This window comes from Amphiura filiformis, chromosome 14 (assembly GCF_039555335.1).
Source record: "Amphiura filiformis chromosome 14, Afil_fr2py, whole genome shotgun sequence".
Taxonomy (NCBI): Eukaryota; Metazoa; Echinodermata; class Ophiuroidea; order Amphilepidida; family Amphiuridae; genus Amphiura; species Amphiura filiformis.
Window position 1 is genome coordinate 23,346,922 of NC_092641.1, and position 144,179 is coordinate 23,491,100.

General features: G+C 35.8%; 1 protein-coding gene across 2 annotated transcripts; it reads right to left on the reverse strand.

Moving 5' to 3' along the window:
- Positions 1 to 13,014: 13,014 nt before the first annotated feature.
- LOC140169851 (DNA-directed RNA polymerases I, II, and III subunit RPABC3-like) lies at positions 13,015 to 100,404 on the reverse strand. 2 transcript variants are annotated; one of them, XM_072193162.1, is made up of 4 exons: positions 100,287 to 100,404; positions 65,356 to 65,439; positions 50,274 to 50,454; positions 13,015 to 13,311 (listed from the first exon to the last, which is right to left on the reverse strand). In XM_072193162.1, exons 1-4 carry the CDS (start codon positions 100,357 to 100,359, stop codon positions 13,194 to 13,196), a joined length of 456 nt encoding a protein of 151 aa, XP_072049263.1. In that variant the 5' UTR covers positions 100,360 to 100,404; the 3' UTR covers positions 13,015 to 13,193. The 2 variants fall into 2 exon arrangements, with proteins under 2 accessions (XP_072049263.1, XP_072049264.1); XM_072193163.1 differs by lacking the exon at positions 100,287 to 100,404 and adding an exon at positions 76,276 to 76,747.
- Positions 100,405 to 144,179: the final 43,775 nt, after the last annotated feature.

Genomic DNA, 144,179 nt, shown 5'->3' on the forward strand with positions numbered 1-144,179 from the left:
TTCCATCTACTTTAGCAATAGGTCAGAATATGCGAGCGTAGGATTTGGGAAGAAAGTCCACTTTTCACAAAATTGCCCCCTCCCCTGTCGGAAAAATATCCACTTTTTCAGAATCAGCACCCCCAAATGAAATCCTGCGTACGGACCTGAGGTCTACATCATAAACTGAGTTAGCCTATACCTCAGAATTTTTCAAGCCTATATCTTTCCCATATTTTGCGCCTAATTCAACATAAATTATGCTACCGTAAGAGAAAAATATACTTACCGAAACTCTTCGTCACTCAACGCCAAATAAATAATATTTCACCGACTTCTCACGTCGAAAATTGACTTTAACTAAATGTCTATAACTTCGACTAAACGAAAAAAGACAATACTCAAGTAAATCACGAACTAAACCTCTGTAACAAACTTGAAATTCGCAGAGTTGCGGGACTGTGCACTGCACTCATTGAGTTCAGTACGGTGTCTGAAGCGTTGCCACGATCACGCGGGATGATTACATTGACCATGTTGACTATTTGTTGCCACGCGATATGTTGACGCACTCAACGCACGCGTAATTACGCGACACCTGGGTCCTTCCAGCCGATAGACATTATTATCACTTGTTTGTCTGGGTTCTAGCCTACGTCCAAATGCCCTCTCTTGCAGATGGCAACATACATAAGCGCAGCCAATGGAGCAACTTGCCGTAGGGCCTACGTATCAACATGCATCAAGAACTAGAGAAATAGGAATAATTATATTTGTGAATGATGAATTATGGAACCAAAATTAAGATGATATATAGGCCCAAGGGAAATTCAAAATGTTTTTGCCAACAATATCAAAACAATATTAAAAGAAATATAGCTTCAAAATAGAGAGGGTAACACATTCATGTTATCAATGGTTATTGTAAATGTACAACATTCCACATAGCTATAATAAATTACCGAGTTGGAAAACTTTTCGTGGAAAAAAACTTGAAAGGTTTTTTGAAATAGATAGCTTGTTTGAATGTTTCACATATTGCTATCAGCAGTAGATAGCTTGTTTGAATGTTACACGCATTGCTATCAGCAGTAGATAGCTTGTTTGAATGTTGCGCGCATTGCTATCAGCAGCAGATAGCTTGTTTGAATGTTGCGCGCATTGCTATCAGCAGTAGATAGCTTGTTTGGATGTTTCACACATTGCTATCAGCAGTAGATAGCTTGTTTGAATGTTACACACATTGCTATCAGCAGTAGATAGCTTGTTTGAATGTTACACACATTGCTATCAGCAGTAGGCCTAGATAGCTGGTCTGAAAGTATCAGCAGTATATAGATATAGATTGTTTGAATGTAGGCCTACCATGCATTGCTATTAGCAGTACTATAGCTTGTTTGAACATTACACACATTTCTGTCAGCAGTAGATAGCTGGTCTGAATGTACCACGCATTGCTATCAGCAGTAGGCCTAGATAGTTTGTTTGAATGTAATACACATTGCTAGGCCTATCAGCAGGGAAGAACACTATGGCTGCTCGGGCTGCTCTTGCTAAATGATGCACACCTTGCCTGTAATGTCTTGCATGCATTGTGCCTATAAACTTTGTATTAATAGTTGCATATCATGCATATTGTGCCTACATCTGATGCTATAGGCCTATCATGAGCTTGAGAGCCCAATTTCAAATTGCTAGATTTTTCTTGAGGGATCCCGCTTTAAGATTGACACGTGACCAATAGGCCTACTTGAGCTTGGAACGGTCCATGTATGCATGTGTCCCTCACGGACCAACCTGGGTAAAAAACAAACAAACAAACAAACAGCAGTAGATTGCTATCACGTATCAGTGATTCATGTGGGAGAATATTAATGGCTGGGTCCAATCAGCTTGGGCCCAGTCAGCCCTGGGTCCAGTATAAACGCGGTATAGCGTCCTCTCGTGAATTTTTAGCCTGGGAAATGATCCAATAAAATCGTATTGGCGGCGCTCTTCATGTAAATAGCTTTTCAAACCAATGACGTTAAAAATAAATAATAATATAGTTACAAACTCGGAATGTACTTTTCACTGGTAGCAGGTTTCACTTTTCTATTAAGGGGTCGGATTTTAACGTTTTCGTGTTTGCACAGATTTTTTGTGGGAGTTTAGAGTATACCAGACCTATCAAATTGCATTCTGGATACGAGGAATGTCCTTCTGATATTAAATAATTTTTGATTTTTTTTTGCCATCGCGATATAATACAAATTTTATGACAAATTATCACAATTTGAATATGTTTTACACTTTTGATATGTAACAGTCCTCGAAGTAAACTTTATAAATCTAATGATATGTATTTAAAATGTATGTAGCTGGGATGAAAAGCCGACAATCAATTGAACATTTTTATCAGCAGTAGGTAGGCTTATAGCTTGTTTGAGTGTTACACGCATTGATATCCGCAGTGGATAGAGCTTGTTTGAATGTAACACGCATTGCTATCAGCAGTAGATAGCTTGTTTGATTGTTAAACGCATTGCTATCAGCAGTAGATAGCCTGTTTGGATGTTACACACATTGCTATCAGCAGTAGATAGCTTGTTTGGATGTTACACATTGCTATCAGCAGTAGATAGCTTGTTTGAATGTTAAACGCATTGCTATCAGCAGTAGATAGCTTGTTTGAATGTTAAACGCATTGCTATCAGCAGTAGATAGCTTGTTTGAATGTTAGACGCATTGCTATCAGTAGTAGATAGCTTGTTTGGATGTTACACACATTGCTATCTGCAGTAGATAGCTTGTTTGAATGTTACGCGCATTGCTATCAGCAGTAGATAGCTTGTTTGAATGTTACACGCATTGCTATCAGCAGTAGATAGCTTGTTTGAATGTTACACGCATTGCTATCAGCAGTAGGTAGCTTGTTTGAATGTTACGCGCATCATGCTATCAGCAGTAGCTTGTTTGAATGTTACACGCATTGCTATCAGCAGTAGATAGCTTGTTTGAATGTTACACGCATTGCTATCAGCAGTAGATAGCTTGTTTGAATGTTACACGCATTGCTATCAGCAGTAGATAGCTTGTTTGAATGTTACACGCATTGCTATCAGCAGTAGATAGCTTGTTGTTTGAATGTTACACGCATTGCTATCAGCGGTAGATAGCTTGTTTGAATGTTACACGCATTGCTATCAGCAGTAGATAGCTTGTATGAATGTTACGCGCATTGCTATCAGCAGTAGATAGCTTGTTTGAATGTTACACGCATTGCTATCCCCAGTAGATAGCTTGTATGAATGTTACGCGCATTGCCATCAGCAGTAGATAGCTTGTTTGAATGTTACACGCATTGCTATCCCCAGTAGATAGCGTGTTTGAATGTTACGCGCATTGCTATCAGCAGTAGATAGCTTGTATGAATGTTACACGCATTGCTATCCCCAGTAGATAGCGTGTTTGAATGTTACACGCATTGCCATCAGCAGTAGATAAGCTTGTTTGAATGTTACACGCATTGCTATCAGCAGTAGATAGCTTGTTTTGATGTTAAACGCATTGCTATTAGCGGTAGATAGCTTGTTTGAATGTTACACGCATTGTTCTTAAACACTTAAGAACGTTCCTGCAATCTTATTGGTTCTTACCCAGCTTTACCCGTGTGATATGACACGATATCACACGGGTCAGCGCGCGTGCGTCAACGCGATACGCGTACTCGCTATTTGGACCAATCGGAGGCGCACAGCAACAACGAGACTGATCGATTTTAAACCCTAGGTAATTCCTTGCAACATGTAGATTTAATTCGATTAAAATTTGTATGATATTTTTATTTGAATTGAAGTGTTTAAGAATGAGAATAAAGGTATTGTTTTTAGCCGCTGTCGTGCATCTATCGTCTCATATAACACGGGCGACATCGTTATTTTTGACGTGAAACAACTCGGCTTTGCCTCGTTGTTTTACTTAAAATAATGATGTCGCCCGTGTTATATGAGACGATAGATGCACTCAGGGCTAAAAAAATACCTTTATTCTCTAATTATCAGCGGTAGATAGCTTGTTTGAATGTTACACGCATTGCTATCAGCAGTACACTCATAAACTAGGTTAGCATAATTTTCTAGAGGTGTGCTATAGTATACAAGATTTTGCACTGATTACAAAAATAAATATTTGAATACTGCTAATTGTGCAGAAAATGATCCAATTACGTGAATTAAGTAACAAAGTACTAAATTGGAATAACTCAAAACAATAAGTACCAGTAACTTAATATGAACGAGTAACATCAACTTACATGTTGACTTACAATAAGTCAACTAATTGGTTCTTTGAACCTTGTTAATTTTACTAAGTTCCCTGAACTTGAATTCAGAAGTTGGCATTACTAAAAAGTTGACGCAACGACTTACATCAACTTTTTAAGTAATGCCAACAAAGTTGATCAGTTGACGGAACTTTTTGAACTTTTTCTGCATTTTTTAAGTTCGGATAACTCGGATTTTGTTTGGCAACTTTTACACTATTGTTGAGTTGTCCAAACTTACTCTTTTTGAATTGCGCCAACAAGGCGAACAAGTCATTTCTATGAGTGTAGATAGCTTGTTTTGAAGTTAAACGCATTGCTATCAGCAGATCTATAGCTGAGTTGTATGAATGTTACGCGCATTGCTATCAGCAGTAGATAGCTTGTTTGAATGTTAAAGGGGTAGTGTGGATTTCAGATGGAACAGCCGAATGGATAGACTAGACAAAACTGGTCATCGAGACCACTTATCATGTGACTCATCCTCGCTATCTATTTCCGACCGACACAAAGGTGTACAGTCCTTCAATGCAAAATAGTGCAACTATTGACTTAAGGGCTCGGATAGTGACGTTTTCACACAAAGATGTACAGTCCTTCGTTTTTCACACAAAGGTGTACAGTCCTTCAATGCCAAAAAGTGTACTGACTATTGACTTAAGGGCTCGGATAGTGACGTTTTCACAAAAAGGTGTACAGTCCTTCGCTTTCACACAAAGTTGTACAATCCTTCAATGCCAAAAAGTGTACCCCGGTACTGACTATTGACTTAAGGGCTCGGATAGTGACGTTTTCACACAAATGTGTACAGTCCTTCGTTTTCACACAATGGTGTACAGTCCTTCAATGCCAAAAAGTGTACTGACTATTGACTTAAGGGCTCGGATAGTGACGTTTTCACATATTTTTTGTGGGACTGAGAGCACATCAGACATATCGAATTGCATTTTGAAAACAAGGAGAGTCCTGATATCAAATAGACCCCTATTTTTTTTTTAATTTGTGATATAATACAAATTTTATGGCAATTTATTAACATTTTTATACTCTATATTTTTGATATTTAACAGTCTAGTCCTCAAAGTAAACTTGATAAATCTAACGATATGAACTTGTTAAAGTGTATGTAGCTGGGATTTCAAATAGCCCTACTATGCCAAAAAAATAGTTTGCTTGCCCTCCAGTGGGATTTCTGAGGTGGGTTGGACAGTTATAATTATTATGAAATGTTATGAATTTACAGCAATTCTTAACAAAATGTTGTTGGCCAGATTTAGCTTTAAAATGAATCATAATTATAAACTAAAATCTAAAAAAAAATGAAAAGGACCGACCCTGATTTTGACCACTTTTGGGTCGTCTGTGGACATGGTGGAGGGCAAGCAAACATTTGTTGCCCTATACGGCTTTTTAAACATGTTATGCCACAAGAACAAGGCGGTCACTGGGTTTGGCCGTTTTCAGGTTATACCTAGTAGGCTAGGCTTATATCACAACAAACAATACAAATATTTGAAGCAATTGTCATTAGGTATAAAATCTACTTTTATTCACTGTGATAATACCATAGTATTGTAATGGTACTAGTACAACTACATACTGATAAAAACATTTATACAAACTAATACTGGTAAAGGTAATTAGTTTTATTCCAGTTGAAATCCATAAACCACATATGGAATGCATGGCAGGGAGTGTGAATATCAAATGGAGTTACCTGAAATGGGCAACTCCATTTGAAATCTAAACCCCCTATGTGGAAGATTATCTTCCATAGTGGGTGTACGGATTTCAACTGTAATTCACCAGCGAAGTGTTACGTGTAATCCGATTATCACCATGTCAACTGGATCACGCTTTTGAGTTCTACACCACGATCGAAATTATCGCAACGCAAAGTCTATGGCATGTACTTTAATTCCAAAAGGTGCATGATCCAGTTACCAGGGAGTTACGTAACCACTTCACTGGCAAATAACCCATTAGTTCTATGTCCATTAACACTTGAGTTCATACCACATCAGAGAAGTTCTTATCATATACGGGATGAAATCAAAACTCAACTGGCGGTTGACCGCCGGTTCCGTCCGGTTAGAGCCAGTGTTTATTGTCCGAAACAATTCAACAGCTGTTAACCGCCAGTCAACCAGCGGTCACGTTTTGATTTCATCCCTAAGACATGTTAACCCTTCTGATGGTCATTTCTCTGACTGTTTTGAACTACCAGGCGCGTAGCAAGCGGGGGGACAGGGTGGACGAAGTCCATGGGCCCCAAGGGTTCAGGGGCCCTGAGCACAAAAGCGAAAATTAAATAAGGCCTTAAGGGCTGATAATGAAGAGTAGGGCCAGTCCAGGGCACTCAAAATAAAACCAAAATAGGGCAAAATTGTAAAATTTTCCGCGCTTCACGCGCACAAATAGCAACATTCATGTTGATCTGGGGCTAAAATATTCTATGTTAAACGTAAACCATAACTTGGCCACTGACTTGAGTGCATATGCCTTCCTCGGCACATGAGTTCGGGGCCTCCAAATTTTGTCCTGGTCCAAGGGCCCCATATAGGGCTAATCCCGCCTTGGTTAAAAGGGCCCGTACTGTTCCTTGTCCATGGGCCCCTGATGCTCTTGCTACGCCCCTGTGAACTACACTCCAAGAAATGGAGAAACAACCCATCACCTGTTGGAAATCTATATGTTCAATGAAAACAGACCCACAGTACACAGGGAAAATGTTCATTCTCAGGTCAACAAATGTTTACTTTTGGTGATTTGGGTTATCTCTCTACTATCACTTCTTTTATGTTTTACAACAGTTAAGAAGTGTGGAGAAACTTGTTTAAGAACTTGTCAGGATATCAAAAGTTCTGAAACAAGAAAAAAATTCCAGATTTTTAAGATAAGGATCGGTCGGTAATTGACAAGGAAACAATATTTTGACACCATGGGTCACAATGGCCTCATTCCAATGGCATAGTTCAATAACTTCAATTAAACATTCATAGTGCAACATTTGACCTCAAGTTGCAGAGTATGAGTTTTTGTACCCAAATTTTCTAAGGCCATTCAATGAATGTACAAATGTATTGGGGTTAAAGAACTGTGCCCTAGTGTTGTGGATCCCAGTGAATCATACATTCTCAAGACAAATCTTGCCTTTTTTGTTATACTTCTGGAATGAAAAGGCGGATTAGAATGCAGGAGCCAAGACTTGCCGAATAAAATGTTGTGCTTAAGCAAAGGTCGCTGCTGGAACATCCCTACAAAATTGGGCTACCCCCTGAGGAAGACATAACATTATTCTCCCACACAGGGGTATAGATAGATTTCAAATGGAGTCGCCCATTCAGGTAACTCTATTTGAAATCGTCACCCCTGTGTGGGAGATTAAGGTTAAGTCTTCCACAGGGGTGTATGGATTTTTACTGGAATAGCCCAATGACGTTTGTATCTTAATACACTAGGATCCATAACATGCTCATCTATCAGGGGCACAGTTCTTTAACCCCTAATACATTTGTATTATAATATTCATTGAATGCCCTTTGAAAATTTGGGTACAAAAACTCATACACTGAAACTTGAGGTCAAATTTTGCACTGATTGTTTAATTGAGGTTATTGAACTATGCCACTGCAATGAGGCCATTGTGGTCCATAGTGATAATGGACACCTTTCCCTACTTGCAGCAAAAGTGAAAATTTTCGCACAATAAATTTTTCATACTTAGCTTATTTTGAACTGCTTCCCTTGCTTTTAAATTCAAAAAAATTTCCTTACATTGACCTATAAACAAAAGAAATATATTTGCCCATTGCGGTAGCAGCTCGTAATGCGAAAATAAATGCAGCGCGAAAATTTCCACTTTTACCAGTAGTTCTCATGATATTCTACAAAATAATATACAAGTTCTATATACATAATAACACTTTGTACAGTCCAATTCAGCTTCATATTTAGGTTAGTGTAGTTTACTCTGTTCCTTGTTGCACTAGTTGGATATTTTCACTGGAGTAATTTTTTTCATGATATCAAAGTTTCCCAAACAATTTTGCGGAGTCCTAAAGTTGCAGGTTCTTGTCACTTTAAAATAGTGTTATATGGATCGTTATATAATTATTTGTTATTCGCTAGAAACAGGGTAAAATTTTTTTTGCATATACAAGCAGGTTGCACTCATCACCTGTGCTGCATGTCTGCAATCATAGATTGAATGCAATACCATTCTTTTCAAAGATACTAATCTTACAGGTGCAAGTGATCAGCATGATATGGTTCAATGCAGAGGTACCATGTGAACATACTAGTGAAGTGCGGTATATTCAAAAATTGTTTTGCCCTATTGCTACTGTAGTTATTCCTTGCCCACCACTAGTCACAAAATAGTACACAAATACAAAACATCCTATACCTCAATGCAAAAAAGAAACATATAAGTGGCAAGAGCATGAAAATATAAGCTTAGTAAACCTTTTGCCCAGCAAAGTAGGGCATGATTTCCATAAAGCATTGGCTAGCTTACAGACCAGAGAAGATTATATTTCACTTCCCACAATGCATTGTGTCGAATTCATTTCTGTGCTTGTAGGCTATTCAGTTTCACTTGAGTCAAAAAGAACCTTATATGAAAAGCACACATCCTAATCTTGCCAATTATATGGTACTCTATTGACTAACAACTCGTTTCATAGCTAGTCCATTCTGAACATGCCTTTTTTTACATGAAAAAAGCATGTTTTACAGCGCACTTGTGCAAAGTATTACATGAGGTGGTATAAGATGTTGCAGAGAATTCTGGGAAGGATAAAATATCTTCTCTGCTTACATACTACCCTGGACATGCTACAGTATAGAATCAGGATGTTGAATAAAGTTCATGTCACATATAATATCGCTCTCTTTCAACTGAAGAACGACATCTTTCTAAAAGTTATTTTCAATTCTTGCATTTCGCAATCTATGCGCCCCCATTCAGTTTAAATGCGACAGTCGTCATAGCGCGTTGAATTGTGGGAAATTGATTGACAAGCCAGACCCAGAAGTAGATATCAGCAAGCACTTGCACATAATTTCGCATTCAGTTGTCACAAATAAGCTGTAACACAGGAATATTAAGTGTTTAAATGTCAATATAATTATGTTAAACGCGAATGCACACTAAACAGCAGTTTAAAATAATTGTATTAGATCCATTTTCGATCTATTGATCACACGGAATCCTTGGTGGAGCTGTTTTCAGCATTATTATCACACTCGTGTAAAAATCCAATGGTGGCTAGCAAGGCGATGTCGACGCTGGAGGTAAAAAATTAAGACTAGCAAGAGCAACCGTTGGCGGCGCATTGTATTGTGAAATGCGAGAATTCTCTTGGTTCAGTCCATTCTCAACATGCCTTTTTACATGACAAAAAGAAGCATGTTTTACAGCACAGCTGTGCAAAGCATTACATGAGCTGGTGTAAAATGTTGCACAGAATTCTGGGAAGGGTAAAATATCTTCTCTGCTTATATACTACCCTGGACATGCTATAGTATAGAATCAGGTGTTGAATAAAGCTAATGTCACATAATTAAGATTTAATTTCAATCTGGTCAACCAGACATACCTATTTTTGACGGATGACCCGACTGAAACCTTCAGTCTTCAGCTGGGTTGTGATGCTAATGACCTTGAGTACCGGACACTTCCGGTATTCATGGCAATCGACAAGGAATGTCCTTTATTTGCATCACAACCCAACTGAAGACTGAAGGTTTCAGTCGTAATGTCAGTTCGTACGTCAAAAATAGGTATGTCTGGTTGACCAGATTTAAATTAAATCTTAATTTCAACATACCTAGATGAATGAGAGTCTATGCAGTTTAATGTCACATACACTTCTAGTGCCCGTTTCTATTCATCGTTATGTATTCTTCTCCCGTGCATTATTTTCGCGAACTACCCTTCACAGCCCAAATTATATAAACCTGCACGCTAAACAATGCATTATCTAAAACCTGCACGCTAAACAATAGATTCTAGATAATACGTTACGCACGCTCAAATACTAGAAATACTACTTTCACATAACCATAAAGTAGAGTTAGGTGGCGCTTTAGACACAGAGATCACATAACTATATAATTGTCTGTTCGATATATATACCAACAAAAAAGTACGAATATACATTCTGTGGTGTTAAAATGGTATAGTTACAAACGGTGTTCTATAATAGTGTACAATTACGAATAAGGTGCAACTCGCTAGACTTGAGTCCAGTCCTCGTTTACGGAGTTTAGGATTAGGGTTTAGGGTTGGGATAGGGCAGTCTTGTAATAAGACTAGTAGAGTTGCACCCTTGCAAATATCATTGTCATAAATTATGATTAATGACCTCAAATAAATCAAACATCAAATGAGAATAATCGAGTTTCTATTAATTAAAAAGGGCCAAAAACAGGTGGATCATAATTATACAAGATGACACCATTGCAAAATATTCAGCATTTTACAAATGAAATACATGTAGGCCTATATCTAAAATAACAAAGCCGGGCCGAAACACACACTAGCGCATAATATCATGATCATGCTTTATAATACCATAGGCCTTCAAACACATGTGTTTGAAGGCCTATGATAATACTGAACAAATTGTTAAATCCCAATGTCGTGTGTTTTAATATAAGTAGTTCAAATTATAGAGCTATAAAGTCCAGTTGATATTCACCGTAGTACTAGTCTGACATCTAAATCGATCGTTTCCAACTGGTTCAGTGCTCTCTGTGTTCAAAACCACGATATTAAATGATCACAACATAAAGTCAAGTCAATGCGTGAATAAGTTACCTAAGTATGACGTATGGCATAATCGATACCATTGATTACAGGGATTGATTTTCTTTACCAGTTAAATGCTACGTGCTGGTCAATGTCCTGACGGTGTTTTTAAATGTAAGATATTTTCCTAATATTAAAACTAATATAATGAATGCAGCAATTAATATTGCCTATTGTTTTAATAGGCCTACACTCAAAGTGTATGACGGATAATGTACTCGTGCAAATGCATTCGTTAAGATAATTGCACTTGCCATGGAGTTATTGCATTTAGCTTTCGAGCCTATCGGCTCTCAAGCTAAATGCAATAACTCCACGGCGCGTGCGATTATCTTGACGAATGCATTGCACTCAGTTCATTATCCTTATCATAATATCGCTCTCTTTCAACTGAAGAACAACATCTTTCTCTAAGATATTTTCAATTCTCTTGGTTCAATCGTTCAACAATAACAGTGTCTCATCGGACTTGTCTATGAAAATTAAACTTCTACTGGAAGTTCTACAAAATTGAAATTCATTTAAAAACACAAAAAACATGTTTGATAGAACTCTTCCATATTTTAGATTGCCAATGGCTTTGGATTTACCATTGTAAAAACCCTACAATGTGTCATAATGCTTAGAGTGTTCTATTTGAGATTCACACTCCCTATGTGGAAGATTAAGATATCATGTCTTCCATAGGGGTGTCTGTATTTCAAATGGAATAGCCCATTGGTTGCCTGGAGTTCACTCTCTGACCTCCTTCATATTATACAACTTTTTGCCTGTTTTCAACATTATGGAAATTATACGGATAAAGAGACAAATCAGTCCCAGTATGTACAATTCTGATGTGTCTCCCACCCTCTGACAGTCTTAGCATAAAGTTGACTTTAATGCCTACCCACAAGGCATTGCTGAATTAGATACAACCTATCATAGAAGCCAATTTTCACCCTGGTTTCAACTTCACATGATAAACGGGTTGTAAATGGGCTGCAGTGCTGCAATGCACTGTGGGTGAATAATAATTTGTTCTATCATGCTGCAATCATGGAGCACAGAACTTTTTTAAATAGGTCACTTATGCACTGGACTATGAGCATTTTAATGTCTAAAGCTAAGGGTATCAGACATTTTCTGAAATGTCCGATCAGACTTTACATGTACTGTGCAGATATCTGATGCCCTTAGACTTTACATGTACTGTGCAGATATCTGATGCCCTTAGACTTTACATGTACTGTGCAGATATCTGATGCCCTTAGACTTTACATGTACTGTGCAGATATCTGATGCCCTTAGACTTTACATGTACTGTGCAGATATCTGATGCCCTTAGACTTTACATGTACTGTGCAGATATCTGATGCCTTTAGTTTTTAAGATTTCATGTACACATTGCAATGTTCATAGTCCACTGTACAAATGACTGATTTGAAAAAGCTCTTCCTTTTTGTGCTCCAAGCTGATACTATCATCATTAGCATCTCCAATCTCTTCCATCACTCTACATGATTTTACAGAAAATATGGGTGTTCATGCCCTTAAGCCACACCCTGGGCAAGCCACTGTTCTTAAAAGGTCTCCTCACCCTGTAAAAGTGGTAATTTTTGAGTGTGTATTTGTCCATGTTTTGCCTATTTTGAACTTCTTTGCTTCTTTTTAAAATTCGCAATAGGTTTCTATACACAGACCATTGCATAAAATAAACATATTCGCAGTTTTATTTTCACGGTAGCTGTATTAAGCATGAAAAATTAATTTCCGCAAAAAATTTCCACTTTTACAGCATGCTTAGGGACCGTTCACAAACACTTGTTAGGGGGCCTGATGCAAAAAGGGGGCCCTGAACAATTTTGACCCTAAGGAGGGGGCCTGAAAAAATGACCACAAATTTTCCTGGAAAATTAAGTTTTCTCGAGGTTGACCCATAATTTTCATGTCAAAAAGGGGGCCCTGAAATTTTTGAGGTCTGTAAGAGGGGGGCCTCAAATTTTTTTGCATCAGGCCCCCCTTACAAGTGTTTGTGAAGTCCCTTATAGATTTGGTCATCAGTTCCGATATGTACACTTTCAATGGCGTCCTCCACCCTCTGGTAGTCGCAGCTCAGAAGGCCAGCTTCTTCATGAGTAGGTATACGTGCATATCCTGTTCCACACCGTGAAGGTTATTGGCATCACCTTGTATTCTCATCAGAAGGCCACCATAGGATATATAGGCTGATCTGTATTGGAGATAACAATCAAAGAAAAAGAAAGAAAAAATATTGTTAGAGAGTTATATGCACTTACAGGAATGACTGGTGCTCCGAAAATAATGTGTACAAATTTATGGGTTAGAACACTCCACCATGAGCAAAAATGGTGTCATTTGCAAAATGCACTGTTCATTAAAAGGGGCGTGGTTCAAAAGTTTTTCATGTTCTATTTTTTTATCTAACATTGAGGCCATTAATACAATATGTTTGCAACTTTTAAGTTACACTACTCCAGCAGTTTTGATATGAGAAGTAAAAACCTGCATAGCAATGCCTCAAGATAGGCTACACTTCCGGTGTGGTTTAATACCACAGTTCACTGTATCCCCCTGTTTCATATATCCATGTAGGTGCCTATTAAAATCCCCATTTATACAAACACACCCCCACACACACTCAAAGATATACAGAAATACAATTAATCACATATCCTGGAAGATTTCTTTCCAGGGTCTGTGTTTGTGTGCAGGTTTAATTTAAGCCCTGGAATAGGGCCTGAATGAATGGTAATACCAACACAATCATGCACAAATGCCCCCCCCCTTTTTCCCTCACTAAGAACTCTTCTCTTTTCAAAATACAAAATCCATGGGTAACCTTATGATATATGATAAAGGATGTGGTTTAGAATCATACACAATCTACTTTCAAGCTAATTCTAACAGTATTGCAAAATGTTGCAGAGTTCACTACACTGCTGTTGCAAGAATACAAAGTATTGCAGGCTAGGCTTGGTCAGATATTTCATCAAACAGTATCAAAGTTATGCTTCTAAATTTTTTTTTTCTTCTTTTTTATTCCCTGAACTTGGAACTGGCAGAGAGAGAAAAAACATACACAATGGATCAATATAATTTTTTTTTAACAGCATATATAATCAACAGGTACAAAGAAGGACATAAGAGACAAAGACGACGGACAAAGAAATCGTTCACTATCGCTCAAATACAAAACACAAGCACCAGTCTCGTGTCATATGCTTCCAAATTTTGTTCTAAATCTGCTGTTTTCATGTATGTATACAGGTATCAGCTCCCTTACAAATCACCACCTGATTGCCATTGTCATTGCACTAAATCTGTGTCATTCAATCAATCAATTTCAGTTCAAAAGCAGATTTATGTCTTTTTATAATTATTTTTAAATATTTTGTTCTTCCCATGAACCATTGCAGCAAGACTTATATATATACAGTAAAACCTCATTACAACGAAATCTGATACAAGAAAAACCCTGTTATAAAGAAGTATTTTCCCAGAACCAAGATACATAATTCTTTTGTTATTTATTGTTTTTACAACCCTGATATAACGAAATTTGGATATAAAGAAGTAATTTCTCTGTCCCTGACAACTTCGTTATAATGAGTTTCCACTGTAGATAAAAATATAGGCCTATATCCAATCTACCAAAATAAGGTAATATTTTCTCATTTGATTTTTATGTGATACCTTTTTACACAACTAACTTCAATAAAGCTTTTCCAAAGAGTACATTATAACAAAATGTTGCAAAAAAATCACTTGCCGTTGCATCACCATTTTCGAAATCGAAACAGTATTAAGCAACTCAATATTTATTATCGTAGTGATTATCATGTGCAAACACTCCACTTCTATCCTATCTATTGTTATAACAAGTTATTATTTGAAGCCAGGGGACTTTCCATGGTAGGCCAATCCACACAGTGCACTGAATCTAGATTGGTTCATTTGAGTAATCCATATCACTTTTTATATGAGGAATTTGAATACTGCTGATTTTATGTAAATTTGAGTGGACTATGTATTCGCCAAGTGACAAAATTATCGGATTAACTACCATAGCAATAAATGAATACAATTTTTAAGGAGATTACCCTGCACTACAAGCAGATTGCACTAATCAACTGTGTATGTCAGCAAACACAGATTGAATACAATACCGCTCTTTTCAAAGATACTATTTTTATACAGGTGCAAGTGATCAGCATAGGTACCAGGTGTCAACATTGTAGCATGGGGTGATATGTATATTCAAAATTGTATTCATCTAGTATTACTATGGTAGTTAACCCGATTATTTATGTCACTTCTAGGGCGATACCAATGAGTTCCAGTTTTTCTTTTTGTAACATTGCCATGGGTCCAGTCCATTTTCCGATTCTCGGCATACCAAGACCCAAAACCACACTTGAATATCCCCCACACAAAATGCATCATAATGAATCAAGCAACTGTGCACATTATCTGGATCACAATATGAAACAGCTCCAAAATATGCAGTATGGATAGCCCATACTGGTATATTTTTGCTATCACACGTGCAAAGATTCAAGTCCAAATGAATTGAAATAGTTATTGCTGACAGTGTATTAATTTCTGTTTCGCACGTGGCTAATTGGCTGAAATCACTAGATAAATGGCATTGTTCACAAAACTCAATAGTTTTGTCTTTAAATACTACAAATGAAGTTTATTAATAATGTAATAACTTTTTTTAACATTATACAATAATTTCAAATAAGGACATTTTTGAAATTTAGTACATTATTTTGAAAATGTATCAGAATTAAATTGGGCTTTTATATAAGACTCCCCATAAAATAACCATAGACTCTTGCATAAATTATCAAAACCAAAATGAAATTATCTGAAACAAAATGGGCAGTTAAATTTTAATCAAATCCTTAATAATTATCAAGCATCTTCTCCTAACAAATTTAGTCTTGAATGGTTGCCACAAACTAGTGGGACAACTGTGTAAAAGTGTGCTATTCAGTAACCCTGCCAATTATCTGAGTCAAGTGACAAAATTAAGGTCAGTGTAAGCTTACCTAATCAATATACACTGTGTTTAAATTTCATCAAAGAATATTAGATTTCCTTCTTAACATTTTACTAGGAGAGTGATTTTGCCTTGAGTAATGTGAACTTTGGCTAGGAATATATTGATGACCTATTTTTGTTTTTTATTTAGTCCTGCTTCTATCATCACACATAATTGCCATGCTATCTCAAGTTAATTTAAACCCTTTTTGAACCAAAAGACCTGCTGAATACATAATTTTGTTCTTTAGGGCTCATCCTATGTAGAACAGGCTTCTGGGCTGTACTTTGATACCTGTATGATGATCGAAAGATTTTCCCCCTCCCTATGCCCGCTGCTGGCTTTGCTCGCTGTCTAGAGGCATCACGGTTTGTGAACAGGGCTAGTTCTAATCCCTATAAACATTTACATCAGTTTTATTAATGGAGAAAAAGGAGAATTTTTTTCCATTTGTTTAATTTGTTTAATTTGCTCAATTTGTTTTAATTTGTATAGTGTACATAAGTACCACGTCATGGTAAGAAATTTATTAATGAGCTATAGATCAGTAATAAATTTCTGTTAGACAAATGTTTGAAAAAGTCCATTTCTGAGCATTTTGTAATCCTATCAGCCGTATTCATGAGATACGCCAGTAATCAACATTTTGATCTCATCATTTATTTAAAGTTTATTAAAATAAATGATTTGCATTACAATTGCTTCTTCTTGATTGTGACATGGTCAGGGTATAATTGATATCAATGGCATCACCTTGTAACATTAATTATTATCATTGTTTGCTCCGATTCCAAGAATTTCTCTTGTGGTCATTCGCCCATTAATTAGTTGAGGCATGATTAATTAATTCTGAAAATGAGATGTAAATTAAACCCAGATCATTAAAAAACATAATTAAAAGTATCACAAGGACACCACCAGATCAAATAAATGACAATCATTAAATTCCATTTCAAATTTTAAAATTAACTTTTAAATCTATGACCCCGTTTACACAGAGAGAAGTCGACTTCAATTGCGACATCGAATTCAGATTGCGACTAAGGATTAGCATAAATTATTTCTTGACGGGGTGTTTACACGGTAGTCGACTTCAAAACAAATTATGAATTCAAATGTTATGCCATCACTTGTTCATGTTTCAAATTACCATTATGAAGTCGACTTCTAATTACGTGTTCATTTACACATTCGACAAATGTTGCTCCGGGTCATCATTCGAAGTCGACTTCTGAAGTCGAGTTCAAAATGCGACGACCCTGTTTACACACAAATGAAGTCGAGTTCAAAGTCGGCTAAAGTCGACTTCAGGCTCTGTGTAAACGGGGTCTATTTTATGTACAAAAATAAAACTTAAGATCCTAATTAGATTTCAATTTACACACATAATTATTATTGAAAATATCCCCTCTACACCACCATGCACTATTAATGATCATCATTAAATTCAAACCAATCCAAAATCATAGACAGTGTTTTAACACGTCAGTATAATTGGACAATGCAATTAAAAGTCACTCTATCTAATTCAATACTAGTGCTACTAAACGTGGAAGCACCGACGTGTAAATAATGAGGTCTTAGATGACTCAATTCAGGCTTTTGTCTGCTTGCTCCTGGTAACAACCACACGTGTTTAACACTGGTTTTAATAACCTTTACCACTCAAAAAAACAAGTGCAGTCATCAGGCCAATTTATAAACAAAATTTACACTTTTTCCAGATTTTTCTATTTTGGGGACGAGATTTGCGATCAGTGTTAGAAATAAGCACTTATCCTCTTGTCCTCTTGTCCAAAAATCACTGGGGACAACCACATTGAGCTATGTACTTATCCCCTGGACAACCACTATATTTTACCTCCAAAAGTATGACACATTTTGGGGACAACCAAAATGTATTGAGGACAAGCAGAATTTATGCTTTAGTTATCCTCGGGATAACCTCCATATTTTCCTTATTTCAGACACTGTTTGCGATGGACATGTCAAATGCTCCAAAATGAGTACAATCATGCCTTGTATTGGTACAGCGGTTCTTGAGATTTCAGACGGAATGTCAGATAAGGTTTTAACATCTACACCCAAAGTACTAAACCCATATTAACAATAATTAAATTTTCATAACACAAATGGATTTTTTTACAGAAAAAAAAATCCTTATCAGTTCAAATAATCTTAGCCTATGCAAATAAAGCGGCGGCTGTGGCGAAATCGTCACGCTAAGTAATAAATGACAGCACAAAGGCATCAAATATTCACATTTCGAGGAAATTAAGCGAAGACGTCCGTCCGGCAAATTGATCCAGAGTGAAATTCAAATCGGTAACAATGTAAATTAGGACCTGATATAGCTACCACTCACAGCATGAAACCATGTCTACCCAGAATGCATTATGCCAGTGTCCCGTGCATCTAGCACATAATTTTGACCAATTGTAAAAGAGTTTAGAAGACAGTTGCTTTTACCTGCGAAGCCCATACACAGGATTTGGTTTTTTTGGGGGGGGTGCAGATTTTGAAAGAGTGGACCATTTTTCCAGGGGATGTGTGATTTTGTGAAAAGTGGACCTTCATCTCCCCAAAATTTAGACAGCTTTTGACACAAAAAAAGCTGTTTTAGAGAGGTTTAAACCCTTGTTTAAGGACGCAACCACAGCTAGGACTTGAACATGTAACCTTCCGATAAAATGAGTACACACCCGTACCGCTAGTCCATCGTGACCAGGTGTGATTTAGCACAATTTCTGCAATGCATTATGGGTAGGATTCATCATCTGCTTTGGCTTACACTCTTTGTGTACCATTCCTCTACCGTTGGTGTTTCTTGGAAAATGAACCCGCCGGGGACGCGATGAGATTAGACTTAACGCAGGGCGCGGATAGGAAAGGATAACTTCCTACTTCGTTATCCGAGACTCAGAGTTTAACGCCCTAGGGCACGAGATATGACAACGGTCGGCTCGTTCGCTAGTGGGGATGGTAGGAGGAGAGAGAAAAATCTGCGTTGATTTGACATATTTTTTTACCATCCTACATGATTCATCTATTGTTACTACAAGTTGGGTGGAAATAGGAAGTGCTCTGGGGGTGCTCGCATATGATGCGAAAAGGGTCACTAAGTATCTCTCAGTGAAAGGGGAAAGTTTATGGTATGATGTAAAACTTTTGTAAGATAGAGTCACCACATTTAGGTAAGGTGTTGATGGTAAGGGTAAAATACTACTATAGTGTTAAGATTTTCAGACGAATTATGGTTATATTTCAGTCATATTGAGGTTACAAAATTGATGCCCATCTTGTTAAAGTTTCTGGACTCCAGGAAGGGGCAGGTTTTGGGAGGGGTTTACTGACCCATAAAAATAACAACATGGTGGCTTTGACCTACATATCTCTGTGTACACAACATATTCTGGGGACAAGTTGACATTCCAGTACAGGGATAAGGTCAGATGGGGGAGAGAGCGGGCAAAAAACAATTTTCCCCCAAGAAGGCCAAAAACTGTTCTGTTAGAGCATTAGTTGATAATTGTTGATTTCACAATGGCTGAAATCTTAAATTGGTCTTCTGATATTCTACCCACGACCACTTAAAAATTACAGCCCTTCTCACTAGAGACTGGGACACTGCAAATTGTCATTGTCCTATGATGAAAGTGATGACCGCTAAAGTTTATGGTGACAAACCATAGGCAGAAGAATTTAGAGACAAACTTAACTGGCCCAATGTCATGGAACATAAAAGCACCTCCCAAATTGATTATAAACTGAGCACCCCGGTTAACAGCCAATTCATCCGTAAATGGTGGCTATCTATTTTGTCTCATCCTCCACTTTTGTCATTATATACCCTAGTAATAAAAACCTTGTTGATTATTATATAGATCAACGTAGCCGTTGATTAAATACCGTAATCGTGATAATGGGTGTATAGACCTGAACCCATCATAGTACATCCAGCCCGCGAGAGTCATTTCGCATGGTTGCACGCCGGTCGGGTTTCACCCGTCGTCGTCGCCCGAAGTCATTTATCAATTTAGCTCATGACTGCATTGTTTAGGTTAATTCCTTTGTCATATCCCATGCTGGAGAAGATATCTTCCACTTCCCATAATGCATTTCTCAAATTTCACTTTTCTATATTGATTTGCTATCAGGTGCATCATGGGTTGATGGTGATAAAAAGTACCTCAATGAACAGAACACATCCAGATCTTGCAAAATATGTTTATTTCTTGAATATCGACCCATGTTTAGCAAGTCTGTTCCCAAAATGAAAACAAAGGGAACCTGTACAAAGTAACGGCAGTCTCATTTGATGAAATGAGGTGATGCATCATGTTGCAAAGGATTCTGGGAAGGGCGGGTAACAAATCTTTTCTGATCCCATGCGTATCCGATGCAGTACATTGTGTCATTTGTCTTCATAATCTGTGTACGACCATGTCATGATGGTGTTAATAGATTTCAGGTTCCGCTAGCGATGGGATTCTTTATAAAACACAAACATGAGGAACCGCTGACCCGAAACTGTGCATGTTGGTACTCATTTGAATGCATTTTCATGTAGATCTCCAATATTATCATGAAACTCGTTTGAATATATTTGAACCATTATCGAGAATTGTTTAACCTCATCAATCCATTTAGCACCCAGTAGGCGAGGGTTAATATAATGCTTGAAGTTGATTGTCTAAACCACTTTCTCATATTAGTAACCCTTTTTGACCAGGATAATCACTTTTTGTTCATATTCGTATGTCTTTCCGACTTAATTAGCAAGCCTTTTTGACCACATAATGGGGCTTAAGTTTGAATGAACGTGATATCAAATTGACAATGAAGATTATTTATGCAGACATGACAAGTGGCAACCACTTGTTATAATATTGATCAACTGTTTGCAATAAAATTTTGTAAAAAAAGATTTGTAATTGTTTATTAAGTTAATAAATTCTACAAATGATCGATTCATTTAAATTATTTATTATTTATTTAGTTAATGCAAATTATACAACAGATTTATACAAAGGTACAGTGTATTATTGAAAGATTGCATTGAACTAAATGCAACAGGGAATTCTCCATAATTGATTTTCTTGAATGACATAACCCTTCTTTTTTTTGGGGGGGGGGACAAGTGGAGCACTAACCACCCATATCTTCAGATTTCTCTATTCCCGAAATTTCAACTCCTAAAAGGTGGCATCTATGAATCTATTACCCAATACATCCAGTGGAAAATTTTGTAATTTTGGGTTTTTAATGGGGGGGGCAACAGGGGAAAGAGTTCTGACTGGGGGAATTTGCCCCATGCCCCCCCCGAGTGGCACCGCCACTGAATACATCTGAAAGCTTTTACTACAAGTTGTCATTGCACCAATGCAGTTTTGTGTAGAAGTCTTAAGTCCCTCTTGCAGGCGTTTCCCGCTGCAAGAGACAGCAGCAAATTTTCAGCAGCGGCTCTTATCTCCCACGTGCTGCAGAAAACATTGAGAAAGAGAACAAAGCCCTGCACAAAACTGTTTCAGCAAATCACAGTGGATAACCGAATATCAGAGGATAACCAAAAATGAAAATATGTCGCAATGGAAAAACATTGGATCATAAACTGGCCTTTTAATATTGAAAATGTTTTTTTGTTTTTTTTATGCAAGTATGTGGTGCAACTTACCAGGGTTTATTAAATCTGGGTCACTGTCACCTTAAAGCTAAGAATAGATCATTTATTGATACTTTCCCTAAATTACATTTTGCAAGTCTTCTTCAATATACAATTGCCTCCAATTCAATAACATGCAAGAAATGTCTGGTGCTTATGAGTGGGTGTGTATATTGCATCAGTTGGTTTGCACTTTTAAGGTAATAAAAATTCCTTTAAAAAAAGGAATGGGGCGGCCAATGGGAGCTTTGATGTGATGTGCTGAAATCCGGGGGGGGGGCACTCACACTTTGGAGGTGACACCATTAAGACCCCCCTTTTCACCATCGCTGTCACCCAAAGACCCCATTACCAGCACATGCTCTGTCACCCATAAGGTAAAAAGGAGATTCAAAACAAATAGTTCACCTGCAGATCAAAACACTGTTAGCCATTTATGGCCACCCGGTGGGGGGGGGGTGCATCCTAGGGTCTACTGAAAAATCAACCTTTTTGTCACAATCCAGTCCCTCCTAGGTCCGCTCCAAGCACCAACCCCCACCCATTTGGTGGTTTCTGGATACGACCCTGCAACCTTCATAAGCTTTTGCAATAATTATGCTTTCTCTTTCAGAATATCTTGCCCATAATTAATGTAAGAGGGTAGGTGTATGTGTAAGTGTATATATTTTAACATTAAGGTGATACTGACTAGCGATGACAAAATCCATGTCACCTTAAAGTTAATGTCAATTTTTGCCACTATTATTGTAAACAAACTTCCAGTGGATGCTTCAAAGAACTTCTCTGAATACCAATAGTGAGTGGGTGTGCCTGGTACTGGGGTGAGTGGGTGTGAAATGTATGCACATGACAGTGCATCACCTTGCACATGCCTACACATTCTATACATATAATTCACCAAATTAATGATAAAGACCAATGAGCCAATATCAGGCTTCCTTGTATTCATCTAAATACATATATTTTGCATACAGCAGAGTGTGGAGAAAAAAATTGAAATGCACACAACCTAAATCTTTCATTTTTCCTAGTATGTCACTAGTGGTATAATAAATACCAATATTTTCCACCCTGTTAGTTGTGCCACACACAAAAAAACACTAGCATTCCAAGTACTAGTCAAAGCAAAATTATGAAACATGATCTTCATCCATGGCATTGTCTTTTTTAAAGACAGTTGTTGTTTAGCCGAATACAGAATATAATAAGGCTAAAGACAAAATAAACTTTTGTGACCCAAAAAGGCCATGAAAATGAATTGCATAATGCCAAAATCTTTTTGTAGCCTTTTTTTAGAAGCTTATTCAAAAATAACAATTATGTTCTTGTACATTTACCTCACTATTAATTTTTCATTTGAAAAATGCTGCCGTTTAGAGAGTACTATCCTGGAGTACTTAGTATTTCCCTTATTGTGAAAATTGAGCCCTGTTTGCTTGTTGGTTAGAAAGAGGATGAAATTAGCTTTTGATCGCTGCCATTTTGTCTGTTAGCCCCCAAATGTCAAGGGGGTTTTCCCGAGCCAAGAATAGCTTGAAAGATGAGGACTGATAAAGTCGACTGGCTCAGGTTGATGCGTTTAAAATTGTCTCCAGGATACCGATATATATTATGCCAAAATCGACTGCTCAGTGCTAGAAGTGGGTAAGTGTAATAGCTGCCATGTGTAACTGCCATGTGCAGATGAGTACAATATACTGCGTGTAATTACCAAATGTTCACAGGGCAGCTATTGCACCTACTTCTGGCACTGAGCAGTCAAAATGTACTCTAGGTAAAGATGACAGTCTGTATACTATGAAAATCATAGGTGGCAAAATTTGCTGAATGCATCATGTTTAGTCAATTTCGTTTGGGGATGTACATGTAGTGGCGTATGCAAAGGGGGCAAGGGGCAGTGGCGGCGCCACGGGGGACATGGGGGCAAATACCCCCAGTCAGAACTCTTGCCCCCAGAAAAACCCAAATTACGAAAATTTCCACTTTTACGGTAATTTTATGCAAAACTTTGTTGATTTTCTCCCCCCTGAAATTCACTTTTCCCCCCTAATGCCCCCCCCCGAAAAAAATTACCTGGCGCCGCCACTGGCAAGGGGTCCCCCCCCCCCCCCACTTTTGTCAGTCAGTCAGGTGAAAATGCACAGGGGTGTAAGTATACATTCTTAAAGGTGGCAAATGTTGTCGCAGAAACATTTTGCCAAAAATAGCTGCTCCTCACTGCAATTATAAGCCAGAGGTTTGAGGTGTTTGTTGCAATATATAGTCCCATAGGGCGTGAGACGGCGCAGTTAAATCTGTGCGTAATATGCTCAATATTTGTAAGAAAAATTCACATCACACACCCAAAATAAATCCTATCTGCAGGCCTTATTTATTCTGAGGTTTTGTCTTTGATGAGGCCCGGATTGGCATGATAGCAGAATTGGCCACTTTATGATCATTTAAATGCAGTATTCTTAACCATAAATAATATAATTTATATATTAAAATTATACTTTTTGTCATAAATTATAGTAAATCGAAATGCACATTGCAAATTTGGAATAATTTTTCCTTAAATACAGAAGATGATATTTTTATCTCCTCCTCGGGAAAATAATCTCAGCATCTTCACTTATTTACACAAGATTTGTCAACGAGTCTTACTTCATGTCTCATTTCTTCTGCAAAGTCGCAATTTTTGCGCTACATTTATTTTCGCATTTTATCACATTCGATGCAACTACCCCCAAAAATAAAAATGCACAAATATATTAATTTTCTGTATCTAACTTCAATATATGTATAGAGCACTTTTTAAAAACAAGTGAAATATTCAAAAATTGGAAAAATTTGAAAAATAATCAGGCAAAAATTTCCATTTCTACAGGTCTCTTAAAAAAGTGCATTCAGTTTCAGTTGAACACCGACATTAACTGGTACGCTGCACTAATCGCTACACACTATTGAAGGGTCAACCACCCTTGATACATTGAACGAATGATAGCGAGCCATGTCTGGGTTGCAGACAATTTGCATGCAAATCCACCACTATCTGCTTGCATAATTTCCACGTGTTCATCATAGGATCTCAATATGCTCATCCATCAGTACACGTTTCATTAACCCCAATACTTCTCAACTTGAGGTCACATTATGTGATTGTTGATTGGAGATAAACTCTACGTGAGTATTGACTGCAGACGAAAAGTTCTATTTTTTTTTAATTCAAAAATTTCAAAATTGTAATTTACCATGACCATATTTGGAATCAGCATGAAAAATGCACTAAAATGAGTACAAACAAGCCTAGTATTGGTTCAGTAGTTCCTAAAATAGCTCGTAACATTTTGAGAAAATCTCTAAAACTTTGATTTTCTATGTTGAAGCCTACCAGCACACACAGCATTAATGAACTGTGCCTTTGGGTATGAGAGCATTGTGGAGTATAGTGTCGGCGTTATACACACTTTTCCAAAGTTTAATCTCTAAATTGAAAAAGGATTGCTCCAAAATTTGACAAGACTTTCTCGGGAATCACTGAACATATCTTTGGCATATGTTTTGTACAAGAAGACATTTCAAGAAATTTCATGGAATTGTGAACATTTTGATAATTTTGACAATTTACTGAAAAGAGACGGTAGTTGAAAATTTCATGCAGACGGTTAGTTGTCAAAAAATTTGACATGAATTTATTTGTGCATTGCTGTTAACCAGGAGGAAACGTGATTTAATCAATAATTTATTAATCTGGTGAAATTACGTTTATTAAGCGTCTGGGATTGAAAATCAAATCTGTTATTAGCACAATATGGAAACTTCGTAAAATTGTTTTGCGTGTAAAAATTACTTCCATTGGTGACCATATTCAATTGCATAATTTAGCATACATTCTACATGTACTTTATTTGGCTCATTACTCATTGTACTGATGTACAACTGTCCACCATATTGCTCAATGATTTGTCTGCAGATGTAGATCATGTCTAAATGTCACTGACTGTGCAGTTGCTGAGTGATAATATAATTATTGGAAATTGATTAAAACTTGCATTTTATGGTGCATAATGATCAGTGACACTGAGCCTTTCTCAGTGGCAGCGCCAGGAATTTTTTTTGGGGGGGGGGGGCAAAATCAACAAAATTTCTGCAAAATTACCACAAAAAGTTGAAATTATCGTAATTTGGGGTTTTTACTGAGGAAAGAGTTCTGATTGGGGTCCCACTGGCCTTTCTACAGCCCATTTGGAACAATTTTAAAACAATCAGTCCCACAGATATACCCATAGCCACCCCATGCCCCCTCCCCCCATGGCCTTTCTACAGCCCATTTGGAACAATTTTAAAACAATCAGGCCCCCAGATATACCCATAGCCACCTCACCCTAGCCCCCAATTTTATTTTTTATTTCATTTTATTCAAAATAAATATCAATCTAAGCCAAAAATTACACATTCCCAACACATCTCCACAAATAAACTAAATTAAAATTGTAATAAAATCATTATGATGAATATTTATTTCAATTATGACTAATCACATCCTTTGGAAAAACTGATCAGTTTTACGCAGTAATTTTGAGTCAACAACTCCTCTTCTTCGGAGTGATGGAATGTGGAGTCACCACCTATGACTAACTGAATCCACCAATTTTACATCAAAATTATTCCTCCGGATGAAAATTGCACCGGTTTCCAGTTCAGTATTACGACTAACGATGACGTCAATACGCTGCCATTGTGGCGATGCCCGTAAGTGTGTGATATGTCACTGTTAGTAAGTAATAAGTAGAAACCGCTGCTTTGTATTCACGTATAAATGACTCACACGGCACTGATGCCATATTGCCTTATTTGGTAGTAAATTTAGAGGATTTGATTAACACTGTTACAAACATTTTAAAAACTGTTTATATAACATGACAATACTTTCCTTCCTGAAAACAATGGAATGATATCCTCAAAATAATACAGGCTATTGTTTTCCTACTAAGGCAAGCACATATAATTAGGCATTTTAAGTAAATTTCATGATTTTTTGTCTCAGAGGATTTTGACTTGGCAAAATAACATTTACATACCACATACCCTACCTGGTGCATTTATCAGTTTGTTACAATATATTGGGATGTTCTTGTTGTTTGGGCTATTCCAGTTAAAATCCATACACCCCTATGGAAGTTATGACTTTACTCTTCCACACAGGGGGTGAAGATTTCAAATGGAGTCACCCATTCAGGTAACCCATTTGAAATTCACACTCCCTGTGTGGAGGAGAGTGTCATGTCTTCCATAGAGGGGTTGTAGGATTTCATATGGTATAGCCCATTGTCATCACACATCATTTAGGCCACATTTACCATTACGATCATTTGAATGATTTTTATGAAGAACCCAATTAATTTTTTAGTTAGGAATAAAAAATTCCATTTATTATTATGTGAAAATGCTTTAACATTTGGTGCCTCTAGCTCTAGATAAATAGCTGATTACAGTGGTGTAATGTAGTGTGGATCATCATATTGGGGGTACCGATCATGATTGGGGGCACCGGGTCTGATTGGAGGGGCACAAGCCGTTTTTTGACCATATTCCTACTGGAAGAGAAGATAATTTTACACTTCCCAAAATGCATTTCTTCCATTTCAATAATCTGTACTGTTCTGCTATCCAGTGCAACATGGGTCGATATTCGATAGTGACAAGAAGTACCTCAACGGACAGAGCACATCCAGATCTTGCAAAATATGTTCATTTCATGACTATCGACGCATGTTAATTTTGCCAGACTTTTCTGAACATAAAAACATTTGATATAATAAGACAATTCATCATGTTGCAAAGGATTCTGGGAAGTTAAGCTATCATCGGTAGATAAATAGTTACATCTTTAAGAAAGTCAGATTCTGACTTCAAGTTCTAAATTCAAGCCTGTCGAAATTAGCAGCAAATTAATGATTTTCAAAAATAATAATAAAAGAGCAAATAAACTTGACAAAATGGCAGTTTAATTGTCTCCCTGAATGCACACTTACTGCGAGAACAACGCACACACACACATGGTAATCGCCGACAAGATTTAACAGTATCACTGTGATCAGTCTGTCTGCCTGGCATCAGCAGTATAGACTGTGTGCGACAAATTTTCAATAGTGTCACGTGGAAATTTTTGCAAAACAAATTTTTTCACGCTTTACCGATTGCAAACTGTTTTACTCATTTTTCAAATTCACAATTTTAAGCTTCTTTCTATAAACCTACACAAATGTACTATATTCGCATTTTATATTTTTGTCGTAGTTGCTTGGAGCATGAAAAGCATGAAAGATAACTGCTATGCGAAGAATTTGCGCTTACCTACAATAGCATGCCAAATACGGAAATAGGTTGGGGTCAGAGCGAGGTAACAGTGTCGTCGCATCTCGGACAGCATGCGAGTCAACAACCTGACGTGATCGCGTATGGCGAGATTTGATTCAATAAGGTGATTTTCTGTAGCTTTTCATTCTATGTAACATGGATGTCTTGCTGTACAGCAAAGTGAGGATGGATTTTCATGGATGGATGTCTATAATTTCGCAAAACCATAGAATTTGTGATCATATACCACGGCATATAGACAATATTGAATAATAGAAACACTTGTCACTATTCTTTTGTTTTTGGAATTGAACTATTTGATGATAAGTCTTGGAAATGGGCATCCTCAAAAAACCCACTTTTACATGCCGAAAATTTACTTGCCAACCTCATTCATCTTTTAAATATTAGATATTCTACAAGCCATGATAGCATCAAATATAGAACATGGTTCTTAACTCTTATTTTGCCTTAGCATGAACAACAGTATGTATCTCTATTCTTTCTCCTTGTTTGTTTGTTAAAGAGGAAGTCCCGACAGAGCAATTCCTCTGGGGTGAACCAAACCTGCCTGGTTATCAAATTTGAAATCAGTGACAAGATTATTTCTGAATTTGACAGATATGCCAATTGATGTTTTAATGTTATTGCATCAATTAGCACCTGTCAACTTCAGATGTAACCATTTCACTGATTAATTTAATAACCAGGCAGGTATGGTTCACCCCAGAAGAACTGCTCTGGTGGGCTTCCTCTTTAAAACAAGCCTATAGTTCCAGTAAGAAGCAAATATCATTGTGCAATGACAAGACCCTTATTAACCATCTAATATAATACTCCCGTTCTTTATTTTTAAACACTTGCTAAGCAGCAAGTAACCCACAGCGAAAGGGGGCAAGATATTCCACAGAGGGAAGCTACCTCCTGGCTCCTCCAGCTATACCACTATCATAGCTGGGGAAGCTGCCTCCTGGCTCCCCAGCTTTATCACAATTATAGCAGACACTGAAGCAAAATCCAGGCTCACACACTTGTACATTTTGAAGGTTGAGGACCAGAAAGCCTCAAACTCAATGGATTTCATTGCGAGTCTAAATCTAGAATGAGATTGATATATCTAATTGGAATATATTGAAATTTCAATCTTATCGAGTTATATCTTTAAATGCTAATTAAGAAGCTAGATAGATTGATTTTTCTAAGGAATTAAGAGTGTTAACCTTCTATGCCATCTTTAATGGTCAACCATTTTTACCCTGATCTGATGTTCATATTTCCCTAATTTCACAGAAAAATAAAGAATCAACAGACACAAGTTTTCTACCTGCAAAAAATAGTATTATTTAGTAGCTAATCAAACTCTGCCATACAGATAAAAATAATACAATGTTAATACAAAGATAGCAGATTTTCGTCTTGACTATCTTGGCATATACCACCATTTGCATCTCAACTCTCTACATCATTTTGTGTTGCATATTGCATCACATGTTTAATTCAATCCCTGCATATCGTCTTTGGGCAGGAAAGACCCGCTACGTATGTGTGGCCCTTGAACATGTTTAAAACAAAACTGCCAACAGGTTATCTAGGCGGTTTTGCTTTAAACATGTTCAGTGGCAAAGGACACATGGGAGGTTTTTCCTGCCCAGCAACGATGATATTTTTAAAAATTCCTGATATACTAATCAACCTCACCTTTAAATATAAAATAAACCTTACGCAAAATTTTTGTGGTATAAAGAGTAAAATTATCACGTTCATACAGATTCACCTTGCTTCCTTATCACCTACTACCCTTGTTATCACACACAATCGTGCACACTTTTTATAACAAGGATAACAATGAGTGGGCCCACACAGTTCCTGTCCTTCCTGTCCAGGTGCTAGATATGGGACCTGGATAAACCACAGGAAGAGCAGGAACACCTATTACCTCCTCCAAAAGGAAGCACCTTCAGATGGGGCAAGATAAGTGGCCCAAATTTGAGGTCGGAGGTTAAAGTTCAAGGCCATTCAAACAATGTTTAAAAAAAAGTCAAGCATAGATACCAGACTGGGTGAGAAGCCAGTCCGGTATCTATGTAAGTGAAGAAGTCCACTGCCAACTCATCGGTGGTCAAAGTTTGGTGATGTGATGATGCTGGTTGCTATGATGCTGGTTGCTATGTCAACCCTCTCCCACGGCCTTGTGAGTAGCCGGTTCGGGCTGTTGTAGCTTGGTAACCAGCTAACCACACTGCCATGGGATAAGGACTGAGGATCTCTGGCCAGAAAGCACAAACACGATGATCATCGGATTACCTGGAGAAGAAGATCTTACATATTTTTGGTTAAGAGGAACACACTTTGTAAAATATTTCTACAATATAAATTTGGTGTTTCAAATCCTAATGAATGCTAGATTGACATCATAAGGAATGAGTTTCCATTTTCACTCTGTTTCAGCATTTTTTATTTGATTAAAACAAATGTGTATTTCATAGTGCATCCACATCATCAAAACGATGCACTTGCCTGCTACACATTTCTCTTCTTACAAAATAGCTAGGAATAAATAACATTAACAACTCAAGTGGAAGTCACTTCAAATCATACCGAAGTCACATGGTTTAGGAATACATGTGTACAGAGAACATTCCTAAACCATGAAACTTGGGGATGATTTGAAGTGATCTCCACTTGAGATGAGTCTGGTAATTATTCCTAGCTCTTATAAAGAGACACAAGTAGTAGCCAACAAGTGCATCTTTTTGATATGGATGTACATAAATATACTTCATGGTGAGGTAAGGAATACATTCTTTTTACAGTCACAAATTTGTTACAATAATACAAATTGACAAATGAAAATCATAACTCAATTCTGGTCTAATGCATGACCAAATTTCATTTCAAAACAAAAAATAATGAAAAGCCTTTCAATATTACCTAAATAATGCTGAAAGAGTGAAAATGGTCACTTTACAAAATCCTTTACATTGTAAACCATGACAAGATATTACACATACCAGGAAGCTTTTACAACAAGGTTGACATTACTTCTATTTACTAATTACATAAGGCTGACATGGGTACTGGATATAGCTCTTTTGATGAATACTTTAAAAAGTGGAAATGTTCACGCTACAATCTTTGCACTTTTCTGGCTGTTTAAAGCTTGCACAAAATTTGAAAATATAAATATTTAGTGCGTAAGTCTATGTAAAAAAAAGTAATTTAAAAAAATAAAAATGACAAAATGTTTGAAATTAATGCCACACGAAAACAGTTCTCACTCAACAGTTACCACTTTTTAAGTTTACAATTTTGTCCAAAACTAAATACATTTTTAAACATTTCAAACGTATTATTTTCTTTTACACTAGTCTACATGTATGTAAGATGCAAGCAAGTAAAAACAATATTAGAAAGACACACGGTTAAATAAGCTTTCCAATTTCATTTTATTGCCCATAACACTGAAATTATGTCACAAACCCAGAGAAGCTATCCTACACTAATCCCACAATGCATTTCTTCCCTGTATTGATTTGCTATTCAGTGCAACATGGGTCGATAGTGACCAAAATTACATCAATTAACAGAGCTCATCCAGATCTGTCAATTGAGGTATTTCTTGTCAGTATCAACCCATGTTGCACTGAATAGCAAATCAGAACAGGGAAGAAATGCATTGTGGGAAGTGTATGATATCTTCTCTGTCACAAACCCATCCAATTTTAACATAATTTTTTGATGTTTCCTGAAGAAAAAAAAATTAAATTAAAAAAAAATCTGATTGTCCAAGCAGGTGCTTATAATGCTTTCCCAAAGAAAAAAAAAACAGAAGAAAAAAAAACACAGACTCTAACAAAAAACAACATAAACAAACAACATTGGCTAGACTTTTTTTGTACTAGGCCAAAAAAAGTTGTCTCCCAAACTAAGTATGTGAAAGCCATCATAATATATTGCGCTGTGCCTTTTTACAGGCTTTTTTAGTTATTAAAGAAGTGAGCATGTAATTGTAATGGCAAAAAAAATAATAAAAAAATAAAGTAGGCTAAAACAAACACACAAATTAAAAATCTCATGTAGCACTTTGCTTGTTTTTCTAAATAATAATAATAATAAATAAAGCATAGCAGCTTTTTCGCAAAATGTTCGAGAGACAACCCTTTATTTTTTGGCCTTATACGCACTGCTGACAAACAACAAAACATATATTTCACTAGCTCACATCATACAATATCACTTTACAACATCTCCGAGTCAACAGCACATCACAAATAGCCATTCATGTACAACCCCACACCTGACAGGACTTGGTCTAAAATAACCCGAGTCCATTGACACTCAAGTCAGTAAACCATATGCAACGCACTAGACATGAGGAATTCCCTAGTTACCGTATCCCCTCCTCCTTAAACCAGCTGATGATGACGACGCAACAACGACGTTGATTGCTCAATACCACACACTCTGGTTACGCAGTTACTAAAGGTAGTTGCGCATGATGAAATTCACTTATGTATAGTCATACTATACAGATGGCATTTTTCTTACTCACTCATACAAGCTGTTCGTTAATACACTACTACTATACCGTACAACTATGTTCCATATTAGAAAATAACATCCTCATGTGTCCAATACTTCTACAGTAAAACACTTCTCATCACTTTAAAGCACAATTCCAACGTAAAATTCACATCACTCCTCTATCCATACCCATCTGATGTAACCAAGAATCTGGATGTTGATGAAGAAATATTGTGAGCATCCCACTCCTCTATATGCCTTTATATGTCAGTGTATTAACAATACCCAGGATTAGTCAGAAAGCAACCGGCAAATAAGAAGCAAGGAAAATGATGACACCATAGGCCAGCTCAACGCTACTCATAGACTTCATGACTCAAATGTTTTCAACTTCCCTTGGAGAATGAGGATGGGGAGAGATTCAATATTAGTAGATGAAGAAAATAGCTGCCTTAAAACCATTTTTCTTGTACCCTGTTGAAACTTTTGAAAGTGACTCAAATGTTTTCAACTTCCCTTGGAGATGAGGATCGGAGAGATTCAACATTAGTAGATGAAGAAAATAGCTGCCTTAAAACCATTTTTCTTGTACCCTGTTGAAACTTTTGAAAGTGACTCAAATGTTTTCAACTTCCCTTGGAGATGAGGATGCGGAGAGATTCAACATTAGTAGATGAAGAAAATAGCTGCCTTAAAAGCGTTTTTCTTGTACCGTGTAGAAACTTTTGAAAGTGACTCAAATGTTTTCAACTTCCCTTGGAGATGAGGATGCGGAGAGATTCACACAAGTGGATGAAAGAAATAGCTGCCTTAAGGCATTTTTCTTGTACCCTGTTGAAACTTTTGAAAGTGGTTCTTGAGAAAGTGTGATTCAAAAAGTTGTGTGTCATGAGATATAAATAGCTCCCTTGAGTTGTACTTTCTTCAGATAACATTCAGTGGTGTAATCTAGGGAAGGGTGACAAATAACCCCCTGCTGCCCCCCCCAAATAGACTACTCCAACAGGTCTCTATGGAGAAAATCAAGGACCTAGTCTTCCCTGTGTATATACACTGTCCCCCTTCCCCAGGTTCTCAAAATTTTGTAAAGCTCTTGTAAGATCACAGCACAAATTTAAGAAATAAATTTTTAGTCCATACTTGTGGTTCTTTATAAAGACTTTGGATGACTTGGTCACATCAGGATTTGTGGTCACATGGATTAACATGGAGCACCCTCCTCATGTACTAAAACTGTTTGCCCTTCACTCTCACTCAAGGTCATCGATCTTCATTATTTACTTTCACACCAAACATTAAACTTTTAACAAACAGCAGCCATTGCTATATGCCTCCAAATTTACCTTCCTTTTTAATATGTGTAAAACCACACAGTTAATTTGAAAATATAATTCTCATCTCTCCTGGTTAAGTTTGGTGACCTACATTATCACAGTACGCATTTGTGACCTTTGAGAGTACTTGTGAACACCAATGACTCACCCTTTGGCAAAGTTCAATATTTATAAGTACACTGCCATACACCCACGCATTGGAACTATGCCAGGGTGATATGAGAGTATGCATCAGCCATTGTATGTAATTTTCGGTGGGGAGCCAGCTTGACACTGCTAAATACTTAAATACATTTTATGCAAGTGCGTAACATTGTTCTCATAGAATTTGTACAAACTTTGTTACGTCAGAAGAGTACAATGCCACCGTCCCAGCATAATTATTTCAACATTATAACATTAAAATTGAGGATACACCAAAACATAAACAAATCACACATATCCTACTGAAAAACAATTTTATTTTCCCAGCAACATAAATTCTGCAAATTTTACTATTTCCTCTTGTGAAATTAGATTGCCATAAAATTCAAAGCTAGCTGGTATAATTTTGCCCTCTATGGCAAAAGTACACAAAATTGTGAAAAATCAAAAATATCAGTTTCAAACTTGTGAATATAAAATATGTTACAAGGAAAATTAATCGATTTAACTAATCGAGTTATAATTTTGAGCAACTCTTATAAATCACTCCAGAAGATAGAGATTAGGGTTAAGGTTTAGGATTTAGGGTAAAGATTAGAGCTCGGATTAGGATTGCGATTGGGTTAGGATTATTTTACAGATTACAGTTACTAATCAGGGTTTGGAGTGCATTGGCATAGTCAGAAGTTTTCAGAGGGGGGATAGGAGCAAGCCAACTTTCAAGGGGAGCCAAAGTTTGAGGAAAATTGGCCTAAATGGGCAAAAAATATAGCCCCAAAATTTAATGGCAGACAGCAAACTATAAAAGCTTCTCCTAATTTTCAAATATGAGCAACTTTTAATATACTTTCTTCTGGATCTAGATAATTCTTATTTTCGTATTTTCTGTGATGTTCAATATGGATGGATTTATATTTTTGGAAATGTCTTGACCCAAAATCTTATGAACTGTGTTAAATCGGGTAAAAATAATATGTTATAATGAATAATTCACTTCATTCCCATTGGATTTGTTTACTTAAGGTCTGCATAGTCCATTCAAAATGTCACTATCCTATTATTTCTTTTAAAGTCACTGATCTTTACAAGTCATTTGAATGTGTTCTTGTTTTGGGGTGTTTTTTTTCATTATTTAATTGTTTATTCTTACCGGTCCTTTAATTGCTTTTGAAACAACATGCTTACAATTAGATGCTTATGCCATTGATTTGGCAAAAATCATTTCAAATCATCAAGTTTTTTATGTTTACTTTTTTATTATCTACATTTTATTTCCTTGTAGTACATAGAACCTGTTCACATCCTATGTATTTCATAAGGGTCAATCTCCAGCATACAAAATATCACAGCAGGCCTATATTACATTAGTTTATGAGTCACTGTCCGAGCATCTCTAACGATAATATAAATGTGTAAGGTTTCCAAGGGATAGGAGGCTGGTACAAATAATTAAAATGGATATGGTAAATAAAATGCATCCTTGTTGACCATGATTGAAAGGCCTGTTTATTTTGATAAATGAATGTGTACAATTCAAATGTTATGGTAGACCTTTGGATAATCATGAATAATTACAAGTCATTATCAGAGCATCTCTATCTATAACAAAAATATATTATGTAAGCTTTGAAACTTGGGGATAGGTAGTTTGTATTTAGTGGTTAAAAATCAAAACAATAATGGTAAATAATTTGTTTCCTTGTTGACCAGGCCCATAACCAGCTTGGTAAGGGGGCAAAGTCCCGGTAATTAATTAAGTCCAAGTTGGAAGGGAATGGTCCAAAATTCCCGATTTCACTCAAAAATATTTTTGTCATGGGCACCCACTCCCCCTTGACTATATGCGAGATCTATAAATTTGCATTTTTTTCATATTTTAGTAAATAAACAACAATCATGTATATTCTCAATTCAAATGTCATAGTAGGCCTTTAGTGTCATGATGTTAAGCATCAAATGATTCATTATCAGAGCATCTCGACAAATAAGCAGTAGGGACAGCTTGTATAGTTACAATGTGGCTACAAATCAATACAGTAAACAAAATGCATCTTTGTTGACCATCATCACAATACCTATTTGTTTCTTGTATCATATTTTAATAAACAAACAAGGGTCATGTAACATGTTCTTAATTCAAATGTCATGATAGGCCTTTAAATGATAGTTGATGTTTAGTTTATGAGTCATTACCAGGGCATCCTTGTCATGGAGGACGGATGAGTAACTCTTTAGAAATCAGCAGACTGCAGCATCTACATGCTATTCTATTACCATTTTTGTTTATGCAAACAACTTGTTTATTTCAGTGTTATTTTCATGGTACGAAATATTCACTCAAAAATATGGATTATTATTAATTTAATTAATTTAATATTAGTATTTTTGTTTAAAAATATGTACAGGGTGTCTTAGAAGACTTCACTAATTAAAAGGGCATTTTGTGATTCACAGCCTCATCCCCCCCACTTTTCTCAAAAAAAGTTGAGATTTTTATATCACTGGAAACCTCTGGCTACATAATGTTTATGTACAAAATATTTCTTGCAGATTAATTCGTTTAGCAAAGATATCGTGAAATTTGAATTTCATTCTGGTGCACCAGAACGAAATTACAACGTATTGTCTATGGAGCACTGTAATACACATAATCATGCATAACTCGCAAACGCAATATCGGAATCAACTGAAATTTTAGGAATATGCTTTTTTCGTGGATATGTACTGAAAAATGTCATAAAAAGAGGATGCTAGGATCAGGAAATACTCCTTTAAGTGTTATTGATTTAGAACCAATTAATACAACACTTGTTGAAATTATCCAATTAGACATTTTGTTGGTTCAGTGGCTTTTAGGACACAAAATATGATGCTATTTAGGAAAATATCAGAACAGCCATAAAAGAGTTAAAAACTTGTTGAAATCATCCAATTTCCAATGACAAAATATTACTCAGAATCCGAGTCAACACAAAAACTTTGAATTGATAAAAATAGTGACACATGATGAATTGATCATCTTCTGATGAATTCAATTTGAAGTTTAAACAGACTTTGATTAATACTGCTTCCGCTGAAATAATTACACAATAAGAGAAAAAATAAAACATTTTCCATTTTTAAAATTATATTTTAAATACATTCAGGAGTAGAAACATGCCCCGTTTGGTTTAAATCCTTTATATTGATAAATTGCAGCTATTGTAAAGAGGATATTGATCAATCACCATTTGGCTATTCCAGTTAAAATCCAATCTACCCCTGTGGAAGATTTTAGAAATATCTGCCACAGGGGGAGTATGAATTTCAAATAGAATGAACACATTAGGCAACTCCATTTGAATTTCATACACCCTCTGAGAAATATTCAACATGAATCTTCCACAAAGGGAGGGTGAGTTTCAAACAGAATTGGTTAATGTGCCAATTCCATTTGCTATTCATACTCCCCCTGTTGGAAGATATTTCCAGAATCTTCCACAGAGGTAGTGTGGATTTCAACTGGAATAGCCCATTCATGCATTATTCATTCTTGCATGGTGTCTTATCACCAATCACATCTACGCGATATTGAGATTGATTACTTCCGGTATTACGATCTACAATTTGGATATATGACTATGTCATGATGAACATAATGATGAGATAAACTACTACTTTTATGTTCCAGCTACGGTGACACCTTGTGATGTCACACTGGATAAATGCCATTAACTTTCAGAGGAGGTTTTTGAATGTAAATGCAAAGGAGCAAATTAACATGTAATTAATACAGCATTGAGTTACTAAGAATTGAACAGGGTACCTGTCTCATCAAATCCCTCTAAAACCTCTTTGAAAGTGACGGAGGTATCATCGAATTTGGAACAGTAGCGTAGCTGCCGGGGGGCAGGGGGGGGGGGCAATTGCCCCCTGGCAAAAATTGCCTATTTGGGCCCCCGCCCCCTAGGGCAAGGAAAAAAGAGGAAAAAGGAGGGAGAAAGAGGAAAAAAGAGAGGAGAGAGGGAGAGGAGGGGCAGAGAGATGGGGAATCCATACGATATATGCAATATCATACGATTATTATCAATAAGCCTGGCAAAATTTGTCTATTTGGGCCCCGCCCCTTCCCCGCCCCCCCCCCCCAAGTGCAAGAAAAATTGGTGGATTTGGGCCCCGCCCATACAGGCTTGCCCCCCTGGAAAAAAATCCCAGCTACGCCCGCTGATTTGGAACCGATAATAATAGCAAAGAGAGAGGAAAGAGAACAAGCAAGCAAGAAGGAAAGAGGTCAGGAATAAAGGAATGAAAGAACGAGAATAGGGCAATTGCACAATAGGTCGTCAGTTCAAATCGTCCTCCAAAAGACATGCAAATGCATGGAGTACAAAAGAATCAATACCGCTTACAGGTGATTGGTATTGTACTCCATGGATTTACATAGTCTTCTGGAGGACGATTTGAACTAATGAGCTTCCATGCAATCTCCCTATAGAACAGAGTGATGGGGAAAGGAGTAAGAGAGGGAGAACAAGGAAAGGAAGATGGAAAGAATGAACGAGGAAAGAAAAGAGCTTGAGGAAACATTGAAACAAGCCATAAGGAAAAAAAGAAAGAGACCGAAAAAATCAAACATTTTAAAAAGAGAGAGTGAATAAATGAACAAATGAATGAATGTGTGAATGAATGAACAAACAAATGAACGAATGTAGCAAAGGAAAAAAAAACAGAAAAAGCCAGAAAGAGGGAAGAGAGGAATAAAAGAAAGAAAACAGGAATAAAAGAACTAGAAATATAAAATTACAGATATTAAATTTTGAAATAAAATTTTTAACCGGATGTAATATATTTTGCATGTCATACAAACAGGGAGTAGTCCTAGACAACACAACATGCTGTTTGTTAATGTTGACGAGACTAAAATCCTCTTGACGAGCAAATAAGCTGACCGTTAGATGAACTCAGAGAGTCTGATACTGTGAATGAATGAATGCTAATCCTTGATATCTTACAGAGGAGTCTCCTGTAGAATAGGGTATGTTGCTTATATAGGGGCCTTTTCTCCACAAATGTAATTTTAAATAACATGCCACACCTTGAATAAAATCACTTAGATTTGGTAAAAATTGGGCTAGTCTAGGGTGAGGCGGGGGGGGGATGAGGAAGTGGACATCTGTTGATGTAGCCCCCAGAAAAATCTTAAATAGGCCTGGTTATGGTTACTTTCAATGTATTCGATCAAGTGGTTGGCAGTCTAATTGGGTGGGTTTTTTGTTTGTTTTTTCATTTGAATTTCAAAAATCATCCACAAAGATTACATTTTGATGGTGGGTCTACAAACATATTGTAAATTTTTCTTAAATTTATCTATCATTTTCAAAATTGAAATGGAAATTTGAAGTGATTTTGAAATACCTGCAACATGAATCTAACAACCTACTACCTAATATGAAGTTCTTCTGAAAGCTTGGACATTACTAAAGAATTAGAAGACTACAGTAGTGCTGTCTATATCAGAGTTTTTCTTGTCCAAAATGAACACAATATGAGTGTTTACCTTTTTTTTTTTTGTTTGTACTACAAGCAAAGCAGCTGTGTTCTCTTATTTGAGAATAACTTGTGCACCAAATGTCTTGCATATCTTAAACCAATTTGTGTTTGTTTCATTGGCAGATTTCAATATAAAGAGGAACAATGCGGTTTCAAAAGTGTAAAGGGATTTTTCCGTACCCTGCAATGAATTTACCCCATGCAAAATAATAACTTGTGCACCAAATGTCTCGGATTGTCTTAAACCAATTGTTTCATTGGCAGAGTTCAATAATAAAAAGAGGAACAATGTGGTTTCAAAAGTGAAAAGGGTTTTTCCATACCCTGCAATGAACTTTCCCCATGTAAAACCCCAAGCGTGTGGATAATTCCACATATAATCTGAAACAATTATGATTTTCCTAACTTTTTCTCAGTTCACTCTTTAGCTATACACACCAAGCATAAGACTCTTGAATATGTTTTAACCGTCTGTAGCACATCCACCACCCTGGATGCCCTCCCTGGAAAGAGTGGGCTGTTTAACACATATTATGGGCACCTTGGTTACAAATCGATAGTTCGATGGGTCTGAAACCCATTATCCACTAACCCTTACCTAATAAACACTAACCCTTACCTAATAAACACTAACCCTTACCTAATAAACACTAACCCTTACCTAATAAACACTAACCCTTACCTAATAAACACTAACCCTTACCTAATAAACACTAACCCTTACCTAATAAACACTAACCCTTACCTAATAAACAATAACCCTTACCTAATAAACACTAACCCTTACCTAATAAACACTAACCCTTACCTAATAAACACTAACCCTTACCTAATAAACACTAACCCTTACCTAATAAACACTAACCCTTACCTAATAAACACTAACCCTTACCTAATAAACACTAACCCTTACCTAATAAACACTAACCCTTACCTAATAAACACTAACCCTTACCTAATAAACACTAACCCTTACCTAATAAACACTAACCCTTACCTAATAAACACTAACCCTTACCTAATAAACACTAACCCTTACCTAATAAACACTAACCCTTACCTAATAAACACTAACCCTTACCTAATAAACACTAACCCTTACCTAATAAACACTAACCCTTACCTAATAAACACTAACCCTTACCTAATAAACACTAACCCTTACCTAATAAACACTAACCCTTACCCTAACCCTTGCCCTAACCCTAACATATAGCCCATACATGCTGTGAAAGTGCGGTTAATTTCAACTTTGGCACTCCCTTCTCTGAGCTTGGTGCCTGCCAATCTCTTTGGTTTAATAGAAATATTCGTTCAAAATCTAAACAGTACTTTTACTATGAAGACTGGTGTGATAAAGGTATTGTGTATGTTGATGATTTACTCAACCCTCCCCTCCCAGGTAGTAAATTATTTGAAGAATTAATTCTTGATTTTGATATTTCGAATCATGACAGGAAGAAATTTAATTTTTTAATGAAAAATGTTCCTGCTTCATGGATCGATGATCCAAACATTGAAATTTCTAGTGCGGAGATTTTTGATAAACTTGTTGATAACCTTATCCAAGCTCCAAAGATTCCTCGACATGCTTATTCTATTATGATTGAGAAATGTGTTCCTGAAAAACGTATTTGTTTTTGGAATGAGTTTATGGATGACCCTGAGGACTTGGAATGGGATCACATTCATCTTCGTAATTTTAAATGTTCAATTGACTCTCGATTTCGCTCATTTTATTTCAAAATCTTCCACAAAGCCATTGCATTTAATGATTTTTTGTTCAAAATTAAAAGGAGGGATTCTCCAGATTGTGCATTTTGCAATAAAATGCCTGAAACAATTTCCCATGTTTTTTGTGAGTGTGAGAAAATCAAGCCCCTTTGGGAAGATATTGTTAAAACTATTAAAAATAAAGATGATATTGATTTTGATATTTCAACCTTTGATAAAATTTTTGGGGTGCCCGATGATATGTTTTTGACATACTTGTTTTTGAGTGTCAAATACTATATCTATGTGTGTAAATTTCAAAATAAAACTCCCAACACAATTGGTCTTAGGGCTTTTATTAAAATAAACAGAGATTCTGAGTACTTCATTGCTAAAAAGAAAAACAAACTCTCTTGCCATTTTCGTAAATGGAGATTTGACATCTAGATTTGTGGTATTTTTGTTTTATTTATAAAAGTTTGTAGACTACATTGTAGGTTTCTAGATTACTTTGTGACCTTGTGCATATGTACATGCATGGTACATCTTATAACTATTGTGACTGGGTAGAAGTGACTGCATAATTTGTGTAACCAATTACTAATCATTTTTGCTACTTTTTTTTTTTTATTGTTTTTTTTTTTTTTATGTGTGATTTGTTGTTAATTGTCTTAATTCCGTCTTGTTTCTGAATAAAAATCAATAAATATTGAAAGATAAAAAAAAAATATTGATGATGCCCTTCTTACATAACATTGTTGGGCAGGAAAAACCTCATGTGTCATTGGCCCCTGAACATGCTTAAAGCAAAACCTCCTATGTAACTGGTTGGCAGTTATGTTTTAAACATGTTCAGAGGCCACAAACACATAGGATGTTTTTCCTGCCCAATGATGACAAGGGAACAAACCAAAAGTTTGATGACTTCCTATAAACTCTCCTTTCCTCTCTGAAACTGTAAAATATTGAAAATTCCTACCCGACCGATCAACTTTTACCAATATTTTTTATGTTTTTTAAAAAACGTAATCAGACTTTTTGACCTGCTCCATAAGATGTCATCGAACCTTTGGTTTGTTCCATAACTAGGTTTTAAATTAGCTACCCTGACCTATGATTACACTCACCTTTGACATTTGACCTGTAGAATTGACTCACCTTAGACCTTTTGACTCCTGATGAGAACACTAGCCACACAATGGAACCAGCAGATGTATTCACAGTAATTGAATGTCACCTGGGAATACACTGGTGGCCCTATGTGTGACCAGTACATAGCTGACCTCAGATGACCTCTTGCTGACCTCAGATGACCTCTTGCTCCCACCACTGATGACCTCTTGGTTGACCTCAGATGAACATATAGTTGACTCCAACTTGAATACCTTATAGCATTCTTATGAATTAAATTATTACATTACAGATCAATGTTAAAGTATATTACAGGGTGTCCCGAAAAGAACTGTATTGTCAGAACATATTTTTTTTGGTATTTCAACCCTAAACCAAACTTAGCCAAATAACTGATGTGGGTGAGGAATAAATCGCCTATCACAGTATACTTTTTGAATCTTGACAATTGATGGGTCCCTCTGTTTTTTAAATAAAAGAATTTTACAAAACTACATCATTTGCAATCCGTTCTAGGAGTCTAATATCTATCAATGACAATACACGCCATCATCCTCAGTGATTAGCACTACGAATACAGATCATTGATTGATATTTGAATCTGTGGAGAAGTTTGAAAATTAAGGAGTTTTGTAAAATTCTTATTATTTCAAGAACGGCATGGTAACTATGGTTGTCAAAATTCAAAAAGTATATGATAGCTGATTCATTCTTTAACCACTTGAGTTATTTAGTTAATGTATGTTAAATTTTGACGTTACAATATCGCAAAAATATATTCATTCATTCTTTAACCACTTGAGTTATTTAGTTAATGTATGTTAAATTTTGATGTTACAATATCGCAAAAATTAAGTTTCCGATGATTTTAAGTTTGGTCCTCATCAGCTCGCAACCAGATATGAGCCATGTTGTAGATCCACAGTATTCCTGATAACATCACATATAGCATGTTGCCCATCATTTTCACCATTAATCAAGTATAAAATTTGTGCATAATTTGTAGATCACTCATCCACAATACTTAACATTCAAGCAATAACAAAAATTAATAATTCACTACTTGAGCATAAGAGACAAACCTTAAAACATGAAAGCATCAGGATCATTTTTGCAGTTCTAATAATCATGGTACATGTCTATATACCGTAATATCACAATGAAGACAATAATTCAATTGCCAAGTTTCAAAATGTGCTAAAAAACTAACAAAGATGAATAAATTCTTTCCATTACATACATGAGCCAGATGAGAGATTAGACCAGCTTTACAATAACTTGAAAGCCAGCATCAGGATCATTTCCGCAGTTCTAATAAACATGGGTGTAATATCAGGTTGATTGAAGACACATATCCAATCTATCAGTAAATAGCGAGCTTGCCACGTCAGCAATCAGCACACACACCTGGAGCAATGGCAGGCTTATGAGGGGACTTTTGACTGGGAAACTCCCTTTGCCATGCATATTAGGGAATTTCCCTTGATCAGCTGATCATAATTACAAATGCAGTACATCAAATTGGGAAAACCCAATCTTTTGCCATTCATTAGTACAGCAGTAAAAGGTGCATGTGCACAGAATTATAGTGTTCATTTTATTAAGTTGATGCCTACATGACTTGTAGGACAATATCATAATGAATTGATGAAATGGAAATTAAGATCATCATCAAAACAGTTTTTCTCATAATTTTCCATAATTTCTTTATTTAAATTAAAGTAAGCACGACTTGGTTTATTTGGTTATCATATTTTAAATAATGGTTTACAGCATCTAGTTTAGTATGGATTCTCCCATTTTTGATATAAGAACATAAACTACAATTAACTGTCTGGTCTTTTGATGTAATAAATATAACAAAATCTCTTGGCCTATGCCAAAAATACAGATAATTTAGTTTTTCATTAGGCTGGTAGTAGATATTATTTAGTAATACTACTTTTTAAATATCAATAGTATATTTTTCATGCCTTTAGAATGTATTTTAGTGTACCTCCAACAATATGAGTATATCAAATGAAAATAAGTTGAACAATTTTTAATAACCCTCCCCACACGGATGTCAATTGCACTGACAACAATTAAGTTCCCTAAAAATTCTAAAAATTCTGAATTGTACATTTTTATGTCTACAAAGTACAATGTATAAAATGGGGTTTGGATCAGCATGTAAAATGCATTAAAATGAGTACCGGTACAAAGCCTTTTAAGTATTGGTTCAGTAGTTTTTGAGATAGTTCTCAAACATTTTGAAAAAATTTCTCATAACTTGGGACATTTGGGCTATTCCATTTAAAATTCCCTGTGGAAGATTTTGGAAATATCTCTAACAGGGGAAGTATGAATTTCAAATAGAATGAAGCGAACATATTATAAGGCAGCTCTATTTGAATTTCATACACCCTTTGAGAAAGATTCAACCTGAATCTTCCACAGAGGGAGGATGAGTTTCAAATAGAACCAACTAATAATGTGTTCATTCCATTTGAAATACATATTCCCCCTGTGGAAGATATTTCCAAAAAAATAATCCCTTGTGGAAGATATTTCCAAAATCTTCCACAGGGGTAGTTTGGATTTTAAATGGAGTCCATTTTTTATGTTGAAGCCTATGGCTAGTAGCATGCAAAGCATTAAAAGACTACAAAGTAAGCTTTTCGAAATAATCACCATCTCATATTATTATCAGTCAACACAGCTGAGCCAAACTTAGCCAAGTTTCAGTTTTGAGTTTCCATAAACTTTATTATCTCTAATAATTAACATGCACCAATGAATACCAAAGTAATCTTAGTAAACCATTCATCTGAACCAAGCAACTTCCTTGTTTCTTTCCCTCTATTTGGCCATGAAATCCTTTGTTTTCACACAAAACAAGAGTACCGGTACACACAAAGGCAGTCAAAAGTATTACGTCCAATCGATATTAACTTTGAAATCCATGTTTCAGTTCTGTGTAGGTTGGAGGACGGAGGTGTGTGATCTTTAGGTGAAATATTATTATAACTGGGCCATGTTAATGTGGAATAGTTTGCAGTGTGAACTTTAATAGCAATAATGTGCTACTATCCTATCAGTAAAAAAATCGTTTTGATGACTTGTGTTGGTTTTTGGGTTTTTTTTTAAAACTTTCACATGACTAATTCAGAAAAAAAAGAGATTTTTTGACCTATCATCATGCATGAACACAAATTAATTTGAAGTTCTAAATTTTGTGTACAAATTCCACTCAAAATTAATGAACATTTTACAGATAAGATATCTAAAATTCTGGCTTCCATGAGCATCAATTGACAATAAGTGATTGTAGTTCATAGATCTAAATATACTTAAACAAATACAATTTATATAATAACAATACCAATTAAAGTTATACAACCAACTTTAATTTTATTCTTAATTTTCATTTCATTTTTAAAAATAGTTTAAATACCAGTAGATATTTTTATGATCCTATTCAGATCAGGATACCCCACAGACAAATGTACCCAGTGACGCCATGAAATATTATTACTAGCGCCTACATGTATGCCAAATCATATTTATACTGGTCGACTGCATTTGCATCAAGATTTTTTATTAAATTTTCAATTAATTTTTGTAAAACTATTTTCAAATCTATTTATTATCCTTATAAGATCAGGATTATACATGTAACCCACTGATACAGGTATAGATACTGACCTAATAAAATATTATTACTTGAACCTAGGAACCTACGCAATTGGAATTGCGCAAAATCGTATTCTTACTGGTTGACTGCATTTGGGTTGAACTCAACCTTAATTCACAATGTGTTAAATTTGACTTTTTTGTACGCTATACAATACAAAAAACACTGATCAAATTGTGAACAAAATTTCTCCCATTATCCCATAAAAAGACAAATATTCAGCAGTGTCATTTCTACCTTCTAATTATGACAATATATTTTTTTTGGTAAAAGCGATCCATTTTAGTAAAAATATCATCACAGTAAAAATATATGTTGTCACGGTTATTAAAAGAAGCATTTCCTAGAATTCCCCTCAGATGGTCACACAGGGCAGGTTGCTCTAGATGCGCTCATGTGCTCTACATGTATGCCTGGTAGTCTAATTATCCATATCAATGCTAATGCCATATTCACCAGACAATTTTCAAAAATCCAGACTTCCCAATTCTGATGACCATCATATCTAAATGCAGTGAATACAAAACTACAATGTGCGGCTCTTACAGACCAAATAGGCTACGTGCAACAGGCATATGCGATTTCCAAGAAAAAAATCATACATGTACGTCATAATGTTGTCACATCAAAGGCGAATACTGCTTTAAGGTTCAAATGGTCAATCTGGTACACTATTTATGTTTTTTCCTATTTGGTTTCGGGGCATAATCTTTCCTGGAATTTTACGCCAAGCTGGTGGTGACTACATAACTTTATCCTAACTACAGTTCTAAAATTGCAATCAATAAAAATTTGCACAATGTAATTACCGTACTTCATGTGTCTATTCATTATAATTAGCAAATTTATACATTCGTTAATCATTCATTTAAATGCATTAATGATCTATTCCTTCCTTCATGCATTGTCATATTCAATCAAAGCAAGCAAGCAAAGCAGTCAAAGCAAACAAACAAGCAAGCAAGCTAACAAGCAATCAAACAAATAAGTAAGCGTGATTCAACATCCATTCATCAAGTTATATAATCAATAGGTTCATTCATATGTCGATCCAATCATTCATTTAGCCATTCAACATGCCTGCATGCCTTTACATCATCATGCAGCAATCATCCAATCAGTAATATCATTCGTTCCATCATTCCATTTTATGCATCTTTGCAAGCAACATCAAATGCACTTTTCATGCAATTTAGCATTCATGCTTCAGGCATTCAATCAATCATACAATCAGTGTTTTATGCAACCATTCCAAAAAGTCATGCATTCTTTCAAGCAATTTGTAAAAATTTATATGCATAATTTGTTCATGCACCAATCACTATCAGTTTCAACCATTGATCATTTAATCATGCAATAAATCATTCAATTAGGACTAAAAGAATCAATTTAACTCATTCATCCATTTAATCATGCGCAGCTTCATTCATGCGCAGCTTCATTCATGCGCAGCTTCATTCATGCGCAGCTTCATTCATGCGCAGCTTCATTCATGCGCAGCTTCATTCATGCGCAGCTTCATTCATGCGCAGCTTCATGCATTTCAGTGCATTCATTGATTTGCAAATACATTCCTTTATTCTGCATTCATTCATCCAAGCATCAAGCATAATTCATTCAAATCATGCAATCAGTCAAGCAAGCATGTACATAACAGGTTTTTTAATCATTATAGCAAAGTATCAACAGTCATTAATACTTATTATAAACTAACACATTGTATTATTTGAGTGTAAAAAAACATCTTAAACCAAGACCCAAACTTCACACCAACTAAAATCAGGATTCAAATTTGATGATGGCTATTGTTGCTTGTGCAAAACTGGCCTAGAGATCCTACTACATGTAGTCAAACAAGTATATAAACCTGAGCAAATGTCAAAGTCAAAGTTAAACCCAGTCATCAGCCCTGTGCCTTACTGTACACCAAGTCTAGCAGTAACCCTCCCCACACTGACAATAATGCCTAAAAGTGAGTACAATTCTTTTTACACAAAAATCATAATTTTCCATTTTCAGACCATAATTCATGAACAATGGGCTATTTATTCCATTTGAAATACACACTACCCCTGTGGAAGATTTTGGAAATATGTTCCACAGAGGGAGTATGAATTTCAAATAGAATTAGCACATTAGGAGCTGCCTAATGTGCTAATTCCATTTACAATTCATACTGCCTCTGTGGAACATATTTCTAAAATCTTCCACAGGCGTAGTGTGCATTTCAAATGGAATAGCCAGATGCATCCAAGTACAAACATTCCCAGTATACAACTTTCTTGTGACAATTATTTCAGGAAAATTAAAACCGCAAAATTTATTACACATTTGACATAGTAGTAGTATTCCACCATAAAATTGTATAGTAGATTTTTGCTGTGTTTGAATAACAGGGGGTGTGACTCTCGTAGCTGACATAGTAATAGCTTGAGTCATCAAATGTCATTGTCACTGTCAGACATAAATACATGCAATTAATTTGCAAACCTATTCAAGTACGTAGGAAAGAAATATTTACTGGAACTTATGTAAATGCCATTTAGAATTTACAGTATTTCATATTTAAATTTATGGATATTTATAAGAATCTAATGCCTAAATCCACAAAACTGACCACTTTTGAAATAATTTTTAACTGAATTTGTCAGTAACTGCAAATATTGATTCAAATAGAAATTCAAAATAAAAAATCTTGTAATAGGTGAATTGTTTACCCAATTGCTTGTAAACAGTGTATAACCGCAGACATTGAAGTGTCTATGGTCTGACAAAAGAACTAATCTCGGTACAAATAACCAGTTATTTGAAAAGTCCCTTTGGTTTATGATGTCCATCATATTATGAACAATATACATCCACTTAAATTTGTTTTGTTTTTCATTTTTTGTACCATTTTGAGTCCATGCGATGCTTACTTTTATTTTCATTTGAAATGTACTGCTGGTGTTTTCAAGTACAGAGAAAAATCCTTAAAATTATTTTCATTTTTGTACCATTTGGGTCCATACCACCCCTATTTCAATTTTTAAATGCGATGTGTTGGTGGTGTTTTCAAGTACAGAGAAAACTCCTTGAAATTAAACTATCAATGAATATTAATATTACAATGTACGTAAGCCACATTGCACAACACTTACTGGTAGTGGTGCAATGCCTTTCACAAGTTCAAAAGTGCTATTAATACACATGACGATAGCGGCATAATTTCTAAGCTAGTTCATACAAATTCTCTATCTGCAAATAACATAGCAGTTAACCCCATGAGATCTACCTGCTGATTGGCCAAAAAGAAGTTTTCATTATCAATTGGACCAATCAGCAACATTGTTAGAATAATTTCACCACACAAAAACATTGGGGTGAATTATTTGCAAAGCTCCATTCTGATTGGTGATTAAAATGTATTATGTTATTGACCAATCAGAGGCAATGTTAGATCGCAAGTGCTCAGGGGTTAAAATTGACAAAGAAGATACTACTTTTTTTTACTTGGGAGCAGGTCCATATGCAGGGGACCACCCCCCCTCATTTGCAAATGTATTTTGTGTCAAAAAGCTTTAAATTATGGGAAGAAGGTACACTTTTTACAAAATTTCATAACCTGCACCCCCAAAAAAATTCTGAGTATACCTGCTTGAGAGAAGAGATTTTGGGGAGTGTCTAGGTCGTTATACCACAAAAGGACAGTTTCCTAGGAATGGTCAAGCCCCCGTACCACTGACAAGAGGTCAAATAATAGGGGTACTACTACATTGTAGGCCCTATTTCATTACTAAATGAAGCTCCCAGCCAGAGCAAAATTTTAACATTGTTTTCTGTACGTATACTACGGTATGTACATGTACATGAACTGGTTTCAGCTTGAACTTCAATCCTAAGAATGTAATGCTATTCAAATCTATGCTATGGAGTACAATCTAGGATCATTGAGGAATATGCTGGGGTTTGGCAAATTGGGGTTAGTAGTTAACACATTTTTTGATAGATACAAAACCTGGAAAAGAAATAATTCTCAAATTGATTCACAACGAACAAATTAATTCTTTTTCAAATTACTTACAATCTTGTTGCAGCTTCTGTCAGGCTTTCATCTCCCTCAATCCGATAAACCTTCCCGTACATCACATACTCAAACGTATCCGCCCTAGACGGCGTACCATCGTCTATCGGTGTATATTCTCCGTCATCCGGGCAGCCATCTTCTCTCAGCGTCGTTGCGAGAACCAGACGGAATTTTTCGCCTGTACGAAAAAAAAATGAAACAAAACCACAAAGGATCTGATTAAAATATTTTCTAGCTAAGTCAATATCAAGCAGCGGTCCTGTGACTTGTCCCATGACTGAAATCATTTTTTCCCTGCGCAAAATAAAACCACAATCCTGGTTCTGGTCATATTATTTCTTGCCTGTTTCAACCCCGAAAGTGAAACTAAAAGTGACTCGTCCAGAGCACTATATACACTGCACATTGGTTGATAATGAAGGCAGCACATCTCTTCATCAACACTCCGCCCCGTTATAACACAGAAGAGCTAACAAGTTAATTTTTTTTAAACAAAAAAATATGAACAGAATTGCACATAAACAATTCTGTGTCTTTTACCTGCATGAAAAATTTTCAAAACTGATTTAGCATTTTTAATTTATTCATTTTAACTCTCTTCACGGCAGTTCACTCGGGTGTCGACTGCAGATGACAAGTTTCATTTTTGTTCTAAATTAAAAACTGTCATAAACTGCATGAAAAATGCATTAAAATGAGTACAAACAAGCCTAGTATTGGTTCACTGGTTCTTCAGATAGCTCTTGATATTTTGAGAAAATATCTCAGAACTGGGACATTTTATGTTGAAACCTAATGGCTAGCATGCAGAGCATTAATAATGATAGGACTCGCCAAAATATTTTGCAATACTGTGCGTAAAACCCCTATGCCATATGACTGATAAAGAGTGAGTGGTGTAGTGTCAGAGTAAGAGTTGGTAGACTGATGATGATCCAGGTGCCAAGAGGAAGTTTGTGAGCGGATGCTGGACAGAACTGGTCCTGGGCAGCCAGCCTCGTACAGGCTATTAAAAAAGTTTAGGCGGAAGTAAAATGATATTTCGCACCAATTTAGCGATTACGATAACTTCCAATAAATTTCCACAAATGCAATCATGAATTTAAAATTCTACCTCATTTTCTTGCATGAATAGGCATCCGAAGTTTTAAATTCATACAGAGACAGAGAGTGGTAGCATCTTCAGTAAGAATATCGACTTAGTCAATAGCACGTACAAGCCAAATGTCAACCTCAGATTAGTACATTTAAAATTTTAGTACATTTATGTACATACCTGATGATTACAATAGTAGCTAAAATGCATTCAAAAGTTTGTGATAAATACTTCCAAAAAGATTTGGTTCCTAAACAAGATGGCTACGACTAAAGCATGTTTATTCCATGTTCTGACCTATCCTGCATATAATGAGGTTAAGTCAAGTCGCGTTGTTGCCATTGGCGAATGCACAGTTTACCAAGAAACTAAAGATTGCAATGTACTAGTATGTGGAACAGAAACGGTTACAGGTTTATATTGGACCCACTTCAAGGAAGCTTATTCCAGATTTCCAACGTAATTTTTTTGTAAACCTATCCTGACTTGTTGCTCCAAAACAAAGTCAGATCAATAGTCTATTTTGAAAAGTTGTATCCCTGGCACTCATGTCACTAGTAGGTTTAAATGTTCCACCAAGTCATCAAATTTAAACAGAAAACATTTGAGATATACAGCCTATACACAGTGACTTACCTTGCATGTAATTCAAAACAGTCAATTTTAAAAAGTTCCAGTACTCAAAAGCTACTGGTACATGTTTCATCAAGTCACCAAATCAAAAACTGAATGTTTTGGGTTCTTTAAACAGAAAACTTTTGGGGTACAGATGCAGAAAATGACTTACCTTATATGCAATTCAAAATAGTCCATTTTGAAGACTCAAGCACTCAGGCCACTGGTAAAAGTTTCACTTGGGCTTCCACATAAAACACTTGTTGAATTTTAACCAAAAAACTTTTTAAGATACAGTGTAGCAAGTAAAGTAGGCCTACATCGAGAAGAAACTGCACAAGTTGTTGAAACTCCAGCTCAGTTCAATAAGTTGTACATGTATCAGCGAGTAAGTTGACAAAAGCAGCACAAGTACAAATTCACTTGAAGACCAGGTCTACCGGAACCATGTTACCTGTTCGCCAGCCAGGCCACAACTGATCACTCCAAGAGAACCACACCTCAATATGAAGCTTTCGAACAGGAAGTTCCCATCCTGTTTAACGCTCCTAACATCACCACAACCAACACCTATCATATCAGTGTGCAGAAAAAGGATGCATGGGTCCAGCGATAGAAACAGGAAGTAGGAAGGAAGTATATACCAGCATCTGTGGTGTCAGTGACCAATGGATAAGAAAGTAGGAAACTAAAAGATAAACTAAACGATCGGTGGTTGTATCCTTGTATAGAGTACTGGTTCTATGAAGGAAGGAAAACCACAGCACCAGATGCCCTTACACTGATAACACTATGGCCCTGAGTATTGCTTTTGGATATCAAAAGACTGGAGGAAAAAGGACAAAACATGAGGATAACATGGATTCATGTTGCACGTGTCACATGTGGACCATTGGTCTATTGTAAGTGATAAAACCAGAACACAAAATATTGAAACCAAAAATAAGCTGTCCAGGGTTATTTGTTGGAATTATCAAATGAAAGTGGTTTCTAATTTTGTAGACCTAGCGCTTTTGCGGATTTTTGCTGCTTGCTTAGAATCTATAGGCGTTATCTGAATTAGTAATAAAAGCACAATGTAAAATGCAATTTTGGTTTTAATGTTCTGCATACTGGATACAGGCTTCAACACAAAAAGTCCCAAGTTTTGAGATATTTTCTCAAAATATCAGTCTGGCTATCTCAAGAACTACTAAACCAATACTAGGCTTGTTTGTACTCATTTTAATGCATATTTCATGCTGATTCCATACATGGTCATGAAAATGAACAATTCTGAAAAAAAAAATATTCTTGACTCTTGTCGTCTGCATGCCCTATGAATTAGTAATATAGGCCCTATGAATTAGTAATTAAAGCACAATGTTAAATGCAATTTTGGTTTTAATGTTCTGTGCATGCTGGCTAGCTTCAACATTGAAAAAGTTTTGAGATATTTTCTCAAAATATCAAGAGCTATATCAAGAACCGCTGAACCAATACTAGGCTTGTTTGTACCCATTTTAATGCTTTTTGCATGCTGATTCCAAATATGGTCATGAAAATGTACAATTCTTTTTTAAGAAGCTTGTCATCTGCAGTCGACACCCACATGGAGTGGATTAAAATTTAAAACTGACACATATTGCATTAGGTCTGATATCAATACTGAATTAGAACTGATAGTGTAATGATTGGAAAATCATGTGACTAAATTTGCAGCTGAGGCTATTTTATTACCACCTACCTTATGTACGTATGAATGAAAATGGAAGCAAGCTGAACTACATTATTATCGTAACCAAACATCATAATTTTATGAAAATATAAACTTGCTAATTCAGTGACCTAGATTTCAACCATAAAAGGTATATTCTACAGTATATTTCCAGCAACATACAAGGCATATTGATGGCTCGTTCAATAATATTTACCCTAAATATTGCATGGACGATGCATCCCAATTAACTATCTTTCCAAGAAGTTAATTTATGTTCACATTTACTATCAAATTAAACATGTAGTTTACAATTTGCCAGCAGAGTGTAAACACGAAATCCAATTATCACTATGTCAACTGGATCACGCTTGCGAGTCCTGAACCATGATCGAAATGATCGCCACACAAAATCTACTGCATGTGCTATCATTCTACTGCATATGCTTTTAAAATATATTGCTTGTATCCTAACTACCTTTCCAAAAAGCACATGCTCACATTTACTAATAAAACATGTAGCTTGCAAGTGTAACACATAATCCAATTATCACTATGTCAACTGGATCACACTTGCGAGTCCTGAACCATGATCAAAATGATCGCCACACAAAATCTACTGCATGTGCTATCATTCTACTGCATATGTGCTAATATATTGCTTGTATCCTAACTACCTTTCCAAGAAGCACATGCTCACATTTACTAATAAAACATGTAGCTTGCAAGTGTAACACATTAATCCAATTATCACTATGTCAACTGGATCACGCTTGCGAGTCCTGAACAGTGTTCGAATTTAGGAAAAATAAATGGTTGTCCCACGGACAACCAGATTACAATTTCTGGTTGTCCGTCTAAGTTTTTGGTTGTCCGTAGGCCTATAAATGTGACTTTTGGCTAGATTTATGGTTGTCCGGCGGACAACCGAATCAGTATTTTTGGTTGTCCGGCGACTTTTTTAGTTGTCCCGGGCAACCGGACAACCAAAATTTCGAACGCTGGTCCTGAACCACATTCAAAATGATCGCTACAAAATCTATTGCATGTGTTATCATTTTTAAAGGTGTGTCATCCAGTTACCAGGAACTATGCAACCACTTTGCTGGCAAATAGGCGAAAATTCAACCACCACACAAACTTAACTTCATCGTATTACAAAGAACATAATGCTACTAACCGTGGACACAAGCTCTATCTACCAGTATGACCAGCCTGCATACTTCTAGGTACAATAAACGTAACTTGCAGCTCTAAAACATGCCCATGGAATAAAACAAGAATGCTATTCTTCAGTACTCTATCTGACCATTTCATAAAAAGCAATTTTGTTGCACAATTGCATTCCCCTTGACAGACATCTCCAAGTGAAATTGAAAAACACAAAAATCTTCACTTTATATCATCTGTATACTATGTGTATTTTTATCCATTGCATGCAATCACATATCAGTCATAGGGTGTTACTACTGAAATACAAATTCATTAGTTGGACATCCCATAAATGCTTCCTGCCCAAGCCCAATGCGCATCATCTCAAGTTTAAGCAAAAAATCTCAAAACTCTTTAAATTTATAGCTTTCCTATTTCTATCCTCCTCCTCCTCCATCAATTTCAACATCATCATCTTCATCATCCCATAACTGCATATAAGTCATTGGGTGTTGGTCCTCACAAGTTTCAATGTCAAAATTCTGCAGACATGAATCATACTACATTAGCTTTGCTTGCGCTGCGATGTTACACAACTTGGATGAAAAATGCCGTCTTTAATTAAAATTCCAACCAACCTTAGCCACATCCCTATTACAATTTGCAAATGAATCACACGCAATCATTGCTCCACCAGTGAATCAAAATTGTAAATTTTTCTACAAAAATCACTCTAATTCATTCTAAATGAACCAATACTATGCATATTTGTACACTCACATTTCAAAATATATAGTCAAGTGATTTTTAAAAATTGAGAAAAAGCATCACTATATAGGCTGTTCCATTTAAAATCCACACTACCCCTGTGGAAGATTTTGGGAATATCTTCCACAAGATGAGTATGAATTTCAAATGGAATGAACACATTAGGCAGCTCCATTAGAATTTCATACACCTTGTGAGAAAGATTCAACCTGAATCTGCCACAGAGGGAGTGTGAGTTTCAAATGGAGCTACCTATCGTGTTCATTCCATTTGAAATTATACTCATCCTGTGGAAGATATTTCCCAAAATCTTCCACAGGGGTAGTGTGGATTTCAAACGGAATAGCCCAAATGCACTTGACTGCAGCATATTGAAGGCTAGCAGAGCGACAACTAGCAAATAAAGACATCATTTCATGGTCCACTAAGTGCCTAAGCTAGTAGCATTCAATTGCACAAACAACAAATATTTTTCATTCATCAAATGCATTTTTTTGCCCTAAACAGTCATAGGGTGTATACTTTTAATCACTTTTATTACGCTTCAAGAATTGGATAAATATCTGATTCAATAAGAAGTGTCATTACCACAGAGTCACCTTGAGATTCCTCAGTTGGGAGGAAGATAATAATATTGACAATTATGGATCATTTTTCAAATAAAACATGAATAAAATCTAAAAATAGAAATCTTTTCTTTGCTATAAATAGATATTGCGGGTCAAAGCAGTCACTCCTGGCTTTATAATATTGGAAGCATCATCACTTTCAAAATGATATTGGCAACAATTATAAAGTTGAAGTGTTTTAGATTCATTTCTTGGAAAGGGTTCTAAGGAGTATTTCCGTTTTTAAAATAAAATTGTAAAATTATGCAAATTTCGTACATAAATCAGATTCTACAAATAGAAATTTATAAAACACTACGGTAGTGAGTGACTACTACTTGCTTGTTCGTTCTCCTAGTTCCAGGTAAATCCAACGCATTGGCGTAGGTGTCAGGTTGAAATTTTGTGAAAAATATAGGTCAAAAACACCCTTTTTCCCTGAATCTGGTTACATTTTTTTTACTTCATCTGGATTATTGGGGGAGGGGGCTGATCCCCCAGACCAAAATTATTGAGGGGGCTGAGCCCCTGCAAGTCCCCTGGTTCTCAAGCCTATGCAACATCAACCTGATGATGCATATTAACAATTTTATATCACTGAATCTGAGATAAAGTCACTAATGCAATACCTGCACAATGGGTTATGCCATGAAATCCACACCCCCTATGGAAGACATGATCAGTCTCTCAAACAGGGGATGTAGATTTCAAATGGAGTCACCCATTCAGGTACAGGTAACCCCATTTGAAATTCACACCCACTGTGTGGAACTTGGAAGATTAAGAACATTATCTTCCAATAGTTCCATAGGGGTTATGGATTTCAACTGGAATAACTCACTGTGATTAATAGAATCTTTAATATTAGGAGAGTGCTAGTACTTATAATAGTTACAGCGACTGCTTATACACTAAAATTAAACATTATGAAGACCACACCCTACTTGACCATGTATTTGAAACAGCTCATATTGATTGTTTCATCACTTAGAACATCCTCACTCTAGAATAGCAGCCTTAGATAAACTTACTATTCCAGTAGAAATTCACACAACCCCTGTGGAAGACATAACCCTAACCTCCCACAGAGGGGAGTAGATTTCAAATGGAGTCACCCATTCAGGTTTACAATCCCCATTTGAAATTCACACTCCCTATGATGGTGGTCATGCCACATCAAGAGTGAACAAATGTCAACTGTAATAGCCCATTTTAAGCTAGTTAAAGTCGATTTTGAGTTTCCCGTCACCCGCCCTCACTTCATTTTCTGACCCTCACTTGAATTCATTATTGCGATTTTCCAAAAAATACGGATAAAAACTGGTTATATTTGAAAAAAAAAGATGAATATCCGTTTAGTTTGAGTGGAAAAATCAAAATCAAAACATCCATTTTGCTACCAACCTTGCAGACTCTTTTTAATATACTTTTGAATCTCATTTGGGCATCCATCTCCAAGTGAGTGAGTGGTTAATAACAACACATTTTACATGCATGTTTGGTCATAATGAAAGGCAGAAAAATAATGAATAATGAAAAAGTTACCTCACTTGTTTTCAGAAATTATGTGACAGGAAACTCAAGATTGACTGTTAGGGGCCTTATCAACCTAAACAACACACAAATAATTTATCCTACAAATACAAACAATAAACACCTTTTCAGAGGTCAAAAACAATGAATTTGAAGAAAGACAATTCTTGAAAAGCGGAATCGCCAGAATTCCACACCATCATAACTAATTATTTAAAAAACAACCTATATACTAGGCAATAACCTTTTCAAGGAAAAAAGTTTATATCAAATATTCTTAAAATCAAATTGAATTGAAATTAAATTGAAAGTTGATTCCAATTCTGTAAAAGAATTTCTATGCTACATTAATTCCTGCATATTACTAACAAAGCTTATGATATTTTTTGTAAGCACTGAAATTAATTATAACTCAAATAATATAGTGTGAAAGTTCCTAGTTCAATGAATGAATAAAAAAATATATCACCTACATTTTTGTATTATAATTGTGTCTAAGTATGAACAATTTAATTTATTTAACAAGATCACTCTGTCATGAGAAGTAAAATTTGAACGAACAAATTTAATTTTTGACAAACTTTCTGATTGTGTAAACATCATGTGACTACAGACACAGACTGGCAAAATCTAAATTCCCCTTTTACATGTACCCTAAAATACCCTGCATAAGATTTTCACTTTCACAAAACAATGCCTTTTTATACCAAGTTCAATTTTGCATACAATGTATATTCATTATGCATGTATTTGAAATTAATAAAAACATTGCCACAAATTTAATGTTTGTCAAAAAACAAAAACCCTAAATTTTTAATGTAAAAAAACCCTAAATTTAAAGGCTAACATTTAAAGCACACAAAGAAGTAAAAATTTTCAAGTGCATTTAATTTCACACTTGTAATTCAAAAGCATGAAATTTAATGTACAACGGCTACCAAAACAAATGTAAAACCTGGTGGATCCCAATTTTCCCGGAACTGAAAAATAAAAAAAAATTCTTTTCCACATTTTGTTGTTTTTTTGTTTGTTTGTTTTGGGGTGGGTTTTTTTTTGCATTTTTTACAACACAGTTCTACTCTGAATTATTTTGATATGAAAATCTATTAAGCTATAATATAATAGTATAAAATTATATTGTGTGCCAACATATTGTTTTGTAAAAAAACACATCTAGGAAGTGTAACGAAATTCAAAAATAAATATACGTAAAATATTATTATGTTTATTTGTTGCCAGCACAGGTCAAGAAAGAGCCAAGGAAAAATGGGTGGTTCTGATTGAATATTAAACCCATTTTCATGTCAAAATTGTTAACATTTGGTATTATTATGCTATGAATCACTATGGACCGCAATGGCCTCATCCCAATGGCATAGTTCAATAACCTCAATTAAACAATCATAGTGCAAAATTTGACCTCCTAAGTATGAGTATGAGTTTTTGTACCCAAATTTTCAAAGATCATTCAATGAATGTGCAAATGTATTGGGGTTAAAGAACTGTGCCTTGATAGATGAGCATGTTGTGGAGCCTAGTGAATCACCATGACCCCAGTTGTATGCCTACAACTGACACCACACAATGGAAGGTATCACAAAATTATAGTCCTAGGCCCGGGGTCCTAGGCCTATATACCAAGTATCATTGGGCAATTTTATTATTTAGGGCCTAAATGAAATTATGAAAATTAATTATATTATTATTATTATTTGACACTCCTTCCTCCAAGAATGAATTTAATAGCCAAGCTATGAACACCAATGAATAAAATGTGCTACAATAACATGAATAATAATAATATCAAATCAACATAAACAAAATTTACCTTGAGTTGATCAGGGATATAGCCACTCAAATTTTAGAATAAATGATGATCATTGATATAAATTTGAATCAAATATCAAATTACTTTAAAAACATTCATTCATGTTCTATGAATAATATTTTCTACAAAAACTGACTGTTTTCCAGCCAGTTTTATGAAAAAGAACCACATAAAAATAAACCCAACAAAATGCCTGGAGACCAACCAAGCCAAAACCACCTTACCGTCCAATCACAGATACCAACTCCTACATGCAATACACCTAGCTACACCTGCAGCATCAGTTACATCAGAAATCATAATTTCTCTTACAAAAGCTTCAAAATACCCTCCAAAATCACTTCAAATCCATGAAAAACAATTTTCCAAACATTTCAAACTATTTTACAAAACTTGCAAAGAAACAAACTTACCTTCTACCAGTCCGCATGATGAGATTCAAACTAAGCACTCATGTGCTCTTTCAATTGGTTTTCAATGCACAGAAGCCTGGGCAAGTTTCAGCCTGCTCAGGAATCTCAATCCATTACATATGCTGGAACCCATTCATAATCAACACCCACTCAATTCAATGCATACAAGTATTGACAATGGAGCCGTTTCAGCTGACTGGCATCGCACTCTGTGGCGAAACTCCTGAGTCATTACAATGCCTCAAAGCATGATGGGTCCAACACACTGGTGGGGAAAACCCAAGTTACCAAAAGTAGCGCCAAAATGGGGAGGAAAGAAACTTTCTGCTGGTGGCGAAGCTAGACTGTATCCAAATCTTGAGTCAATTTTTGTTTTTGTCAAATGCATTTTTCTTTTGGAGATTTTTGTTCCATCCCATGGACTTTGATCATTCATCATAGGTTATCATTCATTAGTCTCTGCCTTAACTGTTTTTAGGGACACAAAGTGGTATATGAAATGAAAAATATTATCCTTATTTTTGTGAGACTAATTTTTCACATTTTTGATGTTTAATTTTTAATTTATAATATTTTATTTATTGGCTCATTTGGGGTACACAAGAATCATGCCTGGACAAAAATATGAATGCTCCTTCAAAGAAAATTTTGCAATGGAGGAAAATGGTCACACAAATAAAGAATATATTTTTCTTTGTTTTGATAATAAAAATACATGAAGAAATAACTCCTGTCAACTCTTTAATTCATTACTCCAAATTGTTCTGTATTTTTGTCTTTACTGCTTTTTACCCATGCTTATTATTAAAATCAAGAAATACACTGCAGTTGTTAGTTAAAGAAAAAAAAAAAGAAATATATTATAAAACATTTAATATGGGAAATTGGGCTCAAATGAAAAATAAAACTTAATGAAGGAGAAAATTAACAGAATAAAATGCAAGCATGGCCTTTGCCCTAATTGCATACTAAACAATTGAAATACTTGAATTTTTCATGTGAATTTGTGAAAATTTTGTAAAGAACATTTCCTATTATTATAAATGTAATTTTATTTTTTATTTTATAGCAACTCATGCCATAAGTAATTCCATTTGCCTCCCTTTAATTTAAAAGTTTTAAATTTTCTTTAAATTTGAAAAGGATTGCATTTAGAAACCTATTTTAATTTCCTAAATAAAACAAAATTTTTTTTAAAGGATTGCATTAAGAAACACATTTAATTTCCTAATTAGAACAAAAATAAACTACTTCTTATTAATTTTCATATTAAAGGAGTATTTCGCGATCCTAGCATCCTCTATTTATGTCATTTTCATTAGATATCCACGAAAAAACCTATTCCCAAAATTTCAGTTGATTCCGATTTTGCGTTCATGAGTTATGCATGATTATGTGTATTACACTGCTCCATAGACAATGCGTTGTAATTTCGTTCAGGTGCACCAGAACGAAATTCAAATTTCACGATATCTTTGCTAAATGAATTAATCTGCAAGAAATATTTTGTACATAAACATTATGTAGCCAGAGGTTTCCAGTGATATAAAAATCTCAACTTTTGTTTGAGAAAAGTGGGGGGATGAGGCTGTGGATCACGAAATGCCCTTTTAAATAATCTTCATTTTCAAAACAAAGTTTGACAGACAAAACAATAAGTTTTCCAAAAGACTGGACTCAAGTCTACACCAATGGGCAAGTTCAGACAAGTTTCGTTTCCCTTGCCCCTCTGCACTCTGGTCCAAGGACCAAGTCCCATTCAAACTTTTCAGCTCCTTTATTTATTGATTCCAATCTTGAACCAACAAAGAAAAGTTTGATAATGAGCGGTTTGACAACTATTGACAACCACCCAAACTGAGTGGTCCCATAATAGGGCAATAATAATATAGCGATTTCAATAATTTATCAATTGTTCATGGGCAAATAGAATTAAAGATGTCATCAATTCAGTTATCATTTTGGTAACAACAATTCACAAATAAACAGTCAATAGGTCAACAGTTCAACCATCATCTATAAACTCAAAACAATTGATTTTGGTAAAGTGGTTGAGGATATTTGAAGGGAAAACTTTTGTATTGTTGATTCAAAACAAGCTATTTAATATTTGTTAATAAATAAAAAGGCCCTAAACAAATCTATAATAAATAAATAAATAAATAAATAAATAAATAAATAAATAAATAAATAAATAAATAAATAAATAAATAAATAAATAAATAAATAAATAAATAAATAAATAAATAAATAAATAAATTAATTAATTAATTAATTAATTAATTAATTAATAAATAAATAAATAAATAAATTAATTAATTAATTAATTAATTTAAAAAAAAAAATAAATAAATAAATAAATAAATAAATAAATAAATAAATAAATAAATAAATAAATAAATAAATAAATAAATAAATAAATAAATAAATAAATAAATAAATAAAACTAACTAACTAAATAAAGTTACATAATTCTACCCTCTGGCCTCTTCTCAAATTTTTAAATATTATTTGTGTCATTTCACACAATAATAATGAGATAGATCAGCTATTTTTGTTATTATTAACATAAAAAAATGTTTATTCATATGTATAAATTGACATGTGTTGGCAAATTGAATTACAGTAGCTTATCTTGATTATCATTAATCAATATCAATATCTATATGATCGGATGTAAATTGTAAATTAGTATAACTTCCTTTATTAATATTTGTTCTTTAATAATGCTTTTACAGTTTGGTACAAGTTCTAGGAGGCTCAAAGGTGATTTTTAGGAAGTGGAACGATGTCATGTGCTCTTAAAACCACTTTACCTAAAATGTATCTGCTACAATGTACCTTGCCAGCCTGGAAGCCTGGAACTGTTTGGTAACAATTTTGTAGAATTACCCATATACCGTATTTCGTCAAATAGTCGCCCCCCCTCAAATAAACGTCCCCACCACTTTTTTCAACCAAGATGTTTCAAAATGCCGATATTTCCATGCTATCTTGTGTAGTAAGCTTACCAAGTTGCGCACATGGTCGATAATAGTGTCAATAATTGGCGAAAATCTGGATCAGAAACCCGGAAGTGAGCCAGAAGTCAGTGTTTCTAGTTCATAGTTCGTCATTTTAGCGTGTGTTTTTACTTTACCTAATGATTTTAACGGGAATTATTGTTCTAAAATTGACCTTGAATAAACGCCCCCCCTTGGGAAAATGTAACTCCCCCGGGGGCGTTTATTTGACGAAATACAGTAACTTGCGGAGTATTGTTTGTTTTAAGCCTTATTCAAGTTTACTTGTGATTGTGAATTCTTGGAGCATATTGTATTGTTCATGTTCCAATGCTCAAAGGCGATTTTTAGGAAGTGAAACATGTTCAACGTTCCACTTGATGTGGTGACGGTGCGGAGGGCATGCTTCCCCTCGTAAATCATTGCCCCCCCCCTTGGACGTGCCAAAAACCTTTGCCCCACCCCCTTTTGACATGCCAAAATTGTCCTATCATATAATGCGAGCGCAGCGAGCAGGACATTTTTGACATTTTGTTCCTAATGCTTTCCTACACCTTTTTAGGGCGTAATATAGAAGCTGTGCCCAAAATATCTGTGCCAAAATTGCTTGTCCCCCCCTTTTGACCTGCCAAAAATCGCTTATGCCTGCCAAAAATGCTTCCCCCCTTTTGGCCTGCCAAAACATCTTTTCCCCCCTATAATTCACCACCCCAGGGGTACACATTATTATTGCACCACACCTTACACTATTACTTCCTCACATGTTTTACCTTCATTCACTGTTTCAAAAGGGACCAACAATTTTTTTTGCATCAGGCCCCCCCCCCCTTACAATGTTTGTGAACAGTCCCTTACCTTTACCTGTGTGAGGAAACCACATGCTAAACACAAACAAACAATAAAATATATCCATGGTAACAAGCCTTGAAATAACTTTTCTGACTTACATCACTAAATTGCGCTCTACTTTTGAAGTTGATGTGCAATGTCATAACTTGAAAATAAGAGTAAGGTGCAATCAGAGAAGAAATCTTACACTTCCCACAATGCATTTCTTCCATTTCAATGTTCTGTAGGGCCTACTGATGTGCTATCTATCTAGTGCAACATGGGTCGATCCCGGGCCCCGCTCTCCATGCATCCCCGGGTATTCATGCTTGTCGGTGAACTTTAAAAATAACCCGCTTTGCATCTCATTTACATAAAGTTTTTAGGGAAAAACACCCCTTTTATAGCGATTTCACGAATTATTTGCCCTTGGACAATACTCCCATTTTCGCTAAAACGCGAACGATATTTCTAATATACCCTTTTCTGGCAGAAACGCGTAGGCTGCTCGATGAAAATACCCTTTTTTCAATTTCGCGAACACATGGTTTGAAAAAACACCCCTTTTTTGTGTGTTTCGCGAATCGTGTTTCTTCATCTAAAAACACCACTTATTTTGCGAAATTTTTGACGAGCATGAATACCCGCGGATGCACGGAGTGCGGGGGCCGGGGGGGGTCGATAGTCATGAAATGTATCAATGAACAGTGTACATCCAGATCTTACTACATTTTGATACCAAACTTGTGTAAAATGGAATCACAGTAATTGAGAAATTTACGATTGAATTGAATTTGATGCGATTTGAAAAGTTGCAAATTCAGACAGATTAGGCCTACTGTGAAGGTATGAAATTGCATACCGTATCATGTTCCCCCTACCTGAAATGAGTGGCAGTCAGCATGTTCATTTAATTGTTAAGAACCATCCCTGTTTGTGGTCAATTCAAATATGAGAGCATTTGTGATGTGTCATGTCAAAAGGAGACACTTTTGGGCAGGTAATCCATTCTGAGGTTTTTACATATCCTAAATATAGAGATATTTTGCTCCACAACGAAATCGGACATTCCTAAGTGAAGATATTGAGTTCGCAAGTTATGGTATTATAAAATTGAAAATTGAGATATCGGCCTTTAAAAATATTATTGACAATGTTGAGAGTAGGAATTACCTTGAAGAATTTCTCAAAGAATATAAGATGCCAGTTATATTCCGGTCTGAAACTATCAAGACAATATTTTAAACCTTAATAACATCACAAATTCGCAACAAACCCAAATTGTGAAAAAATCACCCCGGGCAGATTTTTGTCTATTTCTCCATTTACGATCCTGCCCAAAAGTGCCTCCTTTTGACATGACACGTCATATTTATGTTTGTATCTCACCATATTACATTTAGTCAATTTCGCAATTATTCTGTCATACAAGTTTGGTTATCAATTTAATTGTGTTCAAAGTTAATATGGCTCCTCAAAAGTATAAAGTGAAGTGGGTACTTTCAGTTTTTTACTTTCTTAGATTTCTTCATATCCTTACCTAAGTCAACTGGGTACAACTGTGTGTTCACGTCCAAGATGAGGTCCATTTTAAAACTCTCACTCTCACAGTGGAGACGGGACACTGAAATTAAACAAAACCACAAAAACACAATAAAATCACATTATCATCACATGATTATCAAAAAAACAAATTAAAGTCACACCTTCCATCATGTGATTGCAGAATTTGAAAAACACCTTTTCACCACATGACAAAATTAATAACAAAAATATGAAAAATATCCTGTGAGTGTCCCTTAAAACGGAAAAACATCCATCAAATGACTATTTTAAATTAAAATTGTTATTTCATATTTTATGCCAATTTAAAAGTGACTTGATATGAAATATTAATGATTGAAGTTCTACTGGACATTCATGATATATTTTTGCATAATAATTAAATTGGAACATATAACACTCAACCAATTAGAACATATAGCACACTTAGCTCAAAATATTTTCTACGATTTATGCAAAACATGCAAATGTGCCTGAAAAGTGAAAACATGTGGAATATTGAAGCTCTTTCCATTCCAGGAAAATCAAGGCATTGGGTGGATATTTTCCTTCCTCAAATAAAGAAATTAACAAAATACTTTAAGGGGTGGGGTATGAACGTTTGGACAGTATTTATTTTGGGACATTAGAGCACATCAGACCTATCGAATTGCATTCTGAATACGAAGCATGTCTTTCTGATATCAAATAATTTTGATTTTTTGAAATTCGCAATTTAATACACATTTTATGGCAAATCATTAAAATTGATATTTTTAATATTTAACAGTACTCGACTCGAAGTAAACTTTATAAATCTGATGACTTATACGTAACGTGTATGTAGGTGGGATGAAATGCCGACGATCAATTGAAAATTTTGACCTTTCATATTGAAGATATGGATTTTTTTTCCCAAAACACCCAAAAAAATAGGTCTTTTTGGGAAAAAATCCATATCTTCAATATAAAAGGTCAAAATTTTCAATTGATCGTCGGCTTTTCCTCCCAGCTACATACACTTTAAGAATATATCATTAGATTTATAAAATTTATTTCGAGGACTGTTAGATATCAAAAATGTGAAAATATCAAATTTTAATAATTTGTCATAAAATTTGTATTATATCGTGAATTTAAAAAATGAAAATTATTTGATATCAGAAAGACATGCTTCAGATTCAGAATGCAATTCGATATGTCTGATGTGCTCTCATGTCCCACAAAAATACTGTCGAAACGCATAATAAACGCTCATTTTAGATCCCTAAAAGGCAATTATGATAAAAGCTGCTTTGTGAGAAATCTAGTTTTAAATCTTCCAAGGAATAGTCAATTTTTTATAGGCCTGCAAAATATCTGCGACAAGGAAACCAACATTGGTTTTACTAGTCTCAAAAACTATGTTAGTGTTTTAGGCCATATGGTAATGTTTTATGACTTGGTTTCAAGCCCAAATGTGTAAGTTAAAAGAGTGATGAAGGTTTCCAAAGTTTGCACAAAAGGCAGCTGTAAAATCAGTACCACAATAAGCTTTCTGTGAATACATAATGAACATTAACAAGTGATATTTTGATACCAAATAACTTTGGATTACCGTAGTACATCCTATTTGTTTCAAGTTTGTAGTTTTTACGTGATCATCATGATGATCAGGATTTGTGCCCTTTTTAGGACCTTTTAGGATTAAAGCTGAGTTGAATCTACCCTAAAACCAACACTTAACTCAAGAATGAAAAAAAAGTGGGTTGAGTATGCATTGTCTGTTGAGAATTTTAATGGTACATGTACAATTCACGGAAAATTGCCACAATTATTTAGTACGAATTATGCAATTATGCTAATTTGAGTCTGATTTTAAAACATTTGAGAGGATAAAAGTAAATTTTGAGGTCAAAATGACAAAACACTCCTTTTGGAGGTCAAAATATAATAAATACACCCAAAAAAGCATCTTGTGCAAATATTGAGAAGTCTGTTAGAGACTAGAGTTGAAATGTACATAAATTGCAAACTCAGTCACATGTATACTGTACCGTACACATTTTAGAAGTTGGATGCAAATTTTAGCTCTAGTAAGTAAAGAAACTGAGCAATATCCACAAGCAATTAACTACAATCAAATCTGAATTCTAATGATTTAAAATTAAAATGTTATTTGGCAAATCACACATACTTGGAGTGATTACTGCCTTTTTAAACAGAGATGCCACTCAGCGTCACTCAAAAAACCTGAAACTGGTGAGACAAACCTGAAATATCATGTGAATGCAGGCAAAAAAGTCCCAAAACGGGCAGAAAATAACTAATAAAAAGGCAGGAATTTGGACTTACAAAAAAACTGAATTCCAGGCTAAAACCTGAAAAGTGCCATCTCTGCTCTAACGGGCCTGAAGAAAAAAACCTGAAAATCAGGGAGAAATCAGGGAAAAGTGCATAAATTTGTGCTAAAAAGCCCCAAATTAGGCTGAAAATAAATTAAAGTGCAGAAATTTGGACCAAAAAAATCTGGAATTCCAGATTAATCCCAAAAACTATCGCCTACTTAAAAACTTTCTAGATACAATTTGTAGAAAGTGAAAACAAGAGTTAAATATAATCACTGGAAGACAGGAAACCATACAGGCTGGTATTACATGAGCTGATGGTGGTATAGAAAGCATTGAAACAAGGAAGAGGGTGTGTGTATCCATGGTGTAATGATAGTTATCTCTTGCCAACATATGGAAGGCTTATGATGACAAGGGAGACAATGGAAGTACATGCCGTGGTCATATTTCCTGTACCAGATACTAGGATCCAAAATATTCTCATCTATTAGTGCACAGTTCTTTAACCCCAATAAATTTATACATTCATTGAATGACCTTTGATATAAAAACTCATCATCTGCAACTTGAGGTCAAATTTTGCACTATGATTGTTTAATTGAGGTTATTGGACTATGCCATTGGGATGAAGCCATTGTGGTCCATAGTGAGATCAAGGCAGATTGCTTTATGTTATGTGCAAGTGAAATTTCAGTTTTAATTTCTAGTTATTGTTGCAAATCTTTTGATTAGTGATACATTTCATTATTCTTTTGTACTATTTTACAAGAACAGTGTTTTCGTATTTGTGTGTGTTTCCATGAAGGCCCGATCTATACGTCACTACTAAACTCAAAGTAAAACAAAGTATAGTTTGTCAGTATGTCAGTATACAAATGACCAAACTGGACATGCTTCAAACAATGGTAATAGTCAGCATAATAACCAAATTTTCTAGAAAATTCTGGTACATGGATGGGTCCCTTTTCAAAATTTTCTTAGCCCAATTTTGCCTTACTGTTGCCAAACTTCTGAAATTTACCCTTAATTTGGGTTGTAAAAACTAAGACAAAAGTGTTAAATTTGACTGGAAATTTTGACTTTTGGTATATAGATGGATCCAAATTTCTTTAAAAATTGGTACAAGGGCATGGCTCGAAAAAGTGGGGAATTTGAGACGCTCATTCCCAGGAAATGATGGTGTTTGGAGGGAAATTCTGGTATTTGGAGGGAAATTGTGTCTTTTTTGTATATAAAAACATGCTATAAATTGTGGGAAATTTAGCTTGCTTCACAGGTAATTTAAATTTTTTCGAGCCCTGTACAAGGGTTTAAATTGGATCCACGTTCAAATTCTCAGCAGCACACACCCCAGTACCCAAACCAAACTTGTGTACCCCTACCCCACTGGGCAAGACCCCAATATTGACAAAGTAATCTATAAACAGATTCTGCCCTGTGCACTTTTTCATCCTTAATAAATTAATAAATTACATGTATTTTGTTTTTTAATTATAATTTTCAGATTCTAACATAGATGGGGTGGGGACTAGCCAATCGCTAAGTGTTGACTTGTTACAGCTCCATTCTTGTTGTTTTTATAATTTTGATGATTAAATTAAAATTTTGTTTCTTTCAGGTAACAGTGCTGTATGCAATGTCAACCCGGTGGGCAAAATTTAAAAATCTAATAAGCGGCTATGGCCAGCCCTCGATTTAAGCAGATTTAAGTCACAATTTGCACTCCTGAACTAAAGTTGCCTGTTGCTAATACAACTTTCAAATTGGGATGAAAACTTACAACTTGCCCTTTTAAAGGTCAAACGAAATTGTATGTATGCCTACAGTAACTTCCTAGAACAGAGCACAATTTTGATAAACAGGTTATTCAAAGTTCTGTCCTAGTATTTCACCCCAGGGCTGTCAACTTTTTGGAATTGCTTGGCGTGAGACAGAGGCGTACCGGGATTTGCCGACTACAGTAGTCGTGTTCACATTGTCGGACGTATGCCCGGCGGAACTTGGTCGGCGCAAGTTGCTAGGAGTAGCGGTAGGTGCTGCCAGGAGAAGGTGCAGTGTGAACGATGGTCAGCGTAAGTTCCGCCAGGCGTACGTCCGACGATTTACTCCTGACAAAGGTCAGGAGTAGCGAGCTGGGTGTAACCTCCAACAGGCGTATTAAGTTGCAATGTAAACACAGATTACGCCTGGCACCCGGAGTAAGTTTGACCTTTTGTTGGTCAGAACTAAGAAATTACATATCGCGTGGTTGATACAGATACAACGGAAGTGGTAGCCAATGTTTACGCCGACCAGAAGTGAATGATAGGTGGAACTCGTCGGCGTAGTGCTAGGAGTAGGCTAGGTGTGGACACGCGGTAGGAATTTTGATCAATGTTAGCGTAAGTTTATGCCAGGTGTAACTCAAAATGTGAACACAACTAATGTTCATTGTGACCTGTGATTATTTGAGCCACGGCCCTCGAGAATCTGAAAAGCGGGGGGACAACAAATTATTTTGATGATGCGTGAGATTTAACTCATTTTCCAGGTGTTTGCGTGAGATTTACTACCAAGGCGTGAGATTATACTACCTTGGCGTGAGACCGTGAGAAAGTGACCCAATGCGTGAGACTCACAGAGTTGACAGCCCTGTTTCACCCTAATGTGGCAGTGACGTCAGTTCGCATTTCCCCGGGGCCCAGCTTCAAAAGCTTCCAAATCACTAGCGTTCGCTCAAAGCGTTGGTTGGTGTGCACACGCTTAAAGACGCTGCATAAATGCGTGTGCGAAACAGCTGCGTCAACACGTTGACGTCATTGCCACGTCAGGGTGAAAAACGGTTTAGGAAATTATATTACATGCTATTGAAGTACAGAGATCAACTTTCAATGATTATTATGTGCTTGGGCCGTACGTCATTGAGTAGGGCCTAGATTGAGTTTGCATAGTACTATAAAATTGATCATTATTTGAGGGGTCAAAAAGTGACCGAGTGCAAAGAGGCTGTGCATACATTGATTTTGTCTGTTCATTTTACTGCTTCTTTTATAGAACAAGCATAGATTGGCGCAATTTGCATACAATAAAAATACATTTCCTTGTTCCTGATTATCAATGATGTTTCAATTCCTAATAGATGAAACAAGAGGGTCACATATACTACAGCTGGTATCCACGGTTACCGTCAACGTAAATAATACAAAGAGCATTTATTGATAAACAATAGAAGAACTATTATTAGGGCCAGCTATATGTGGGTGAGTACTAAGTAATTCGGTGGCACAGATTGGTTGAGGTTCATGCTCACTACATACTTGTGGTATAAATGTTGGTATGAAAAATTGCATGCTCATTGGGACCTCAGCTGTTTAAACTAACTAACTGAAAATAGTATGGTAATGAATAAATGTTCATCCCTCTCAAAAAGCATTATTCCATATAACATTTTAGTCTGTCTTTACAAGGATAACATGGGAATTGCATTGTTTAATGTTGAAATACAGAATATTGGAGATATTCCTGCAAAGTTTGATCATAGGGTTTTATTTTTTTTTATTTTTTTTTTTTTTAAATCTAAACAGCGCAGCGCGCCACTCGGGAAGCCACGGCGTGCCGCATGTGGCGCGTGCGCCGCTATTTGCGGACCCCTGGTATAAGGTATAAGATTAAGTCATGTCTTCCATAGGGGGTGTATGGATTCCAATCGGAATAGCCCATTGGACAAGTAGGATATAAGGAAGTAAAATAAGTGAGCCAAGGGATCTAGTTTGAAGACAATGTCAGTATGATCCACTTTGCATGACACTTACATGACCATGGTGACTGCTGAAGCATCACCTTCATGGGTATGTCTAGACCTTTTCTACTCACAGATTACACATTGGAATTCTTTTGTTCAAATTTTGTTGCTGATGAAGTGATACCTTCATGAAAAAAGTAACTATTTTGTTTAATGCAGACTATAAAATGTCACCTTCATCATGCTATATATGCAACAGGGCTGTCACCTTTTTAAAAATCGCATGGAGTCAGATATCGTTGCAAATTTGAAATCGTTTTTTTTTGCCATAACGCTTGAGAATCTTAAAAAGTGGGAGAGGAGGTAGGGACAAAATAACCCAACTCCAAACTGCACAATGTCCCATGCAAATTAGCTGCTAGGCAAGAGCCTGCCCCCTAGGATATTATGAATTTTGTGCAAATCTGTGCAAATGTCCAAAGTGCTGGATTTTGTATGGATAACAACACTGAAAAGATAGAACAGTGTGGTACACAATAAAGAGATGGTCTTCCAATTTAGCATAAAAATAAGTCCAACAGTACCATACAATGTCATGGCATTGAAAACATGTTTTCCTTTTAAAATATCATTCATCTGGATAAAGTTCTGACATATCGGTATAAAAGAGGTCTGCATTTAGGCCACTAACAGTCAATTTTGAGTTTCCCGTCACATAATTTCTGAAAACAAGTGAGGTAACTTTTTCATTATTTTTCTGCCTTTCATTATATGACCAACACGCATGTAAAATATGTTGTTATTTGCCGCTCACTCACTTGAAGATGGATGTTTAGCCCAAATGAGATTCAAAAGTATATTACAGTCTGCAAGGTCGACAGCAAAATGTATGTTTTGCTTTTTCCACAAAAAAATAAATGGACATTCATCATTTTTTTTGCAAATATAACCAGTTTTTATCGGTATTTTTTGGAAAATCACAATAATGAATTCAAGTGAGGGTAAGAAAATGAAGTGAGGGCGGGTGACGGGAAACTCAAAATCGACTTTGATTGGCCTTAAGGTAGCTGCCTCGGATACAACACCCTTGTAGAAAAATAGCTCCTGTGTCTGATCAATCAGGTCTATTCATTTAAATCTTTAACATAACAAAGAAAAGTATTTTCCCCACCTATTTTAAGAGTCTTATAAGAATTGTAACAATTCTTATGTTTTTCTTTATTTTTTGAACATTCCCTTAATTTTGACAGTTTTTGATTTTTTTTGCCCACTTAGGAAGGAGCTATGGTTACCAAACTTTCAGGGATGGTATATAAGCAATATCTAAATTCTCTCGTCAGTTTTTTCCAATTAAGTGTTTCTATTTTAAGCTACAGTGTTTCTAACATTCCCTAAAATTATTTTTTCCATTTTTAATTTTAGGGAATGTTAGAAACACTGTAGCTTAAAATAGAAACACTTAATTGGAAAAAACTGACGAGAGAATTTAGATATTAATCTTATTTACCATCCCTGAAAGTTTGGTAACCATAGCACCCTTCCCTGTTGGCTAAAAAAATCCTAGAATTTAGGTAATTTAGTGTTTCTAGAAAAAATCAAAAAATCATAAAAAAGTACCAACATTCCTGTTAAATATATACTTAAGTAACACTAAGTTAGAAAATAAACTTGGTTTGTATTATTCTGTGATATATTGGCAGCAAAATGAAACTTAAAATTTTTATATACAACTGCTATAAAGGAGAGAAAAATCAGTTTTAATAAAATATTTGTTTTAAAAAATGTTGCTATTTTGAGAAATTGGCAAAGTGCCAAAAGCCCTTCCCTGTAGTAATTCAATGGGATTTTGAGATGACAAAAAAATTAAAACTTGGCAAGTAAGGTTTTCTCATCAATACACACATCCTATATCATTTTCAAGGAGTTCTGAGCATGACACCGTAGCCGATACAGCCACCTTAAGTGAGGTTGGATTATAATTCAATTTATGCTATTTGTCCTAATTAGCACATTGGGCACTGAAGCAAGACTTGACGATATGTGACCCACCTTGGTCTGGGGCGGACATTTTAAAAATGAATTTAGAAGAGCAGCAACGACATCACTTGCATTACATTCCAGATTTTAAATCTACATCATATGCAAAATTTGAGGAAATTCGCACGAGTCCATTTTATTTTAGGGCCATTTGTCTATAACTGGTCTTTACATGTAGCCCTATGGAGAGAGTGCCTGTTGAGGGCGCTATAACCCCCATTTTAGGAACAAAAATGTGATTTAAAAAAAAACGGACTCGTGCAAATTTTCTACAATTTTCAGAGTATGTAGTATGAACATGTAGAAATATAATCAAGTACTTGCCTTACCTGCTCTTCTCCAAAAAAATAAAAAGTCCTATACCTCAATGATAATGAAACCTAGGTGTCGACCTGCTACCACAAAATGAGCGTAAAATCGCACAGGAAAATTTTTGAGACACCTGGCTGCTGATGAGTTGATGTTCTTTGTTTGCCGCGCACCTGTACAAGCTATAGTACATCCTTCGTGAATGGCTTTAACAGGTGTGTGTGAAACAAAGAACACCAACGCCGCAGAAAGAACGTCTCGAAACTACCAACTTGCGACTTTAAGCTCATTTCATACTAGGTCACATATCAGTGCAAAGTCTCCATTCAATAGTACAAGGCAATTTTACAATGGTTGAAAATCATTTTTTCACTCAAAACCTGTATCATTGTGGGAGCATGTCAAATGAGTTGACCAAGTATGGTATTGATTGTGGTTTCTAAGTTTTACCAAATACAAAGCCCAGGCCTGATAAAATGTGGAATTCAGGAAGAAAATAATTCCAGGGAATTTTGGGATTTTAAAAGAAATTTGGGGATTTGGAGCCTTTGGAAAGAAATTTTGTTTCCCAATTAAAGGGGCATTTCGTGAACCACAGCCTCATCCCCCCCACTTTTCCCAAAAAAAGTTGAGATTTTTACACCACTGGATACCTCTGGCTACATAATGTTTATGATCAAATATTTCTTGCAGATTAATTCGTTTAGCAAAAATATCGTCAAATTTGAATTTCGTTCTGGTGCACCAGAACGAAATTACAACGCATTGTCTATGGAGCAGTGTAATACACATAATCATGCATAACTCGCATAAACGCAAAATCGGAATCAACTGAAATTTTGGAAATAAGCTTTTTTCGTGGATATCTACTGAAAATGTCATAAAAAGAGGATGCTAGGATCACAAAATCCTCCTTTAATGATACATGGGAAATTGTTGCTAAATTTAGTATGTTTCTTGAAATGAAATTTGGCTATTTTCCCAGGAAATTAACATTTTCCCCAGCACAAAGCTGACTTCACCAGCACTGCTCATGAATGCTCTTACTGTGTACAAGTGACAATGGACAATGCGACTACTAGTCACAAAGGTATCCTAGTTTCCTATGCCCATGTTCGTTAGACCAATAACCTAATTATATAGATCTACAAGTAATTAATATTTGACAGTTGACAAAAATCCACAAGCCAATGCATTAAAGGGAATCTGTACCATAAACTAATCAATGGCTATATAGTTGCGGCAATAATAAAAACGACAAGCAGTAAAAGTCCCAAGCTTATATACGACCAAATAAAGGAGAAATTCTTAATTCCTTACGACGATTAGCGGTGAGTTTGCGATCCATGGTGGCTGCCATATTGATACCCGATGTATTTTTATTACGCTGTAACGGTACCCGATTTTGAAACCAGCGAAATCCGTGCCACAAGCCTCGTCCCTCGTGAACTTTGGTGACACGGCGAATACTACCAAAGTTCAGATTCAACATTCGTTCAAAAGAAAACGCGACAATTTTTACACATAAAACTACAGAAGAACATTGTGTATTTTAAGTAATATTTATGATCAACAATGTCTTTTGAGAACGAAAAGTAAAAACAGCACTAAAACCAAAATTAAGCTGTAGGGGTCATGAATGCCATACAGCAACACACGCTTTCGCTGTGGGTCTGTGTGAAAGGTTACACTACCGTTTGTGGCAGAAAGGATTCACAAGCAGCTATCAGGGCGGCTCCCTTGAATCGCAGAAACAAAGGATTAAAAGTGCTTTTTCTTTGTTAGGAATATTCCGAAATTCATATAGAGCGTCTGGTATGTTTAATTTAGGGGTATATAACTATATTAAGCCATTGATTAGTTTATGGTACAGATTTCCTTTAATTCACAGAGTTTGTTGAATCATAGATACTATTTGAACTTGACACCATTGATGATATCACAGTATCTTCTCCGTCCATGTCAAGACTAATATTAGCACCCACAGGTATGCAGAACAGGTAGATACCACATGGATCATAACTTCATTTTACTTATTCATCACTGAAGATGACATTTAGTCCGTCCCTAGAGAACCACTAAATCAATGGGCTATTATATTTAAAATCCGCACTCCCCCTGTGGAAGATTTTGGAAATACAAATGTATGTCCCACAGGAGGAGTATGAATTTCAAACGGAATTAACTCACCCTCCCTCTGCGCTAGAATCAGGTTGATTATCGAATCTTTCTCCGAGGGTGTATGAAAATCAAATGGAGCTGTCTAATGTGCCAAATCCAATTGAAAATCATACTCCCCCAGTGGAACATATTTCCAAAATCTTCCACAGGGGTAGTGTGGATTTTAAATGGAATAGCCCAATATTAAGCATATCTGTACTAATTTACATATCTACATTTCATAAATAGCTATGAAAAGTACGGTACCGATACGGTACCGATAGTTTCATATGGGAAATATGGCCATTTTGGCCTGTTGATAACAATACACTTTTATTATTCATGCTTTTATTTTACTTACTCTCATAACTGTCCTCGACTGACCCATTGTTATTATTAATTAGATGAAAAATTCACAAAGCCAGCCAACAATTGTTGAATCACAGATCTAGAGGTAGTTGAATCACTCGGATTTGAATAAAGCATCATTGGTGAAATCATAGAGCCCACATTTTGTCCTGAGGTTTCCGATTGGAGCGAGCCGGCCGGTCGGTTGAAGGAATGCTGACGGAGAAGCATGTAGGTAGGCTATTAATAGCACACACATCACAGCCCACTCATTCATCTATTATAATAACTAGTATCATCATCTACATCATAGTGGCCGGCACACCTTATGTGGTTCTACTGTACATGTGGTACATGTATCATCCTCTGCATGCATCACTCCCAGTCATCACCAATGTTATCTGATCCTCAAAGCACAAAATCTGAACCAAAACACAGCATTTTACACCTCAAAATCATGTTTTTCTGATTAATTTTGCAGGTTAGCCAGACTGTGTGGCGATTCCTCGAGACTTCCCAGCTGATGAACGGTCATCATCCTTTTCAGTCACAAGCACGAGGGGAGAAAAGTTCTCAATGAAGGATGGTTCATGAATATTCATGAACCATCTGGCCCCCAGCATTCATTACAAGGCTAATACCATTTTACCACAGGGGTGGGACAAAATATGCTACATTTTATCCAATGCTAAAGCAGAATTCTAACATTAAAATTATAATTTTGACAAGTGTATACATTAAACAATGCTAAATACCTTTCAATCAATACCTAACATATAAATTCATTTTTAATCAATATCAAAATGAGCAAATACAAAGTTGCTGTTAAAACCTCATTACCCACAACTAAAAGTCCCCACCCCACCCTAATTTAATAGCATCATCCACAAATGCACATGCTATCATCCAAGCTACATGAACCATTCCACATACACAAGGACTTAGGCTCTGGTTATGATGGAATCAGTACTTCTGTAGTAAGCCGTATCATCCACGAGAGGTACACCATCTATTACACCATATCATATCCCGATGAACTTTTCATCTGGTGATGATGCAGCTGTGTGCATCATCTCCAGTGGTCAAGTGTTCTCTATACATCATCACATAACACTCAAGAACAATGTCGTAGGCTGGAGAAAGCATAGTGACGAGGTTAAAAATAAAATCTGACTCACACACCTGGGTGATTCATAGGTTTGCCAAGTACCCTGTGTTTTCTCCCATCTGTTATCTGTAGCATCAGACGATGCAATGGGAATCAGCAAAACAGCAGCCAATCAAAATGGTTTTCATAAATGGTCAATTTTTACCTGAGACAAATATTGCATAAAATCTATGACTTAAACAAGTCATTAGTGGTTATTGAGCTTGTTAAGATTTGATGATTGATGATACATAATCTTGGTATTCTGCCAACTCCCTGGTAATTAAACAAGCTAATAATGAAACAAAATGTCAATGACACCCACCCCAAAAATAAAAAGGCCCTTAAATTTATCGCAATGGGCTAATCCATTTAAATTCCACACACCCCCTGTGGAAGATTTTGCAAATATCTTCCACAGGGGAGTATGAATTTCAAATGGAATTATCTCATTGATCAACTCTATTTGAAACTCACCCTCCCTCTGTGGAAGATTCAGATAGAATCTTTCTCAGAGGGTGTATAAAATCCAAATGGAGCTGCTTAATGTGTTCATTCTCCCTATGTAGAAGATATTTCAAACATCTTGTGTGGACTTTAAATGGAACAGTCCCATTACATCATAAGATCAGCTACTTGTTCCACTTAAAAATCTTCGTTTTGAATTTTTAGAAAATGTTGAAATTCTTTTCTAGTTCTTGAATTTTGCTTCAACATCTCTCATAATGGTAAGAGTTTCATCACAGATTCATCTGTGGTTTCATGTAGTGCTGTGTGAGTCATCATTATTTAAAGGAGTTAAGATTTAGGGTTAGGATATATGGTTCAGTGACAAGCAGGATTTTGAAAGGGGGGAGGTGGGTCTCAATTTCCCCTGACTGCTCAAAATTTGTTGACTCGCTTCGCTTCCATAAGGGAAAGAAGAAACAATAAAGAAGAGAAGATGAACACAGAAGTCAGTTAGTACCCCCGGGATTCGAACCTCAGACCCCTCGAATGAGTTGCTGAAGATCACAGACATATAGAAAAGGGGGTCTCGCTGGCCCGGCCAGTGATTCCCTGGGTATGACTTAGGCTAGGCTGATTGCATCATCACATCACATGCACCAGCAGTCGGGCAGTGGTTTTCATAGTCAGCTTTAGCAGTCCGGTCCGACTGCCTGATCAGGAAGTACTGCCGAATCAGGCAGTATGTTGCCGAGTCAGGCAGTATGGTATCCCACAATGCAATGCTCTATTTCAAATAGAGCATCTTTTAATATACCGTTATTTCTTGGTTTAGAGTAAAGAAGTAGGTAAAATATATAAAATTTTCAATGAATGTACAATTAGTAGTAATTTTTCATCAATTTTAGTTAAAATAAAGTTAATTTGCATATTTAAATCGAATTTTTTAAAAACCGTTAGAAATTGTTTTGTTATTTAAATTATTTTTCTCCCGGTGGAATTTTTTTTTTTTTTTTTTGAAAAATTGTCAACTTACATGTAGCTTATGTGTGTCAAAGTAAAATTTCCCCCGATCTTTTATAAAATCACCATGAACAATTTAGTCCTTAGTCTATCGAATTCGGAAGGGTTACCAAAGCCTGTGTTACCTAACTCGGCAACATGCTGCCTGATTCGGCAGTACTTCCTGATCAGGCAGTCGGACCGGACTGTTTAGTGAGTTTCAGTCTGTTTTTTTAATAGCCTACTTTACTTAGTAGGTAATGGGGCTAGGATGATACTGCACAAGAACAAATAAACACAATGGGGAACGATTGCTCGCTCCAAGAGGAAACTGAATATATTTAATAAGAAAGAGTGAACAGTTTACCAACCCAAAGTGTTAAAATTAAACGAGACAACAAATAAACACAAATGCCAACCAACACACAACCCAACTTGGAAAAAAAGCAAGGGAATGTGCCGGCATGGGATTTGAACGGGCACGACCTACCGATCTCTAGACAGACACCCGGACACTCTATCCATTAAGCTACCAGCTCCCACTGATAAACGCTGGGTCTAATGTGAGCAGTCGTAGTATACAATATGAATCCCATCATTCCCATGCCATGCCCTTTCTTTCTTTCTTACTTTGAAAGGGCAAACTGTTTGTACATATGTAATTTTGTCTCCATTGTACATACGTTCTTATCAATTCATTATTGATGATATCTAGAAAAAACAGGTAAAAAAAAAGGTAGGGATAGGCAGGCTATTCCAGTTGAAATCCATACACGCTATGGAAAACATGACCATAATCTTCAACACAGGGAGTGTGAATTTCAAATGGAGTTACCTGAATTCAATTTGAAATCTACACCACATGTGTAGGAGAATACTGCCATGTCTTCCATAGGGGGTGTATGGATTTCAACTGGAACAGTCTGGTCAAGATTGGTAGAGTAACAGACAAAGAGAGTCGGAGGGAGACATCCAAAATAAACGGACAAAGCAATAACGCTTCTTTTGCCCAGGCTTTTGGTTTGAATATATTTGAAGGGCCAAACCCCTAAAGACCAGTGTGCCAACTGCAAATATTAAAATAATTTTGATCTTAACTTGTTATATTTGATTTCATGCATTAATTATATCATTGATTTAATGATTTGTCAAAATATGACACCCTTACCATAAAGAATATTCAATTTCATTACTTGATCAATTTAGTCAAAATCGGATGTATACCCATATTTGGGAATCGGAAGTGGTTCAGACAGGTGGGAGGGCGTTGCTTTTTTAACTTCCTCCTAATTCTCTCCACAAATAGCTGCTGTTGTGTCTACATCTCACTTGAAATGGTCATCTTTAAGCTTAATTTTAGTAAAATACAATTTTCCATGGTCGATTAACAATTGCTATGCATGTGTTTCATTTTATTTCAGTCACTTTTAAAAACCCATACTTGAATTACTCCTTTCAAACTTGACTTTTTGGCATATTTGTAATGTTTAAACACTTCCTAACTTACACCTAAATGGATTCAGCCAAATTGGTTGTGTTTATCATGTCAACAGAGCAATTTTGACACAATGTCGAATACAGACATTAAAGTCTCCCACAGAACTCTGCGTAAAACGGCCAAAATGACCAGTGGGATGGTTTCTTACACTTTACCTTGTTATTTTGGCTTAAAATGGACAGAAACTTCTCCTGACAGTTATTGCTAACATTATTTCAGCATTTTGAGTACAAAATTAATATTGGATAGAAATCATACATAATGGCTTTAAAGTCTACACAAAAAAAAATTCAAAGACTGTTTTTCCAGTTTAAACATTTACCTGAATAGCGTTTTTTTCTTCTGTATTTCTTTTTCATGTTATTTTTGTGTGGTTTTTTTTCAATAAAATTTACTAGTACATTTTAAATTGAAATGACCTTTGAATGTGTTGGATACTAAAACATATACTTCAACTTTAGAGCTATGCTTGTTGTTCAAGTTGAATTGAGTTTATTGAATTGAGCCACTGTAAATGAGGCTACTAGCTCTGTTGCCATACACATTACATGTGCGTAAGCACTGATTGGCAGAGCTGCATGCGGAGTGAAGGAGCCCTGGATATCGAGTGAGATCAGAGCCTGATTTGGACAATGACATCATCATAGATGAAATATAATTTACATAAAACCACAACATTTAATATCATCACTGGTTGAGATGAAGATGGAGACAAACATCCATCTTAAAGACAAGACTCTGGGGAGGGGGTATTCTCAGTGGAATATCTTAGGAACAGGTCACAAAATGCTTCAAAACTTTTCTGAATGTCAAGAAAATACCAAAATAGTACGGTACTCATATTTTTGAAGTCAAATTTGCCAATTCCACAAATTTTGATAATTAGCTTCATTATAATTTAAAAATCATGTCACCACAATTTTCATGGACAGTTTTAAGAATCCCAGTGACCCCCATATCCCCATTATCCCATCCCACACAGACACAGACCACCCTCCTTAAATGGGCTATTCCAGTTTAAATCCATACACCCCCTACAGAAGAGACATGACCTTAATCTCCAATACATGGAGTATGAATTTCAAATGTAGTTACCCATTCAGGTAACCCCATTTGAAATTCACATTCCCTGCATGAAAGAGAATTAATTTAATCATCCATTGGGGGTGTGTGGATTTCAACCAGAATATTCACCCAATGGACAAACTGGGAGAAAAGGACCTAGAGAGGGGGTGAAGCAATCACTGCAGGCTACGCAGGCCTTGCGATATACCCAACACAGAGTGCACAATACCCTGCACAAGTACTGCACAGCAATGTAGGTGAGCAGCAGAGTGACATCATAACTCCCAATTTGGACCATGACATCACTTGATTTACATAAAACCACAAAATTATCATCTGGGCTGGTCATGAAATTATATTGTGCGCTTAGCTTTGATTGAATTGACTCGCTTTATGAATTGGACAATAATTTGTTTTCATAATGAAAGTGGTATTGTACATGGATCATAATTTTGTTTACGGGTAGAAATGGTCTTGAGCTTGATGAGGGTAGCAATTAGCTTAGCAAAACATATTATGGAAGGGAAATTTCAATTTCTTTACAATACATGTACCGAAAGAATAAATATGAACAAGTACAATCAATGTAATGTGGGTCTATTACTAGCAAGGAATTATGTCTGAAAATAGGAAATATAATTTTTTTTTTACAGCAAAATGACACAGACAAATCTGGGATGCATTTCCAAGCATTACATAAAATATGGTATAACTGTTGGTCAAAAATTTTCACAAAACTTCTGAGGAGAGGTGTTTTTTCAAACTTTTACAATGAAACTTTTACAATGAAACACAGTCTTTATAAAACATTATAAAACATTAACTAATTTCATTCTGTAAATGGCAGTATATAAAACCAACCCAGGAAACCAACATAACTGTATCAATATTATCTTATACAGAAAAAGAAAACACAGAAATTTATATTCAAATGACAACTTTCTTTTAGTCAGGAAATTCACTTCCTCTTTGTTGTCAACATTAGAAGAAACAATACTTTCACTTTGTTCAAATCTGTATTTTCCCCAACTCAGCCATCCCCAGCTACAGAGCCGTACCGACCAATCACTGCGCTCCATGCAACAGCCGTACTGGCAGCCATAGCGACCACTGCCCAATCAGCATAGCCAGGATGGGGGATGATAAAATGTGTATATTGTGATGACCGCAAATTACAAGATCATTACTAACGTTATAAAAGGCATTTTGGTTTGCAGAGCTTATTAGATGGCCTTCAAAATAATGGAAAAAAGTCACCTGAAATCATCTGTGATTGAACACTTCCAAGAATGTCATTAGGTGTTTGTCACATTATTAACCCCAGATAACCCCTACAAGAGAAAAATCTGGTCATCTGCCGGATAACAACATCATCCACCATCATTTTTGGTCATTATATATTTTTAAGTGAAATTTGTTATCAGTGGAGACCAATGCAATACCAACTGTGCGCAATTGAACAAAGGTGCCCTAAAAAAGCACCCAATTTGGGTGCCTTATGTGAAATTGATATACTGATGATATAAAAGTCAGCCGCTGAAAGTCTGTGTGGCACATCCCTGTACCAAATTTCTTAAGAACCTACTTCCAAAAGGACATTATTCAGACTATTTTGAGTCAAGATGTACAAGCACAATTTTGTGTAATTTCTCCTGTCTACAGATTGGTCAAACCCCACCCTTTTTATTTTATTTTTTGCCACCCTTTTTACTGAGGCACCCTTTTTATATACAAGGTCAGGGCTCCAAACCCTTTTAATAGCAGTTCCGGTGACGACATGCCAAAATAATTCAAATCCCGACATTGACATGGCATTGATGATACTTGCTATAATGAGCTTGAATGGATGATGTGGTGAACCAAATTGCATAAAAACTGTGCAAAAGTGTTGAATGGAATTTCCACTTGAAATGTACTTAGCAAATTTTTATTGTCAAAATAATGAATTCTTAACAACCACCCTTTTGAATTTACTCCCACATTACCCCTTGACAGAGAAACTAAAAACAGGACAAAAAACACAAAACTTTTGCTCATCATGATGGCGATCAAACGAGTCACCGTTTATTTTAAATCAATGGAATCTTTGTTCCTAAACCTTTGATCTCAGCCAACCCAAAAATATATATTATCACGAAATTGTGAAAGGAAAACAATCGAACGCGACGAAACCATCGGATTCCCCTTTACAACAGCGTACGACCAAAGTAAAGTGTTTTCATTTAGCTTTTGAACGCGACGTCACCATCAGGTCCACTGACACAGCGACGCTGACTGTATCGTTATAATTTTCAAATAAACTCACAACTTGTACTAGGGTGGACAAATGCCCCTAGAACTTGCATTACGGAGCGGGAGACTCTGCATCTGTTTGTAAATTTTTAAAATAAGACCAAAATTGTCCCAGGGTAGACAAACCCCCCTGGCACTCGAATTTCCTCAGCGCAAGACTCAAAAAACCTTGGTTAACACAAACATACATAAATTAGAATAATATCATGGCTGAGACCTCCAAAAGGTTCTATATTACTGGTGCATACATTGAAGATCTCCGAGGTGATTATCCCAGAAGATTTCCTCCTCAAGCGTCTATATGACCTGGAAGGTAACAAAGGATGAAAGATTACTGTGAATTATATACATGTGCATAAATTATTTTAATTTATGACAACAATGGCGCAAAAAATCCATTTCCCAAGAACTAATATAATTATGCGGGAAATATTACTATATTGTAAACATTTTATCTCTGAAGACCAATATCCTTGATGACCTTATTATTTTGAAGATCTTGCAAGTTTCCTCTCCATTACCTATGTCATATAGGATAAATAACTTGGAGTTAGCAAGTATATTAACTCAATTCACAAATTATGAAAAATTATTTGCCATTTTGCATGCAGCTCTAGGGTTGTTTCCCTTCTTTAAAGTACTGTACACCTATTTGGCAGAAACCTACATTCTATATATACACAATGAGACAACCTATTTACATAGTTTCCGAATTCACACTGAGGCATTTTCTCTCTTCCTATGAGCTGCTATGCCTTATTAAACTTGGATAGCACTTCAATTCATGTGTGCTGATGCAGCCTGCTTGCCCCTGCTATAGTATAACCCATTTTATTATTGTTTTTAATTATAACCCTGTCTTGTCTTGTACATCTTACTAGTCATAACATAGATTTCATATTTCCTTCCCCTATTACTTCTATATTTTTCCTTATTCAAGGGGATTTAAACTCTATTTACAATGCTTTATCTATTTCATATTTTTCACCAATCACTTGTTGTTGGGAGTGGTGGGTGGGAAAATTTCTTCGATGTTGACAAGCTTGATCGTCAAATCATAAATGAGCACAGCACCAGAAAACTCGCGCCAAAGTTCTCACGATCAATCAATAACCCATTGGGTCCAGCCGATCGCCACAACAAAAAACCATTCACGAACTCATTAGACTGACCTGGGCCAACACAACGAACAATGGCACCGTCCATTTCTCCCCAGGGGTAAACGAGTTTTAATTTTCGCTGTGCTATATTAAAACTTTATTACCCCTTGACAGAGAAACTAAAAAAGGACAAAAAACACAAAACTTTTGCTCATCATGATGGCGATCAAGCGAGTCACCGTTTATTTTAAATCAATGGAATCTTTGTTCCTAAACCTTTGATCTCAGCCAACCCAAAAATATATATTATCACGAAATTGTGAAAGGAAAACAATCGAACGCGACGAAACCATCGGATTCCCTTTACAACAGCGTCGACCAAAGTAAAGTGTTTTCATTTAGCTTTTGAACGCGATGTCACCATCAGGTCCACTGACACAGCGACGCTGACTGTATCGTTATAATTTTCAAATAACCTCACAACTTGTCCTAGGGTGCACAAATCCCCCCTAGAACTTGCATTACGGAGCGGGAGGACTCTGCATCTGTTTGTAAATTTTTAAAATAAGACCAAAATTGTCCCAGGGTAGACAAACCCCCTGGCACTCGAATTTCCTCAGCGCAAGACTCAAAAAACCTTGGTTAACACAAACATACATAAATTAGAATAATATCATGGCTGAGACCTCCAAAAGGTTCTATATTACTGGTGCATACATTGAAGATCTCCGAGGTGATTATCCCAGAAGATTTCCTCCTCAAGCGTCTATATGACCTGGAAGGTAACAAAGGATGAAAGATTACTGTGAATTATATACATGTGCATAAATTATTTTAATTTATGACAACAATGGCTCAAAAAATCCCACACAATTTTCTTATTATTTATAATCAGAAAGTTGCCACACTCCCCCCCCCCCTCCCCCCTTTTTGGTAATTTGACAATTGTGACCTTAGACTGACTAATTGTCAAATCGTAGTGATCCTGGTGGGTAAACAATCGAGTGTGGGTTGCTATTAAAATGGACCAGTGCGTTTGACAACGTCTGTCTGAATATGATTAACCCAAATGGCGGCGGGTGCGTGCAGTCATACAAATAAAGTGGTCTGCCTTCTGCCACCCGTCTTTCTGATGTGAATTGTGCAGAATGCCGCGATGATATCTTGCCCATTTTCCCCATTTCTTTCCTCATGATCCCATGCGCATATTTATTTATGTTACGCATACATTTTTACCCCACCCTTGGTCATCTCCCTGCATACCCCAGTCTCGCTAAAATGTCTGACCAAATTATTCTGGTCTCTGGTAAAAGTTCTCTCAATTCTAGCAAGTTGTCTCTCACTCTCTGTCGAATCTCCCAAGTTGGGCTTGATAAAATGTCATTCGTTCCTATATGAGCGATCAAGGTTGTGGGAACTGGGTACCGTTTCAAAAGACTTGCCGCTCTCTTCGCCAAACCCACACAGTGTCCCCCGGGTTTCCCGAACCACTCAGTCCTGCCACCACCGTGCAATTGCGTGTATTTATCACCGGCACGACTTATTATGCTATCACCAAGCACCCATGTCCTCATAGACCCTGTACAAATGACAAAATTTGGAACGGCAAGCAAATATTCGTTTTCTTGTGGATAAACCACTTTTCACACAGAGACTGCCTTTGAAATTTTGAAAAGAGCTGTAGAATCCTCTTCTGGTCTCTTCACTAAGAGGTTTCAAGCTGATTGCACCTGTACCAACAATTTTACAAAACAACCAGATGAGCTAAAAAACGCTCTTGCCACTGAAATTTAAAAAAGAGCTGTAGAGGGGTGATCGCTCTCACTCCTTTCAAAGGGCAGTCTCTGACACATTCATTCATTGATTTATATATACATACAAACCGGTAAGGAAAAACAATTTATTTTCGTATGCCTCTGTAGACGACGGCCCACAGCCTAGCTGGTGAAGACCTGGAGGTGGCACCTTTTCCTTACTGTAAAAACATTAAAAACTCAAATATGCAAATTAGGAAATTTGTTAAGTTAGTCAGTTCTCTGTGATGCTGAACCTCCTTAAGCCCTCACACAAGGTTCTGAAATTAGTTAAAATTTCAAAATTAATCAATGGCTACTCAGCACATACAAATGTCCGATCTGTTGACAAATACAATGATCATTGAATGTAATTTATACCTGTCTTGGGAGGTTACCCAATCCTAACAAGCGAGAACCTGAAAGGTACAAAATGTAGTTAATTAATACAGTGCTTTAATTAAGCCTACACTACATTAATCATACGCTGCGGTCTTATGTACAACTGATATGCTGACGACTTCCATCTACCCAAGGTTTTTATCATAGACTCAGAATACCCGCTCAAAAATGCTGCCGTAGCAGCTCCTATTCTGAAGCTATGGGAGCTGAATGAAGATGAGGATAGACCTAATAATGTCACCCCACTTTTCAGCATGTGTGAAAACTGGGACGACTTGAGTGGCTCACCCCCAAAATGAATAAATAAGGGTCCACTAACCTTTGGTCTAATTTCTAAATACTCTCCCATTGCTTTGATTGGACATAAAAATGCTTGAGAAGAACTGTCTATTTTTAATTGTACTGATTTCCCTCTTTGATCTGTTTTTGGCGTCCTTATGTTCACAAACATATTTGCTCCTGTGATTTCAATATCCTCAATTGCTAATATCGTGTAATGTCTGTTTTGGCCCAGCTCTAGAAAATTCACCCACTTTAAAAACCCAAAGTATGCTACTAAATAGGCTGCCTTGAACAACTTGATCTCGTAATCAGACCTACATGTAGCTGGAAGTTTCTCTATAATTTTTTCCAGCAATGAAGGGCTAATGGGAAGTCTATAATCTACCCTAGGATTAGACCTTCTACATCCCTCCCTCAGTTTTTTTATTAGGAAGGAATCTGTGGGATCCGACCATCCATTTATCTTGTGTACAAACGCAATAGCTGAAATAGCTGAATTAATGGATGATGGAGCCCATTTTCCATTGATAAATACTGAAATGAATGAAATTACATGGTTTTGACCCACAGGCCATTCTGAGCCTAACTTATAACTATTTCTAAAATCAATGAATTTCTCCACATTCCTTTTGTAAGCTAGCCAAGTCCCTGGGGCCAAAGAAGCGTGTAATAGACGATTGGACTCACAGTCTAAAGCTTCCAAAGGAAATCTGGCACTGGGGTGCTCCTCAAATCTGCTCCTGGAGCCGACGCTCTGAAGCGGTTCATCTGAAAACGTGAAAGTCGTCAGCTATATCATTATGTATGCCTGGGATATGCCTTGCACGAAAGGCTAAATTTAGTTTCAGACACTGAAGCACAAAAACCTCACTAGCTTCATAATATCTTGGCACTTGGATGTTTGCCTATTGATAATGCACACTACTGGCATATTGTCCGATCTTATGATTATTTTCTTCCCTTTCATTTGCTCCCCCCATAGCACTACTGCTACCAAAATAGGAAAGAATTCTAACCAAGCTATGGAATGCTTTTTGACTTTCTCATTAGGCCACCTGCCTTGGAACCATTTGCCTCTCAAATATCCCCCAAAGCCAATTTCACCACTGGCATCAGTGAATAATTGTAAGTCGTTATCTTCAAACCATGCCTGCTCTGGGATAATTGCTGCCCCATTGAAATACTCCAAGAATAAAAGCCACATTTCTAAATCTCTTTTGGCCCCCACTGTAAGTCTCAACTTGCACCATGGCTTCTTTATACCGCATGTAATGTTAATTAAACGTCGCAAAAATGCTCTGCCAGGTGATATAGCCTTGCACACAAACGAGAGTGACCCTATTAGCGATTGCAAGTCTCTCAGCGTAATTTGTGCTGCCTTCAGAGCCTTTTGAACTTTGATCTTAATATCTGCCAATTTGCCCTGGGGAATTGAGATAATTTGCTCCACTGAGTCGATTTCCAAACCCAGATATGTTAGTTTTGTTGTAGGGCCTACCGACTTTTCTTTTGCTAGCGATGCGCCCAAATTTTCATAAACATCCTCAAAAACCTTCACGAGTTGTTTACATGTACATGACGTGCTACTTGTTACATCATTTCTCGAAACCAACAGAAAATCGTCAGCGTAATGGGTGACCTTCTCTGACCTAGCCTCCCTCTTAACTACCCATTCAACAAAAGATGAAAATTTTTTGAATAGGGCTGGGGAGCACGACGCTCCCATTGGTAACGCCTTGTCTACGTAAAACTGGTCATTTAATTTCATGCCCAAAAGCTGGAAGTCCTCTGGATGGACTGGCAAAAGACGAAAGGCAGACTCTATATCAGCCTTTGCCATGAGGCGCCTCTCCTGCACTAACTACTATTTGAATTGCTTCATCAAAACTGGCATATTTCACTACACAATATTCGGGGTCAATGCCATCATTTATAGATTCCCCATCAGGATAAGATAAATGGTGAATTAATCGGACCTTCCCGGTTCGATTTTGGGACCAACCCAATAGGAGACACCATTAAGTTGGATATAGGCCTCTGTGTGAATGGGCCTGCCAAGCGCTTTAATTTGATTTCTTTCTGAAGCTTTTCCTTTGCTTTTTGTGGATCTATATCTATTGATTTCAAGTTAGGTGCCTCCTTCAAATACCTTTTGCCCCAAATCCTAATTTAAAACCAAACTCGAAACCACTGCTAAAATTTTTGCAGACTTTTGTCAGGATATAAATCCAATAGAGGAATCAAGGCTTGCAATTTTATTGGAGATGGGTACTTGCAACACAAACATATCCCCTCCTTGTCTGCGACTTGTTTACATCTCAACCCCTTGCTTAATTCACTATTGCCCATATTTTTTACAGTTGAATGCTCCGTGCCCCACTTCTTTACATTTGGAGCATCTGTGACTGTACACACAGACCTTTCGAGTACATGCATTCTTGTTGAAGTTGAAGCACACTCCTGCTTTCTTTCCCGATTGCATCCCTGAGGGCCCTTTTCTTGTGGAGTCAAATTTGGTTGGTTGCCGCAGTGACTGCCGAAACCCTCCAATGGCTCCTTTTTGTCTCCCTAATTGATTGACATCAGCATTAGACGATGTCACAAACATCGCCCAAAGTTCACCATCAATACAGCCCCATGTACGCATTGGTTGTGCTTGCTGTTGCATACTGAAAATGCTCATCGTATGACCGCCACCCCCAGCCACCAAAAACGCGAGGCTGCGGTCCTAACTATATCCATATACTTGAGCAACTCTTGAACCCTCCCTGGATGTGCTTGCAAATATATCGCACTGTAAACTAGGAACACATTGGTCCATGCATGAATAGACGTGATGATCTTTTTTATTTTGTTATTTTTCCATAGAATCTGACCACTAGCATCGACCGAAAGCGCTAATCCCCTTTAGTCGTCAAATTGTTTACTTAAATTCGTTATTCGATCTAAAAGTGTCGCCAGGTCAACATATTCACCATTAATAATTTTAGTCTTGATACTTTGTGGTACCGAACTACCTAATGGGTTGCAGACTGATACCAAGGGAGAGAAACCCCATTGATGTTGATTTACATCCACGTACGGAGCCAATACTGGGGTACCAGTTACAAGATTGCCACTTTGCATTGTTAAATTAGCGCCCAATTGTGACGTATTATTGCTCAATTGTGATGCATTCACATTAACACTAGGGTGCTTCCTAACCTTTCGTTAGCCCCAGTACTTGTAATATTGCCTGGATTTATTGGACAAGTTCCTGTAAAAGTACTACCTGTACTTGTAAACCCAGCACCCCTTGACATGCTTGCTGCATTACCAATGCATCCTAATTGCCCTATACTCATCACTCTATTCATGGGATTTGCACTATTCATGTTATTGATCATTGGATTAGCATTACTTTGTACATAATTCATATTATTGCCACATTGTGTACCAATCATATTATTATTATTAATACTATATGTACCTTGCAGTAATCGATCCGCCATGGATCTGGGTTGCGGTTGCATATTTACTTGCTCAAGTTGCTGCGGTACTTGTTGTCGCATCATGGTTCCTGGTTGACCCTCAACTTGACCTTGAGCCAGTTGCATCCCTGGTTGCGTATTTACCATGTTTACGTGCTGTTGTACATGCTGTACCTGTTGTTGTCCTTGTATCGGGACCTGTTCATGCACTTGTACTGGTTGTACTTCACCCGGGATTTCACCACTCGCAGCAACATCTTGCCCATTATTTATGTCCGGTGGGGGGTGCCCCCAAAGCCGCTGGTGCGTTACTACGGCGAGATTGGCCCATTACTCTAACGTTATCGTTCATTAGTTCACCAGCCACGCCAGCTCCATTTTCATGACCAACCAACTGTCTAATTGCCCTCGCCTCTGCCCGGGTCTGTCCGTCAGAATTCCCAGTCTCTTGATTCAAGTTCCGTGAGATAATTTCGCCTCTACCTCTACCTCTGCCTCTCGCCGATCTATTTGTTGATGTCTTTCGTCCCATGACGATGACACTGTTACAGTTAATTTAGCTTGTAAACAAATCGAGATGTATTACTATAAAATACGAGTAATACACTTGTTGCTTGTATCGTTTACAACGTTGAATAGTAAAAGCTTAAAAGTAAAAGCTTAAAATCTTCAATCTAATTTTTAATAAGATCTCCGATTCGATTCTGGAACAAAATTTCTTCGATGTTGACAAGCTTGATCGTCAAATCATAAATGAGCACAGCACCAGAAAACTCGCGCCAAAGTTCTCACGATCAATCAATAACCCATTGGGTCCAGCCGATCGCCACAACAAAAAACCATTCACGAACTCATTAGACTGACCTGGGCCAACACAACGAACAATGGCACCGTCCATTTCTCCCCAGGGGTAAACGAGTTTTAATTTTCGCTGTGCTATATTAAAACTTTATTTTATATCCTTTATACTGGCAATTTTACACCCCCAGTCCCCCACCCCTTTGATAATTTTCAAACTGTCAGCAGCCAAGAAACCCAGTTTTTCAAAAACGTTCAAAGATTTCTAATTGTATATAACCTTGTTTCTTGATGAAATTCTATTATTCTTTTTTATTTGAAAAGCACACTTTCAATTTTTATTAAAGAATTTGTTTCTCTTAAACCCAGTTTTCCCATCCAGAAACCAGGTTTTAATTAGTTGATAAAACATCTCTTTTAATTCAAATGCACACATACATTGTATAACTTGCAATAGAGAGTGGCTTGAAAATTTACAATGGGGTTGATCAAATCAAAGTTCACTTTGCTTCTTTGGACTTTGCAAATAGGTCGTAAGTGCGCAGTAACATCAAAGCACTTACAACCACCGTGCATGTAAGCATTGACTGATAAAGAACCAAAATATTCTCACCTCCAATCGCAAAGTCCCTTAACCTCAATTGAACAATCATACCTCAAAGTTTGACCTCAAGTTTTGAAGCATGACTTTCAGTACCCAAAACACTCAAAGGTCATTCTATACACATGTAAGTAGCATGGGGTTAATGAACTATGTACTGATGGATGAGCATGTGTATGATGCTAAGTGATAATAAGCCTATATGTATGAGGCGACATCAGTTTGGGTTTCCTGAGCCAGAGTTTTGCATCCTGTTTCCTTGTTTTATCAGGCGCACCACACGTCCAATAAGAACTCTTTTTGTTGGTTATAGAAACAGAGAGTCAAACCTGGTAGTCAAACAATGAGCAGGCCTTGAGATAGAGATATCAAGATGTACAGCTATTCAGCTATATTGCTGTATCACGACTGACGGGCAAAATCAACAATTTAGTTGAAAATGGCTAAATACCACATAACCACCATCCCTATTTTCAATTTTTTGCTATATCATATCCATCAACAGGCACAAACGATATGTGAACAAAAATGAGTTCTCATATCATCTTCAGATGGCTAAATACCTTAAGAACCCCTTGAACCTTCCCTTTTAAAATCGATTTACATGACACAGTTCTAAGCACTATGTGGCTATTCCAGTTGAAATGCATACACCCCTATGGAAGACATGAACTTAATCTTCCACACAGGGAGTGTGGATTTCAAATGGGGTAACTTCAAAAGTTGACTCCCATTTGAAATCTACACACCCTGTGATGGAGATAGGGCAATCTTTGTCCATTGCCGCAACAAATCAAAATTTCAATTGTGCCCTTTTGTCATGGTAGGCAGGCCCGTACGCAGGATTTTTTTGGGGGGGTGCTGATATTCCAAGGAGGGGGTGCGATTTTGTGAAAAATGGACTTTCTTCCCAAAATTTGGACCTTTTTTGACCAAAAAAGTGTAAAAACCTGATTTTTTTCTGAAATTCTGACATTTTGGGACTTTTTGTGTATTTTTGCAAATTTGGGGGGAGGGGGTGCGACCCCCGCACCCCACCCCACCCCCCTGTGTACGGGCCTGATGGTAGGGGTGAGTACAGTTAAATTTCAGAACAAACAAACGAAAAAACCTACTTTCCCTCCACCTGATTCCCACAAACAAACAGATTTCCCTGAACCCGATTCTCACTGAATGGGAAATAGGCTACCGGTACCTGGGGTTTATCTACTTACAATCTGCATCCATGGTTTGGTGAGTACATTTCAATATTATAGGTGAAGGATGTGTTGGGCTGTCAAGGCCCCCTTTTTCATTATCGCTGTCACCCAAAGACCCCTATTTTGATAAACCATGCTCTGTCATCCCACAGATCCTGGAAAGATTTCTTTCCAGGATTGGTTATTTTTTTCTTGAATTGAATTGATTACGGTACTATAAGTATTTACATGTATAAGCCCTATTTGAAAGCGTAGACCTGACTAGACCAAGAAAGTAGCCCGGGGGGGTACTCAGTACAAATGACCATACGGGGACGACGGGACGTGCCGCAAACATGGGTAGCATTTTCAGCCTTCTGGTATGGTCATTTTCACAGTAAAGGGTGTAACTTTTGATTTTTGGGTCAAAATTTCAAACCACTTAAATATGTTTCTGTTTACTGAAATCATGCATAGAAGCAACTTAAATTCCAGTAAAATAATGTTTCAAGGCTTAAACCTTTTGATTTCTAATAAAAAAATTGACATTTCCATAACATTTTGGTTAAAATCTAAGAAAAAATGTATTTTACATAACCTCAGAAAATTATGACATGAAAGCTGGAATACATGTGAAATCCCATTCCAAAGTAAGTCAACAGATATAAGTTAAATTTTATACCATGTTTTGCTATGTTTGTAATTGCAGTTTTGAAAATTTTTAACATCAAGTGTCATTTACAATGGAAATTTCCAAACCTTAAACATATTTTTTAAGTTTTAATTGGGTTCCTAAAATAATTTGAATGTCTAACTTCATGTACAAATACTACTTGATGAAAGGAACCTCCCAGCCAAGTTTCACAGAAATTGGAGTTATTTTTAGAATTGGCAATTCAAGCAATTTGTGTTTGGAGGCTTCAGTTAACAACACAGGTGATCATAAAAGTAAAATATTTGGCTAACCACTACAAGTTGACATAAAAAATAGGTAAAAAATATCACAATTACCAATTTTCATGCTTTGCTTCTAAGTATTGAATTTCAGTTGTGACAAAAATTAAATTATCACAGCAAGTCATTTTTTTTTTGTTTCGAGGCTTCATGTTAACAATTGTTAAACATTGCAGAAGTAGTTTTTTGAAAACAACAGTGTTGGGATCATCTAAGCTGTTATTTTCTTGTGTATATTGAATCAATGATTCTATGCGGCAGATATTGTAGATTTATCACATGTTAATTTTTTCACCCATTTGTTAAGTATGGTGTTTTTTGCATGTGAAGCCTCCGAAACAGGCTTTTTGGATATCAGTATATTTTTCAAACATTAACCATAATGTCAATTTTTTTAAATTTATGACATTCTGCACATATCAAGTAATAATTACAATGCAGATATCAGTATGAAACACACCAATTTAGATATGCATAGATGATAATTAATCTTATTGTTGTTTCGGAGGCTTCATTTGCTTCGGAGGCTTCAATTGTTAACGGAAAGTTTGTATTGGGTCCCATTTTCAAACGGTGATATATATCTCCACGATTTAAAAACATGTGACTTGAGGATCTACTTTGCTACATTTTGATAAATAGATTGGATGAGCTCTTTTATTTATATTTGCACAAGCTTACTGAACAGTTTGTTTTGGAGGCTTCAAAAAAGTTAACGGAAAAACGGCTCTTTGAAGTCAAGATTTTATAAAAATTTTAAAAGCTTGCAAATCGACTAATTTTTGTTACCCATTTCAAGTTAAGATAACAACTGTTATGAATCAAGAAGAAGTGAAGAAATAACCAAGAATTATGAACCAAAGCTACACCCACAAAGTTTGTTAACAATTGTTAACGGAAAATGAAGCCTCGAAACGACAAATATCAAAGTCAGGTTCTCAAAAATACAGGGCTGTGCACAATTAAATCTAATGTGGCAGTGTTTACTGAACATATGACTGTACTTTCAGGATAAGAAAAATTATCCATGAACTAACTGAAGAAAACACAGGGTTTTACAAAAATGTTACTGTTTTTATAGTTTTTCAAAATGGCAATATTAAGTACATTTAAGCCTGCTAAAACTGAACGCAGTAACTCCCAAAGCTGATTATGCTACCCAAGGTAGCTGCTAACTAGATGACTTATGTGGCCAAAAAATCATGGAATTCTGTGGCTTTATTAGAACACTACGGATTAAAATGTTAAAAATCCAAAGTTACACCCTTTACCGTGAAAATGACCGTATATCAATGACCCCTTTTTCAAAGTCTATTTTGGTATATGAATGGGTCCTTTTTTCAAAATTTTCTCAATTTTTTCGGAAAACAGCCCAATTTTTCCTTATTCTAGCCAAAATTTTCCCAAAATTTTGGGAAAATTTTTAAAAACTAAGACAATTTTGGGTAAATTCGGCCGAAAATTTTGACTTTTGGTATATCAATGGGTCCAAACTTCTTGAAAAATTGGTATATTTATGGGTCTACTTCCAAAATCTCAGCGGCACATCCCTACCAAAACCAAACTTGAGTACCCCCCCCCCCCTGGAAAGTAGTTCTTCCCTGACAGGAAAGACTGAGTGAACTAAATGTAGATTGGTCCAGTTATATGACATAATCAAGAACTAAATGTACATTGGCCTTGGTCCAGTTACATGACACATAATTTTTTAATATGGACAAAACATACATTTTTGTGACCAGGGCTCAATGACAATTTCTCACACATTGCGACACCTTGGGTGATTCCCGGTTTCCTGGTCAAATCTGTTTCAGTGTGGCTGCTTTGGGCTGAAACAGAGAGGGAAGGAGTCAAGGGTAATGAAACCTCCAGAGTTCAAACCCTCTAAAACTCTTATCTTGTCTGCCTGAACACAGCTAATATGTGACCATCCAGCACAACTGAGCCCTGAAGTCGCCAATCATCATTTTTGAGATATTCAACCAAATTATTCTGCTTGAAATTAGCTTTAAAATGATGTATATCATGTCTATAGTACTTGACATTTAAGTAGTTAAAAATCAATAAAAAATAAAAGTCATTAAATCCTTTGTTTCCTATTGTTTATTGTTAAGTTCAATGGAGCATATCTCAATAGTGGCACTGGCGACATCCGGGCTCAGTTGTGGTTAGAGACTGACCGATCTGATCAGTAGCTTCCGAATCGGGCCGATCATTAGCTTATCGGTAGTGATCTGCATCGGCCAATTTTTCCTTCATCCGCCGATGTAATGCACCGATCACCCAATATCATAAAAGTAATTGTTGAAGCTTAACAAGTATTCATTTATTGGTATATTTCTTCGAAATAAACTAGTTAAATCAAGCGAAATTTAGCAAAAGAACAAGCTTTGTAGGCGATAACTCTCAATCTGACATGCACATATTTAACCGGAAGCACAGCACTGTGACCCGGAAGTAAGAACTTTACTTCGGGTCAGTGCTGTGCTTCCGGTTAAACACGCATGTCAGATTGAGAGAGCTACGAGCCGTGTGCAAAACTCACACTGACTTGAACGTAAACACAATATTAAAATGGGGCGATCGATCGAATGATTCGACGGACTCAGACATCAGGAGGAAAAGGTAAATTGAACTGATAATAATCATGGTCAAATTAAGTATTTTAAATGAATACGGGAGTGTGTTTTTTGTGCTCAGAGCATACATAATTATATGGTAATACTTTGCGTATCGTACATGACACACACGTACAAGTACCCTTTCAACATACGGGTGAAATTTACTCACGGCGATGGCAGCCATTGTTTACAATTGGGGAATTGGTAATCGGTGATCGGTGATCGAATCGGCAGATCAAAGAGGGAATTGATCGGTCAATCGGCCGATTCAGATAAGGACCTGATCGGTCAGACACTAGTTGTGGTGGATGGTCACATAATGGTAATTTCAGAAGACTTGATTACAAGTACATGACCTCAATACCCATTGATCCATTGTAGATACCATGGTCAATTATTGGTCAGTCAAGTCTGGACTTGTCTAATTGATGTTAAACTAATTATTTACTTTTATAATTAGACAAGATACTAAAATACAGGGATTGAGTTTTAAGGCGCGCAAGTGCGATCGCACACCATCGCACACCTTAAATCACCTGTCTGGGTGCGATTTATAGCACACCTCAATTCCTAAACTTCTTACTGAGTGCAATTTAATAGCACAGCTGATAGCCCACCTTTACATTTCCAGAAGTGTGATTTGTACATGTAGCATGCCTGCTATTTTCAAAACTCAATCCCTGAAAATAGACTTGAGAATCCTATTTAGGACATTTTTTCCCCTTTTAAATATTTAACTTGGTAAAGTGCAACATTAGCCTATACTTTCAGTCTTGTCTAGTCAATGTGTATTTTGGCTCATTTGTTGAATCCTTGAGAGAGAGCACCCCGACACACTTGTAAACATGAATTGATCCATTCCAAACCCATGTGTAGGATATAAGTACTAATATGCGATCATCAAGCTAAATGAGTCTGATGTTGATCAAAATCTAAATTCAGTTTTCAATTTTTCATTATGTAATGAGCCATTCTCAGAGCTTAATTTTGCTAAAAACACCATTATCATTACGGCTCCAGAGATATGGCTATTTTAGTGTTGCTCAGAACAATAAAATACAAAGGAAGTTGAATACGGTACTATTATTGGCTATATATATATATCTCAAAATCAATATTCACGACATCCGACTCATTTTGCTTGATCACATCACATAAACAGTATGGTACTCTAGCATGTTGGAAGTTCAACCAACCAACATTAGAATCCAGGCACCTAGCTAGCGATGTTTAAACATTTATTTATAGATTTGCTTTGTGCCTTAGGTTTAGTGACATCAAATACCTGCTGATACTATGTAGATAATTTGTCACAACAACGGAAAAGAATAAACCACACCCAATCATGTGGTGTACTACTATATTGACCAATGTACATTACTGGTTGAGTCTGGGAGTCTATCATAAAAGATAGCAACTGAACATTAATTACATCATTACTTGCATCACTTCACTAAAGCTTCTCATAATTTATCATCCCGTATTAGGGGTTGTGCAATAATGTACAACAAAATGTACTACTACCAGGGTGGAAATTCTCAAAATGGTCTGGCAAAATTGCTTGCCACCCCCCCCTTGGCCATACCAAAAAATCTTTGCACCACCCCCTCCCTTTACACATATGCAAGATTTTGTGGAACCCCAATTTTTAAACCTTTATTAATAGTCTTATTATCATTTTGCATTTGATGTTCCTTATATTTTCCAACACCTTTTTAGGCTATACTAGAAAAGATATGGTACCGTACCCAAAACATCTGTCTCAAAAATCACTTAGTCCCCCCCCCCTTTCGACCTGCCAAAAATCGCTCGCCCCATTTCAAACTGTAAAAAAATGCTCCCCCTTTTGGCCTGCCAAAACAAAAAATCTTTGCCCCTCTCCTAAATATGACACTGGTCACAGGAGTACTTTGCATGTGCACCACCCCTTATCTGAAGTTGTGTACAATACATTGTCTTGCTAAATTGCTATTGAGACACTGAAATATGTCAATCACTTGTCTCAATGACAACTTTGTACAATTACAAGTTGCTGATTGTTGAACAATGTCACATATGTAGGAATGCTAGGTGAATTCAAATTTGCCATCAAACTGCATCATTTTACATATCAAATTAAAGCCATTGAGTAAAGAAAGCCAAAACTGAAAACATTTTTGTCATAGCACTTTCCGTAACAAAGTTACATCTTGTCAAAGATTGACTTTCATCAAAAAGATTCTGCTAGCAAAATTCCCCAAAACGGCATTTAGGGGTGTTTCTAGATCTTAGTCTCATGGCGATAGCAGCTTTTTTAATGGAACTGCTATCAAAATCCTCTAAAATTCCATGTGCGACTTGATTATCACCATAAAAAATCATATATTTGGGTCAAGTGAAGTATAAAAAACATATTATGTAGGTTTCCTTCACGGCCTATTCTTGAAAAAAATTCAAATTTCCATGTAAATATGCATTGTGTTTGGGCCCCGGTCTCGGCGAATTTCGCTGACTAGCAAATGTGTTTTAACTACATGTAAGGTTTGCCTGGGATACCTAACGTATGTACATGTATGGTAGCTGCATTGTACATTAGCATATCACCTGGCCAATTGCAAATGGCATCATTTGTTTGTGATAAGACTAGATTTCGTCCTGATTGTTGATTCAGAATATCCATTTGCATAGCTTCAGACTTGGTCTTGGAAATAGCCAACATGCACGAGACCGAGTGAGAGCCCTGAATGAATGTCATCAGTTGATCCCTACTTTTCTTTATAAATAATTATATATATTTGGCAACTACCCGGTCAAATGATAAATTAATATAAATCATAAGATTGCATGTTGGCTGTGTAAACCAGACATATTCATATACATGTAATTTCAAACCACTTGAATGATAAATTATAATTTTTTGGATCAGCTGATAATATTGACCTCATTTACTTACCTTGCCTTGCCAAACATCCGCCACCACATCCTCACGACCGACATAATCAAGGATGTCATTAACAGCATGTCAACCCACTTCCAACACTCCAACACAGTGCTACAACACCAATGTCCTCAGTGAGAAAACAGTGCATACAAATCGATGAAATTTTCCTCCCATTTTGCGAGGAATATTCCCGAAGTCCATCCATTATAAACTTTGCCTCAACTCCTCACTTTGCTTATTAGCAATGCAGACTATACGCAACTCTGACGTCGGCTAATCGGAATGTAGGACATGTTAGAACTTGAAATAAAAGGTCAAATAATAATGATTCATCCAATATGGCGCCGCCCATGGCTCCACACATGTCCACACACAAACACACTGCGTACAGGCTACAGAAGCAAGGTAATGATTAAATTCAAAGATAATTTTGGTCCTTGGTTATTACACTTACCTCTGTCAAACTTCTTTCCTTCAGGATCGATGTCCTTTACTTCAAAAATATCCTCAAAAAGTACCCCAGACATTTTTATGCGTCGTACCGGCGTTTATACAAAGGTCAATACTATGTTGATATTATGTAGCCTCATTATTTGATTTGACCTTACAGATTATTCCGTTTTGTACTTGTATCAAGGAACTGTTACGCTACGATGAGGTTGCCTGAAAAATAGAGGACGCTGTTAATGACTTAAAAAATACATCAGGGAGAGCACGACGTGATATTCAAGATTTTGAATTGAATTGAATTGATGAATGGAATTGAATTGAATTGACTTGAATTGAATTGAATTGAAATGAAATGAAATGAAATGGAAATGGAAATGGATGATGGAAATGGAAATGGAAATGGAAATGGAAATGGAATGAAATGAAATTGAAAATGAAACGAAACGAAACGAAACGAAATGAAATGAAATGAAAAAAGAAATGAAATGAAATGAAAATTAAACTTTTACAATATTGATGCCTGTACTATAGGCCCTATGGGTTTCTGACCAAATTAACCTTATATTAGGCCATTTTAGCCTAAAAAGTGCCATTTTTTTGCGCGCTTCGCACGAATTTGTTCCACTTTTGCACCATATTGTCACCACTTGGGATAAACGTTATAAGATCGATAAATAGATTTGAAGGGGAATTATGTATGGTGACAAAAGCATCAGAAGCGTGCATGGTCTTGGAAATAAACCCTTTTTAGGTGCATGGGCATCATTTTTGTCCTGAAAATTGTCACTGTTTTATCCCAAAAGTTGAAATTTTGTATAGGCCAGTTTTAATGTAAAAATATGTTTGCCCAATATAAATATGAAATATGAAAATGCTCTTGAGGTTTTTTTTTAGGGGGTGGAGTTTCTCCCATGCATCCCCGTAAAGGCCACATTGATCAGAAGCTGAGATGAGACTATTATTCTCAGTCAGAAGCATGGAAACATTTGTGTTTTCTTATGTGAAAATATGAGAAAATGCCACAAAAAAAAACAGGTTTGAATAATCAGGTTTGAATAATAAGTGGACCAAATTTATTTTTATAAGAATTATTGTAGGCCTATATTTTTTTTTTAATACATTGTGCATACAACTAAGGAGACAATCGTCTGTATAGTGAGAGCGCCCTCACTAAAAATTCAAGTCATACACTAGTGTATGATAAAAGAGGGCAGTATGCCGAGTGAAACCGATCTCTGGCATTTTAGTTATTATGTATTGTTGGTCGAAGCAACCAAAAAAAATTGATTTTCATTATCTAAATCAATATCTTATTGAAACTCTTTGGAAGTTCATTCTACAAATCATATACTTTACAAGTTACAACATTTATATACCGGTAACTCAAGAACCCCGTTGACCTATACAAACTCATTCGTAGCACATGCCATGACCTACAAAAGTATGTCTGTGATATTTGAATTCTTCTACACACTCGCTGTGAAATGATCAATGCAATTTTTGCCAAAGCTCGCGGCCATTCGCCAAGATGCTGTAAACTGCCAAATTTCGACAGTTTAAAATATACAGGGTGTCCCAGAAAAAATTATGGCGAATGAATTTGGACGTAAGTCGAGAAATAGACATCAGAATCCAAAAATCTAAAAATCAGCGTGTACCCATCTTATTCTGCATGCCATCTTATACGCTAATTTTACTGGAATCAGTTGACTGATTGCGAAGAAGAAATGAGCAATTACATAACGCATGCGTCAATTCATTTCATTCCAAGTTCGAAAGAAAGACCATTCAACACAATGCGAACTAGTCGTTAACTGTTGAGTGGGCTTCATATTTTGTTCGGTGAAATCCTTTCGTTCTTTTTTCTTGCAAAATATTTAATTAGGTTTTGTTCAAATTTGAAAACCTGCACGATATTGAAAATGAAAGTTTGCATGTAAGATGATGCTTGGTACTTGTAAATATCTTTATTCGTTAATGTTGATATAAATGTTGCATAAAGATGTATTGTATAAAGAATTCAAGCTGGCTTAAAAAATTCTCACACACATTAATGTTTTTGGAATATTTCGAAGATATTGTAATGCAAGTTATTTGCACAACCTAATAAGAATTAAAGTTGGAAAGCTTCCAATTGCAAAAATCAAAGTTTTCTCGGACAAACCGTTATTCATATTCAGTGAAAGCATGAATAACATAACACCGTCGGATTATAAAATACATACTTCTAATGAGATACACAACCTTTAATTAAGAAGTGGCGTGCGAGTATGAAAGAAGCGCCTGTTGATCAAACTTGGAATGAACTGCATTGATGCGCGAATTATGTAATCGTTAATTTCTTAGCAACCAGTCAACTGAATCAAATAAAATTTTCGTACGTGATGCACCATAAAATAAGCTATGCGCTACATTTTTATTTTTTTGATTCTGATGTCTAATTCTCGACTTACGTACAATTTTGGTAATTTTTTCTGGGACACCCTGTATAGTTGCTAAGTATAGCTTGTGGTAATGCCGCTTCGCCCAGCTGATATAATTATTTCATGGTTAAACATTGTCCAATGTACAGGGTGTGCCAGACAAAGTGGGTCCAACGAATGTAGTAATATTAAATCGGTTTTTTCAACAATCATTCAGAGTTTACATAATGTGATAGCCACATCTTTTAGCATCATTTGCATGAAAACAGAGCTCATAAAACAGCTTTATGATCGAAGCTTATGTACAAATTCAAATTGTTACATATAATTTGCATTTTTGTTGACTTAAAGTCGCACCACGGTACTGGTTGAATGCACATGTCATCACAAAATGTAGACATTATTACGTGTCTGTCTATGGCTCAATTTGTCAAAAAAATATAAAACCCTTTTTGTACAAAGTGAGATACCTGTCTTCTGATCTTGAAGAAATTTGTGGGAACTTAAAAAATGACACTAATAATTCGGTAGGTTTTAAGGGTATGCCGAATTTTTTTTTAATATTTTGGTTCTCGTCCCCGCCCCTCCCTCCTCAATTTCAGGGATTTGTCAAATTTTGTTTTGTTTTTAGATTGTTCAATTTTTTATAAACTTTGGAATGCTTTTTATACTCGAAAGGTTTATCCCTCATAATTTCACATTTGAAAAGCACTGTTGGAAGAGACTGAAAGCCCACACCAGCTATCTAGGCCTACTACTGATACTCCACTTCATCAGCTATCTACTGCTGATAACGCACTTCATCAGCTATATAGGCCTACTGCTGATAGCCCACTTCATCAGCTATCTACTGCTGATAGCCCTCTTCATCAGCTATCTACTGCTGATAGCCCACTTCATCAGCTGTCTACTACCGATAGCACATCATCAGCTATCTACTGCTGATAACCCACTTCATCAGCTATATATACTGCTGATACTCCACTTCATCAGCTATCTACTGCTGATAACCCACTTCATCAACTAAGCCTATATACTGCTGACAGCCAACTTCATCATCAGCTACTATCTACTGCTGTTATCACACTTCATCACCTATCTACTGCTATTATCACACTTCATCACCTATCTACTGCTGTTATCACACTTCATCACCTATCTACTGCTGTTATCACACTTCATCACCTATCTACTGCTATTATCACACTTCATCACCTCTACTGCTGTTATCACACTTCATCACCTATCTACTGCTGTTATCACACTTCATCACCTATCTACTGCTGTTATCACACTTCATCACCTATCTACTGCTGTTATCACACTTCATCACCTATCTACTGCTGTTATCACACTTCATCACCTATCTACTGCTGTTATCACACTTCATCACCTATCTACTGCTATTATCACACTTCATCACCTATCTACTGCTGTTATCACACTTCATCACCTATCTACTGCTGTTATCACACTTCATCACCTATCTACTGCTGTTATCACACTTCATCACCTATCTACTGCTGTTATCACACTTCATCACCTATCTACTGCTATTATCACACTTCATCACCTATCTACTGCTGTTATCACACTTCATCACCTATCTACTGCTGTTATCACACTTCATCACCTATCTACTGCTGTTATCACACTTCATCACCTATCTACTGCTGTTATCACACTTCATCACCTATCTACTGCTATTATCACACTTCATCACCTATCTACTGCTGTTATCACACTTCATCACCTATCTACTGCTGTTATCACACTTCATCACCTATCTACTGCTGTTATCACACTTCATCACCTATCTACTGCTATTATCACACTTCATCACCTATCTACTGCTGTTATCACACTTCATCACCTATCTACTGCTGTTATCACACTTCATCACCTATCTACTGCTGTTATCACACTTCATCACCTATCTACTGCTGTTATCACACTTCATCACCTATCTACTGCTGTTATCACACTTCATCACCTATCTACTGCTGTTATCACACTTCATCACCTCATCTACTGCTGTTATCACACTTCATCACCTATCTACTGCTGTTATCACACTTCATCACCTATCTACTGCTGTTATCACACTTCATCCCCTAACTACTGCTGTTATCACACTTCATCACCCATCTACTGCTGTTATCACACTTCATCACCTATCTACTGCTGTTATCACACTTCATCACCTATCTACTGCTGTTATCACACTTCATCACCTATCTACTGCTGTTATCACACTTCATCACCTATCTACTGCTGTTTCATCACCTTCATCACCACTATCACCTACTACTGTTATCACACTTCATCACCTATCTACTGCTGTTATCACACTTCATCACCTATCTACTGCTGTTATCACACTTCATCACCTATCTACTGCTGTTATCACACTTCATCACCTATCTACTGCTGTTATCACACTTCATCACCTATCTACTGCTGTTATCACACTTCATCACCTATCTACTGCTGTTATCACACTTCATCACCTATCTACTGCTGTTATCACACTTCATCACCCATCTACTGCTGTTATCACACTTCATCACCTATCTACTGCTGTTATCACACTTCATCACCTATCTACTGCTATTATCACACTTCATCACCTATCTACTGCTGTTATCACACTTCATCACCTATCTACTGCTATTATCACACTTCATCACCTATCTACTGCTGTTATCACACTTCATCACCTATCTACTGCTGTTATCACACTTCATCACCTATCTACTGCTGTTATCACACTTCATCACCTATCTACTGCTGTTATCACACTTCATCACCTATCTACTGCTGTTATCACACTTCATCACCCATCTACTGCTGTTATCACACTTCATCACCTATCTACTGCTGTTATCACACTTCATCACCTATCTACTGCTGTTATCACACTTCATCACCTATCTACTGCTGTTATCACACTTCATCACCTATCTACTGCTGTTATCACACTTCATCACCTATCTACTGCTGTTATCACACTTCATCACCTATCTACTGCTGTTATCACACTTCATCACCTATCTACTGCTGTTATCACACTTCATCACCTATCTACTGCTGTTATCACACTTCATCACCTATCTACTGCTGTTATCACACTTCATCACCTATCTACTGCTGTTATCACACTTCATCACCTATCTACTGCTGTTATCACACTTCATCACCTATCTACTGCTGTTATCACACTTCATCACCTATCTACTGCTGTTATCACACTTCATCACCTATCTACTGCTGTTATCACACTTCATCACCTATCTACTGCTGTTATCACACTTCATCACCTATCTACTGCTGTTATCACACTTCATCACCTATCTACTGCTGTTATCACACTTCATCACCTATCTACTGCTGTTATCACACTTCATCACCTATCTACTGCTGTTATCCCACTTCATCACCTATCTACTGCTGTTATCACACTTCATCACCTATCTACTGCTGTTATCACACTTCATCACCTATCTACTGCTGTTATCACACTTCATCACCTATCTACTGCTGTTATCACACTTCATCCCCTATCTACTGCTGTTATCACACTTCATCACCTATCTACTGCTGTTATCACACTTCATCGGACCTATCTACTGCTGTTATCACACTTCATCACCTATCTACTGCTGTTATCACACTTCATCACCTATCTACTGCTGTTATCACACTTCATCACCTATCTACTGCTGTTATCACACTTCATCACCTATCTACTGCTGTTATCACACTTCATCACCTATCTACTGCTGTTATCACACTTCATCACCTATCTACTGCTATTATCACACTTCATCACCCATCTACTGCTGTTATCACACTTCATCACCCATCTACTGCTGTTATCACACTTCATCACCCATCTACTGCTGTTATCACACTTCATCACCTATCTACTGCTGTTATCACACTTCATCACCTATCTACTGCTGTTATCACACTTCATCACCTATCTACTGCTATCACACTTCATCACCTATCTACATCACACTTCATCACCTATCTACTGCTGTTATCACACTTCATCACCTATCTACTGCTGTTATCACACTTCATCACCTATCTACTGCTGTTATCACACTTCATCACCTATCTACTGCTGTTATCACACTCACCTATCTACTGCTGTTATCACACTTCATCACCTATCTACTGCTGTTATCACACTTCATCACCCTATCTACTGCTGTTATCACACTTCATCACCTATCTACTGCTGTTATCACACTTCATCACCTATCTACTGCTGTTATCACACTTCATCACCTATCTACTGCTGTTATCACACTTCATCACCTATCTACTGCTGTTATCACACTTCATCACCTATCTACTGCTGTTATCACACTTCATCACCTATCTACTGCTGTTATCACACTTCATCACCTATCTACTGCTGTTATCACACTTCATCACCTATCTACTGCTGTTATCACACTTCATCACCTATCTACTGCTGTTATCACACTTCATCACCTATCTACTGCTGTTATCACACTTCATCACCTATCTACTGCTGTTATCACACTTCATCACCTATCTACTGCTGTTATCACACTTCATCACCTATCTGTCTACTGCTGTTATCACACTTCATCACCTATCTACTGCTGTTATCACACTTCATCACCTATCTACTGCTGTTATCACACTTCATCACCTATCTACTGCTGTTATCACACTTCATCACCTATCTACTGCTGTTATCACACTTCATCACCTATCTACTGCTAATAGCCCACTTCATCAGCTAGGCCTACTGCTAACTACCCCACTTCATCAGCAGTATCTACTACTGATAGCCCACTTCATCAGCTATCTACTGCTGATAGCCCACTTCATCAGCTATCTACTGCTGATAACCCACTTCATCAGCTATACTGCTGATAACTTACTTCATCAGCTATCTACTGCTGATAACCCACTTCATCAGCTATCTACTGCTGATAACCCACACCAGCTATCTACTGCTGATACTCCACTTCATCAGCTATCTACTGCTGATAACCCTCTTCATCAGCTATATACTGCTGATAGCCAACTTCATCATCAGCTACTCTCTACTGCTGCTATCACACTTCATCAGCTATCTACTGCTAATAGTCCACTTCATCAGCTTGGCCTAATGCTTAATAGCCCACTATCTACTGCTGATATCATGCACACTTCATCAGCTATATATACTGCTGAAAGCCGACCTCGTCAATTTTGATCTACTGCTGAAAACCCCTTTGATCTACTATTAAAAGCACATGTGCTTCATCCCCTATCTATATAGCTCGCCTCTTTTTACTTGTTATCAATTGCTTGCAGCCTACTTCATCTCCTATCTACTGCTGATAGCTCACTTCTTGATCAACTATTTCTGCTGAAAGCCCATTTCATCAACTATCTACTGCTGCACAACCCACTTCTTCATTGGCTATCTACTGCTGATAGCACATTTCATCCCTTTCTACTGCTGAGTGATAGTTCACCTCTTTGCCCATTTATCAATTGCTGGTAGCACACTTCATCAGCTGTCTATTGCTGATAGCTCTCTTCTTGATCTACTGCTGACAGCCCATTTCATCAACTATATCTACTGCTGATAGCACACTTCGTCATTTTTTTGTAACTGCTGCACAACCCACTTCTTCATTGGCTATCAACTGCTGATAGCACATTTCATTCCTATAGGCCCTACTGCTGATAGCAGTGGCGTGCGCAGCACATTGAAAGTGGGGGGGGGGCAGGTTGTTCAGTTCCCCCGAATGGAGTCTGATTAGGAGCAAATTTTGACGTTTTTAACGTTTTTCCCCAAATCCCCGAATGACCAACAAAAGTGGGGTGGGGCATGGTCCCCTGCACCCCCCCTTTGCGCACGCCACTGGCTGATAGTTCACTTCTTTGCCCATTTATCAATTGCTGGTAGCACACTTCATCAGCTGTCTACTGCTGATAGCTCACTTCTTTATCTACTACTTACTGCTGAAAACTCACTTCATTTGTCAGCTATCACAACTCGCTTCTTCATTAGTTATCCAATGCTTTCTTTTCTTCTTCCTTTGCGTTGTTCTTTCTATATATTTTGGTTTGTTTGTTTGTGGGTTTGTTTGTTGGATGTTTGTTAGGATGTCTGGTTTGTTTGTGCTTTTTGGCGGAGGGTCTTTATTTTTTCCTTTCTTTATGTAATAAACAATAATTAAAAATGTGTTTTTTGTCAGTGAAATAAAACGTGTTTTTGAATAAAAAGAATCATAAGCAGGTGGCGCAATACTGATGAAGATAATGTGAAGATAACATTCTGACTCAATTAGTCTCGGAGGAATACGGGCTGTCAATAGTAATAATTTTATCAATCGTATTTCAGATTGAATTCCTTGCCAGCATAGCAATAGTATTCAATATCGTGCCATCAATTACGTTTTTTCACATCATAAAATACTCCCCTGTGTCTTCTATTCATCAGATAACATATACCTGGTTAAATATGCAAAACCCTCGTCTAAATGCAGGCTAGTCTACCATCCTGTACTATCAGCAGAATTAATACAACTTTGTCACGTATTCTTTACCCTCTACGTGCTCAAACACCAGCAAATTTATCAATGTTTCCTGAATGATCTTAATATAAATTTTAAAAGCATCTGAACCAATACTAAGCATGTTTGTTGCCCTCATTTTGTATGTAGAATTTTCATTATGATTATCAAATTATGCATACAAAAGTTGAGTCATTTTTTAAATGTCTCTTTTTTGTTTTTTATCCGAGACCTTTATAAATGTTATAAACCGGGATGTTAATTTCAATATCAGCAGACAAGGATGATAGTCACATGGGAGTCAGGGGTTTAAATTTTAATGTGATTCTGGTGCGAAAAGAAGCCCTGTGTCACGGTAGAAACCAGTGAAGCGAGCGGTAAACTATGCCGTATTTGTCCCGTACTTTTGTCGTTCAAAATGAGCTGACACCCTTGCTAGGAAGACTCCGATTTTGATAGAATGTGTGCTATAGAAATCACACTGTACAAGGCCGGCTTTTACATGAAACAATATCTACCACATTACATTAAGATATAATAGACTGAAGTTCAATTTTAAATCCTTTTTAAAAAAGGATTTGTGACACACATATAATGTTCTTTGCAAAATTATTATGATTGAAGCGAAATATATAATGTGGTTTAATTTTTAGCATACTAATATTGCAGAAGAAATGAAAATTACTCCAAAAATGAACGATTATATATTTGCCCTCCATGTTCATTTGTGTGCAGCTCTTTGATTTATTTACCGCCAAAATAACTCACTTCTTCAGCCATCTACTGCTGATAACAGATTGATAATATTCTAATGATCTATCTACTGCTGATAGCTCACTTTACTATATTATCTATAGGCCTGCTGCTGATAGCTCACTACCTCATCCACTATCTACTGCTGATAGCTCACTACTTCATCCACTATAATTTTTTTTTTATGTATTGGTGATAGCTCACTACTTCATTCACTATCTAATGCTGATAGCTCACTACTTCATCCACTATATACTGGTGATAGCTCACTACTTCATTCACTATCTACTGCTGATAGCTCACTACTTCATCCACTATATATACTGGTGATAGTTCACTACTTCATCCACTATCTATTGCTGATAGCTCACTACTTCATCCACTATATACTGGCGATAGCTCACTACTTCATCCACTATATACCATTGTATACTGGTGATAGTTCACTACTTCATCCACTTTCTACTGCTGATAGCTCTCTATACTTCATCCACTATATATACTGGTGATAGCTCACTTTACTATATTATCTATACTGCTGATAGTTCACTACTTCATCTACTATCTACTGCTGATAGCTCACTACTTCATCCACTATATATACTGGTGATAGCTCACTACTTCATTCACTATCTACTGGTGATAGCTCAATACTTCATTCACTATATATGATAGTTCACTACTTCATCCACTTTCTACTGCTGATAGCTCTCTACTTCATCCACTATATATACTGGTGATAAGCTCACTATACTTCATTCACGTTCTACTGCTGATAGCTCAATACTTCATCCACTATATATACTGCTGATAGCTCACTACCTTATCCACTATCTACTGCTGATAGCTCACTATACTTCATCCACTTTATATACTGCTGATAGCTCATACTTCATCCACTATCTATACTGCTGATAGCTCACTACTTCATCCACGATATATACTGCTGATAGCTCACTACTTCATCCACTATCTACTGCTGATAGCTCACTACTTCTTCCGCTATATATATTGCTGATAGCTCACTACTTCATCCACTATCTACTGCTGATAGCTCACTACTTCATCCACTATATATACTGCTGATAGCTCACTACTTCATCCACTATATATACTGCTGATAGCTCACTACTTCATCCACTTTCTACTGCTGATAGCTCACTACTTCATCCACTTTCTACTGCTGATAGCTCACTACTTCATCCACTTTCTACTGCTGATAGCTCACTACTAATTCATCCACTTTCTACTGCTGATAGCTCACTACTTCATCCACTTTCTACTGCTGATAGCTCACTACTTCATCCACTTTCTACTGCTGATAGCTCACTACTTCATCCACTTTCTACTGCTGATAGCTCACTACTTCATCCACTTTCTAGCTGATAGCTCACTACTTCATCCACTTTCTACTGCTGATAGCTCACTACTTCATCCACTTTCTACTGCTGATAGCTCACTACTTCATCCACTTTCTACTGCTGATATCTCACTACTTCATCCACTATATATACTGCTGATATCTCACTACTTCATCCACTATCTACTGCTAATAGCTCATCAGTTATTAACTGCTAATAGTTCACATCTTCATCAGTTATCCATTGTTGAAAGCATATTTCTTAATCAGCTATCTACTGCTGATAGCTTACTTCCTTACCAGGTATCCATTGTCAATAGCATACTTCGTAAGGTTAGCAACTATTTTAAACTGTTGCGAATTGGTAGTTCATAGCATCTTGCGAATGGTAGTGAGCTTTGACAAAAAATTACATTGTTCATTTCATATAGCGAGTGTGTAGAAGAATTCAATTATCATACACTCTTGTTCCGGCAGTTAACAGTCGCCAAGTATAAGAAGAAAAGTTAAAGATTTTTAAACAATTAATGTTCAAAGGCGTGATTTTACGCTTAATCTGCAAAGTTTAACGTATGTTAAAAGACTGTTAAACTCGAGCGTATAAAGGTGGTTATTTTTTGTTACGTTAAAAGGCGTTAAACTGTGTAATGTTTAGTGGAATTGTACTTTACCTGTTTAACGATACATCTCGCGCCACGGAATTTTAACCAATTATTGTTTAAAATGACAAAAGCAAATGGCGGCCACGAGTAAATGCTGGTCGTGCTGCTTATGGTATCCTAAAACTTCGTTCAAATAGGTAGGTTTGAGTCAATCAGGTTGCACCAAACTCGAGATTCGTTTGATAAGTTATGCATAGACATCGTTGAGACATAAATGATGGATATTGATGCGTTCATTTGCTAGATTTAACAACGTCATTGGGATTGACATTCTAGCGATACTGTACTGTACTGTTCTACGTGCACGGTACATGTATATCACCAATGTGTGTACCGCGATGTTCAGTTTTGGGCATACGCACAATAGCTTACAATGTAGACGAGATGCATTGAAGTATCGGTATGCTGGATATCCGTATCGAGTGTGTGAATTTATTAGCGTTGATGTATTGTATTTTAGCATTTTATCGTAATGCATGCGAGAGAGAAAGGCTTACTAGATTTTAATTTTTTACTCGGATACATTGCCCGGATACATAGCGGGTTGAACTGATAAAAAAAAAACTTTATGCATGAAATTGTATTTTTGAACGAATCTCACAGTTGACCAAGATCTGATGACTTCAAATCTATCATGAATTATGTTTCAGTATAAAATTTAAAAAGAAAGAAAGAAAGAAAGTCCCAATCATAATTAAATCCAATACAACCATTGATTAAGCAGTTGTATTTCTTAAACAATCCTTAGATAAAATAGAACATATAAATCATTATCTGTTTAGAGTTATTAAGCAAATATTGATTAAAAGACCTTAAACAACCTAGTTGGTTAAGCACTTAAACTTGAAGCTGGTTAAAGTGCTATATGCATTTATTGGTTAAAAGTTTTAACCAACAATTGATTTGAGCCTTAAACAACAAGAAAATTAAGGGCCCTTAACCAATATTTCGACGAGAGGACCACGTAACTAACACGAGTTTAAGATTGATTAAGATTGTTTAAGACTTTTTTAATTGGCGAAATAAGAGTGTAGATATACTTTTGTGGGTACTTTGGTTCTTCACTTATGTTGTAAAGAGGGCTGAAACAACAATAATACTTTTCTAAAACGATACATAGCTCATTAGCAACAATCAATCAAGCAAGATTCAAAGTATATGATTTGTAGAATGAACTTTGCAAAACATCAAAGTGTTATTTTTCAATTATTGGTTTAGATAATGAAAATCTGCTTATAAATTTAGCTCACTTCTTCATCAGTTATCCATTGTTGGAGGTTCATGAGGGAGGGTTCTTCTGAGAAGACAAAAAGGATTCTATTAGAACCTTTATTTCTTAGAGTGTAAATAAAAAATTTTTAAAAATAAAATAAAAATAAATAAATAAATAAATACAATAACATTTTGACATCATTTTTATTTTTTAACGTTTTTGTGTTATTTTCATACTTAAACTTTATCAAACCCGACGTTTTTAAAACATTGATTTATTTGCTGGGTGATATAAAATTGACAGCGTGGAAAGTATACACTTTTGGAGTCATTTTTTACTCTCTAAAATGCGTGCATTATGATTAATAACGTATTTCTATTTTATTTTATCAAAAATTGACTATGGCATAGTCTAATTGAGTAATATGCATGTAACTCACCTGTGCTCAAATAAATAAATTCCGTAAGGATTTCTCACTTACTTTGCAAGATAAATTTTAAATATTAGATAAATACATGTATTATACGGCCCATACCACTTAAACGGGTACCGTAATTATAATAGTCCATCTGGGCCGATATCGTCCCTATCGTCCTTACGGGCTATCGCCTTTTACGTCTCAAGCATTCAGGCTATGTGTTATGATGGGGTATCAGGTCGCGTTTTTATTGTCTCGACTAATTAATAGAAGCATCAATGACATCTTTATAAATATAGCCTGTTTCTTTATGATTTTCAAAGGGTTTCTGGTATGTAGGGTTTCGATTATGGTTCAGGGTACATAAGGGTAATTGGTATGGGCAGTGGCGGCACCAGGACATTTTTTCGGGGAGCATGGGGGGGGGGCAAGTGAATTTCATGGATGGGCAAAATCGGCAAATTTTGCGCAAGAAGTGGAAATTTACATAATTTTGTGGTTTTTGCCTCACAAGTGGGGGGAGGCAAACTGGGAGGAGCAAGAAAAATGTTTTGGGGGAAATGCCCTCTTGCCACCCCCATAGCGACGCCACTGTGTATGGGGTTGAAGATAAGAGTGTGGTGCGGACGGTATGAGTTATGGGTGTTGGGTAAGGGGTAACGATTAAGGTTAGGGCTAATTAAGGGTTAAGGGTATGGAACGATTCTTTGATTTTGGGGCATTGGGAAAAAATGACAATTGAAAGGGTTGTGGGCAGTACAATCTTCTTGCAGTGGTTTTTCACTCGCTTTCAATTTTTTGCGCATATCTTGCATGCAACGTTACCTATATAAATACCAAAATTCCTTCCGTCAGGTTCTCGCTTTGCAAGATACGGTCCAGGCCATTTTAAAGAGTGCCGTAATATAATAGTCCATCTCAGCCGATATCATCCCCGTCGTCCTTACGGGCTATCGCCTTTACGTCTTAAGTATTCAGGCTATACGTGTTATGATTGGGTATCAGATCGCGTCTTCATTGTCTTGACTAATTAATAGAAGCATCAATGACATCTTCATTGATATATATTATTTCGAGACGGCAAGTACGTCCTATCTGTAATAGCTGCCAGATGCCATTTTGTAGATGATGTGTATAACATAGAGAATGTAGAAATTGTCAAATATTTATAAGGCAGCTATTGCAGATAGGGTTTTGTTGCACTAAATCCCTAGGTGTATTTATGATGACAGGTTTTTTTTTACTTTTCAATCATCGCTACTTTTTTGGGTTTCAAAGGTAGTCATTGACCTTTGAATATTGGGCTATTCCATTTAAAATCCACACTACCCCTGTGGGAGATTTTGAAAATATCTTCCACAGGGGGAGTATGAATTTCAAATGGAATGAACACATTAGCAACTCCATTTGAAACTCACTTTCCCTCAAGTGGAAGATTCAGTTTGAATATTTCTCAGAGGGTGTATGAAATTCAAATGGAGCTGCCCAATGTGTTCATTCCATTTCAAATTCATACTCCCCCTGTGGTATGGAAGGTATTCCTAAAATCTTCCACAGGGGGAGTATGAATTTCAAATGGAATTAACACATTATTAGCTCCATTTGAAACTCACTTTCCCTCAAGAGGAAGATTAAGGTTGAATCTTTCTCAGAGGGTGTATGAAATTCAAATGGAGCTGCCTAATGTGTTCATTCCATCTGAAATTCATACTCCCCCTGTGGCAGATATTTCCAAAATCTTCCACAGGGGTGGTGTGGATTTTAAATGGAATAGCCCATTTGCGGAAATGTTTCAACAACTTTGCTCCCGGAAATTGCATTTATACGCACTTTTTTTTTACCGATGTATAGCCTACTGCTTAATTTTTGTCTTTAGTATTATTTTAAAATAAAAGAATACCAACAAAGAAAACCGAAGCGTATACACATAATTATAAGCATTTTTCTGTTTTATTAATCTTTCTTCTTCGTAATTTTAGCAACTATAATTATGATGTTCATCAATGAGCATAAATGTGGCCAAGTGAATACTTCATTAAAATGGCTTATTATGACAAAAATAAAGTTCCGAAAATCCCCGTATATTTCTTATAATCCATTGATATACACAATACAAAGCAAAAAGATTTAATTTTGATAGAAGATCATTAGCAACTGCGTACATCTGTGTATCCAGATATTCGGGATAGGCCTACCATATTTTATAAAGCCACTTATCAACCAGACCAAAAAAATTCATTTGAAGTATAAACCACAGGCCATTAACACGTAATAAATAATATCATAATCTCCTTCCTAAGATTTAGCAAAAATTAACAACAGCTTTGATTTTTCTATATTGTAATACATTGTAACTTTTGATTTTAACAAAAGCAGCCAGATGGTCTCAACCAGTGGCCGTCATTCGCTTAAATAATGCGTAAAAATGGCACAAAATTGTCATTGTTGTTAGCATTATTGGTCATAGTAGGTAAGGGCGCTAAGCGAGGGTTCGTAATTGTGCGTTTATGCACAAAAATTAAGCTGTAATCGCTTTAGGACGAACTCGACACGGGGTTCAAAAATCACTGCAATTATAGAAGTATACCACTGTCAAAAAAAAAGAAAAAAAAGAAAGAATATAATTGTCAATGTAGGCCTATTTGAAAGTTTCAATAAAATTGAAGGAAGACTTCATCTGTATCCGTCTGCGCAAACAAATTAGCACAATCCTATTTTTAGGCACGTTTGGATACTAACCACACCCAGTATGCCCAGTCCCAGCATGTCTACGCGGTCATGCTATCTTCAGTAGATAGCCCCCATTTTTCTTTTATAAAGGAATATTGTACAGGATTTCTGAAAAATAAGATTTTTTCCACAAATTTTCATATTCACTATCAGAATGATCATTATGTTCCCATTTATATTAGAGCCGAACTAATAAGGTAAAATGAAAGAAAGAGCTATTTACATTTTAACGACTATAGCTCGTGAATCGGGGATTCTGATTGACTTGTTAAATCTTGGGATCACGAGATTGACAGTGTAAAGACCAGAACTGAAGGAAAAAAATGAGGGTCTCCTCTTGAGCAAATCACTCTTACAATACGGTATTGCTTTAAACTTGGAATATACGATCAAATGTGTTAAGGGATCGGATATTAACGTTTGCACAGTATTTTTGTGGGTCATAAGTGCACATCAGACATATCGAATTGCATTCTGAATACGAGGAATGTCCTTCTGATATCAAGTGAATTTGATTTTTGAAATTGGCGATATAAAACACATTAATGACAATTAAGTAAAATTTATAAATCTACTGATGTAAAAAATGTAGGCCTATGTATAGCTAGAAGGAAAAGCCGACGATTATCTGAAAATGTTGACATTTCGTATTGAAGATACACATTTTTTCCCAAAAAGTGTATATCAAAATTATCTTCGTATTCGGAATGCAAAATCATTTTGTTCAAAATACTTGGCCCGTGCTCTTTAAAGAGTGTGCCATCAAATTATCAATGATTGTGGAAAACTATCGGGCAGCACTTGAAGCTAGGAGGGACAATTATCAATTTTACTGCTCAATAAATACAACTTCTGGGCTTTATTTGTGACACACTTCAAAAATTATAGTTTGCCCTGCTGTAATTTGAAAATGGAAATAAAAACATACAGTTTTATCAAATTATACAATAGTTCCTTCATGAGTTTAGTGAATCAAACAAAAAAATCGTTTTCAGAACCAAAAATGGGAAAATTATTCCTTTTATTCGTTTTGCTATGACCCCTTGAGGAAGTTGAACAATATTTGATTTAATTTTTAAGTTCAAGAATAGTAACACAAACAGCCACTCAGACTTTTGCCGTACCGTATCTTGGACATATACATGTACAATACGGGCTCGGATTGGTCCGGAACCAATGTAGATCTACGTTGTCCTACTCGGAACGCGTTGATCCTGATCGGGGTGTAACTCATGTTCGGGGGTGTGTATGGATTGTTTGTAAAGACATGCAAACGGATGTCGTGCCCTTGAAAAAAGCATGATAACCGTGGACGCCAAGAAACAAACGAAGTCCACGGTTCATCAATGTCCTTATTAGCGTATTGCAAACAGTGTAAAATGCATACCGTAAACGTTCGCCTAATGGCGCTATTGAGTTCATGGAAATGAGAGAGCGCCATCCCTGTAAAAGCCGACTATTATCACTGATCATTAAGGGTACGTGTAGTTAAAGGGTGAAACCTATCGACACATACAATCATGAACAAGATCGAACAAACTTGTTCATGATAATGCGGTAATCATTCACCTGATACGTTGTGGCCCAGTGAGCAGAGCATTAGACTATAGTGCGAGGATAAAGAGAACTTGTGGAGAAGATTGATGGTTCGAATCTCATACAGTAATTTCTGACAGATTATGATGTCTGTCAATGTTTTTTTTCCTGATTTGAGGAAATTTTATTCTCTATTTTCTTGATTTTATCTTTAACATTGTTTATATAATTTTATTATTTTATCTTGTATGTGTCTTTTTTCACGATTCTTTGTTTTTATCGTTTCATTTTAGAGTAACTCAATCCATTCAATCAAATGTTGTAATGAACCTATTTGATTGTATAGGCATTTGTTATTTGTGTGAGACGAACTGTCGCCTGCGACAAGTCTTTCAATTCGCGCGAGTGTCCTTGCCTATGCATCAGTGGTCATAAGAGGTATATCATTTTATTCGAGGGGGGGGGGGTCCCAAATATACGGGGGTCATAAAGTCTTGGAAAGAATAATAGGAGGGGTCATAAAATGTTTTATGACCAAAATGTAGGAGTCACACGATGACCACAGAAAGTGTGTTATTTTATTCAAAAAGACTGATTTCAATACAATTTTGGGGTTTGGGATCATAAAATGTTTGTTGCCGAAATAGGGGGTGCGCAATTTTATTGACGCAGACTTTTTGTAAATTTGGGACCCCCCTTCCGAAAAAAATGATAGCCCTCTAAGAGGATTCAAAAGATAACCTCTGCCCCAATAATCCCTAGCTATATTTGTTTGAAACTGTTCCACGGAGGATGTATCATAATAGGCTCAGTCTTCAAATGATATAAATAAAATTTGAATGAGTGAACGAACAAAATTATACAACGACCAACTGAATAGAGGCTGTGCATATGACGTATCATCCCGTAAATATGGCGGACTACTCAAATGCATTCAACAAAAGCATGATTGCATCTACCGCGACAGTTCGTCTCACACACATAACAAAATGCACTACGATCAAATAGGTTGATGACAACATTTGATTGAATGGACTGCACTGCGCCATGATTACGGGGAAGAAACCGGTTCAAATCCTTTGTTTGGAGCCAATCGATAAACGCAAGGCCTCTATATAGCTATCATTGAATACTGGCTAGGATTCCACAACACAATGAGAACATGTTGTTATAAGGCGCTTTGGAAGGCACACAATACCCCAATGGCTTTCCATATTATGTGCACTCAACAACTATTCAGTATCGAAGCCCGGTATCGAAGTTACGTAATGTTACTATGTGAACGGGATCACGCGCTTAAGTAATGAACCACGATCGAAACAATCAGTAGGCCTACACAAAAAAGGCATACCAAAATAGCGTGATCGTAATGATCGCCATACAAACAGTGCTTGGTTCCGATACCATACGGAGTTACGTAACTACTTCGTGGTCTGATAGTTATATGATCAATGGTCTGATCTACTTGGGTTCGATCCTTTTAAGAAAAGAAAAAATAGCTGATCATTTATAATGCATAAATGAATAAAGTAATGTAGTTACACAATTTGAAACATTGAGGCCGTTCTATTTTTCAAAGGTCATTTAACTGTTAAATGTAGTGGAATATATCACGCATTGATAGGTAGCAGGTGGAGCAAATTTTGTCAGCGGTTTTTGTTGCCGATTGTTCGCAGTGCCTATTTATCTATAAAAAATAAGAAAATTAAAATTAAATTAAAAAAAATTCACAATATTCGTTCGTAAAATGGGGACAAAATCCAAAAACATTTCTTGACCCTTCTTCACATAAAAGTGGGGCAGAAATCAAGATTCGAACACGTACCATTCACCATTCAAGGCGCACCCTCTACCGACTGAGCTAACGGGTCAGACAATAGAAGGGTGTAATTTTGAACTGAAGAATATTAAAAAAATATGAAGAAGTTACAATGTTATAAAAAGATTTACCAAAATGAGTTAGGTATAACGTATGAATCGATTTACAAATTAAGTCCAATGGCACTTTGAGAAAGAATACCTGAAGAAACGCCAAAACATTTGCTGCTCTAGCAACTAACCTAGTGACCTAAAGTATTGGGTCATGTCACGATATTTTTTTCTGAGGCATTATGTCCAGGTTGCTCAATTTAACATACACGTGTCCTTAATGCTGTTGAGATTTTACAAGGATGGCGCTCTCACATTTCTAAGAATCCAAAAGCGCCATTAGGCGAACGTTTACGGTATTTAAGACAAAGTCTCGTCAAGGATGAAATCAAAACTCGTCCGGCGGTTGACCGCCGGTTCCGTCCGGTTTCTATTGTTCTAAACAATGGAAGCTGGTCTTGGTTGGATGACAAACCTTAAAAGGTATGGACGTCCACGGTTTTGAGCTTAGCTTCGGGCGTGCAAGATCTCGGTTAGCAATAAAAAAAAAAAAGTTTTAAGTCCTCGTTTGCAGATCTTTAGAAGTATAATTAGGCCTATAGGGACCTATAGTGGCGGTATGAATACGCGTATGATGTACGTGCAATGTATACTTTCAATGCACGACAAAATGGGGAGTAAGCATCACTACGGTGTCCCATCGACGCCCAAAAAATCATAAATCAACAAAAAATCAAAATAAAAAAAAAAAAAAATAAAATTTAAAAAATTATAAAAAATATGATGAAAAATAATTTTTAAAAAATCCAAAAAACAAAACAAAACAAAACAAAAACACTTATCCCAATGGATCAGACCCAATAAAATTCTGAATACAGATCTGATGTGTGAATATACCACTTGTGACTTCCCAGCTTTGTTTCAGTGAAGTATAATACACACGTTGTGTCCCGATTCTATGATTTAATTTAGCGCCAAATTCGATTATTTTGAGCTCGTTCTGAGCCAGTTCGAGTAAGACCTCCGGACATTAAAGTCTTAATTTGAAACTAAATGAGGGAAAAGTGAAACGTGCATAAATAGGACACAAGTCAGAGGGGACCTGTCGTGAGTAAATTTGTATTGATTTGGGCTGGCAAGATCGTCACTTTCTAATTGATTTCTGAGTTGGTGCTTTGGTGTAGGCAAACTAGTATCGAAAAAGATAAACCTCTTGGGATAATGATCTATCTTGCTGTAGAATTCTGTCTTGTGCAATCTTTATAGGGTCTTATTTCAATATAGGGCCTTGTATTTTAAACTTTGAGAATTTCGCGAGCGGTTTTTGTTCATGGAATTAAACCATCGCTATAAAATGTTATTTCATATAAACAATGCAAGGCAGCTTAAATCATATAATATCCGCATTTTTTTCCCAGTGACTGGTTTTACCATTATATTGGCGACGGATTCTTACAGTTATTAATGATTTGTCTTTCTGTATAATAGGCCTACAAATTTGCCATGAAAATAAGTCACATTGTCCACATGGTCAAAGGAACATTGTCATGCTTTACACAAGGAAAGGGTGACCCTTTAAAACATTGTTGAAATTTCGTGTTCATTTTTCACATCAGATCGATTGGCGTGTACCAAGTTTGTAATTGATGTGTTCATAGTGTTCTTGATGTGTTCTTAGTGTGTTCTGAAATCTTTCGTGAAATTTAGCATCCATCTATATAATTGTTACATGTTCATCTTTAATTCTATATTACCAAAGGGGAAACAAAGACTTCTTGTTCTGTTTTTTCTTAAAACAAAATTTCCTTTAAAATGTAACAAAAGGCAGCAGCAGCAGCAAGTATTTGAGCCAAAACGGTCTGATGATAGCATAGTTCAGTATACACAATATGTATTTCATAATATCTTATTCAAAATGAGGTCATTCTGTGATTATCACGTTGGGGTTAAAGAACTGTGTCGTAATTGCAGCTACACCATCACCATGCAGGCCTGATCTACACGGCGTTTATTTTGGCCCTCTGTTCTCTCGCCTTTCAGACGCACGAACGTCCATTTCTGATCTGCGCTGATTTCAAAAACAACGCCTTTGCACTAATCTACTTACAAAGTCATCGCCCAACAGAAAATATAAGACGCTTTACTTTTCCTAAAAAAGATGAAGTCAACATAGTTTTTATTCAAAATATAAACAGATGGAACCCGATCCGTCCCATATTATAGCCTTTGTGTGTTGGTTTTACGTTTTTTACAGTAATTCCCCAGAGACAAATTTATCATGAAGATGTTACTGTTTTTGTTTATACTACTCCGTTGCCATGGTAGCCAATCAACAATTTACAGCTCTAGGTTAGGAGCTCGGAGCATGGATAAGAGACTGATGTAAAGACTTCCCAGAATCCTTTGTAGGAGTAACGAGCAAAACATCATGAATCAGATTTTACGGCTCAAGAAGGAAAAGAACCAATTTTTTACAGATAAATTGAAGGAAATCCCAAATTAAATAAGTAAGTTTTGAGAAAAATATAATACTATTATAGTATAGAATATTGCATAGTTTTGATTCAAGTGCAAATATCATGTTTCTGTTTGCAATTATTGCTAACACCATTTCTTTATAGTAACGCACTTTTAATTTAAAAAAATATCCTTTAAAAAATATTGTATCACAACAATAAAATGAACAATAGTCATGTAAAAGCCTTGATTTCTATGCAAATGTACATACAGGCTGTATCAAAATGTTTGGTACCATCGTTTTTGGTGTTTATTGACAAGCCCGGTTCTTCAATATGCAACTTTGGATCCCCTTGAAATGGCCAAGATTTATAGTTTTAAAACCTTTCATAGCATTTATCTATAAATAAAGTAGCTCCTATGTTGCATTTTGCTGTGGTATAGTCTTGTCCATAATAACTGTAAACTGATGGGTACCAATCATTTTGATACACCCTGTATGCTCCCAATGTGCTAAAATGATCGTAAGTGTATAAACATGCAGTATATCATACCAAATTATTCGATTTCCTTTCTAAAAGTAATGCCTATATTATAATGCCAAATTAATCATTGTTCTTTAACAAACAATAATTGTTAAAACTCGATTTTGAAAATCAATGTATGTGATTCTATCATATCTCAGCTCTTCGAGTGGAAAAATGATGAAAACTGTAATATAGGTATCGCCCTATGCACCATGGGATAGTTAATAATTCATCCTCTGGACACAGCGTGAGCAAAGTAACAGCCTCTATAAAACACTCTTGTTGTTTTACCGAGAACCCGAGAATTGAAAAATCTCAACAATCACCCTATTTTACATTTTATGCACGATCGTATTTGAAATCTGCGCAAAACGCATTCAAATGAGTATAAGATGCCTAGTATTGGTTCAGTGGTTCTTGAGATGACAAGTACCAATCACTAGGATCCACAACATGTTCATCTATCAGGGCACAGTTCTTTAACCCCAATACATTTGTACATTCATTGAATGACCTTAGAAAATTTGGGTACAAAAACTCATACTCTGCAACCGGGTCTACAACTTGAGGTCAAATTTTGCACTATAAGTGTTTAATTGAGGTATTGAACTATGCCATTGGGATGAGGCCATTGTGGTCAATGCATTCAACTGAGTACAAAAATGATAGTATATATTGGTCAATCAATGTTTGAGATAACCTTAGTGATTTTTGAAAGAAAAACTCACGTAAAACCCAGGGATTTTGTATATACAACCGCGCTGATAGCAGTATACTTAGGACGTAAATGAAGCGAAAGCTGCGGCCAAGATAAACACCAAGACGGTTACAATTTCATCTTACCCGCTTGACGGGCGGTTTATACTAATGCTCGCTTAAGCGACGGCCTGTATATACCATTATTTTTGTTGAGGATAGCGAGTTGTGGTGGAAATAATTTTCTGTCGGCATAATAAAAAAAAAGTAGCCTTAATAAATTATTATAACCTACAAATAATTATTATGGAAACGCTGTACTTGTAAGCTTTATATCGTGTCGTTAAAATGTGATATCGATCATGTTCGAGGATCTGCTATCTACCGAAGATAGCATATTTTTAAATCGCTTAAACAAATAATTTGCCAGCGTTTTTGTTAGTTTATTTTTCTGTTGCTGAGTTATTTGTTGTTTGTTGATTGTTTGTTTGTTTGTGTGTTTGGGTTTTTATTTTTGTTTGTTTTGATGGTGCTGTTTTGGGAGTTGTGTGGGAGTGTGTGGGGTTGTTTCTGAGTGTGGTGCGTGTTGGGTTTTTTTTTATATAGGCCTATAGCCTATATATATATATTCGCTTTTCCTCTTACATTCAAACCTCTTCTTTATTCGTTCAAAGCACTTGAAAAACATTTCTCATTTCTCCTCTGCAGTTGCCCCTTCCCCCGCGAGAAATCGCCTCCCCTCCCCCCCCCCCACCCCACCCTGTGGGATGCTGGACGCCCTGGTGTTAGTCCTTTTGTGCTTTTTAGCCCAGTTTGGGCAAATTGCATGAAGAAACAATAAAAAATATTGTCGCTTTTATGTATCGCTCATAATCTGCGACGGAAGTATAAATCGTCCACCTATAAGCAAAATGGGAGTGTATTATCCCCATAATATTTCCTGGGGTTCTGCAGGGTACTTGCACACGCACTGAGTGGAAAAAGTATCATTACAAGTAACTCCTAAGAGTAGAACAAATAGTACCAATACACAATGTCATGCTAAATTTGTTTTTAATCAAAACAGATCTGGTATAAAACTATTTTTAATTTTACATTATTACTTTGTCTTTTATATTCAATTAAGTTTGTCATTGTCTGATGAAATGTTTTTGTGGTTGCTTACAACTAATGATTTTTAGATAAGTACTCGCATTGGTTACTTTGTATCGATATTCGTTTTTAGTTCTTCGCTATTTTGTATCTATAATTGTTTTTTATCTTCATGTAAGTTTGTCACTTTTTGTTATTTTTTGATGAACTCTGTAACAAAAGATAAAAACGACTTATATATCACAGGAGTAAAATTAAGTTCCGGTACTATCATTGGTGGTTTCATTACTTAGTTTATTACAAACTGTTTTTAATTTTTTTTGTGAAAAACTTGTCAAGTATACTGTTATGGTTCACACTAACTATCAGACTATATGATTTTTATGTGATATAGATCACTGTTAGCTTGATGTGTGCAACCTGGGATTTATATATGATACAGACAATTATGTGCTATCTTATTATTATTATTATTATCTTCAGTAGATAGCATTATAAATTGTGATATGTATTCTCGTTATCACTTAAAAGATAAATTGTATTTTTAAATATAATTTATATTGCATATATTAAAATGATATATATATATATATTAAAATAATCTCGATCAATTAATGTCGTCTCTTCATTTATTTTCTGTTCAACAAATAACTATATTGTCTGGAAATACCTTCTTTATATTGTCAGTATATTTTTGGTATAGCGTAATTTCTTACAATCTATACCCGATGGCATTTACACTGCTGGTCATAGAAAACACATTAAATTCGCTGCTATATAGAAAATTTGGGTACAAAAACTCATATACTCTGCAACCGGGTCAAATTTTGCACTATGAGTGTTTAATTGAGGTTATTGAACTATGCCATTGGGATGAGGCCGTTGTGGTCAATGCATATTCAACTGAGTACAAAAATGACTAGTATATTGGTCAATCAATGTTTGAGATAACCTTAGTGATTTTTGAAAGAAAACTCACGTAAAACCCAGGGATTTTTGTATATACAACCGCGCTGATAGCGGTATACTTAGGACGTAAATGAAGCGAAAGCTGCGGCCAAGATAAACACCAAGATGGTTACAATTTCATCTTACCAGCTTGACGGGCGGTTTATACTACTGATCGCTTCAGCGACGGCCTGTATATACCGTTATTGTTGTGGATAAAGAGCTGTGGTGGAAATAATTTTCTACCAGCATAATAATAAAAGTAACCTGCAAAATTGTGTTTGAAACTCTGTACTGTATACTTGTATAGCTTTATATCGCGTCGTTAAAATGCGATGTCAATCATGTTCGAGGATCTGCTATCTACCGAAGATAGCATGTTTTTAAATCGCGCTTATAAACAAATAGTTTGCCAGCGTTCTTATTAGTTTATTTTTCTGTTCCTGAGTTATTTGTTGTTTGTTGATTGTTTGTTTGTTTGTGTGTTTGGGTTTTTATTTTTGTTTGTTTTGATGGTGCTGTTTTGGGAGTTGTGTGGGAGTGTGTGGGGTTGTTTCTGAGTGTGGTGCGTGTTGGTTTTTTTATTTTTTTATATAGCCTATATATATATATTCGCTTTTCCTCTTACATTCAAACCTCTTCTTTATTCGTTTAAAGCATTTGAAAAACAATTCTCCTCTTCAGTTGCCCCTCCCCCGTGAGAAGTCTCCCCCCCCCCCCACCCTATGGGATGCTGGACGTCCTGATTTTTAGGCATTTTGTGCTTTTATTAGCCCAGTTTTGACAAATGTCATCAATTTTCCTCCCATAAAAGTTGCATTGCCCCCTGCACTGCTCCTCTGTGAAGAAACAATAAAAAATGTTGTCGCTTTTATGTATCGCTCATAATCTGCGACGGAAGTATAAATCGTCCACCTATAAGCAAAATGGGAGTGTATTATCCCCATAATATTTCCTGTATTTCTGTAGGGTATATTTGCACACGCACTGAGTGGAAAAAGTATCATTACAAGTAACTCCTAAGAGTAGAACAAATAGTACCAATACACAATGTCATGCTAAATTTGTTTTTAATCAAAACAGATCTGGTATTAAACAATTTTTAATTTTACATTATTACTTTGTCTTTTATATTCAATTAAGTTTGTCATTGTCTGATGAAATGTTTTTGTGGTTGTTTACAACTAATGATTTTTAGATAAGTACTCGCATTGGTTACTTTGTATCGATATTCGTTTTTAGTTCTTCGCTATTTTGTATCTATAATTGTTTTTATCTTCATGTAAGTTTGTCACTTTTTGTTATTTTTGATGAACTCTGTAACAAAAGATAAAAACGACTTATATATCACAGGAGTAAAATTAAGTTCCGGTACTATCATTGGTGGTTTCATTACTTAGTTTATTACAAACTGTTTTTAATTTTTTTTTTGTGAAAAACTTGTCAAGTATACTGTTATGGTTCACACTAACTATCAGACTATATGATTTTTATGTGATATAGATCACTGTTAGCTTGATGTGTGCAACCTGGGATTTATATATGATACAGACAATTATGTGCTATCTTATTATTATTCTTATTATCTTCAGTAAATAACATTATAAATTGTGATATGTATTCTTGTTATCACTTAAAAGATAAATTGTATTTTTAAATATAATTTATATTGCATATATTAAAATGATATATATATATATTAAAATAATCTCGATCAATTAATGTCGTCTCTTCATTTATTTTCTGTTCAACAAATAACTATTGTCTGGAAATACCTTCTTTATATTGTCAGTATATTTTTGGTATAGCGTAATTTCTTACAATCTATACCCGATGGCACTTAAAACACATTATATTCGCTGCTATATATTCACTAGAAAGCACAATAGCCATGTCTGCTATCTTCAGTAGATAGCACATACATTTATTTCAACATATTAAAAAATAATAATGTAATATTATATGTGTATTAATCTAAAATGGCAACAAACAATGCCACATTGTTCAAGCTTAAAGTTCCTTTTTCAATATATTAAAAAAATAACTTATTGTAACAAAAAAGGTCGAATTTCTTATAATGATGAAAATCTTTGTCTGAAACATTTTCTAAATTCTAAAGTTGTCAAATATTTCATAAAATGGAATGTCTTGATTAGTAAGTCTTAGTATATAATGACGAAGTACTGGCCCAATTAACTAATGGGTCCTTGTCATGTCACTTAAGGCAAAGATCCTTAGGGGCTTTAAAATCAAGACCACTGTTTACTTGCAAATGGCGCGGAAATTACCTACAATAATATGTTGAGAATTTATTTCCAATCTCCTTTCTTACAAGCTTTGCCTACAATCCTGGTTACTCATACGTAGTAAATTTCACAGGTTTGTCTCAATCTTTGAGTCTTGGTTTGGTGTGAGAGACTCAACCGATGACATTTTGTCTAAACACGGGATTTATAATAACCCTTTCTATGCTATGATATTGTCAAATGCGTTAGAAAACATATCTAAAATTACACCATTTCAACCCAAATAAAAAATATTGAAAAAATTTCAAAATTTTCAATTGTTATTTTTATGGTCATATTTAAAATCTTCATAAAAATTGCATTCAAATGAGTACAAATATGCCCAGTATTGGTACAATTGTTCTTGAGACGGACTTTGTGTCACAAAACCCATTCCAATCCAAGCGAAGATATTCTGTGCACTATTTTAGCGTACGGGCGAGCGAGTCATACTCGGTGCAGTAGCGCTGACAGATGGCGAGACTTTGCTCGTGGGAATTAAATGGGCATTCGCTATCGTCTTTTGGTATACATTTGCATAGTTAATGTATCAACCAATCAGTGGTGTGAAAAGGGGTTTCGTCATCGTGGAATTGACCAATGAGGCGAGAGGAGAAAAGTCACAACAAATTGCGCAGACGGTGGAGATGAAAAATGTTTAAACTCACCGCGTATTCAGTCATTTCGTATTAAGCAGTTCTGGTACTGACTTTTACTGACTTTGCAGAACATGAAGAACTCAACCATTCGATATTTTCTTTGCTAGATAATATTTCACTGAATTGGTTTCAAAATTTAGCAGCAACATACAAGTTGGAACGTTATAGAAGGAATATGTTCGAATTAAATGAGATTTCGTGACCGTAAATATGGCATCCTCATTAATGTTTAAAAGTAGGTCTACCACCAGCACTACGGAAGACTTTTGCAAGTCATAATTTCTTCAGAAGTATAACTGAATCAACGGCAAACGGCAGTGGAATTATCACAAAGTAAGTTGCTTAATATATTTATCGAGTTTTTATTTGATTTGTTGTTAATTTTCTCTTCCCTTACCATTTTTATTGGTTTCTGACTTTTCTCTTCTTTATCTTCATCTTTACACATCTTCTTGTCACTTTCTGTGTTCTCTTTTCTCCTCCTTCTTCTTTTTTTTTTTTTTTTTTGGTTCCTCTTCTTTTCCCGTTCCTTTTTTTCTTCTCCTCAATTTTCCTCCTCTTAATTTGCTTCTTCATCTTCAATCTCTTTTTCTCCTTCCTCTTTCTCCGTCTACTTTTTTCGCCTCCTAAAGTTTTGATCTCCGTGTCTTCAACTTCACTTTCTACAAAAGTTAGTTTTAATTACCTGCTGAATGTTCTATATTTTACTTATATATTTGTAAAACAAATGTTTGTCTTTATACAACACATTTTGTCATCAAATAAGCAGTCATAAGCGTACATCAGTTATAGAAACTTAGTTGACCTACTTTTTCAACTTATACCACCTAAATGCATCGTCTGGATATATACATCTATATTTACAAGGTAAAACAATTGTCGCATATACATGATACATTTTGTCAACCTTGAAATATATATATATAAATTATATATAATTTACACTACATTACATTATTTTGACAAACTGTATACACATGAAGAGTTTGTTTCCAAAGGCGCTAAATCCAATCATTGTGTCACATCTTTCTGGTATATTGTGACATTTAAGGGGGTACTGCACCCCTCAATAAATGTGTGACCATTTTTGCATTTTTCTCAAAAACTAATAACACACTGGTAACAAAAGTTATGTATATTATAGGGGCAAGGAATCCAATTACTACACTGGAATTTCAGTGACCCAAGACAAGCGGTACGATACTTATGATATAGAAAATGAGGTACCGCTAGGATGTACCTCATTTCCTATCATATTTACTGAACCGCTTGTCTTGAGTCACTGAAATTTCAGTGTAGTAATTGGATTCCTTGCCCCAATAATTTACATAACTTTTGTTACCAGTGTGTTATTAATTTTTGAGAAAAATACAAAAATAGTCATACATTTACCACATGGGTACCGGGTGTAGTACCCCCTTAACGATTGGAATGAATATGTTTGTAACGCAAGCTTATTTTCTATTTACTTTCAACATCTTTTTCCCCAAAACATTCTCCAGTGCAAAGTTTTAAAATGGCTGCCAATTGATTTAGATCCTTTTTAATCAAAAAAATCTTTTATATTTATTATTTTCTTCTTCGCACGTGGGAGGTTAAACAGATTTGCAATTATTTTTTTAAAGATAACCAAAAAATTGTTATGACTATTCTAGTGGTTCAATGTTATTAGAACCAAACTCTTCCTATTTGAAACACACCTCCCTATACCCTTGCCCAAAACACCATGTCACTTTCTTTCCTATCATGACATGAAATTGATATCAGTGAAAATCGGAGAGAAACAGATTGAGACTTTTCGGACTACCTTCCCCCGGCCCTTAAAATATACCATAGACCCGACAGATCAATTATGTGCAACTATTACCCTACATTGATTCCTTTAATAAATAACAGTTACAACCTTTTTAACCGTAAGCAATGCAATTAGCATTTTTATCCAATAGATCTATGATCTTGACCTTTTGTTTAACTGTCAATCTATAGACATCTCATATTACAGCGAAGATCGGCAGTCGGAACGTGTGACTTTCTACACTGTAAATTGGTCAGAACACATGGAACGCGTTCATTAATGTAACGGTTTTTTAACACATGACACGTGTTCAACTTATTTAGAGAACACTAGTGTTAATGTAGAGAACACAGGTGTTATTACCTCAGAACACTAGTGTAACATGTTCTAATCCTTTAAACTCTGGTGTTCAAAATTACTATCTATGAACACCTCGGACACATGAAAGAAATGTAACGGTTTTTTAACACATGACACGTGTTCAAACATTGATTTTCAGAATGCTGGTGTTCAACCTTTATTTATACATTTTCAAAATCTCATTACTCGACAATAAACAAATGCATGGTAGTATAAACAAGATAATGGCGGTGTTCCGAAGAATTCCGATGAAATCAGAGAGTTTTCACCTAAGGCAAGCCCAAGGCTCGAACCCTCGCCGATCGTATCTCCCGGCTGACAGCGCAACGCATTTTAATGCGATTAAAATCGCTCGGCCATAGTCACCCTCTTGTGTCTCTCCTATGCTTGTTCATCGCTGTCAACAGATATACGGGCTCCGAGTCGCTCCTAAAGTTGCCCTGAATTTCATTCTTCTCCAAATCCTTCGAATTTACTCTCACAATCATCCCATTTGTCTTGGAAAATACAGTTTGTTATAGCGTTTCCCGGAAGCGTTTCCACGTTGCATAGCCATTGTTGTTGTTGTTGTTACTTATATCCCTCCTTCAAAGGAGCACCGTGAATTTCTCGCTGACACGTCGCAGCTCTCCAACGCCTCTATCTGCTCATGCGTTCCATTTTTGAACACCAGTATTCAATATAATCATTCAGAACACTTGTGACACGTCTGATCAATAATATGTGTTCTACATTATACTTAAAGAACACTAATGTGCAAGGCTTATCATATTTTCAAATACACCAGAGTTCTAAAGAGACAATTATGAACACCTCGGACGCGTCTGAGAGGCGTCACGTGTTCGGGAACATTTGCAGTGTACAAGTCGTACGGCTTTAAGCTTAACCACGTGCAGTTTCAGCTAAATAACACACTTTTGAAAAGCGAAGTATTGTTATTTTGTCCATGAAGCTATATTTTTATTAAGAGAATTCCTATAAATTAGCTTTTATCAGGTTTTTTAAAATAATTTCTATAAAAATCTAAAATTACCATGATGCAATTAAAAGTTTATTTTGTCATGAAAGTAAACTAAGACCTCCTTTAGTCTCAACAGCCGTGATACTACACTGCCAAACATATTGAGTAAAAAGGTCACAACTCAACAGTTGAGTAAAAAATTTGAGTAAAAATTACTCAACATTGAGCTCATATAGGTCACAACTCAACAAATGAGTAAAATATTACCCAACATGAGCTCAATGTTGAGTAATATTTTACTCATTTGTTGAGTTGTGACCTATATGAGCTCAATGTTGAGTAATTTTTGCTCAACTGTTGAGTTGTGACCTTTTTACTCAATGTTGAGTAAAATATTTTATGCAGTGTAGTAGCTTATTTTATTCTTGTCTTTAGCCCATTTGATTTTGTGAACAATAATTTATCTATGTATAGATTCATTGTGTCAATTAAGAGGACAAAAAAAACAGACTAGAAATATTAAAGTTAGTCATATAAAAATGAGATAATCTTAAAGGCTTATGTAAATTAAAGAAACATTGGGTAATTAGGTACAAATTGTTGTTAACTTTGCAGACAAATGTTTCAAGCTTTTTAACAATGAACTGGTGAACTATATGCAATTTGTTTGCATATGTTCCAGTTTTATCCAGGCTTACACATTTTAAAACTATTTTGCTATCTACTGTAGATAGTATACTTATTGGGGCATTCCAGTTGAAATTCATAACTAGAATAGCCCATTGCGCATATGCATCACGTGTGTCTTGTGAATGTGACCATTTTCATTTCAAATCCAAAAAAGCACCCGAACAGATCGAATAACAGACTTCACTATTTGAAACATTTTGCGACGTATTCAATGTTCATATGTATTCATGATATATTGCTAAAGGGCATGCATGCATTTATTCCCATCAAGTGTCGTGCTATCTACTGTAGACAGCAGCAATATGTATGCTCGTATTAAATGACCCACGTGTATCTTGCCAGCCCAAAATTTATGCCACTTGCAGTATCGTAAAATACTTTTGCAAAACATTTTTGTGCTGAACCAAATCTCATTTTGTAAGCATGCAAAAATGTATTAAATGTTTAGTCAATATTTTTTCTTTCTCTTTTTTTTAACATTCTTTTAATCTCAAATGAAGTTCACACTTTCCACAAAAACCAATTAAACAGAAAAACTCTAATATAATTTTTTTCTAATAATTTTTTATTATTTTCTATTAAGTTTTAAATTATTTTTCTGTTATTTTTCTATATTCTTTCTTTTTCTTTCTTTTTTAACATTCTTTTAACCTCTCAAATGAAGTTTACACTTTCCACAAAAAACCGATAAACAGAAAAACTCTTCCTTATCATTTAAGCCCATAGAAAATGATCCCGTCAAAACACGTTTCAGATGTCAAAGTGGCCCTTACAAATGAAACAAAAAATTAAATAATTGTCATTAAATTTGCAAAACAAATTAACTGTTTAAATTTTGGATGCCATCTAACTTATAACTAATTAAGTACGCTAATTATCCTCAATCCATTGGCTAATTATAGCAGTGTGCCATCTAATCTGGATTTATGTTGGATTTAAAGATCCATTTGCAGGAATTATGCGATATTTGAAATGATTAATTATTAACAATCGACTTAATTCGGAATTAATGAGTAATTATGTGATGTCCATTTCAGCTATAATTATATGATTATACTATAGTCACTTTGTCTCTTTGCGATATCAATTGAATATATGAATACAAAAGCCACCTAAGTCCATACTTAAACCAAATTGAGTTAAGCATGGGAAAGTGTTCCTTTACATAGGCCTGTCATATGTATGAAAGAACAACTGGCCCATTCCATGTCAACTCCAGGGATGTGCACCGCAGCACCTCTTCAATTTTTTTCTTTTTCTGTATGGTGGTAGATATTGATGAAAAGTAAAAAAATCCCGAAACCTGATGCTTCAACACTCCATTTCGTTTGCCCTGGCATCAATTTACATAAGTCATAATACATGCGAAATCAAAATGTGTGCAACTCTATGGAGAATGCAAACCTTACTGATGTGTTGAAGCCATCGAGTCCCAAAGCCAATATCTCTCAGAAATGTTGATGTAACTCCTTTACTTTAAAAGATATAGGGCCAAAATGCATATCTTCAACATACCTGAAGTTGATGGTGGGGCAAATGTCTGACATTGGTTTTCAGGGGGGTCAAAATGTAAAAAGAGTGGTTTTGCTGGGGTAATATCTCAGCGAAATGTATTGTAATATGCTCAATATTTGATAAGAGTAATTTCCTACCAAAGGGCTCTGACTGGCAAAAAATGGACAATAAAATTATTTTTACTTTTGGAGTTCTGTCCTCCCCAAAGTTGGTCCTGATGGACGAAGTTGCATTTTGAGGTCCCTATATCTTTTAAAGTAAAGGAGTTACAAGTTTTCTGATGCCAGATTTGAATTCTACACAAATAAGTACCCCAGAATACATACTTTTCAAAGTTGTAAATGGTTCCTTTATACATTTATGGACCTCCAAACGTTGTTTTTCGCGTTGCGACACATTTTTTACGCTGACCCCCCTAAATTTCAAATTGATGCCACGGGAAAACGAAATGGAGTATGAAGCTCAAATTTTCGGAATTTTACTTTCTCATCAATATCTACCACCACACAGAAAAAGAAAAAATTGAAGAGGTGCTGCGGTGCACATCCCTGAGTTGACATGGAATGGGTCAACTCAAATTCATCCTCTGTGTCTATTGAGCATGTGAAAAATAGCATGTATGAAAGAATCACCCAATTCCATGATTTGAGTCTTGTAACACATTGATTAAAATCCAGTATGTATAAAAGTCCACTTGTAACACATTCATTGCTAGAGAGTGACTTTTGAAAAAAAAATGGGTTTAATAAAGGAAAGTGTGTGGTTTATATTACATGGCAGAATGCTTATCAACATTATACATACCTGTACGCTTTATTTTGTATTATCTTACTAGTGGTAATCTCATTCTAACATTGTTGTCTTTGTATATGATTCAAACAACCACCTAAGTCCAAAATTTAAAATGAACCCCACGAAGTCCCTGAAATGCTAATCGTCATACCTAATACAGGTTAATCCACTCATTTGCACGTAAAACTTACCATATTGACCAGGTAAATCTAACTGAAGGAATTAAAATGATACACAGGTTTTTCTCTCAAAATCACTTCCCATGGACTTAGGTGGCTTTTGTATTCATGTATTCAATTAATAAAACAGGCATATACAATTTTCCTTCAGCAGATAAATTGTAATAAAAATGTTAGGGTGTCTATGAAAATGGCTCGGAAGAAATCCATAACCTTTTGACCCTGGTCAACGTGCCTGTTATTAGGCCCTATATAAAAAAAGAAGTTGCAGGAACCTGCTTGATCGATCAAGTACACTACATTCCAGTATCATTTCTAATCGCTGAATACAAAGTTGGCAAAGGTTTTAATTTCATCACGGTCAGACAAAATACATTTTTTGGTTTCAAAATTGTTCGTAACTTACGACGAGTCATAAGTTCCATTTCAATAAAGTTACTTACGAACGGTATTCGTAAGTAATAGGGATTTACTACAGGGACCCTTCATAAAGTTACGCCTGGTATTTGGTATTCGTAACTTAACTGTTAATTGAGTTACGAAGGGTTAAAAGTTTAGTGAAATGGACCCCTGTACCATTATGTTGCTTGTCCCTGATTAAACTTGAATCTTCCCATTTCCCATCTGATTTCCCATAAAACAATGAGCAATCGCTATACAGCATCATCAAAGTCCCCTTAAGTTAAGCTATCATGACTCTAGCTTGATTAGCTTATCTTACAGATTCAAACTGACAGGCCACGATGTCATAAAGCATGCAGTATTCGGTTTACCGTGACATGTTAATATTTCATGGCGGGAAACTTTACGCGCCAACAAATTTCGCGCCGAAATTATCCGAGTAAAAACTGACGATAGGGTAAATTTGCATATCGCACCTTACAAAAATGCACCTGAATTTCCGCTCGACATGAATGTCTAAAACGTGCTTAAACTCTTCAAAAGAATGTACTTTTGGAATATGTTAACCCCGTTTTATACACCGGTATTGTCTGCCATCAGCAAGTTCCAAAATTAAACCAAATTGAAAGAAAAATTTTAATCGTATTTAAGATTAAAGAGCTCTACGAAAAGTATGAAGTGGTATGGTGGTTCTTCACAAATGTTTTAAAGCCTTTGCAAGAAGAGCTTGGAAGAACTTTTGAATTAATCTAATGACATTTAAAACAATAAGCTGAGCTAGCTAAAATTAACAATAGTTCTTGCACAGACATGCTCTTATCTTGCACTTTATAGAAGTTTATGCTGAAAGCAGGCCTATAAAAAGGGATATAAAGAATATTCACAATATAAACCAAGCAACGGGGTTAGTGACCATATAAAAATAAGACACAAGTTACAACATGTATAAATTATCTATTGTTTCTTTTCTTTAAACAAAGCGCAATTAATTGTTTATAGTGCATCATAAATTATAGTGGTGTCTGGGTTTTTATTTTATTCCATACCTTTGCATCATAATAACAAAATACCTTTAAATTAAGAGTTTATTTAATTATTCATGACTGATAAAGACGCACTGGTGAGCAACCAAATATTTGACGGTTCTTTTAACCCTTACCCTGCTGTCCTCAAAACAAAACAAAACAAAAAAAAACAAAAAAATTGTGTCTAATTGGCAAAAAAAAAAAATAAAAAAATAAAAACAAAAAAAAAAAACCCGTTTTTGTGAACATAATGAAATACACATAAATATACACTATAATGAGTACAAACATACCGAGTATACCACCGTAGGTTTTATGATAAGATTCTTATCGAGACATTTAACTCTCTTCACGCGGGTGTCGACTGCAGACGACATGTTTCAATCTTTTTTAATTCAAAAATGTCTTAAAATGAGTACAAACAAGCCTAGTATTGGTTCAGTAGTTCTTAAGATAGCTCTTGATATTTTGAGAAAATATTTCAAAAGCTAGCACGCAGAGCATTAAAATCATAAAATGTTGATATTATCGTTAGCATGATGAAGTACATATAGGTTCCTTTCAAGTAATAACCATCTAACCGTGACGTTTCGCCTGACAGTAAATGATGATGCTGATATTATAACTTTATTTACATATCACGCATAGTTGGGTTGATTACTGATGATTTGTTTTTGCTTGTATGAATTCAAATTGGCTATCGAGGAGGTTTAATTTAAAAAGAAATAAATTAGGATTGTTAATCAAACCTTGTTTCAAGTGGTTTGTTCGAGTGTGACAAGTGTTGTTTTAATATTCCATTTCTGAGTTTAATATTTCATTTCTGAGTTTTATGGCTTGATGAAAATTATTATAGATACTGTTCATTCTTCAAGACGTAAATTAAAATGTTTGGGTCAATTCCTACCCAGCTAACAGAAAATATTCTAACATAACTGAGATAAATGTTATTTTATAAGCAAAACACTTTTTGAAAGCGTTTGTGAAAACATTTTACAATAACAAATAAACAAAATAAATAAAATATTTTAGTAATGCTGAGAGGGGAATAAAGATAATGTCAGCGATATATTAGGCCGTGTAAAATTAATATTTTGGTTCTCGTCCCTCCTCCTCAATTTCTGGGATTTGTCAGATTTTTTTTTTTTTTTAGGTTTTTCAATTTTTTTAGACTTTGGAATGATTTATGAAATCTTCATACATATAAATAAGTTTATTAGAGAACAAGCATCACTTCCAAGTCTTTTTGTGGTACCCTAGGGGTTTATCCTCAGAATCTCACATTTGAAAAAAAAAAAAAAAAGGCCTCATCGTTTCCTCGAGCACTGTTGGAGAAGACCGAAAACTACTGACAATGCTAATTTTACATTGGAAAAAAAAAAAAAAAACACCTCCTCCCTCATCAATTCATGAAAATCCTCTGGACGAGAACCAAAAGATTAATTTTATACGGCCTTATCACAAGAAACAACAAAATAAACACAATGCATCAAGATCTGTATTTAATAACTTTAAGGGCTCGGTCACACACCTTTGTGCAGTATTTTTGTGGGACCTGTGAGTACTTCAGACACACCATGCAATTGCAAATTGCAGGTCTTTTAGTAAACTTCATGTATATATCTTCAATACAAAAGGTCAGAATTTTCATATGATTGTCGGCTTTTCCTCCCAGCTATATAAGTACATATCATTAGATTGATAAAGTTTACCTCTAGGACTGTTAATGTCAAAGTTAAAAATTTCAAAAATTTCAATATTTGATAGTTTGCCATAAAATTTGTATTATATCGCGAATTAAAAAAAAATCAAAATTGTTTGATATCATAAGGATATTCCTCGTAGTTAGAATGCAATTTGGTACTGTCATGTCCCAAAATTATTATGCAAACGTCGCTATCTGAGCCCTTAATACAAACAAAGAACACAAATTCCCTAGATTTATATAAACTATTATACCACAAAGCAGGGGCAAGGACGCGATGGTGTATTTTGTGACAGTAAAGAACAATACCAGTAATAAATTAAGAATATACAAGCAATCATTTTATTGATGGATTACAATGCTTCATTACTGCCTCATCATTTTCATATTAAACCATCTCGATTATCATTAGTACTAATTCATTTAACGCATGAATGGATAAAGGAGAAAGCCAATTTTATGCATGCATGTACTTTTACAGCTTGTGACTGAAGTATTAGGGAATGAATGCTGATGACAATTAGTCATTTTCTGAGACCTCTTACGGAGTTGTTACATTAAGGTTTATGATTTGGATCTTTTGTCTTGTGATGTTTCGGCTTTTTGCTATTATAACGAACCCATCCATCGACACAGTTTATGGTAAAAACTTTTTTTGTTTATAATGGTATCGTGGTCTTTGCGAACCGATGCCACAAAGAACATGTTTCTACAACTTTAGTATAGCCAAAAAGGACAAGTGTTTTAAAATGGTAATTCTGCTATCTACTGAAGATAGTGGAATTTCTTATCAAAGTACCGGTACTTCACGCTTTTTTTTTACGAAAAAAGAACTTTATAATAGTTTAGTTTACTAGTATTTTATTTTAGTTTTGTTTTTAGCATACCATACAAAATTGAAATTTATCTTCAGAAGAGAGCCAAAATTGCTCACACAATCTGTTGTAAAAAATGAAAGTTGCCAAGGTTTTAATGTAATAAAATAGTCATGCTGCTATTATATACTCGTAGTTTTTAGTATATAGCCAAAAAAGACAAGCGATTTAAAATGGCAATTCTGCTATCTACTGAAGATAGTGGAATTTCTTATTTAAGTACTTCACACTTTTTTTACGAAAAGAACTTTATAATAGTTAAGTTTATTTTAGTTTTGTTTTTAGCATACCATAATAAATTGCAATTATTTTACCACACCATACTAATTGCAATTTATCTTCAGAAGAGAGCCAAAAATGCTCTCAAAGTTGTAAACAAAATTAAGGTCGCCAAGGTTCTAACGTAATAAAATAATGGTTATTCTGCTATTTATATAGTTTTTAGTATTTAGCTATCAAAAGGAAAAGTGCTTTAAAATAGTAATTCTGCTATCTACTGAAGACAGTGGAATTTCTTATTTAAGTACTTCACACGTTTTTTACGAAAAGAACTTTATAATAGTTTTTTTTTGTTTTGTTTAGTTTTGTTTTTAGCATACTATAATAAATTGCAATTATTTTACTAAACCATACTAATTGCAATTTATCTTCAGAAGCGAGCCAAAAATGCTCACAAAATTAAAAAAAAAAATTAAGGTTGCCAAGGTTCTAACGTAATAAAATAATGGTTATTCTGCTATTTATATTGTTTTTAGTATATAGCTATAAAAAAAAGAAGTGTTTTAAAATAGTAATTCTGCTATCTACTGAAGATAGTGGAATTTCTTATGGAAAACAATCAATAATATCATTGGCCGTGGTAAAACAAGACAAGCTCAAAAGAAATTTAGAAGTGACAACGGCAATACTATTACCAATCCCCATGATATTTCCAACCTTTTTAACGATTTCTTTGTAAATGTAGGTCCTAATCTAGCATCACAAATTCACAAATCAGGTAAAGATTATTTTGATTACCTAAAAAATCCAGCATCTAGCAGTATGTATATGAAGCCAGTTGTTGAAATGGAAATCATTAAAATTATTGATCAATTTAATCAAATAAAAGTGATGGTCATGATAATATTGGAAATTTTATTATAAAAAGAGTTGCAAAGGAAATTGTTCAGCCGCTTGCCTCAATCTTTAATCTCTCCATTTCAACCGGTGTTGTGCCACAAAAAGTAAAAATAGCAAAGGTAATACCAATCTATAAAAAAGAAGATTCTGAAGTATTTTCTAATTATCGCCCAATTTCGGTACTACCTTGTTTTTCGAAGATACTTGAAAGACTAGTGTTTAACAGATGTATTGCGTATATAGATAGTAATAAAATACTAAATGATAAGCAGTTTGGTTTTCGAAACAACCATTCTACATACATGGCCATAACTCAACTAGTTGACAAAGTTAACTATGCCGTTGAAAGAAATGAAACCACAATTGGAATATTCTTAGACCTTTCCAAAGCCTTTGTTACTATCGACCATAACATATTAATTCATAAATTGGAACACTATGGTTTTCGTGGTATCGTACTTCAGTGGTTCACTAATTATTTAAACAACAGAAAACAATATGTACATTACAACTCTTGTGAATCAGAACTTAAAGATATTATTTGCGGTGTACCTCAAGGTTCTATACTGGGTCCCTTATTATTCATTCTCTATGTAAACGATATTATCAACACATCAGATGTATTAGACTTTATATTATTCGCAGATGACACTACTATTCTGTACTCACATAAAGATATTGAAAGTAAATATCAATTAATTAATAATGAATTGAAAGGAATTAGTAATTGGTTCAAGTCGAACAAACTATCGGTAAATGCAAGTAAAACAAATTACATGGTTTTGGGTACACCACATATGACATCAAAAATAAACTCAACTGTGTGTGATGTATCTCCTGAGATCATTTTAGATGAGACAGTTCTATATTGTACTCTTGTTTTACCTTATTTAAATTACGGAATATTGATTTGGGGGGATACGTGTAAAACATACTTGGATAAAATTATGAAATTACAGAAATGGGCTGTGAGGACAATAGCAAATAGTCATTATAGAAGCCACACTGCTCCCTTATTTGCCAAATACAATATTTTAACTCTTGCAGACACCTACAAACTTGAATTGGGGGTATTTATGTACAAGTACAGTAATAATGAATTACCGGGCGTATTTGATGGCTTCTTTACACTACGTTCCAATATTCATAATTACCAAACGAGAAACGCAGATAAATTCAACTTAATGAAGAACAACAAAACATTTACTGACCATGCCATTCGTACTGCTGGTCCAATATTATGGAATTCATTGCCAAACTCAATAAAAACTGCAAATTCATTGAAACATTTCCGTAAGATATATAAACGTGATTTGATCTCAAAATATGATTAATTCTTGAGCATTCTGTTTCTCGTTTGTTTGTTATACTTTGTTTTGTTTTTACTTCTTTTGATGGTAACATTTCTTTGTTAAGGGGGATGGGGGGGTGACTTCCTCTGGCCTTACTGGCCTTCTGGTCATCACCTCCATAATTCGTTTGTTTGATATTGCCTTTGTTTTTTAAAATTTATACTTGTGTTATTTCATGTGAATTATGGGAAAATAAAATATCTTGTATCTTGTATCTTGTATCTTATCTAGGTACTTCACGCTTGTTTTTTACGAAAAGAACTTTATATTGAGTTTAGTTTCATTTTTAGCTTTCCATAGTTACCAGACAAATTTAGATTCACGAAATAGTTTGGAATTTAAATTTAGGACATCAAAATATTATTTTTTTAGCTTAATAGAACTTCACCAAACGAAAAGAAAAGACAATTGCGAATGTAATTAGAGAGTTGGTAAAATAGTGTTATATCAAGATATGATTTGCATTTTGCTAATGCAACAATTAAATTTTGTGATTCAAACTTTGCGTATCTAATTTGCTCATAAAATATTTAAAATAATTGAATGAATCCATGAAACATTCATGCAAAATGATATTTGTAAAATGTGGACATAATAATAACAATGGGTTATTCCAGTTGAAATCCATACACCCCCTATGGAAGATGATCGCAATCTCCAAAGAAATGGTGAGTTTTAAATGGCATTGCCTAAATGGGGGACTCCGTTTGAAGTCCACACCCCCTGTGTGGGAGATTATCTTCCATAGGGGGTGTATGGATTTGAACTGGAACAGCACAGTGAAGAATGATGTATGTGCGCTGAAATTCACCAGCATAAAATAATTAGCATCTGGTAGACAATCAAATCAACAGGCTTTGACCAAGCTCCGTAACGATTTGATTAATCCAACTGTTAACCATGTGTATGTCGAAACAGAAACAAGTGAACAGTTTCAATTTTTAAAAAATCTGGATTTTTTGAATTTCAAACTAAATGCCCCCATAACTAACCAACTGGTAAATATTGTTTTATAATGCTTTGCCTGACAACAGCATACATGAGTTCAAAGAAGTACAAAACTATTCAAGTAATATAGTTACTTAATAGTTTTGAGTTTGGCCATGGAATTTAGGACAAAATCGTAAAATATGATTGAGTTTGTATACCATCAAGAAAGGTATATAACCGGTTACAGTACAAATACAATCGTTGATTAGGGTGGAATTACTTTTTGATTATTTATTTCTGAGCCTATGTAAATGAACAATGCGTTTATGATCGCCTTCTGATGTTCATTTTAAAGAGATTAAAATTTTTTCTTCGGAAAGAAAGAAAGATTGCGAGTGAGAAAAAAGTGAAAAGGAAATAGAAGGATGTAGAGAGCAAATGATTTGCATTAAAAATAGGAAAGGAAATAATTTCGGTATGCTATTTTGAATTCTATAAATTGCTTGTTCATAATACATGGTGCTGTATAGGGATATCCAACAGTGTTGGGATATCCGGGACATATAAGGTCTACGTCTGATGTGATTGGTAGATTCAGCGAGTTAACATTAAATATACAAACTTGACATTAAAAAGATACGTGAAACTAGAGCTAATATATTTAAAATAGGACTAAAATATAAACACAGATATTATTACATTCCACTACACGGTGTTTCACGCAAAGTCTGTGATACTTCTACTTCTTAAAATAGGACTATTCAGATTTCACACCACCAAATAGAATTATATGGTTGTGCGCCCTGAATTTCACTTCTCAGAAAAACCCATGCATTAATGAGCAGAAATTTGCATAATTTTAGCCAAATTTGGATTGGTCATTGATTAGTAATATTAATTCCTGCAAGTGTACCACAGATGGGAGAGATCGAATAACTTTTAATGATTTTAGCCAAATTTGGATTGGTCATTGATTAGTAATATTAATTCCTGCAAGTGTACCACAGATGGGAGGCCCATTCTCAGATAAAGCGTCCAAGTTTGGGCTCAGGAATTGCAAAATGCCAAACACGACGAATTCGTGAAAATCATTCAGAATCGTAAACTTTAATAGTTTCAGAACACAAAACAATGCATGGGTGATTTTTCAACAATACTTCATTTTTGAGCAATATTACTTGTACGCATTGGGGGTAACGTATCAGTGGTAACGTATCTGTGAAGCCCTTTCCCACTTCTGTCTTAATCGTGCAAGTGTAAAAACTTACCGACTTAATACCCATACTTGATCAGTCATCACCCAATGTACTAAAGTCTGGTATGGTATTTGGCTTCATTTATCACAGCGTTTTTCCGAGGGGAGTAGAATTTAGGTAACGTATCTGTGAACGCATGAACGTAACGTCAGGATTTTTTGCCATTAATAGACCTGATTTTTTTACTTTGAAACCATTGTGTTATGTACCACATATATAATATAACTATAGATCCTGCTTGATCCATAACATAATGGGAACATTCATATAGCCAGTTATTTTGACAGATTGTTATTCATTAGAAATATGGTAACGTATCTGTGAACAATTTTGGCGACATAGTCTCAAAGACCTGTTGGAAAAATTTAATAACTTGCGTTGTGATGTTTTATACTTTATAATTAGGGCATGATACCACTAATGAAAAGTACCTATATTCCATTATTATGCGCGCATGTTTAACGAACAGGGACACATTATACGGAACGTACCTTGGCTGGCGACATGGAGGAAAACAATGGACATGCATAATCAGCTTTATTGTTTTATACTTTCTAGGCATGTTACAACCTCCAGCCCCACATATTTTAGAAAGCAACTCCTAAGTATCAGTTATATTAATAAAAGTCATTTCTTTCTGACGAAACAAGTCTGAATACGACTTGACACTATGGGCGACACAGATTTGGCTTTTTTGGACACTTTATCGGAGAATGTGCCGGGAGAGATCGAATAACTTTTAATGATTTTAAGCAG

What these genes read in the sequence shown, in the direction of transcription:
- LOC140169851 (XM_072193162.1), bottom strand. Translation starts at nt 100,359, where the DNA reads ATGTCTGGGGTACTTTTTGAGGATATTTTTGAAGTAAAGGACATCGAT. An exon ending in AGGAAAGAAGTTTGACAGAG is followed by an intron (nt 65,440 to 100,286) that starts GTAAGTGTAATA and finishes GTTTAATTTCAG; the next exon opens with TGTCCCGTCTCCACTGTGAG. An exon ending in GTTGTACCCAGTTGACTTAG is followed by an intron (nt 50,455 to 65,355) that starts GTAAGGATATGA and finishes TTTTTCGTACAG; the next exon opens with GCGAAAAATTCCGTCTGGTT.